The sequence below is a fragment of the Alnus glutinosa genome, chromosome 14 (genome assembly GCF_958979055.1).
Source record: "Alnus glutinosa chromosome 14, dhAlnGlut1.1, whole genome shotgun sequence".
In the NCBI taxonomy this organism is placed as follows: Eukaryota; Viridiplantae; Streptophyta; class Magnoliopsida; order Fagales; family Betulaceae; genus Alnus; species Alnus glutinosa.
The window spans coordinates 760,652-901,193 of NC_084899.1; the positions used below are offsets into that span (position 1 = coordinate 760,652).

Here is a 140,542-nt window from a genome sequence, read left to right on the forward strand (position 1 = left end):
ATTCCAATTACGAGATGATGCAAGCGCTAATCAATCAGAATATTACAGTAAGTATTGGCATAAAGAATGACCAATTACCCATGCTTTCAGGGAACTTGGACAGTCTGGAAGACTGGTATACGACTGCTGTAGAACCCTACATCGGTAAACTTCAGATCGAATATATTGTTGTTGGCAACGAGGCAGTTCCCGGCCCCTTTAGCAAGTACCTTCCGACAACAATCCGGCGTATTATGGAAAAACTATTTGGAAAAGGTCTAAACATAGGGGTCACCACTGCGGTGTCCACGTCCGTTTTGGATGATAGCAGTTTCCCACCTTCAAATACCGTGCTTAAGAGTGAGACAAGGCTGGATATGATAGAGGTCATCGAAGCTATACAAATGTGGCACTACAAACCAGTACTTATGCTGAATCTGTATCCTTATTTCTATTATCTACATTCGGGTTTTATCGGTATGGATTTCTTCACATTTACGGCACACAAAGCTGTTTATTGGGACGGCGACAATGGTTATTGGAACATGCTTGACTTCTTGTTGGATGCTTTTTATTCTGCTTTGGGGAAACAGAACTCCAACTACACTGAAACCAACTTTGTGGTGGGTGCGAGTGGTTGGCCTTCTGCCGGGAGCTACGCCAATCCGGGACTTGCAGCGACGTATAATCAAAATTTCATGAGACGTATAGTCAGGAAACAGGGGACGCCTGCTCGACCAACATATCCCGTTACAGGCTTTGTTTATGCTTTGTTCAATGAAAACAAGAAGCCACCAGGTCCGTACCAACATTTCGGACTTTTCTATACCAACAAAACGCCAGTTTATCGTTTTTCCGTTCCTCGATCGACTTAACGTAAGTAAATGCATGGGTTAAATGTAATCAAGCTTCCATTTAATAAAATATTCTTTTGATAGTCTTTTGCATAACTTCAACTATATATATATGCATGGGTTAAATGTAATCAAGCTTCCATTTAATAAAATATTCTTTTGATAGTCTTTTGCATAACTTCAACTATATATATATATATATATATACTGGCAGCTCTTCGATTAGGCGAGTTAAGCGGTCACTTAATTAAGGCCCCATAAATAATAATTGTATAATAAATATTCATTTAATAAAACAAAACAAAATGTTTAATTAAGGCTTCAATTATGATAAAAAGTTTGTCTACCCTCTAATTAAGGCATCAATTATGATAAAAGAATAAGGATAATTATCAACTAAAAGACCCGAAAACAAAAGGTGAAGCTAATTGTACGTTTTGCCATTAATACTCTCAGCAAAAATTAACAATCCAAAGACATGCATATCAAGGATAATGTTTCTTGCACAACAACTATGCACAACAATTGCACAACTCTACTCACATGAGGTGGGATTCATGTGAGTGGGACCTACCACATGAGTCTCACCCCGTGTGAGTAGAGTTGTGTAATTGTTGTGCAAGAATCACCTCTAGCATATCAAAGTTGCGATAAATCAATTTGTTAGTTTTTATGTTGCCTAATTTGGTGCTCAAAATTGTTTGATGTAATTTAAGTTTTATTAGACAAAATGTAATTAGGATTTTAATTGTAAAAATTCAATTATATATGGTTATCAGTTCGAACGGCAGCGGTTTGAAGCTTGGCAGAGAGAGCCTCATTGATCCTAAGTGCTTTCTCAATGAGTTCGAACTGCAGCTGCTTCAAGTTTTCATGAGAGCTTCATCCTAAACAAGCTAGTTCCATTTGAGTTCGAACTACAACTGTTTCAAAGATTCCCGAGAGCTTCGTCCTAATAAGCACATTTCATTTGAGTTCGAACTGCAGCTGTTTCAAAGATTCACGAGAGTTTCTTCCTAATTAAGCACGTCTTAAACCAGTTCGAACTTGACGCGATTGAAGTCTAGCTGAAAGCTTAGTTCCAAAACAGTTCAAATTGAAGATCAAACGTGCCTCCAATTGAATCCTTTTTCTTTTTTCTTTTTTTTATGAATTAAAGTTTTTAATCTATCACAATTCAAATTGCTCATTAACTAGTTCGAACGCGACTCGATATTTTCCAGAAATTCAAGGATTTGTCTGTTAATTGGAGACCAAGTTTTTCAAGCTTATTTAAGGGAATTCATGTACATGTAGTGTAGGGATTTTAGGTCATTGAAAAACTTGTGCTAATAGAGGTTTAGGATTGTTTAGAACCTTCATGGTATTTCTCTTTTAGAGTTTGTTTATTATAAACCACATAACTATAGTTTTCGTAAAAAGCCTTTAGCCTATCGGAGTTCTGATAAAGAAAATCAAATAGAACAATTTTTAAAACGTATGGAGGAACTACCGTGGTATTAGAAAAGTGTGTTACTTATCTAATGCAAGAGAGTGTCAACTTCAAAGGTTTTGTATGTGTAAACTTTTTGTATTTTCATTTTTTTAATAGTGGATTGACTTTCTGGGTTGGCTGTCTCAGAGTGGTTTTTATCTTTGATGTGCTAAAAATGTTTCCACTTCGTAATCAAATTACTTGTGTTGATTGTCTTATTGCTTTTGTTATACTTAATGAATGTTGGTATGATTGCTTAATTTTAAATTCCGCATTATTGTAGCTTACACCTATTCAACCCCACTTCTAGGTGTAGTTCGAAATATTGGGCTTTTTTTTTTCAATTGGTATGAATTAGAGCGAGTTTACTCTTTTTGAATTAATTTCTTAAGTGTGATCACTACAAAAATTTTGATATCTCGCCACGTGGCTATAGTAACCGGTACTGTAAGCACATGGCGATTTTACTGCGTGGTAAATTATCCACGTCGCTATTTTGCCACGTGAGTAATCCACCACGTAGCGAAATGTTTTATGTAGGTAATTAGCCATATGATTTATCCATGTCGCCAAGTAGCCACATAGCTTATTGCCACATCGCCAATTAGCCACGTGGCAAATAAGCCACATGGCTAAAATATTCATATTTTTTCTAATTTTTTTAGGAATTGAAGTTTTTTCAAATTTTTTTTAAAAAAATTTAATAAATTAGACACATGCATTATGATCCACATCGCCAATTGGCCACGTGACAAATAAACCACGTGGCTAATTTATTAAAATTTTCTATTTGTTTAACAAATTAAAATTTTAGCCACGAGGATTATTTCCACGTGGCCAATTAGCTGCGTGGCAAATCACCCACGTCTCTATTAGCTTATATAGATTAAAAGAATTAATTAAAAAACAGGTGTGGGCGCGCACAGAAATATTGAGATTTCAAATTTGACTTTGCAATTAATGTTTTGATCAATTTAATGATATCTCTCTCTCTCTTTCCTCTTTTCACACGTTCTTCTCCCCTGGCCTGAATCAAAAAGGAAAAATACCCAAAACTCTCTTCTCACTCGTCGATCTCTATGATATTCCGTCTCACTCTCTCTCTCGTCAACTACCCACCCCAATCGGCCCAGCTGCACGCCACCACCCGGGGAGATCGGCCGACTCAGAGAAATACATATCGAGATCGAGAGAGGGAGGAGATCCGGCTGACTCACTCTCGCTGGCCGCCAATCTCAGTCGACCACAGGTACTCTCTCTCTATCTCTCTCACTCTCTCTCTCTCTTGTGTTGATCTCTCTCTCTTATCTCTCTTGTGTTGATCTCTCTCTCCCTTATCCCTTGATGTTTCGGCGATACAGGGATCAGAAGATAGGCTGGATTTTGAATCTGATTTTAGGTTTCTGTTGTTTTGGTTTGATGGCTAGCTTCGAATCCGACGACTGGGTTTTTTGTTGTTTTGGTTTTTTGAATCTAATGTGATTACGTTTTTCCCTTTTTAATTTGATTTTGGGTTTTTGTATTTTTGGTTTGATGGGTTCGAATCCGGCGACTAGGAGATTGCCGGTCCCAGCTTGGATCTATGCCGGAAATATCGTATATATACGATATTGGGAGAGAATAAGAAAAGAAAAAAAAAAAAAAAAAAAAAAATTGCATTTAGCCACCTAAGGTGGCATGTGACTAAACGTCACGTGGCTAAATATCCACATATATAAAAGGCTACGTCTCTAAATGTACATTTAGTAACAACCGGATTCACCACACAGAACCCACGTAGCTAACTGCACGTGGCTAACTGCAGGTGGCAAAAAAACAAGTATTTTTATAGTGGATCTTTGACTCCACATCAATTGTCTCATTCTATAGCTCCCAATATCATTCCATGTGTTTTTGGATCTAATTATGCTTAATTATTGGAATATCTGTATGAGAGTGCATCTTAATTTGTTTATAGAAGTTTGGACTATCGTCGAGTATAGCTAGAAACGCCCAAACAAGCTAGTCGATGGCTGAATCGATCGACTAAGTATGAATAGAGTGCTTGTATTGGGAATGGTAAGGCAATGAATTCCATATTCATGGAACTTTCACAAGATGAATTCAAAAAAATATCCTAGTGTGAAATTGTCGTGAAATCGTGGGATATTTTGGAAATTACACATAAATGAACAAAAACCATTAAATCCTCGAAACTCCAAATGTTAAGCTCCAAATTTGAGAAGATCATGATACAAGAGGATGGGACATTTGATGAATTTTATGTCAAACTTAATTACTAGCATTCTTAATTCAATGATTAATCTGGGAAACAAAGTTTCTAACGCTAGCTAATTAAATTGTTAGAAACATTATGAGATCCCTTCCTAAAGGGTTTAGACCCAAGATTTGCTGCAGTTGAAGAAAGCAAGCACCTTGAATCCATGAAAGTTCAAAAGCTTGTAGGATCCCTTCAGACCTATCAACACACTTTTCCTCATTCGAAATCCTGAAAGGTCAATTCATTTCACTTGTAGTCATTTTTTCCATGACAAAGTCCACCGATCGATCAGAGGAAGAACAAGAGTAGCTAACCGGTTTGGATGTATCTAACATATCTATAAAAACGAACAAATCTATTTCAGAGACGTGGAAGAGCAGGAATACGAAGAACACCAGTACCCAGGCCAACCACCTGGGAAAGCCTCAGTACAGCCAGGAGATCGACAAGAGAAAAGCTCTCTTTAGCACCTGAAAAATTGCCCCAACCATCTTCCTCGTCCTTAGTAACTGTATCCCATCCCCACCACCACCCTAATCCAACAACCAAAAGAACCTCAAACCCATTCCTTTGAAGATCTCAACACCCGTAAAACAGGAACAGCAAGAGCCAGCAGAAGAAGAAAAACAAAACGAGCTGTAGAAACAACTGCATGCCACTGCCGATGACATAGTCAAATTTCAAGAGGTCCTACAGAAATGCGTGAATTTAGCATTTGGTTTTGTATATATACGTGATGATGCTTGCAGCGAAGATATGCCTAGGTTTGGCAAATGTTTTGATCTCATTTCTTTGATTTGGTTCTGTTGTTTGGATTTGATTCGGTGATTTTGAACTTCATTTCGTCATTTCGTTGTTCCAGGTGATCATAATTATATTGATAATAATCTGTGCTTGCTTTAATTTAGTCGATTCGATTGGTGTGTGCAAATGTTTATCTGCATTTTCTTATTAATTATTAGTGTTATATTATTTTGGAAGTACTATTGTTGCAATGATCATGCATCATTATTGCTAATAAGCTTGTTAAGCCCAGCTCATGATTGGACCAAAAAATTTATAATTTATAATTTTTTTGTTTTTTTTTTTTTTAATTTAAATTTTTTTCTTAAATGAGAACCCATTTAGGCTTTAGTTAAGCGAGGTGGCTAATTTCTTATATATGAGTAATGTTATATAAAATACTTTGTCTCACTACAATTTCACAATACTAACATGTAATTGTCAGTCTCCCCTTTAAATCAGTCTTTGTCAAATAATAAAAAAAAAATAATAATAAAAAAAAAAAAAAAAAAAAAAGTATTCTAAATTATCAATGTCACGTCATCAGCATAAAATGTATTGTCAAAGGCTTATGGTCACTACCTACCTGCACCATCCCGGTAAAATAAGGGTGGAATTAATATGTAGCATTACTATATATTTTGGTATCCCTGATTAATTCCGGGGGTAAAAACTGATCGATCCGATGGTTCTTCAATTGGTAGATTGAGTTTTAGCAAAAGTCTAAACATGGAGAAATAAATTTAGAGAGGTGGTTGTTAATTAAGATAAGATATATATATATATATATATATATATAAAGCAATTTTAGCTTCGCACGAATTTCGGCAAAATTGTCGTGGACAACTATTAATTGTTTACTAATATTACTAATATACGTACGAATATATAAGATCTGGATCGACATGCATCTTTTTTGTAGTTGATTGTCGTTAACAGAGTTTTTAGGAACTCTTTTCTTGCAAAGAATTTGTCAGAAAATTCCAAAGATCTTTTATCATAAGAGGTTTCAAAAGCTCAGTGGCCGGATCGGATCAAGGTCCCTTTCTCCGTCAAAATAGTGATTTTTTTTTTCAAAAGATTAGTCTGGACAGGTATATTAGATGCATGATTATTTTATGAGGAAGTTAAATTTAGTCATTATCAATCCTTTAGCGATTATCATAAGCAATCAAAATCACACTGTACGTTCAATATTACACCATGTACGTAATACTTAATTTGATAATTTTAATTCATTCAAATTTGAACAATTAATTGATGATTTCAAGTGAAATTGAGATGATCCATTAATTCATAGTGTATAATATATTTCACATGTTGGGGTGGGTATCTGTTAATTAATTCAGCGTCCAAATACAATTTTCTAGCTTCGAGACGAAATTGTCGGTTAATTCGCCGACTATTTTCTGATAAGAAGCAATATTAAAAATTTTCAGTTAAAATGGTTAATTCGGTAAGTTGATTAAGAGAATAAAAGTTTTTTTTTTTTTTTTTGATAGATACGTGAAAAAGAACTACAAACTAAAGCCAAAGCTTAAAGAAAATTACAACAAAGGCTGGGCAACTCAACAGGAATTAACTAGGAATGAAAGTACGCGGATATAATACATCAAATTAAGATACGGGCATATTGATGCTTGACATAGATGCCAAGAACCTAGGTCATAAGTAAAGGTAGTAAATGGTGTGTAAAGAGTCCAGATGACCCAAACACCGATACAGAGAAAAACTTAGAGAAGTAACAGAAAATAAAAGGCCCAAAAAAACAAAAGACAGAAAATAGACGTAACACAGCTCTGGTTGATGGATGGGAGTCGCCAGTGGCAGCTCGTGAAGGTCACACGCCAAAACTGAAAGACCTCTCTCCAGCAGGGATCGCAAGAAGCTGCTAGCAACCGCTGACAACCTGGGCAGGGGAAGGATGGATGGAAAAGCGTGGCCGTCACACACCGGAAAGGGAGACAAACTCCTTGGCGCGTGCATGCCACGCTCCAATGCGGGGACGAAGGAAAAGGACGCTGTGAACATAGATGGAAGCGAATGACGTCGGCGAACCCGCTAGAGAGACACGTGTCGTGCAAAAGCTAACATAGGAGCGTAGATCTAGACCTAGATATTTCAACCCACAAACCTAGCAAAAAATTGCAGAAAAAACGGTGGAAGAAGAGGATGGCCAATGAGAACTGTGTTGAAGTGAAGGAAAGCAAATAAAATACCTCAGAGGAGGTGGGCAAAGCTAGAACAAGCTCCAACATGATAAAGGCCTCCGCAAAGGCGTTAGCAGATGGAGGAAAGGGAAGAAGGGAAAGAGAAAGTGGAGAGGAGGAGTAGGATTGTAAAGGCAACGTGGATAGAGAAAACTGAAAAAAGAACATATGAATGCCTCATCCCTGCTCCCAGTTGGGACATTTGTTGAGCGCGTTCAAGGCACGATTGTTCATTGATTGCCCCCTCTCACTTTCTAAGGCTATCTATTACTTTTTCTTTCTTTAATTTTGCCCATTTACAGTCTTTTGGTGGTAGGTAATGAAACGACCTTTTTTCACATGTGTGCTGCTACGCATGGTACTCACAAAGAGAAAAGAATAATATAATATAATGCACGTCCACCGTACCTAAGATAGGGACTCTAGCTAGTACAATTGCGGTGCATCCAACTTCTTTTCCTTTTTAAGAGTTCAATTCCATGTCTACCCCTTTGAATAAATTTTAAAAACATTACCAGCCAATAAATATCTAACATGTTAAAAATAGAAGACCATTTTATTTTTACCGACTCTGGTTCCGTTTGTTAAAATTTTATTTTATGTATTTTGTTTTTATTTTCTTAAAACAAAAAATCATCAACAAACTACTCAAACGTAACAATATACACTCCTAAAATTACGAAAATAATTTTCACTCTAAAACTCCCTAGTCATATTTTTCTTTGCTTTCTCTTCTCTCCCACCACAAATTTCGACTTAGCCTTGTATCCCTTAGTACAAAATTAAAGATTCATGGTGACTTTTAGGATGAAATTGGAATTGATTTTGACAGATATATATTGATAACTTTTTATCCTTTCCATTATGTTTTGTGTCAATGACAACAAAACATAAGATCCGAAGATTCTGGTTTTTGCTTCGTTGCCATTGTCATCTGTGTCACCCCAGAGTTTTGTATTATATCATATGAGACTGGTAAGCACCAAAGCAGCTAGCGCTCATGCATGCATTTGGCTGGGGCTAGCCGGCTAGGTCGACCCTATAACTAAGCTACCTTTCAATAATTGCACAACATGCGTTTTGCTAAATTTTCAAGTGTGTAAGCAGGACTCTATGCTTCTTACTTGTTGCACGCCCGCAACATTTGACGTGTACGTTGCAATCAAACTATTCTTATTGCATTTCAATATTGCAACACTTCAGTTTCACATCTAGAGAGATGAATTATTTATATAAAATAAGTAGTGAAAATATAAGTAAAGATATATATATTCTACTAGTCTCGATCGCACTAATTTCTCATTACGTAAGATTGAGATTTATAAATAATTTTAGGATAGATTCATAATAACTAATTATTTTAAAGTGATTAGTGATTTCACAACAAAAAAAGAAAAAAAAAACAAAAAACAAAAAAACAAAAACAAAAACAAAAACAAAACAAAACAAAACAAAAGAAGAAAGAAAGACAAGGAACCTTCTTAGCTAGTTCTTATCGTATATATATTTTTTATTTTATAGTAGTTGATAATTATTATTGTTTATATTTGTGATGATGCATGCATGCATTCTAATTATTACTATTAATGCATGTGTGGGTAATTAGCAGGTGTTATGGGACTGTTACGGAATGTTGCGCTCATTCTGTGTGGCATGGCAGCTATTCATGAGCATATAATTGAGATGGTAACAGCAGAATATGATGCTCCTTTAGGCGTCGTCTGCGGAACGGAAGGAAGTGAGTTACCTGTACACCCAAACTCTGTAGTTGAACTCTGCCACAAATATGGATTTCAGAAAATAAGGCTTTTGGATCCCAATCAGGATATGATGGACGCGCTACGCGGTCAGTTTATGATAGTAAGTATTGACATTAGGAACGACCAATTACCTATGATTGCAGAGGGTGGGGAAAAATTGCAGTTATGGTATGATACTTATTTGAAACCCTACCGTGACTACATAACGATAGAATATATTGTTGTCGGGAACGAGGCCATTCCCGGTCCCTTTGGCGAGTACGTTGGGCCAGCAATACTGGCTATTCAGCTACTTCTACGTGACAATGGTCTAGAAACGATTACGGCGACCACTGCCTTGTCGACGTCCGTTTTGGGAGCTGCTTTTCCACCATCAAATGGTTCGTTTAAGAGTGAGACAAGTAGTGATACGTTGAGCGCCATCTCAAGTCTAGTAAATTGGTACCCTAGACCATTACTTATGGTGAATTTGTATCCGTATAATTATTTTGCAGCGGGTCTTATACGCTCTGATTTCGCGACATTTTCGGCACACAAGCCTGTTTTTTGGGGGGACAACCATGTTGGTTATTGGAACATGCTTGACGCATTATTGGATGCTTTTGATTCTACTCTGAAGAAAATAGAATTTCCGAAGGAAGTGAACTTGGTGGTGGGTGCGAGCGGTTGGGGAACAGTAAAATATTCACCAGGCTGACACTTGCATCGACGTACAATCAAAATCGTATGAGACGTCTAGCCAGGAAACAAGGGACACCCGGTGGAACAGGATATCCCATTAGGGGGTTTGTTTATGCCTTGTTCAATGAAAACAAGAAGCCAGCAGGTCCGGACCAACATTTTGGACTTTTCTATTCTAATAAAACACAAGTTTATCGTTTTTCTGTTCCTCAATAAGTCGATGTACTTAACGTGCATGACTTCTACGTACGACTTCTCGTGGGATTAATAAATGTATTTATGTAAACCCTTTTGAACACCTTGAGACTTGAGAGTGATCAGTGACAACACTTGTTTTCTCAGGCATGCATGTAATCCTAGCTACTTAATAGTTTGTTCTTTAATATTAATATATATATATATATAAGTACATAGTACTAGAAGGAAGAACCCTGTCCTATTAAAATTACTATTAGGTTTTTGATATACCACTATTAAATTTAATTGTAATTTTAAAAGCAAAACAATTTTCAAATAACACAAGAAAGAGATATATATATATATATATATATATAGTTCAACAAGATCGAAGTATATCTCCATATACCACTATTAAATCTAATTGTAATTTTAAAAGCACAACAATTTTCAAATAACACAAGAAAGAGATATATATATATATATATATATATATATATATATATATATATATATATATATATATATACACACATATATATAGTTCAACAAGATCGAAGTATATCTCCATACATCTCCTAGCCCAATAAGGAGTTAAATCTCAAAGTCTAAGGTATGTAAACATTGAGTCAGAATCTTAATAGGATCATAGTCCTAGTTATTTTCTTAATAGTCTTAGTCCTGTTTAATTCTTATTTCTTTCTTTTATGTCAAATTAAACTAAGTAATGTTACAAAAATTTCAAGAATTCTGGACGGTTTAAAACCGTCCAGAAATTGCAAAAAACCGTCTAGAAAAAGGTCCAGACAGTTTTTTCTAGACGGTTTCAAACCGTCTAAAAGAATGGGTCGCTAATTCGAGTTATGAACAATTTAGGCGAAACCATCCGCAATCCCAGACGGTTTGGGCAAAACCATCCAGAAAATTTTGGACAGTTTTGCCCAAAACTATTCAGAATTTGTTATTTTTTAATTTTTTTTTTAATTATAATTTTTTTTTAATAATAATAATGTCGCTTGATTCGAATATCCCACGTCAAATTAATTTCTCTCCTTTTCCTCGCACTCATGAACCTCTTTTGCCCACGCAAGAAATGTCTCTTGATTCAAAGATCCCGCATCAAATTTCTCTCCTTTTCCATAGTCTTGCGCTCCTTTTCCCATTGATACTCAGAGAGAATGAGAGTACTCCTGAAGAAATCGGAAAAAAAAAAAATCGAATGTTTTTAGTGGTTTCACCTAATAATGATGCAACACAACCTAAAATATCACAATTTGATCATGCAAATTGGTACATATGATATTGAAGCCCTTCACCGTCCATGTATTTTCTCAGCAACCAAATAAAACAGAGAAAATATGAGAAGCTAGACATCAAATAATCTGAATAAAAAATCAATCTTTGCAATAAATAAACCAAAAGCACCAAAGCTCATTCTCGAAATTGAAAATGCAAGAAAAACTTCCAAAAACTTCACAAACTTCGTCAAATTTCCCAATTTTTACAAATTAAACTAACACACAAAATCTCAAACCCACATACAAATAAACAAGAGTCCAGATCTGGCCGACTGTGTCCGAGATCTTGGCCGGGGGGTACCGTTCTTGGTCGGCTGTGTCCCAGATCTATGCCTTAACACTCTTGTGCTGGAAAAGGAGCCGGATATCAGTGGTGGGCGAACCAAGGAGTAGTACGCTGCTGAGGGGAAAAGAGAGAGTGTGAGAGAGAGACGTGGGAAAGAGTGCAACCTTACCAGTTACCTCGTGGTGGTCGACCTGGGTCGCTGAACCGCCGGGAGAGAGGGAGAGAGAGACAGACGTTGGGGGGAGGGGGCCGAGTGTAAAGGAAGAGGGACATTAGGGAAAGTAAAGGAAGAGGGCTGAAGATTTGAACAAAGAAAAAAAATTTGCGAAAATTCATAAAAATAAATCTAGACGGTTTGAATCAAACTGTCGGGAAAAAATTGAAAAATATTCTATTTCTGGACGGTTTTAATCAAACCATCTAGAAAAATACAGACGGTTTTAACCAAACCGTCTAGAAATTTTTCATTTGCAAATGATTTGGTCCAAACTGTCTGTATTTTTTCAGACAGTTTGATTAAAACAGTCTTGATTTATTTTTTACCGACGATTTTCAAAAAAAATCGTCTGTAAAACTATAATTCTAACGGTTTTTAGAATCACCTAGAAAAAAACCGTCAAGAAACGGTCATTTTTTTGTAATCACATTATTTTTAGAAATGACACAAAAATGATATTTAGCATTTACTGAAAAAATAATAATAATAATAATAAAGAGACAACCGGTCAGGGTTACCTTATCCTCCACCTCAAATAAGGGGAATTATTCTTGTTTTTATTTATTCATCCGGTAAAGGAGAAACTACAAATGAAGAAGTACGTATTATACACGTTGTTGTTGATTATTGTTTTCAAACCTTGTGTTTGTCAAAAATTTCTAAATTCCCTTTATAAATCTGAATATCTACATTGCTTTTAAAAATCTAAATTAAAGGTCTAAATTAATTACTAGCTAGTAGGTTCATATCATTTTCATATGGCACCCTGCTGGTATTTCTTAAGGTAATACTTCTGAACGCGCGGGTTAAACGTAATCAAGCTTCCATTAATATTTAATAAAATATTCTTTTTGCACATTCCGATTTCATGCATCATCGATCACTCACCCATCATTGATGAGGCTAAGGATGGTCAAGGATAATGACGGTCTCTTGCTTAACTTCAACTGTGCATGTAACATATTCATCTATTACGACTGATTAAGTTTACTTTCTCTACAAGTATTCATCTTCTATACAAGTATTCATCTTCTACAAAGACATAAGTTTGCAACGTAATAAACACCCTTAAATTATTACTGAAATTTAAGAATTTTTCAACACTTTAAAAGTTTATTATTTCTTTAAGTCTGTGAACTTGTTTTATTTTTTATTAAAAGACACAGACGCTACGTTATAAATAATATAAAATCTTTTAAGGAAAAATTTACAAAATAGTTTCGGATTGAGGACTCATGGTTAAAATTTTCATTTTCCTTTCCTTTTTTCTTTTTTTTTTTTTTTTTTTTTTTCTCTTATTTTTGGTTTAAGTTCTTGCCTAATCTCATGCTATATCCATATGAATAGACTTCCAGATGTCATTATGATAGTGGACTTATACCAAAGCAAAGGTGCCGTAAGAGGACTACAACCAAGACAACCATTTAAAAATATCATTATGTCCTTAGGCCAAAAAGTCGTGCAGCCGAGATACAAATTGTCACTTCGATCACTTTCATTCTTGCATCCACCTCCTTTTAAATGGTTACTATTTAATTTAGAATCCGAATCTAAAATTGGTGCATGCACATCATGTCAATATTACCATATTACGTATTTTATATAGTTTTAATATAATCTTAATTATGCGTATATAAGTTTGTGAACATTTCTTTGCAAGTCGATTTTTAAGAGTGAGTTCTACCAAATGTTTGTATTATATATATATATATATATATATATATATATATATATATATAAGCTCCCTAAATTAATAGCCGATTTTAAAATAACCTCTTGAATATTTCAAATGCACTAATGTAACTGATCAAACCATCAAAGTGTGCCAAAAAAAAGACCACTTTTATCGAAACATTTATATTATACCCTTATTATCTTAAAAACTAAAATTTAATTTAATTTTTTTTTTAAAAAAAAACTATTAATATAAAATTAAAAAGTTAAATAAATTAAAATTTTAATTTTAAAAAAAAAAAAAGAAAAAAAAAAAAAAAGAAAGAAAAAAAAAAAAAAGAAAGAAGAAGAAGAAAAGGGGTGGCTCACCAGCCACCCCTTGGCTGGGTGTAGCTTGCAAGCCACCCCAAAAGGTGGCTGGGGTGTTTGCCAAGCCACCTATTTTCTTGTTTTTTCTTTTTTCTTTTTTTAATTACAAATTTTATTTTATTTTAATTTCTTTAACTTTTAGTTTTATATACTTATTTATTTATTTATTAACAGTAACACATATCGTCATTTTATTGATGCTAACGTGGCACACTAACGAAATCCGTCAAATGTTTTGACAGAATTTGGCTGCAATGAGTGATTAGTGTTATAAATATATATTTTAAATTATTGTTTTTTTTAGTAAGAGTGACACATATCATCATTTTATTGGTGTTGAAGTTGACACTAACAGAATCCTTTAATTATTTTGACGGAATTTGACTACAATGACTAAATTGTTATTTTTTCCTCACCTTAAAGACTTTTGAATTATTTTTTATTCCATAGTGAACGATTTATAATTTAGGCCAAATAAATTGATTGATTTTGCATTTATCATTTTTTTTTTCTAGTTTTAATTTTTAAGAGAATAGGGATATTATAGGAATATTTTGACAAAAGTGGCCTTTTTGGCACACTTTGGTACGTAGTTTGATGGGTCATATTAGTACACTTTGAAATTCAAGGAGCAATTCTAAAGTCGGCTATTAGTTCATGGGTTTTTTTATATTTTCCCTTGTATTATTTATACTCGATGTAGTAGTTGGCTCTAATACCAAATAATACAAACCTTTAACCGGCATGCAAGTGGAGGGTGTTCAAGAACTTATATATATATATGGTTAAGATTATACTTAAGCCATGTGGGGACACTAGGATCGTAACAAACCATGCATGCCATCTATTCATATCTAAATAAATAAGGGAAAGGCAACCTAAAATAGGATTTTTTTAACTAGTGATGCTAGAAACCATACTTTTATCACACTATTATCACACCATATTGACGTGGTAGTGTCAATTAGTCCTTGGATAAGCCATTGTTTAAAAAAAAAAAATTAAAGCTAGATTGTCACTGCCACGTCATCAGAGTATAAATAGTAGTGGGATAAAAGTGTATTTTCTAGCTTTACTCTAATCTCACAAATCCAATATCAATCTCTGACTTCCTCCTTCCCAAGGAAGAGAAAATACCCACAAATCTCACCCTCTCAAATTTGGATCAAAATCTTTTCAATTTCAATTTCATACGAAATAGAAATGATCAATTTTATAATTTATATTAGATTTAATATATTCTATGTGTTTATATGTTCTCATGTGTGTGTATTGTCATATTATTTAAAATAATATCATATATATATATCATTAAATGCACCAAAACAAAATCTTACCTATGATACCTGATTCCATTGGGAAGATTTATATATATATATATATATATATATATATATATATATATATATATATATATATATATATATGTGTGTGTGTGTGTGTGTTGTGTCATATTATTTAAAATAATATATATATGTGTGTGTGTGTTGTGTCATATTATTTAAAATAATATATATATATATATATATATATATATATATATATCATTCAATGCACCAAAACAAAATCTTAACTGTGATACCTGATTCCATTGGTATAATAGTTCCATGGCTTACGGGGCATCCGCGTTTCATTCAAATTGCTTAGCTGTATTTGACAATGTTAATGAATATTCAAGTGGGTGACTAGCTAGTTTTGAATGGCCTTCTACTTCTTTGAATAAGTAATCAGTAATATTATAGTACTTGTTCACATACAATCCAAAAACAAAAGAATATTCTTAATTGTTTTCTTCAAAAAAAAAAAGAAATTGATTCAAGATAAAATCTTCTCCTCTAAACAATCCTTACACTTCAGCCTAGAATTAATGTTCCAAAGTATGCAAACCAAGACAACCTTTTAACGAATCTCTCTATTTACAGTATGATATACATACATATATATATATATATATATATAACTACTAGTCTATGCTGCCCTGCCCATCTGACGCAACGGAGATTGCATTCCATTTCTGCAGTTTTGGCGTAGAGCAGTTTCAGAGAAAGAGTGAGGTGACTTTGGTGTTCTGACTTGATGCCTATGGCCATGATGGTGGTGGACCTGGTGGTGATGATGGTGGCCATTCTCTTTCTTTGGGGAATCTCTTTTCAGTTCCTTTTGTCCTTGGCCTTCTTTGGCATCTTCCTTGGGCAAATCTTTTTCAGTTGGAACCGTGTAGACAAATGGGCCAATGGGAATGTCATCAAAGTCCTTGAGGGGCTCCAAAGTCTTGACCACCGTGCTCATTGTTGGTCTCTGCTTCGGCCGGTGGCTCAGGCATTGATAAGCCAGCGCAGCCGCCTTCCGAGCTCCGGCTTCAGAATATTGGCCTTCCATTCTCGGGTCCAGGATCCGGCTAAGTTTCCGGGGCTCATTCAACATTGGTCTTGCCCACTCTACCAGGTTCTGCTCTCTGCTAGGACGGCTCTTGTCCACTGACCTTTTCCCAGTCAGAATCTCCAACAGGACCACTCCAAAGCTATACACATCGCTCATTGCTGTCAAGTGACCTGAGAAATATTCAACAAATGTTAATTTTCAGCACATATATTTATATGTATAACAGGTGGAATTGGAAGAAGTCCAAATTGGCAAAATTGTATTATTAAATTACCGGTCATGATGTATTCGGGAGCAGCATAGCCTTGGGTACCCATAACTCGTGTGGAAACGTGTGTATCATCTCCTTCCGGGCCATCTTTTGCGAGCCCAAAATCTGAGAGTTTTGGAGTGTAATCCTGGAAAGAATACGACCAAATAAGAGTTTAGTAATAGGAAAGTAATACAACCGTTCATGGAGCTATATATATATATATATAGGAAATTAAGAAACATATAGCGATACTCACCGAGTCTAACAAGATGTTTGAAGCCTTAAAATCTCGATATATGACTGGTTTTTCTGCTTCATGAAGGAAGGCAAGGCCCTTTGCTGCTCCAAGAGCAATTTTCATTCTTGATGACCATGGCAGGGATACCGTATATCCTGTACATCCAGAAGATAGACATTAGTTCTCAATTTCTATGCAGAAAAGGGTATAACTGAAATTTTTTTTAAAAAAAAAAAAAGAAGCAAAACTTGTTAATTTAGAGAGAGAGAGAGCGTATATATACTTCTGAATAGTTGATTCTCTAAGCTGCCTCTTGGCATGTACTCATATACTAGTAGCCTATGTTCCTCTTCACAGCAATACCCTATCAGCTTCACAAGGTGCGGATGCCTCAATTGCCCAAGAAAGATAACTTCTGTCTGTAGGAGAAAAGGTAAAAATGATCAGACTACAGGCAACAATTAATCACGTAAATCTGCATTCATCATGGGAGAAAGAAAATATATCATAATTAATGAGAATAATTTGGTTGTAGAAAAAGTACTCACCAACCACTCCCTATGGCCCTGCGAGCCATCCAAGTCCAAAAGCTTGACAGCAACCGGCTGAGCCTTTAGACCAGGCCTAAGCTTGTCATCAATGAACCCCTTGTGAACGGGTCCGAACCCACCTTCACCGATAAAGTTAGACGACGAGAAACTCTGCGTGATGACCTTCAGCTCCGCAAGCGTAAAGATGTGTAGATTAGATCCTGCTAGAGATATGGAAAGGTCTTCGGAAAGAGTCGAGCTCGGGTAACTCAGATCAGATATTGAAATCCTTTGAAATGAAGTTTGTTTCGCGCTTACTTTCTGTGTCTTGGACGGGTATTCACCCCTGTAACAGCTTGTTGGTAGTATTGATCTCCATTTGATTCTCTTGACAGCCATTAATAATTCTTGCTGCAACTCGTTGTGAAGAAATGGTGGCCGGTATTGAGATATGGAGCAAAGAATGACAAGTTTGGAGTATATATATATATTAGGTGTGGAAGAGAGATGGATTGGTGAAATAGTCTATGGTACTTGCAAGTCTTTTAAAGGGGGAGATGGATGCTATCTTGCTATCGCCTAATATTCAAAAAATATCACCAACTGCTCTCCCAACCATGACCGATTGCGTTGAGGTTTCTGCAGCTGTTGATTTTTCTCTGCTTCTCTTCTGTACAACATGGAATTCTTCCACACGTATATTTATACACACGGATCTTTCATCTTTAGGCAATATTGTAGATTATAGCCGGCTGTCGGTTGATGACTTCCCAAGCCAGTCCACATAGTTGGTTCAAGATCAAAATGACAAGGCTACCCTCCTTTGACTTTTTGTATTATTAATGACTTGGAGAAATAGAAAAAGTAACTATTATTAATTTTGGTTTTTTGCCTTTGGAATTGGAACTTTTTTTTGTATCAAAGCATATTCATCCCCTTTTGCAGTGTGCAGCTAGCTAAAGGGATTAGGCCTAGCCGCAAACTGTGATATTTTCCATGAACTAATTAAATTGACTTCTTTGTTTTATTTTGCTAAGTTGATTGAGCAACTCTTAACTTTTTCTGCAAATAACCATAATTGAGTTTGTAAACGACAACATCACGCTGGGGTCACGATGATGCCTGCAGACCGCAGTTACTGACATTTTAAACAATGGAAACTCAAGGATGGACTCGAAAGCTCTTATGGACAAGAGTTAACGTCAGGGTTAAAAATATTTGTTAGCCGGGGTCAATAGATTAAATTTTTATTTTGTTTCTTTTTTTTTTTTCTTTTTGAAATTGAGGGGAGCCATGGCCTATCTATCTTTTACCGTCCCTCCTAAGTCCGTCATTGAGGAGATCTAGTGTGGTGTTCAGTTATATGCAGATCGATTGGCCAATGAAATTAAATGGCCATCAGGCCCAACACAAAACATGATTAAGTTCTACTAGTTATGGTTTTAAAAACACTTTTATTTTTATTTAATTTATTTTTTCAAAATCAAAAACATTTTTTTAAAAAAGAAAAAATTATTAACAAATAATTCAAAACAAGAACAGTTTTTAATTTAAACCCTAGCAAAAAATACATTTTCACATATATATATATATATATATATATATATATATATATATATACTTTTTAAAATCATTATCAAACATACAAACTGGACGCGTATTCTCACCACTAATATTCAAGAAATCCAGCTGCCATTTCACACGAGGCGGCATGAGGATTTCCTCGTGAACTATTCATAAGAGGGGCAATCTCGTCATAGTGGGAAAGTGTTCTTTAGACATCATAAGATTAAAAAAAAGGTTGGTCTGCTTTCACTTCAGTATCGTTTACCTTCTAGAAAGCTTATATTATATCAAAATTTGTAATCTGCCAAATTACCTAACAACCCTTCATGGGCGATTAATAATAAAACACAGACTGATCACAACCGTCAGGCTGTGGACTTGTCCTGGCCTGTTCGGCAGATCAGATGGTCATGATTCTTCCAGCAGTTGACCACAGATACAACAAGGGGGGGGCCCGCTTGGTGGTTGAGGTGTCATCCCGCCAGACCATGTCTAATGATCGTGTTCATTCTTCGTTCTTAGCAAAAGAAACAGAATAAAATTTGGCAATGAATTTTTATATTCGATCTCTATATATGTTGTATGAAATAAGGCGTGTTTCCCTTGCATAGAATAACATAAGGAAGATAGAGGGTAGGTGATCTAAGCATAATTTAAAATTAACAAAGTTAATTAAACTAATTGATAAGCGGTATCATCCTATCATTTCAATAATTATCTTGTTTAGTTGTTTAATTATTATGTTCTTCGCAAAAGAAAGAAATTAAAATCAATGAAATTTTGGAAATGTCAATTTTTTTTTATTAAATTGATCAACATCTATCCAAAATGTCTCAAGTTATTACTTTTGACCATGTGCCAAGGTAACAATTAGAAGTATTTGTAAGGAAAAAAGAATTTAGTAAAAGAATTTATTGGAGTGGGCCGGTAAATGATAGCTTCGATGTTTAAGTCAATGTAAATCAAAGTGGAATAATATTCGATGCTTAAGAGTTTACCGCTCTTTATAGCATATTTTATGGTAATCGTATGCAACGTGTTAAGCCTTCATTGGATATGCATGTTGCATACATCTCATGACTCCTCTCATGAAGAAGGTTACTGGTGTGCCAAATGAGAGGATCTAGCTAGCGTGGTGTCATACAATTGTTCCTTGCTTGATTGATGAATTGAGTATGGGGTCTACAAATTCAACATTACATATATTCTATTAAAACCGCATGCAAGAATTACATACAATTTTTAATGTATGTCAAGTTTATAAAATGAATTAAAGAAAATTTCTTCTAGGAGAGTTTTATCCTTTTATGTTTTTATAAAATGAGGTGTTGATAATGGTGTTGTTTATTAATATTATAGGTGTCAGCAGAATTTAGACAAAAATTAATCAAAATTAATTGGCCGATAAACTTGCTTTCCACGTTTTTTTCTGTTTTTTTTATTTTGGAATTCGCTTTCCACGTTGTTGTGTGAAAGGCTCGTCGCCTTCGAGACGTACACTCGGAGAGAAGGATCCATGAAGGTGTCCCAGCAATTTTGTCAGAGGGTAGTAGGTACGTGGGACCATGCTTCGTGTCGTCATCTAGAGAAAGTCAATGGGCATAGTTGTCATTTCGTAACTGAAAATTACGACCACGTCAACGTGAAAGTCATGAGAGTGATCTTTCCCTTGGAGCCAAGGTGCATGCATGAAAACCAAAAATAACCTATAACATCCCAAAACCAGTTTTTTTTTTTTTTTTTAAAAAAAAAAAAAAAAAAAAAAAATCAAAAAAAGATAATTAGAAACAAGAGGATAAAAGGCTTGGAATATGATCAAAGCATCAATTTTTTTTTTTTCACTTGACAAGGGAAAAGGCGCTATAAAGGGTCTTTTTCACTATTGATCTAAATGAAAGAGAGAATGGAAGACTAATTAAAAATGAAACTAGACATTAAAGATAATTTGGTATTTAAGGGTCGGTTTGTTTTAGTAATTTCAAACCTGCAATTTTGAAACGATATGAAAACGTGATTTTTAAAAGCACAATTAAAGTGTTTTGTAAAATTTCAATTTGACATTTAAAATTATTCATTTTTAAAAATGCACCCTATAGTCTACGATTTGAAAATGAAAACTTTTTTATATTTGTAAACCGCACCCTAAACAATATATTTTCTATAATTTGATTTAAAATCTTACTTTTGATATGCAAAATCGCATTGTCAAACACTTTCTTTATTTTGTATGAAGTGGCTATCAAAGCTAATTTTTGACCTCAAAGACAACTCGTTTTGAGTTTTGATCCCCACACTGAAAATTCTAATTCTACCCTGAAAATGATACTCCCATTGCTAAGTTCAGATACTCATATATCACTAGCTATTTAAAAGGTTTCGTTGGTTTTAGACTATATATATATATGATGATGATCATGCCATACGCTCCACCAATCATTCGTGCATATATACTTCTCTCTCTCTCTCTCTCTCTCTCTCTCTCTCTCTCTCTGTGAGATAGCCTTATAATAAATTTATTATTTTTTACCAATTTAACATTGTATCAGAAATTATGATTTCACAGCAAAGCAATGATCTTATTATTTGTGAGCTAGATAGCCTCTTCTTCTTCTTCTTTTTTCTCTTTTTTTTTTTTTTTTTTTTTTTCTGGTCAGATTAGTGTTGTAAAGTTGCAACCCGAATTACGACTACTACTACTACTACTATTATTATTATTATTATTTGGGGGGGGGGGGTTTGGGGTTGGTTGGGGGCATTAATTACTTATCCATCATTTTATATATTATTTGATCAATGTTATATATAATATCTTATTTAATTATTATTAGTATAATGATCTGTTTGTAAAGGTCAAGAAATTTGGATGACCTAATCGATCCAATTCTACAACTACCTCATGTTTATCTTTGGAATCTTACCAAACAGCCAAGGATCAAATTTCTAGAAAGTTTCATATCTTACTTTGACTTGATCTTAATTTCCTCCAAAAGCTTTCTTCTCGAAGCTGGTTGCTATCACTACACATCTTGGTTTCTCGAAGCCAATAGTAAGACAATTTTTTTGTTTTAAAAAAATAATTAAGGTTGCTTCTGCTCTTGTACCAAAGTTGAGGGAGAAATTAATTGCTCCAATTATTAAAAATGAATTCGGCTGAAATCGAAGACACAATTTCATTGCATGTTCATACCCTTATCCATTCACCGCTGAATCCTGCCGCCCTGTTCAATTCATCAAAGAAAAGACTTATCAGACAAGACAGTCTGTGCGATGGGTTTGACTAGCTGCTCAAATTAACGATGGTGAAACAACTAATTACAAGTTATTATTATCACAGAAAAATGCTATAATTCTTTATAGTGTTCACATGAACGATAATTATTAGATGATATGGATGAAATTTTTTAATTTTTTTTTATTACATTTATGTTCTTTTAGATAGACATCGGAAGAACATTAGAAAGAACACTAAAAGGAATTCTAATATTCCTTATTATTATATTATATGAAATTGTTTTTAGGGTATATATTACAATTTTTACTATAAATAATGATTTAACATAATATTTAAGCAAAAGATTTTACGTGTTGAGTTTTACTTATTGAGTGGGAGATTAAACTTACAAGTAAATAAAAGTGTTAAAATATTAATTTAAGTTTCTTATTTAATATCCGCTTAAATTTTTTGAAATAAACGTTAATTTAAAATTTATAGTACACAAAGAAAGCTACACTTATTAGGCCTGTGGGGAGGCGTAGAATTTTTGTTAAGACAAGAAAATGTGAAAGTCTAGTATGTAGGCGGGCAGAAGATTTGTAATTAGTATGAGCGTGTTTTAGGAAGGTGAAGGCTGACGGTCAATGTTCTGGTGGGCCTATTTTTGTGACGTAACACACACGCTTGATAAAGGTCGGAAGAACTCGGATGAAGACTGGATGTAAAGCGTGTCAGCGCCGTGCGCCGTGTCATTGTGTAAAAAATAAGAATGGTCAGAACCCTTAGTTGTTGTCCACTTAGACTACATCCTTTGGTTGACACTGCAAACGAGGCTGCTTATATAAGACAACCTTTTCTGTCCACTTGGATTATATATGAATCATGTGAACATAGTAAACAGTGGCAACTGTTTTATATATTCTTTGAATCATATATATACATATATATATTTGGCCACAATTTTATAAAGAATGAATTGGGTTATGTTTGAAGCGTGTTGTGCTTTCGTTTGTTAATGTGTTTGTTTTGAAATAAGAAGCGTGTTTAAACCGGCCGGATCTAGTAGTTTTTATCGGCTAATTAAGTAAGCCATGATTTTAATTGAAAAATATTACATGAGATTGGTTATGGTAATTAGCTTCCTTTGTCATTGAATACTGCAAGTGGCGGATAGTGGGGGAAGGGGGGGAAAATTTCCCAAATGGAATTCAGCAGTACTTTCTGATATGAGTCAGAGTCTTTGGGCTTCTATCAAACTTGGAAATGCTAATTCGAGGGAAAATTCAAATTGGCATTATGTCATACGACCGTTTAGATCAACATTGTTAGGCTATACTGATGTGGGAACAAATAGATTAGGGGCCAATTAGTGAAAAGCTCACCGATCGAGACAAAGAGCTGTAAAAGTTTAGGAGTTGACAATTGCAAGGCTATCACGTGACAAAAATTCAAGTAACATCCAATAGGGACTACCTCTACAAAATCTTTCATAAAAAGGGTCAGCGTTTTAAAAAGAACAGATAAGTTTTTCGTAGCCTTTATTTTTATTGAAATTACTTTACAAAAAGATATCAAATTATACGTCGTTTAGAGATAAGTGTATTGAACTAGTAAACATTTCAAACTGAGGTATCTACGTTTCTAAACGTCTCACTTAAGGGTACTCCGTTAGGATTTACTGTTAAACCTGTCAAAATTCTCAAATACCCATATGTTTTCTTTTAAAAAAAAATTATAAATTTTTTTAAAGATTCAGGTATGGATATTTTTGTAAATTCCGTTAAATTTTAAACAACACCTAAACCCTAGCATTTTTTTCTTCTCTTTTTTTTTTGCCAAAAAATTGGGTATTTTTGGTATTCCGTTATGATTTAACAGCAAATCTTAATGGAGTACCCTTAAGTGAGACGTTTGAAAACGTGGATACCCCAGTTTGAGACATTTGTTAGATCAGTATCTTTATCTCAAAACGGCGTGTAATTCGATACTCTTTTGTGAAGTTAACTATTTTTATTTTACTGAGTATTTCTCTCAAAATCCATTGCTAACTTAATCATCAAAAGCTCCTTGTCGACCTCCCTTAGGACCCACATCACCCCGGTGGTCTCTCTTTATTTTGCAGGAACCTATCATCGAGTCCGACCGAGCGAAAATCTAGATTATCATTAAGCCATGATTTTTGTTGACAAATACATGAGACCGTTATGGCAACTTTCTTTGATATTATTCAAATCTTACACCCGTGAAAGTGAGTGGGTAGGGAGGGTAGCTAGGGTGACAAATTTCCCAATAGAATATAGTAGTAGTTTCGGATACATACGAGTCAGTCTTTGTACTTCTACCAAACTTGGAAATGCTAAATTCAAATAATTGACATCATGGCAGACGCAGTACTTTCGCCCGTTTACATCAACATCTATTGTTTACGCTATACAATACGTAATTGACCTTAATTAAGTTTGTTAACGAGCAAGCATTGATGCCAACAGTAACCTTAATTAGCCAAATCCAAAACGATCAGGATTTAGTGCAACGAAGTTATTCATTGTTCGTACTCCACCTGCTCGAACAAGTGCTCGAACAACTCGAGCTTCATATGCTTAAACTAGTCAGGCATCTGTTCGATCGGGGCTCCATGCATGTGCAATGAACAACCTTGTTGCATGGATCCCACCCAATCCAGAGAACCAAAAATGGGATCAGTTGAGTCTTAGGTGTAAGCATGACGACTAACCTCGTTTCAAACCATAAAGAAGCTTATAATATTGACTTTTTGTTTTGCCTACAGATGCTCATGTACAAGCTAGCTACCAGAGAAGCTCAATAAATTAATCAATTGACACCTGTATCAAAATGTAATAATGATATTTGTAATTTTTTTTTTCCTTTTATTTATTTTTATTTTGTGCCATAGATGAGCCCGATTACTTTGCATAGTGAGGAGCCCGGTGGTATGGGCCGAAATGGGGGCCCATGTTAGAATGGATTCTTTCTTCTTTGTCCACATCATGTTTGGCACGCGCATTAATCAAAGATTCCTGTCCCTTAGCGAACAAATCCAACACACAATGGGTAAAATTCCACGTAAACAACCAAAACAATATATTATTTATTTATATATATATATATATAAAAAAAATAATAATATCTTGAATATTCTAATGGTCCCGATTCCTTTGTCTTGTGTCTCACGTTATTTTCGAGCCCGGTATTATACAGAAGGGTACTGATAGAGAAATCTGTTTTTAAGTATGTTTATATATTATACTTCACATTCGTATTCCAAGAGTTAGTCTTTTTTTTTTTTCTTTTTTTACTTTTTTCTTTTTTCTTTTTTTTTAACAAAAGTTAATCTAAGAGTGACGTGACAATGCCATGGTAGGCTTGGTAGCACAATAAAACAATGGTATTATATATATATATATATATATATATATATATATATATATATATATATATATAAAGAGAGACAAATTTAATCTGATTATATATAAGCCTGAAGATAAATTATAACTTGTGTGAAACACATGTACATTTTAATAACTGGCAGAGTTTTTTGCCAAATTTTTACTTGCTTTATTAAACTTATATGTGTTTAAAATGCAAGTAAGAATTACATGCTGTATTGAAAATGCAAAGCCTGATGTTCTCTATTCTTTCATTGAAAAACCTTTTGACATATTTTTAAAAATTCATGAAACGTTCATTTTTTAAAACCTAACCATGTTAATTTTGTAACAAGATTATCTATCGTCACTTATTCATGGATCGAGATCCTCTACAGGTGGAGATTTTTTGTAATTCTTGAACAAGTAATTGTAAGAGACTCTAAAGAAAACTCACTTCTCCAAACAAAATGCCTATTTGCCCAACCACTTGTCCAGGTAAATAAACTCCATCAAATTCTATAACAAAAACTGTTAGGAATCTAATTCCTTTATTCATCATATACATCTTATTGATCGTCTCATATAAGACAATCAAATGGTTAAATCCATCTAATTCAGGAAGAGAAATGCTAGACATTCTAACATTTTTTTTAGAATTTGGTTCCAACCTGATGTATCACAATCCTATGAGATCGTGGTACACTTTTTAAAATAATAAATTTCATGAAATTGTGACACATTAAATTAGAACTAAATTCTTAAAAAAAAAAAAAAAAAAAAAAAAAAAAAAAAAAAAAAAAAAAGTGTCTGAATATCTAACCTTCGTTATCCAAAATGTCTTTTCGTGTGCTCTTCAAATTCTTTTTCTCTCCTGTCCAAATTTTTAATACCCACCAAACCCTTGATTTTTTTATTTTTTATTTTTTTGTTCAAACCCTAGATTCAAGGTATCACACCATCCACACGTTTCTAAGGCTTATTTTTCTGTGGGCGAAAATTGGTCCCACGTTTCAATCCCGTAGAGGGTGAGAATAGTGACATGAAAATGTCACTACTCATTGGTTCATCTCATAATTAAGCCAGCATCGCGGTCATCATGCTGTCCCATGCACCTTTCAATGCCTTGTTGTTTTTTGGTTTATAAATGCATGCTGACATGCTGTCCAATCCTAATATATCTTTTTGGACAGTTGTTTCTTTTAAATTGAGTTGTTTTAAAATATAAAATTAATATGTAAAATTGGCATGTATTCTTTTAGACATTTTAATTTTTTTTTTTTAAAAAAAAAATATCTGTTTTTCAGCTAAAAAATACGTACCAATTTTCTAAATTGAATTGAAAAAAATCTCTCCAGAATAATTTAGAGAAAATTTATGTCCTCTTATCTTGCTTTATCTCTAACAATGACAACAAAATTTACGAAAATTGAGACACACAGCAGTCAGAAGTGATGGCAGAGGGGTCTGCGTCTTCTAGATGGGGCTTTTGAGAATCATGGACCAAAGCAATTTGTCAGTGCACAAATAAAAATCTTTTGAGATCCATACAATAATGAAAAGATTTCTCACTTGGACATTCCAAGTGAGGAGTTTTTTTTTTTTTAAAAAAAAAAAAAAAAGAAATGAAAAAGAAATTATTTGACTAAATAACCTTGTCTAATTAAAATAGAAACAAAATAATTAAAAAATATTACTTGACAATGTCTTTTATTCTTTACAAAAATATTACCAATTAATGTATAATTGGTACCTGAGTTTGGATTTAAAAAATGAAAAAAAAAAAAATACTTATACTTTATAAATTTATCAATTTAATACATTCATCCATCTATCATCTAAAGATTTAATGAAATTTTTGCCACGCGTATAAAAAGCCATAAAAGATAAATAAAATGCTTTCATGGATACAAAATGCCACCTTACCTTGACACTTAAAAAAACTTCAAAAAAATATAATTAAAGGTGGTAGAGAGGCTGTCTCTTCCATCTTCACTACTAGGAGGTGGCCGTAGGGGCGGAGACACTTGAGGCTTTATGGCCCCCTAAGCCCCAAGTTCCCCCCCCCCCCCCCCCCCCCCAAAAAAAAAAAAATAAATAAATAAATAAAAATTCACCCCTAATTTTATTTATTTATTTATTTATTAGTTTTGGCCCCCTCAAATTGTAAAAGCTGGCTCCGCCCGGCTGGATCAATCAAACCACCTATAAATCACACCTATAAAAGAAGATTTTGGAATGGTTTGACCAATCCTGAAAGCTTATTTAGGAGTATTCGGTTCAAAAAATTCTTAAGCGTCCCAAATAAGAGGGTAGTCCATCTACCCTTAAAAGCTCATTTAGGGGCGGCCATACCTCTCACCCCCAAGTGGGGGGGGGGGGGGGGGGGTCCAATCACCCAACCTTTGGTGTGTGTGTACGTGTCTTTTTGTAGTTTTTTAAAAATTAACAGTTCATATTGTGTCAACAAGAAAAATAAGAGAAAAATGTGACTTGCAGGTGGCTGAACCACTCCTTTGGTCAGAAATGATAGTTCAACTACCTCCAATAGCCGTTTTGGAGTGGCTAAATCAAACTCTTTTGCCAAAAAGAATAGTTTGACCACCTTATTAGCTAGTTTGAGGGTGACTAAGAGGGAGTGGCTAGAATGGTTTAAGGGGGGGCTAACCACCCTTAGGGGGTAATTAGGCCAACCCTAGTACTCATTTTTTATTTATTTATTTATTTAATTAATTCACAAAATGTATCGCATCCTTGGCAACAAATCTTTAATCCCTCTCATTCAAATAAGCCGCTCTTTTCTCGCTTGAGCTCTCTTTTCTCTTTCCAAGGATAGAATACCCTAGACAGTCTTACTTTTTTTCTTCATTTTCTCTTCTTTTTCACTCTTGTTTTCTTTTTTATAACAATTATGTCGTCTCAAGAAGCTTTGCAAGCTTTAATTGATGGAACGAAGGCTCTCGGGTTTGATCATCCAGTGTTAGAAACTATTGAAGAACCCCCTTCAAATCAAAAAGCTTTTGCACTCATTGGGAGACTTCTGTCATTGAAGCCTATGACTACCCAAACAGTTAGAGCAACCCTTGCAGTTGCTTGGAGTTTTGTAGCTCCTATAGCTGTGGAAACCCTTGCTCCTAACAAATTTCTTTTGGGCATCTCTCATGAAGGCCAACTGGATCGTATCCTTCGTCATGGCCCATGGAATATCAGAGGGTCTCTACTCCTGCTTCAACAATTGTCTCCAACTCTTGCACTTGCTGAAGTTAATTTAACACAGTGTCCGTTTTGGGTGCAAGTTCATGGCCTTCCTTGCCAGAATATGACTACCAGAAATGCAATTATGATTGGGAAAGGCCTGGGTTCGTTGCTGGAAGTGGAAAATTTGAAAATGCCTGGTATGATCTATAGGCAATTCCTTCGATTTAGGGTTGATATCAACACTGCTTTGCCTTTAAATCCTAGTTTCAATCTTCCCCATCCAGGCAAGGAGTGTTTGTGGATCAATTTTTCGTTATAAGAGGCTTGGTGATTATTATACTATCTGTGGGTTAATAGGACACAAGCGTCTCAACTGTCCAGGTCCTCTACCCAATGTGCCTTATGTTTTATATAATATTCCACTCCAGGCAGCTGCATCACCAAGTCCACGACTTGTTTATGCTCGGGATGATTCAGATTCTATTCTGTCTTTTGAAGGTCCGGCTTTCTCTCGTACAAAGGTGACTTCTTGGTCCTCGCATGGTGGTGAGTCATCCCACATGCAACTTGTGCCTCGCCTTAGTCAGACATATATGGTCTGCCATGTGTCATCTCCCCAAGAATTATCCATTGAATTGAGCATTGAGTGCACTCGAGTGGAGGAGACAGTCTTGCATCATCAAATCTTGGAATATCAGATGTGAACGAACCACAGTCTGCCATGTTATGAGAGTTCCAGAAATGTCCAGGCAACTTGAGACAAAAGTAAGGGTAAGGCGCTTACTGTTTATACACATAAGCCAAAAAATCTACTAACTTTGATTGCATCTAATATGTTCTGTATTAATATTTACGGTTCTACCCCTTCACTTTTGGACTCAACCATCACAAAGATTCAGGATGTTTCTGAACAACCTGTTTCAACTCAATAGGCCCATTTCACAAATTTCCTATCATCTTGGGCCCATCCTAAACCAAACCATCCAATGCAGAAAGTTTATCACCTAAACCATTTCAACTTTATCCTCATTTGCAGCCCATTAAGTTACCACATGATAACTCAGCCCAAACCTTTCTCAATTCAGCACTCAATCTGCGCCCATCTACCACAGATCATGACCGAACCCAAATTACTATCCAACCTTTTCACCCTAGCCATCAACCAATAGAATCCCCTAACCAGTTTCAACTAAAGGCTACTTCCATTAAAACTCCTTCATCTGTATCCCCTCCTAAACTTAATCCCTATACCCGAACCTATTATAAATCATCCAAGTCCTCTGCTAAGATGACCCGTTTTCACCCTTACTACACTCAGAGTGTCAACCCAACTTCACCACCTTCACCGACTTTCACATCTCCTTTACCACCCGCACCTTCTCCTCCCACTTCACCGAATACTCCTTATTTAGTCAATCCTCTGAAGCATGCTCTGCCACAGCTTGAGGATTTGCCAATTGCTGCTATGAAAAAACAAAGTCTTAAAATATTCCACCACCAACTTATCTGGAATTTATGAAATGGAGCTAGCAGCTGCAACTTTATCTATCACTTCTCTCAAATATACAGTTCCTATTGAGTCATCAGTGCCACTTTTATTGGGACAGGAAACGGTTCCTGGGGTTTATGTTGGGTTTATTCCACCTTCTGTTATTGTGCCTCCATATGCTGCTTTTCCAACAGTCAGTACTAGCCATTCCCCATACGAAGACTCTTCTACTAGAGTTGATTTAAATGATATTCCACTACCCACTCGCAGGTTTTTCAAAGCAGTCTGTGGATCTTGAAGTTTTAATCCTACTGTTTTTGATAAGAATGTTGATGCCGAACATGATGATCAGATTCTAATGCAAGTTGAAGAAAAGGGGGAGGACCAAGCTGGTCTTCCTCCCAATCCATGAAACTCTTAGCTTGGAATTGCAGAGGGTTGACTCGTGCCTCTGCAATCTAAAGTCTAAGAGTTAAGATTAAGAAGTATTCTCCTGATGTTATATATTTATCAGAAACTAAAGCTACTCCTACTGCTGCTAGTAGAATTATGAACAAGCTTGATTTGTTTTTTATAGCACATGTTCCTCCTGTTGGTACTAAAGGAGGACTTTTGTTAGCATGGCGCCTTGGTGTTGAACTCTAGTGTTTTATTATTAATGTGAATACTATATTTGCTTGGTGTTATTTTAATCCTGTTACTACTCCTTGGATGCTTACTTGTGTTTATGGTTTCCCAAAGCTCGTTAATAGACAATATTTCTAGGATAATATCATGAAAATTGGAGATAGATTTTCTGGTCCTTGGATTTGCATTGGAGATTTTAATATGATTTTGGATCAATCTAATAAGTCTGGTGGTTTGCCTTATGCCACTTCCTCTAGAGATTTTTTTAGAACCTTTATGAATTCTTATGGTATGATTGATCTAAGTTTTTCTGGAAACCCCTTTACCTGGTTTAATCATAGGGAAGGTAGACATCTTATTAAACAGAGATTGGATAGGGATGTAGTTTCTAGTCAATGGTTTGAGTTATTTCCGTCCCACTCAATCTGTTATTTGCCTGCTATTACTTCTGATCACAATGCCCTACTTCTTAATACTATTTATACTCCATATTCCTTGCCTAAACCTTTTAGGTTTGAGGAATTTTGGACAAAGCACCCTGAATGTCGATCAGTTATTCTAGTAGCTCGGGACTCATTTATCAGTGGTTCTTCTGCTTTTATCTTAGCAAAGAAACTGAAATCTACCAAGCATGCCTTGAAGATCTGGAATAATTTGTTCTTTGGGAATATTCAAAAAAATATCAATTCAATTTCCCAACAAATTAAGGATATTCAATAGTTCAACTTCCCTCCTTAATTGCATCAAGAAGAAATTTTCCTTAAACAGAAACTGGATTCTCCTTATATTCAAGAAGAATTATTATGGAAAAGTAAATCTAGAGACGCATGGCTTAGATATTTTCATATGTCTACTCTAATCAAAAGAAGACGTAATGTCATTGACTTTCTTAAGTTGTCGTCTGGTACTTGGGTTTTTGATCGAAGAAATATTGGCAACTGCTTTAACGATTTTTTTAAACAGGTATTCTCTTCGTCTTTACCTGATCCCCCTTAAGATATGCTTAACCTTTTTGATAAGGTTATCTCGGATGAAGAAAACTTAGTGCTATGTTCTATTTCTTCGGAAAAAGGAAATTTATGAAGTTCTCATCAGTATTGGTGCAACCAAAGCTCCTGTTCCAAATGGATTCACTGCTTTATTTTATCAAAAATACTGGAGTATCGTCAAAGAAGTGATCTTAAACTGTGTTAGGAATTTTTTTTAAGAAAAATCATTTATTGAAAGAGCAGAATCACACCTTCATTGCCCTTATTCCAAAAAGGTTGGTCCCTTTTCGGTTAATCATTTTTGACCAATTAGCTTTTGCAATATTATCTATAAGATCATTTCAAAGATACTGGCAAACAGATTCAAAATTCTTCTTTATCATTTTATTTCTCCAAATCAGTCTGCCTTTGATCCATACAGGACTATTCAAGATAAATTCTATTTTAGCACATGAATTACTTCATTCTATTAAATCCAAAAAGGGAAGAGGATGACTTATGACAGTTAAAATTGTTATGGAGAAAGCTTTTGATATAATGAAATGGGGGTTCTTATTATCTATGCTTACTAAACTGGGTTTCAATTCTATCTGGATAAATTAGATTCATATATGTATCTCCTCTACATCTTTTTCCATTATGATTAATGGATCACCATTTGGGCTATTTACTCCTTCTTGGGGTATGAGGCAGGGGATCCGCTATCCCCTTTTTTATTCATTCTTGGCACTGAGGCTTTGTCAAGAATTCTTCAACAACAAGAAAGTCTGGAAATTCTCAAAGGAATTAAAATTGCGAAAAATTGTCCTCCAATTACTCATCTTCTTTTTGCAGATGATTTAATTATTTTTGCCAAGGCAACTTCTACAGAGGCAGTTTCTATTAAATCCAGTATTGATTTATTTTGTTCCTGGTCAGGACAAAAGGTGACCACTGGGAAGTGTTCTCTTCTTTTCAGCAAAAATACCCAGAGTTCAACAATCTGTAGTATCAAAGGTATCATCCCATATAAAAAAACTTCTTCGGCTTCCTATTATTTAGGACTTCCATTCATCATTGGGAAATAATATATAAAAAAAGCTACTTTTCAACCTATTTTTGATAAGGTGATGAATAAAATTGAGGGATGGTGAGTGAAGACTATTTTTCAGGTTGGTAGAACTATGCTTATAAAAGCTACTATGGCTGCAATTCCATCTTATACAATTGAGCACTTTTATGCTCCTTGTTTGCATCTGTAATATATTGGATAGAAGTTTTAAAAATTTATGGTGGGGATTTTCTAAAGATAAACTTAGAAACCTTTCTCTTAAATCCTGGAGTTCTATTTGTATGCCTCGCTGCCAGGGAGGTTTGGGTATTCGAGAAATGAAATCAATTAATTTAGCTCTTATAGCTAAACTAGGTTGGAAAATTCTTAATAATTCTGTTAATATTTGGATGCATCTTCTTCAAAAGAAATATATCAGATATGAAAATTTTCTTACTTTCCCACCTTCTACTTCGGCTTCATATTTCTGGAAGGGTTTACATAAGTGTAAATCTTTTATACAATCAAGTGCTTGTCTACAAGTTGCTGTTAATTCTAACTTTGAAATCTAGACAACACCATGGGTTCCTACATTACCTCACTTCCTGCCGTTACCAAAATTCCCTCATCAACGGAACTTGTCGGTTATATTTATATCAAATTTTATTATTCTAGGAACTAATCAATGGAATCAGACAGCTCTTAATTTGATTTTTGATAGTACCTCGGTTCAAGAAATTGTTAAAGTCCATATTTCTTCTCCAAATCAGACTAAATATTTGTGGAATTTTTTAACCTCAGGTCGATTCACAACAAAATTTGCTTATCAAGCAATCATTAGCAACCTCAACCTGCAAGTCAATTCCCTTTGCCTGGAACTTCTTCTACCTTTTGGAAGAATATATAGAAGTTAAATCTCAATGATAGATTGAGGCTTTTTATTTTGAAATTAGCTTGGAATATATTTCCAACTGAAGAGAGATTAAACTGTGTTTTCATCTATAGATATTGCTGTTTGTCCTATGTACAAATCAGGAGAAGATTCAATCCAACATCTATTCTTTAAATGTATCTTTGCCAGAGTAATATGGCGTCATTCCTTCTGGCCAATTGACTCAATGAATTTCAATTTTACCAATATATTGGATTGGATTAAAGTAATTCTTTCACCTGGATTGACTCTCAAAATTCCGAAAGAAGATCATCATCGTTTTCAAATTTTTGCAGCAATGACATGTGATTTTCTTTGGTTTTCTCGTAACAAGGCTTATCATGAGGATCTTTCCTTCGATGCTCTCATATTGTCTAGAAAAATTTTAAAAGTTTCACAGGAACATATGGTGGCTTGGAAATCTATTTCCAAACCAATTGAAGAAAAGTGGATCTCACTTCCTCCTCAATGGTTTAAAATCAATTTTGATGCGGCCATTAGAGATACTTTTTCAACACAAGTTGCAGTATGTCGAAATCATCTGGGACATATCATCAAGATAAACACCAAGACTAATTCTCCATGTCAGCCAAATGAAGGTGAAGCTCTAGCAGCAAATCTTACTGCTTCTTTAGTTATTTTTCTAAATATCCACAAGCTTATTCTGGAAGGAGATTCACAGATTGTCATTCTAGCTTTTCAACATCCAGATATTTCACAAGACTTGCGAATCTCTTTTACCTCACAACACCATTGACTCTATTCCTATTGATTTTTTTTTTTTTGTCAACAAAAAATGTCAATAAAAGTGCAAACTTCTGTGCTCATTATGTAGCACATTGGGCAGCAGCCAGAGTGACAGCTGATAGCATTTTTACCTATCCGCCCCCTATCCCTTCAATCCGAATAATTAGTGGGAAGGATCCTCCTCCCTTTTAGTATTTGGATACTTTATTTATTATGTCTTTTATTCTGGGTTTGTTTTTGTTAAACTTTGGTATGTTAAGGCTTTAGTTTTGTAGTTCGGTCTTCAAGTATTTAAAAATTATAAAAAAAAAAAAAAAATCCCTCTCTTACAAATAATTTTTTATAATACGACAAAGGTCATGAGAAGGACATGAAGGAACTCCACGTCACCACATACGTCACCCGATGTATAATACCAGAAAATACGTAAAAGTTACCAAAGTCCCATTTGATTTGCTAACTTTCTCTATTGGAGCCCTCAGCTGAGCCCATATTCCAAGGATTTATTAATTTATAATTGCTCCTCCAATCAAAACTCAATCCGACATCTAACATCGTCTGTCACCCCCACAACCTTCGGAGCAACAGAGAGAGATAGAGAGAGAGAGAGAGATGGCAAGGGTGAGCTTGGTCTCGTCGATTCTCCTACTTCTCTGCTGTGCCGCCGCCGCAGCAGCAGCATCGACCTTCGAGGACTCCAACCCCATCAGATTGGCATCGGACGGCCTCCGCGACTTCGAGGCCCAGGTGATCCAGGTCATCGGCCGCACCCACCACGCACTCTCCTTCGCCCGATTCGCCCACCGGTAGGCCTCCGCTCTTTCCTGCTGTCTGATCATCAAATTTACTTGTTTGTCTAAATCTGTTTGGTTTTTGCGTTGTGATATCTGGTTTTTGCAGGTATGGGAAGAGGTACGAGACCACGGAGGAGATGAAGTTCCGTTTCGGGGTTTTCTCGGAGAATCGGAGGCTCATCAAATCGACCAACCGGAAGGGATTATCTTTCAAACTTGCCCTTAATCGTAAGCATGAATCTGAAATCATCGGATATGCTGTATTGCCACTTTTTTTTACGATAATTTTGAGTTTTTTGTTAGCCGTCGGATTTGTGGAATTCAGGCTTGTGATAGGACCGCTACGGTCAAAATATAAGGCTGGTAGATGCGTGACCATGCTAAACTAGGCTTATTTTCCTTGCTGACCAATCGGAGTTTGACATGTAGTAATTAACTCACACTAAGACTCAGTATGGTAGATAATTGAACACAATAAATAGAAAGATAAAAATTATTTCAGAGTTTACTGAGAGTAGGTGTTGACACAGAAATCGAGATTCTCTAGGTTGTTTTGATAACTATAATATAGAATACTTAACCTTGAAAACTTAATAATGGAGTCACCTTTGTTAAATCACCAGTTTTTTTTTTTTTTAAAAAAAAAATTGGTCCATTGCATGAAAAATTCAATTAAAATGGAAAGTGAATGGTGGAGGATAAGGTTTGAATTCATTACCTCTTTGTAATACTATGTCTCAAAAGTTTTTCCTAGTTTTAGCCGGTAGAAAATGATAAATTTAGTTATTTAATTAATATTATACCAACCAACCCTGAAAGACTTAGAGATTAATCCCTTGACATTAAGTGGTTTGACAATCTTTTAGTGAAACGAGGTTTACATTAACTAACCACTGAGGTTTCTTGGTGATAACTGATAACCCAAGTGTTGGTGTTTGTTTTATCAATCAGACTTTGCTGATTGGACTTGGGAAGAGTTCCAAAGCCACAGGTTGGGAGCTGCTCAGAACTGCTCTGCCACTTTGAAGGGCAACCACAAGCTCACCGATGCTGTTCTTCCAGAAGCGGTACTTCTTGTGATAAAATTATTCTTTTTTGGAGTTCATGAATTTTCAGATTACAAACCAATGGTTTAATATATGGAATTGATAAATATTTCAACCATATTATCATCATCTATATCTGTATGTGCATGTTCATGCAGAAAGACTGGAGGGAACAAGGCATAGTCAGCCCAGTTAAAGATCAAGGCCACTGTGGATCTTGCTGGACATTCAGGTTAGAGAGATTAACGGAAGAATTAAACAGCAAATAGTAGAATCTACAATGGATGTAGGCTTGATTAGCCTAACCACTTAAAACTTCTTGTCTTCATTGTCTGTTTGCTATTCCTTTCTTCTTTCTCTTTGTTTTTTAGGCATGGTTTTGGTAAAAAAAAAGTATTAGGAAGATAAAGCACTTAGAGTGAGACCTGATATCATCTCGCTTCTAACCTTCAATATATTTGTGTTGCAGCACCACTGGAGCTCTTGAGGCAGCCTACTCGCAGGCATTTGGGAAGGGAATCTCTCTCTCAGAGCAGCAGCTTGTGGATTGTGCCAGAGCTTTCAATAACTTTGGCTGCAGTGGTGGGTTGCCATCCCAAGCCTTTGAGTACATTAAATACAATGGTGGCCTTGACACCGAGGAGGCATATCCGTACACTGGAAAAGATGGCTCGTGCAAATTTTCAGCGGAAAATATTGGTGTCCAAGTCATTGACTCTGTTAACATTACCTTGGTAGGCGCCATGCATAGATCTCTCTTAACCCTTTTTTGTTTTAATGTTTTCTGTATTATGCATCTTGATGTTAACATACTGAGGGTAGAGCTGGCAGAACAAGATTTGATTTGCCAACATGCCTGGACAAACGCCCTTTTTTTTTTCTTTTTTTTTTTCTTTTTTTCTTTTTTTTTTTTAAGATGGTTTTGAGGATTTTCTATCATGTGTGGACAAACACAGGGTGCTGAAGATGAGCTAAAGCATGCAGTTGCATTTGTTAGGCCAGTGAGTGTGGCATTTCAGGTAGTCAATGACTTCCGATTTTACAAGGAAGGAGTTTACACCACTGAGACGTGTGGAAGCACTCCCATGGTGAGTTTTCTATTTTGAATAGAAAACATTTTGATCGACTTGGTTAAATTGGCTGTCAAATTATGTTTATTAAATGGTGTATATTGTTAAATTTCAAAGCCTAGTTTGCTTTCACGTTTCAAAGCTAGATAGAGCATCATTGTTATTACTTTCCATTTGTAGGTTTATCTATATATATATATATTGCTTCTTATGCCTCATATTAATATATGTACCTTTTTTAGTAAACATAGTCCTCCCCCTTTTCCTCTGCCTCTAATCCCTCTACTTCGTTTTCTTCACTTTATATGTACTAAGGAACATTCACGATCCATTCATACCTTCTTAACAATATGTAAATTTATCTGGCAGGATGTGAACCATGCTGTTCTAGCAGTTGGGTATGGAGTTGAAGATGGAGTCTCATACTGGCTCATTAAGAACTCATGGGGAGAAAGCTGGGGTGATAATGGCTTCTTTAAGATGGAGATGGGGAAGAACATGTGTGGTAAGTTTTCCAACTGATCCTAGTTTGTCAAATCAATATGCTTCGTATGAATTGGCCATGCTTCAACTTTTTTCTTGAACAAATTCCACCCATCTTCGTCACTTGGTCCAAAGCCTGGTGCCTTAATGTGCCATGTGGGCTGTTTTAATTAATGAGATGATTCCAAAAGACTGGATTCTGATCATTTGCAATAGGGAATAGGATCCTCTACTATTCATGGTCAGGATTTAAAGTTGGTGAATTTTTCGTTGGACATGATGTTAATGTTGGCATATCTTTAAAATGTGATATTATGTAAACCATTAGATGTACAAATTTTAAATTTTGACTATGAAATAGATACTATCAATCTCAAATGAAATGAATAGGATCTTTATCCATGCAATAGGGCTGCTCTATTGCACTGTAATAGACTGGTCATGTGAGAATCTGCCCAAACTCCATTTATTTGGGTAGGCTGTCCATACACTTTGGGTCTTGCCTGTTAAAACTGTCCGAACACTTGTGAGAATAGATGAAGCCTAAACATGCTCTCACATAAACTACCCTATTGCTCGGAATCCAATCATTAGATTTAGAGTTCATTTGGTCTCTTGGTAGTGGTCCACCAAATGACAGCTGATAGTACTATATGTATGGCTGGTTTACATTAATACCGTGTTTGTGAGCGGTCCACTAAAAGACGTGTGATAGTACTACATGTATGGCTAATTTACATAATACCGTGTTTGTGAGTATAGAGAAAGGTCTAGCCTTTGGCTCTGCCCCATGGATTTGTCGAGTTCCCATGGACTAATGCTTGTGTGCTCAGGATCCTAGCAAATTTTACAGTTGCCCCCTTTCCCAGACACAGAAGGATCCTCTCCATTTCATTTAGTGCAAACATGAGGGAGCAAAATTATCTTAATTTTAAAGTTGAGACAATTTTACCCCCCTTTTTACACTAATTGGCTCCTCTCCATTTCAAGATGATCCAATTCCCCCATACAACTCGGTTGTTTGAGCTGACTTGTAAAATGTATAAAAATGTGAGAATCATATGTTTTATTAAAAATACATGTAAAATTATAAATGTATGTAAGCTCTACATGTATTTTGAACACATGTCAGCTTAATAGACTGACTTAGAGGCAAGGGCGGACCTACTCATGAGCTTGGAGTAGTAGCTCCGCCCAAAATTTTTATTAGTTCTTATATTTTGACCCTCTAAAATTATTTTTTACTCCAAAAGGTTTTATTTTTAGTTTTGTCCCCTTGTACATAAAATTATAGTTTTGTCCTTGGAGAAAATTCTTCCAACCTGGTTACGAGGAAAATGTTATCAAACTTTTAAGTCATTTTGAGATTGGTCCACGCATGATTAAATTTCTAGATTCATCAGTGAACAATCGACAGGAGATTGGATAAAATCCTCCATTACAGTGCTGCGTATGCTAACATTGATCGTCAAATTGCAGGTGTTGCAACTTGTGCCTCATACCCTGTCGTGGCATAGTCTGTTTAAGGGTTCATGCCATGTTGTCCAAAACTAAGGTGAAGGGCCATGTTGCAGTTGTCCAAAACTAAGATGAAGGGCCATGGTGTGATAATGATAATGTAGGCTTTATTGTAAAAAATAAGATCCAATATTATTGGTGGTGACTGTAACGTACGCAACATGACCATGTGTATATTCTTTATGAATGTTATATGTGAAATCTGTATCAGAATTTCCATTACATAAAAACATATTACTGCATCGCCTTAACATGTTTTTACCTTCTATTATCAAAGAGCTTTCAAGCTTATATTATTCCATATTTCTCATAAATATCTTTATGTCTTCGCACGTACAAATAAAAAATCGATGCATCTGATTTACGAATGGCTAGCGCTAACATGGCAGTGTCATGTCCCCCCTTAAAAACAATATTAACATGACAATACCGTGCCGGCTCAAAAAAAAAAAAAAAAAAAAAAAAAAATTTGGCCGACACCCATAGAGTAGTTGGGGATTTTTTTTTTTTTTTTTTTTTTTTTTTTGGATATTATAGCTGTGTCACATCAAGTAAGGGAAGTGCATAAATCGCATGTAAGGGTAGCATTACTCTTAAAGAAAAGTAGTAGTTTTGAATTAAAGGCTTACAATTTGAAATAGAATTGAATTAATCACAAATGGCCAGTAATGCAATAAAATCACAATCAAAATAAAATGCAACTTCCGCATTTTACAGTCATACAGATGCAGCCAGAACATCCCCATAGCATTCTCAGGCCGTATTGATGGCTTTCCATAGACAAATGAAGGGAGAGATCTGGCTGAGATTTGAACCTCTTAATTTGGAGGGTGCTAGTCACCTTAACTTATCTTGGTCTACTTGGTTCGTGGAAAAATCTATTCATAGTCACGGACTCACGGGAACAACAAACCCGACCCAATGAGCAACACAAATCTGTAAACAGATAATTTTTCTCAAGCATATTTACTTTTTGACAAAATTGAATAGTAACTAAAACTGCGGGGATTAAAAAGTTCAATTCAATCCAATGCATGTCTCAGAACTCAAAAGCTGTGGTCATCATATGATGAAGATCAAAATTAAGTAGCCTGGATAATATTTTCCCTGTTTCCTAGTGCAAGTTGTGTTTTTATTTCAGTGCACTAGATATCTGCATGTCTTCAACCTACTCGCTGGTAATAAATCATCCTCAGTCATTTCTAGAAAACACATAGCTAAAAATATGTGCAGGAAGGATGGACAACAAGAGATAAGACTGATTTAATTCAAGGAATGTGTATTGCTGATTGGTCCATGACTTTAGCTCCATGCTTGTGGGAATCTGATTTGACAGGGAACACCTTGTTGATGTCATAGTGACTTCTGGCATAGATTTACTCAATAGTAAATGCCCGGCTCACAATTCAATATTTTACAGATCTGGAGCAGATGTTGATTTTGAGGTTTATGACAATCAGCGCCAATCTAGCGGTAACTCGTTAAAAATCAGGGGATAGAAATAGACATTGACAAAGTACATACTGCTTGTCAAACTTTGTGCCACAAGCTGGACATGTTTCATCTGGGCTCAACTAAACAATGGCTGAAAGACCTTGTCCAGCCATAGGGACTATGCTTCAAGTCCACTTCCGTGGTAGCCCTTCAATTAAACAGCCATTGGAATAGCCATATCTGTTCTTAAATGAATAGCTTCTTTAAAAGATGACATACGTAAGTCCAGGTCCTTATATGCAGCTTGCTTAATGCGAAAGGCTTCATTAGGCATACCAGCCTTCAAAAGGCAAGATATTAAAGAATTCACAGTAATGGTATCTGGAGCACAACCGATTGATAACATCTTATCAAAGATGCTGATTGCTTCAAACATTCTCCCTTTCATACAATGCCCTATGATGAGGATTGTAAATGTGACTTTATCTGGGTTACATTTCTTCTCCTCCATCTCTGCCACAATCTTATTTGCCTCGTCCACATTGCCAGCCTTGCAAAACCCATCAATTACAGGGTTGTACATAAATGGTTTTGGAACAATATCACGCCACTTCATTTGCCTCAAAAGATCGCGAGCCTCATGCAGTCTATTTTCCTTACATAAAGCATTTATAAGAACAGCATAAGTATACACATTTGGAGTCACATTTCTTGCATTCATCTCTTGCCAAAGCTTCAAACCCTGATTTAACTGTCCGGTTCGACAATACCCATCAATTAGGGAAGTGAAGGTAACAACATCCGGAAAATAACCAAGAAAGAGCATCCTCTCATACATGGCCAATGCGGAAACCATGTCGCCCGCCTTACCAAAGCCATCAACGAGAACATTAAAAGTGATTGCAGTTGGTTTTATTCCTAACTTAACCATCTCATAAAAAAGAATAGAGGCCTCGTCCATCTTACCCAACTTGCAATACCCCGATATTACAGATGTATAAGTTACAACATCCGGTTTAAGCTCACTTGTTGACTTAACCTCCTTCAATAGTTCATGCCCTCTATTTACCTCATTGACCCTACATAATCCATTTATAAGAGTGTTATAAGTAAGAACATCAGGAGAACAACCAAACCTCCCCATATCATTAAAAAACACAAAAGCCTTATCAACTCCTCCTATTCTGCACAAACCTCGAATAAGAATATTGAAAGTGCAAGTATCCAGGTGAAAATATGATCCCATATGCTCTCTAAATAAGCAAACGGCCTCATCAACTAGATTCCTCTTGACCAACTCATCCAATAACTTATTATACACAAAAGAACTCAACCCAATCTCATCAAACTGAACCTCAGCAAGCAATTTTTTGGCAAGATCAAACTTGCCCACTTGTGCATACGACGATACCAAAAATCCAACAATCGAACTATCAGGCAAATGCCCATCACTCCTCATGCAATCAAATACCATTTTCGCGGAATCGTAAAGACCCATTTGACAGAGGGACCGCATAAGCAAATTGTAGGTGTTGAAAGAATGACTGACACTCAAACTCTCCCTACTGAACTCAAAGAACTTCAAGCCCAATTTTGGATTGTTTAACCGTCTAACAACCTCAAACGCAATCAATGGGGTCAAGTTCTTCCTCAAATAACACAAACAAGTATCTGACAAATGCGAACGCACAAATAGAGTACAAACGACCTTAACAAACCAAGCCTCGGAGTTTCGGTTTAAGATTACCTCTTTGTCATTGAATGGCCTGGACCAACATCCTCCGTGGGCGAGACTATGGAAATGGGCAGTGGCGACCTTGGAGGCTCGAACCCAAGGGGTACGGGTTGTGAAGAATAAGAGGGTCATCTGCAAAGCCGCGCCATCACTAGGCTCAGCTCTAGGCTCACAGATATTCTCAATCACAATTCTCTTATGGGTATGACCAGAATTCCTACTGGGTTTTTGCTTTGAGTCCCTATTCTTCATGGAGATGGTGAAAGCCCCAATAAAGATAGCACAGCAAACCAAACCCTGAAGACACTTTTCAGACCATCCAAGACCAAAAGACTATCACTTTCCGATAGTGAAAGTGAGAGGGATCAGAATGAGGCATAATCGATAAAACTAAGAGCAGCACTTTGAGCAGATATGGAGGATCATGGAACTGAAACTCGATGGTTTCGGATTTGGGAAGCCAAGCAAAATTCGACCCGTTTCGGATACGATGATGATTGACGACTCCGGGAGAAAATGCTGTGATTGTCAGGGCATTAGGGTTTTCAGCGGCTTTGGGGTTTTCGTCACCGCTCCGCCTATGTAGATTATCCAGCTCCGGACCAATAAAGCAGAAGGGCTCAGGGGGGTGGTTCTTGGTCTTGGGCCATGAATACGAGTTTCAGCCCATATAAGAAGCCTGCTCACTAGTTCAGCATTTACAAATGAAGAGTTTAAATCCAAAAAACGATTTAACGATTTAAGAATTTACTGTCAAATTGAGTTTAAATCAAAAACTAGAAAACGAGTTTAAATCAAAATTGTAAATCGTTTTTAAAAATTAAAAAGGCATTTACAATCAAACTGAAAATAATTTTCATTGACCATTATTTTCTCTCCCGCTAAACACTAAAATATGTCAAGAATATTTTTCAAAAAATATTTTACACCGAGACAAATGAAACATAAGTATTTATCGCATCGGCATTTATCATATTCAATATTTTAAAAATAATAAATACTTAAGTGAAATTTTGTAACTTTTGATTTTTTTTAAAAAAATTATTATGATTTGAAATTTTTTATTTAGTTTGTTTGATTCTGCGATTTCACAAACAAAAATGTGTCAAAAATAAAATCGCAAAAATTGTTCAGTTTGAAATTGCGTTTGAAAAAAAAAATTACGTTTTCAAAACGCATGTAAAGGGATGCAATTTTTTAAACGTATCATTCTAGAGGATTAACCGCAGTTTTACCAAATTACAATTTTTATTAACTGAAATTTAAAAAAGAAAAAGTGAAAAAAGAAAAAAAGAAAAAAAAAGAAAAAGGGTTTGAGCCGAGCTTACAAATGGTTTACCCCGAAATGGGCCTCCGCTATATCGGCTACCAACTGGGCTTGGGTTGACCTGCAACGTTAAGCTTCATCCCGCGACTATCTGCCATTTCAATGCAAAAGAGATCTAAGACTTCCAAAAAAAAAAAAAAAAATCGGAGAAGAAGATCGGCATTCTCTTCACGCTCACAGCTCTGAGCACTCTGACAATCAAAGCCACCATTGTCGAAACGACACCGCACCGCATGACATTTCATCCAATTCTCTCACCGCTTGAAGATGGCGACCGAGAGACACGCTTCTTTACCTTCAACATCCCACGAAGATGACGCCCTGTAAGCTATTCTTTCGAGCTCAAACTTTTTCCACCCGATCAATTTCACTTTTTCAGTTAAAATTCATTTTTCTTTCTGTTCTAGAGATAGTACAATTCCTAAATTTGTTAATAACATTTGCTAGTTTTGCCATGCGAGCGATGAAAAAGTCTACGATCCACGGTGATCATGGAGGGAATTCTCTATTTTTTATAATTACTACCTAGGTCGCGTTTGGTTGTCAATAAAAGATTTTTTTTTTTCAACTGATGGCTAAAATTTCTCTGTTTCTTTCTGTTATAGAAATGGTACGATTCCTAAATTTCTAAAAAACATTTTATAGTTTTGCTTGCTAGTGATAACAAAGTCTGCGAATCACTACTTATTTCGCGTTTCGTTGCCGAGAAAGTTTATAGGAATTTTTTCCCGAGAAAGTTCTATAAGAATTTTTTTTCGATAACTAGTTCTATAGGAAAATATTTCTCATGAAAAGAAAGTTACTATTTTTATTACCGATGTTTAATTACTTTGTACTAATTTCAGGTTTCTGGATATACTGCATGAGGCTCCTCTACTCGGTAACCGCAAATCCAGAAGCATTTTTGGGAGTATTTTCTACTGTTTTTTCTTGGCAAGTAGCTTTAAAACTCTGCTTTGTGGCAAAAACAAAGTCGTTTTTGTGTTGACTGGACATTGCTGATTGTTCATCAACTTTAGGTAGGTTACGCGGTGTTGGCTGTGGGAGCACCATGGATATTCCGTCCCATTAAGAGCTTGGTCTCACCGTTGCTTTGCAGTTGCAGTGTTGCTCTTTTACTAGTCACAGGTTTTTTTTAACCCTTAGTTAAATATGCTTGTTTTTGAACATGTATTTTTCACGGAAAGTGTCATGTTCGAATAGTGCATTTTATCTTTGAGCTTTGTGTGTAATGAATTCAATGCCTAATGTATTTTGGGGATGAGGCATAACTAAAACATATTTATACATGGTCCATTTTTCATCGTTCTCCGTGGGCTATTAGAATGCCAGCTGTTGTTCGGTTTATGGAACCAAATTATGCGAACATGATATAGCTTGAATGTCTCTGGTAATTCAATTTTTATTATAGGGAGTCGATACAATAATGATCATATATGTCAATGTTTCAGGCATCTTTCAGCAATATCTGGTTTACCAAGTCCAGAAAATACGCTTGCAGGTGATCTTTATTATTTACCTGGTTGAATGTCTATTTTCCAATGTCTCTTGCTTTATAGTGAGGGTGCTCTCTCTCACATACACAACCCCCCCCCCCCCCCCCCCCCTCCCTCTCGGGTCTCCCCCTCCACACAAACAGAGGGAGAGAAAGAGAGTTCTGTTGGTCTTCTGGTTTGTGGAAGTCTCTTCAGAGTCTGATGCCCACGATGAAAAGAACTGCCTTTTGAATTGAAACCATGATTCGAATTGGTAAAAGAAAAAAGAGAAAGGAAAAAAGAAAGTGATCTTAAGACCATTAGTCTGTACTGGGGATGAATCTGTGTCGTACCCACAAAATCACATTTCCAGATAGGTAGTGGTGAGCTTGCCAAAAGGATTTGACTATTTGCTTAGTAACTACAAAGAGAGGATTTAGCTATTAAGATCCATTAATATATCTATCTTAGTGGCGATGGGATGTCAATCATTTTTTATTTCTTTTCTTATTCTCCACCTATTATTTGGTTTAAAAACCATCAGAAATTTGGTGATGTTCAACCGGGCTTTTTTAGGTAAATAATTGTGGCGTTATGGGATTGAGAGAGAAGCTTGGTGGAGAATTGTGGTGGACTCCAAGTTTGACAGTTTATGGGGAGGTTGCTACTCCTTTGAGCCTGCAGGTGCCTTTGGGGGTGAGATTGTGGAAGAACATCAGGATAGGGTGTGATACATTCTTAGGCTTTTCTAGATTTGAGGTAGGGGATGAGGCTGAGACCAAATTTTGGCATGATATGTGGTGTGGGGATACAGCTCTTACTGAAGCTTTTCTTGTTTTATTTGGTATTGCTCGTGCAAAGAATGCTTTTGTTGCGGCTAATTTGGAGCTCTTGGGTGCTATCAGTGGAGCGTGAGCTTTTCTAGAGAGGCAGTCACTGGGAAGTGCATGTCTTTGCTTTTTTTTTTTTTTTTTTTGTTAGGTGTTGTACTCAGTAAGTGTAAGAAGAGGTAGTGAAGATAGTATGTGATGGGTCTCCTCCAAAAAAGTCTTGTTCAAGTTCGGGTCTTTCTTTAGCTCTTTGGCTTGCTCTGTGGAGAGTCACTTTCCTTGGAAGAATGCGTGGCAGACTCAGGCTCCTACGAGGGTGACTTTTTTTCGTGATCGGCGGCTCTAGGCAAGATCCTTACTTTGGATAACCTCAGGAAGATGCATGTTATTTTGGTGGATAGATGTTGCATGTGCAAGCGAAATGGGGAATCAGTGGATCACCTTATTTTTCACTGCGATGTGGTTTACACTTTGTGGAGTGCTCTCTTTACTTCTTCTTCTTCTTCTCTTCCTTCTTTCTTTCTTTCTTTCTTTCTTTCTTCTTCTTCTTCTTCTTCTTCTTTTTTTTTTTTTTTTAGATAACTCTCTTTACTTGTTTTGGTTTGTCTTGGGTTATGCCTAGGAGAGTCTTTGACTTGTTTTCTTGTTGGTGGATGTCCGGAAGGCCGATGAGGGATGCGATTTGGAAGATGGTGCTGACATGCCTTTTTTGGTGTTTAGGAAAGAAATAATAGTTGTTTCGGTAATTTGGAGAGGTCCTTAGAAGATATTTTAGCTTCGTTTTTTCATACTTTGTATCTTTGGACGGTGACTTTTGTCTCCCCTTTGTCACTTAGTTTTTTTTTTTTTTTTTTTTTCGCTTTTTAATTAGATGCTTCCTATTGTATACTTTCAGTGTACTTAGGGGCACCTTACGCTTTTAATAAGACCAATTTATTGCTTATCAAAAAAATAAAAACCATAACATGCACATTTGTCTTGTAGGGTTATTATAGTTTCAGCCAGAAGTTGAAGCATATTGTTCGCCTACCTTTTGCCATTACTTCATATGGTATGTATACATGTGTGTGTGTGTGTGTGTGTGCGTTTTTCTTTGGAATGTAAAAGAATATTTATGCCTCTGGATGAAGTTTTGTTTAATTGAGTTGGTAAGTACTCAATCTTCATCAGGGCCTGAGTATGAAGATAGTTTTCTGATTCCAGTAAAATTTGGTGTTACCTCTTCTCATGCTTTTATGTCTTCCAATGTGGAAATTCCAATGTCTATATGCAGTTCTTTATCTTTGCAATTTATTGTTATAGTTTTTATTATTGGTATTTAAAATATTTTGGCTCGATGCTAGGAACTGCTGCAATGCTACTAATCATGGTATGGAAACCCCACATCAGTATTCTTTCCATCTCAACAATGCTGAGGTAAACATACCGTCTACTTATGATGCTGAGGATAGACATTTCTTCTGCTAGATATATTGCTTCATTGAATAAAATTGAGTTAAAAAGATGAAAATAGAGAGAATTTTCCTTTTTGAATGCAAACAATATCTTTTAAATTCAGATGAGTTTGAATGATAACAAAAAATTTCCCAGAGTACAGTTTGGAGTGCATCAGTAAAGGAAAAGATCAAGTGTAAACAGACAACAAATCCTGGGTTCCACATTCTATCAAATTAATTCATACATTTTGATTCTTTTAGTGTCAACTCTATTATAATTGCGTATATAAATTAAAAATGATTTAACGTGAAGGAGTGGTCTGATTAAATGGACTGTTTTAATGTCCAGAATATTTTTTTGGATATGTTTAATTTGCTAATAAGAAGGCTGAGGAATCATTTATAAGTTTCAATTTGACACTTTGATGCTAGGAAGCACGGATGCTGATTTACAGTTATGGATACATTGACCTGGCAATTTGTAGAAAATATGATATGGTCTGGTGGGGATATGCTAATAAATGGACATATTTTTTCTACATGTTCATAGTGTTTCCAATATGTATTGGATACACTTACGTTAAAAATATCATTTATAAATTTTGAATGCATTATTACAGTATTGGATATGTTTTGACAGGTACCCAAGTAATATTCTACCCCTGCCACACAGCTTTAATGGAACTGATGTGAGACATATCATGATCATGAATATTGAGATTTAAGTCTCCTAATTTTGCATTCTCCAGTTTTAAGATTTAATATTGATTGCCAGGTCATGCTACTGTTGAGTATTGATAACTTCCTGCCCTATCTGTTGTGTAGGTTTTAATTATTAAGATTAGTATGAATGCTACTTCTCCAAATGCTATCCTCGTTTAGTCCACAATTGAATATTGATTGTTACTTTGTCAAACTCTGTACTGCTGATAAAATCTTGGTCACACATAAATCTGCAGGATTATTATGGTAATTGAAGCAATATGTGCTGGATCTTTTATGAGTGTCTATATTGGTGAGTTTTCACATTCTATGGAGGTTTTGAGATTTGAATTGATGTAATTCGTTTGTGATAGTTGATTTGGAAGTCTTTTCGTTGTCATACTAGAGGCCTGTTATTGAATCCCTTCTTAATAAAGGGTTGGGATGGGAAGTGCTACTCTTTTTTTAATATTTATATTCCAGGTTATAGAAAATAATTCTTGAATCTAACGTTTCTGCTCATAATAAGTTTAAAGAGTTGCTCAAACCTATGGGCCCTATTTGCCTTTCCGATGGACATTAATAAATAAAAAATGCATAACTGTGCTCTTATGATCTCTGTCACTAGCCTGTATATGTGCTATCTGCCGATCTCCATATTATACTCTTAAGACAAATTATGAAAACCTCTGATATGGTTGTTGAGATAAACATGGCTCAATTTTTGTTTTTATTTCATTCCAACTGCGCAAATGTTTCTGGTTTGTCCAAGAGAAAAGCATGATTTTCTTTTGGAGAATATTTAAGATTCCAATATTCTGTTATGCCTTATGCTTTCGTCATTAAAAATCTTGCATACTGTAGCATTATATCTTGCTGAAAAGTATGAAAAGTTTTCCTTGTGTCACACCTGTCTGGCTAATTCTGACACTATCGATATCTGCCCAAACAAGACCCTCTGCCAAGCACCTATTGATTGAATATGAGCTTGTAGATTCAAGTTGTATTGGTTACAAGCTCCCTTAACTCTTTTCTATTTAGGTGCTTCCTCTTGTATATTTCCAATGTACTTAGGGGCGCTTTATGCTTTTAAGAAGACTAGTTTATTACTTAAAGAAAAAAAAGCTCCCTTAACTCTTTTCCATGTGTGTTCGGGGCTTGCAGGTTATGTACACCAGTACAATTCATTGAATTCTCAGCCTGATGTTTTAAAGTCACTATATTCTCCACTTCAACCATCAAGTTCTTTGGAAGGTTTGAGGTAATCATGGAGTCATTATTATTGTGTTTTTACTTCCATTTTCTGTATTCAAGCTTTTTAAGAATTGGAGACAATTTCATCCTCAGAATATTCGACATTATTTTGAATAATGATGCATCATTTAATGTATGTTTGTAAAATCAATGCTACTGGAGAGAGAGGCAGAGTTTATATTCCCTGATTGTAGCACTAGCAATATAATCTCTCTCTCTCTCTCTCTCTCTCTCTCTCTCTCTCTGTGTGAAACATCTATTACTTGGGCATATACAATGCAATATGTGATGCCATAATGTGAATTGTTTGGCAAAACAGATATCATGAAGGTGGTCGGCTCTCTGATGAGCAAATGGCTTTGTTGCAATATCAGCGTGAAAACCTTCATTTTTTGAGTGAGGAGGTACATGGCGATTTGAAATTTACATTTGCTTGTAATCAGTTCAATCTGTTGGTGCTTAGCTACTCTATTTTTCATTAAAAATTACACCCATTAATACACATGTAAATACAAATATTCATATATAAATGTGTGTTGGGGTGGTGGGTGTGTGGGTATGTATATTGTTATTAATTTCCAAACATGTGCTTATGCAGATTCTGCGATTGCAAGAGTGCTTAAGTAAATATGAACGGTCTAGTGATGGAAGCACACCTCAGGTGATTGTCATCTAGCTAAATTAATATTCTTTTATCTGTAGAACTATGTAACTATAAGATATGATTTAATGAGGGATGCCTAAATGTGGGGAAAAGAAAAAATGATCGTGTCATTGTGACTGAAGTGAGTCAAAACTACCATTATGGTATTGTTTGGCCATGGGAGATGTTAAATATTTAACCTCTTAGAGATGATTTTCCCGTATTCTGTCAAATAAGAGCAAGCTGAATGTCTGTGTTTGCATAAGGAGAGTTCTATCAGCATGATAGTAGATCATGATGGTCAATTTTAACACCTCAAGGACAGCGAAAAGAATGATCTATAATTATATGGGATTCTTGTTTACTCAATATTCATGTGTGCAAAGGCTTGTAACTTATAGGTATTCAGGGCACATTTTGTAAAAAACATGATTTATGATGGCCAGGAAGAGTAACTTTAGTAGCCTCTTTTAGGTGTCTATTTGAAGGAATTGATGCAATATCAAAATGAAATATAAGAATAATGATACGATTCCATATAGTGTTTGATATGTCCCTTTCAACTGATCCCCTTAACAAGTAGTTAAAAGGGGAATGGTTAGTTGAGGAATGGTCTTGATAGAATAGTTAATGGCTCCACATGCAGGTTGATCTTGCCCACATGTTAGCAGCTCGTGATCAGGAACTACGGACACTTAGTGCGGAGGTAATACCTGGTTGATCTCACTTGTTCATGTTACACTTTTCCAAATGTTCATCCCTCATGATGGTTTTGATTTTACTCTGCCCCTGGACAATGAACTTGAATATGATCAGAACACTTTTTCTCTGCCCCTGGACACTTGTACATGATTTGTTCATCTGTAGGCATTGAAAGTTCTATTAAGCAAATAGAATATAGAATTTGACGAAAATCAACTTTATATTCTTGCACTTAAAATGGATACTGAAGGGACTTATGTTGCAGGTGAATCAACTGCAGTCTGAGCTCAGGCTTGCACGTTCTTTGATAGCTGAGAGGGACGCTGAGATACAGCGTGTTCGCACTACCAATAATCAGGCAAGAACTAGTGTGTTGGCTCTCTCTTCAATATTACGTTTTTGTATAATAATTGTGGAAGACCTGAAACTCCTTATTATATCAATTACATGCTTATGTGATTTGTGTCATGGCTAGTACCTCTATTTAATAAGATTTTTAAACTTTTAATCTTGATTTGAATTTTTCTTTTAATTTTTTTGTGGGGTAATATTGAACAGTATGTAGAAGAGAATGAAAGACTAAGAGCTATTTTAGGAGAATGGAGTAATCGAGCAGCAAAGGTATTGTCTCATCTGTTCTTGATTATCAAATCCATCTCTGGTTTTCACTTAACTTGGTCTGGAATATCTTGCTGATGCAATCTCAAAATTGGATTTATTAAAAGCTTGAGCGAGCGTTGGAGGCTGAACGAATGTCAAATCTCGAACTGCAAAAGAAGATTGCAACACTGAGAAGTCAATCAAATGCATCATCAGCAGAACCTACTGAGCACCGTGGAGCATAGTCACACTACCCAGATATATGCTTACCTTGACCCTTTTCTAGGTTGAATTGATAGAGGATAAACAAAGAAAGAAAAAAGAAGAAACAGAGTTCAAGAAGCGTCAACATAAGGTCAAGTATAGACAGGTGTAGATGGTTGAATGTACATATATCTGTTTGCGGCAGCATTTTTTTTCCTTCCTCCGGCGGTGTGCCGCTTATAGTGATTGTTCGAGTTGCCCCATGGCCATAGAGGCTTTATGGGAGACTCGTAAAATACCTAATAACCTATGTTATGCACTGATTACGGCAGTTCAGCTTCTTTCTTTCTTTTTCCTTTTTCTTCTTCCATTTTTTTTTTTTAAAAAAAAAAATTATTTAAGAAAGAAGTATAATTCAATTCTTGATTTTTCTGGCCAAGTTTTGTTAGTGTTACAATTTTCGGCAAAATGTATGGTGCATGAACATTGGGTCTCTCCCACCGCTGGGTTGAATCTCGGGGGACAGCCTCCCCCCCTCCCCCGTCTCATGGGTGGGTCATGAGGAGACAGCTCCACCTTCGTAGGGAACCCTCCATCCATCGATCACCTCCTCCAACCCCGCAAAGATGGTCATGAGGTTCGTTAGTTCATTGCAACCCACCACAGTGCTGGAGAGGATGGGTTGCAGGGGACTCACCCTCCTTCGCTAGGCGGGTCTCTCCAGCAAGCCACCTCTGCAAGGATGTAGGTGGGTTATTGAAGAAGAACCTTGCCTGACCATCACCCTAGGAGAATTTTTTTTCCTACCACTACCACACTTTTCTTCTTTCTTTCTTTTTTTTTTTTTAAAAAAAAAACAAAAAAAAATACGTTAATTTTTTAATGGTAGAATAAGTAGATGGTTGAAATGATTATTTTCACGATTTATGAAAGCCTAAGGAGCTCTTTGATAAAGATGGATCAAATGTGCATCCAACACGTTCACCTCCCAAATCGTTCCTAATGTCTAGGAAATAAATATAGCTAATTTAGCATTGGGCATAAGAAAGAGTAGAAAGGTACGTAGAAAATTATGGAAACTTGCTGGTTGCCAATTAGAAGATAATGAGAATATGATATTCGGAAAGCAGAAAAGGGTATAATTTCACATGGATGTCTATAATGTGCAAACCAGCGTACCTGTCTACAAGACCTTTCAGCAAGACCACATGTACCAAATTTATGGCTCGAATACACCGGTAGGAAAGATTATTCTGTATTGTTCAATTACAATGGGCTGACATGGGTTGTTTCATTCAAAAAGAGACAGCCAAACACATCATTAAAGAAATCACGACCTTGAACAACTCCTCCCCCTCCAAATATAGATTCTGTATCATACTTGCATGCTCTTGTACAGTCTGGACAGTAAGTAACCTGCATAACAAACAACATGAGGGTACTATTTGGCGAAATGCATTGAATAGAAACCACCCAAAACGTGAAATGACTAATTGAGATGAGAATTCAGCTTGGATCTACTTTTAGTTAGAATTGGACTTGTTGAGATTGTGACATGTTTTCCTTATATCCTGTTTATGGTACACGTTCCAAACCCATGTCTGGTTTCAACTGAAATTGAATCCAAGCCAAACCCAATCGATGAATGAATAATGTTACTCTTCACACTCATTTACTACATTCATATCACAACAGCTGACATGGTGTATTTCAAGTGGCTTTCTATGTTAGCCACTGAAAATATATATATATATAAGCCACTTAAAACACGCCATGTGACATGAGTGTCATAAATTGGTGCGAAGAGTAATATTACTCATGATGAATAGATAATAGAGTTGAACATCATCCCATATAACAGACGCTGGCATTCAGACTTCAAGGTACAAACCTCCAACAACTTTGGCTGGAAACAGCTATCGAGCATGATATCCACACCATAAATAGCCCTCGATCTAGGACTATGCATCTCCGGATGTACTGCAGTAGCTGAATCGAAGACTGATCGTAACAATTTTCTCACTCTCTGATGGATCTCCAACCATTTAACTGCAACAACAATAGGAATTCACACTTGAAGAGTTTTTATGAGAAAACCAATAATTTGCTAGAAGTTCCAAAAGCCCATTCACTTGGGAAGGCATGCATAATAACTGACAAGCAAGCCTCACCTTGATGTTCCTGTTCAAATTCTGTCACAAACTCTGGCGTATACTTGTGACTGAATCTCCCACGATAGTTCTGGAAGCCATAAAAGTGGTCATAGAACAAAACTTAAAGCATACATTTAAGTGCAGAAACTTGCTTTCCAAATGAATGGTCAAAATTTATTAGGTTCCCTTTTACAGGTTAAATCCCATGGGGGTGTCCATAATCACATGGTGACCAGAAATTTTATACAGGATCTGGTTACTAAAACATGGTGCTTAGAACATACCATAACAGTAAAGTGCGTCTCGTATTCGAAAAAACTGTGCTTCTCTAAAGAATATGGGTTGTTTGCCAATCTAACCTGAAAATGCAAAAGAAAGAACCTTAATATCGATATCTTAAATGCAGTCCAAAATACGCCACAAAAAATTGTTCTTCAGTCATCTTTAGATAGTAAAGACAAAGGTTCATATCATATAGGCACCTATGAAGTATTACACCAAAGAAAGAAGCGCATACCCAGAACACGTCGGAAAGGAATATTTCTAAAGGGTTCATACCCCGAACCAGTACTATGTAACGAAGATCAAACTTCTTCCCATTAAACAAAGCAGGGTGCTCAATATACTTTTGGCATATTTTAGGACCGGTCTCCATGAGACGGATGATAGCGGTTAAATTATCAGTGACAGTCGTATCAATAGTTCGTGCCATGTTCCAAGGTTTTAAGATCCATAGATTGTTAAGCCCATCTCTTCTGCGTACATTATAGTCACCAATAAGTTGAGATAATTGAGTTTCAAGATTGTAAGTGGGCTGCAACCATTCAGGAGATCCATGTGCCTGTTGGAAAGAAAAAGATTCAATGTCAACATTCTTCCTTCTGACTTTTGATTATCCAAGCATGCCATTTAGTGAAAAGCGACTCTTCAAAAGTAAAGTATGCTCTTAATTTAACATTGATGATGGAAAAAAGGTCAGTTCGTTTAAAAGAGTGTCAACGCTAGCATTTACATGCAGAGTGAGTTTGCTTTCCTAACCTTCCGAATAGTTTCTGCCAAATGATGTTTCATGACAAGACAAGCCTCAAAAGGAAATTGGTTTATGTATTGCTGATCTGTTATTCTGGCAGCCTTCTTCATATCTTCATCCACCTGCATACCCGTCCATATAATATCAGCATCCTTAGGTTCAGATGCTGTAAGCAAAACAAATCACAAAAGAAAACTTTTAGAGCAGAAAAAAGCATAATTGAAAAGGACAAAAAAAATGACAAAAAAAATAAATTATATTCAATCAAAGAGTAATGCTAGAAACCTTATTCCATAATGCTGCCGTGGGGGGCCCTACCAACACTTCGATTTTTTATTTTTTTAACAAGAACCGATCCAAGGGTTGGTTGGGACTGCACTTCAGCATTGTGGGATAAAAATGAGGTATATAGCATTACTCTTCAACCAAAACCACCACACCAAATACATACACCAAAGTTTTCCTTATTATTGTGGGAGACTTAAATGCAGATAGCAGTTATGAAGCTGGCAATATATACCATATCCTTAGCAACATCTTGCAGATGCATAATCATCTAATTACTTTACATAAAATACTATCTGGCATATTACACATTAAACAAAACTATGGAGGAAAATAAGTACATTAAATGAAATATAAAGGAGAATTGAAAACAATGAAACAGAACACATACTGATGACAAATTCTGGACGTTTCAAAAACTCTTCAACATGAGGTATATCAGTGTAAACACGTAAAGCAGGTCCATCAGTACGATGTATACTTCTAGTTGTAGAAGACTGTATGGATGGAGAAATCAAACTTTTCGATTCCAAGTTTTGACAGTGTTTCTTGTACTCCTGAAATGATAAATGTAGCTTCAAACTGAGCAACAAGACTTGTATTAAATGGATAATAACAGTGAGTCGCAAGTTAAAATAGAAATAGGAGACAATACTTGAATAAAATAATTCTCCGGTGTATGAAACCAAGCTGAAAGTCTGGCAGAACGTTGTTTGTCCTCCCCAATACCAAAAAGAAAATCACGGGTACACTCATCTCCTTTTTCAACATTCTGAGTTGGCCATAGTATAGAAAAGCTGAAGATAGGGAAAATAGGAATTATTAATTTCAATAATTTTGCTAGTATCATTGGATTTACAACAAAGGCAAAGCAGCATCAAAACGAAAACCAAAAACAGTCCCACATGTATTTATTTACACCAAAAGCACAAGGATCATAAAGGTGCTTAAATTAATTAAATGGATGAATCAAGAATTATTATTATTATTGTGTTTTTTTTTTTTTTTGATAAGAGGATGAATCAAGAATTAGAACATATACCTTGTAACTTTACATATTTCAGTACATAATCAAACATGGAGAATCTTGCAAAGATAAAATGTGAAACTTGTCTACAAAATGACAAAAGTAGTATCTGCAACAAATCTGCGAAGTAAAATGAAGAAAGATAAAAAGACAACCTCACAGCTGATGCAAGATTTCCCTCTGGCATGTAGAGAAAAGGAGCCACCCTGAAATTGGGCTCATCACTGTGCCTCAATGCTGAACCTAGTTCATCCATCACATACCTACAAAGAAATCCAAACAATTGAATACAAAGCAAGTTATTTATCAATCCGTAATGCATGTATTCATTCAGAGGTCCTTAAATCCCTACCAGACGGAGGTTTCATCAATCTTTTCCTCATCTGCAAGTCTATATGTCATCAAATATAGCCACATAGCATTTATAATACGATCGGCAAGAGGCTCCTCAGCAGTCCACTCAGGAAGATGTGGCTGAAGCATCGAATCAATCACGTGCTTTCCAGTTTCTAATATCTTTGATGCATTGACACCATTCAGTTCAGAAAGCTTCGGAAGAGATTCAAGAATCTCAATGGCACTTTCTCCAAGGGGCCCAGGAATATCCACCTGCAAAATAATTTAACTTCTGAAGACCCACAAATTTTCCAATGCCTTCTTCAACAAAAGTGTCTCCACATCATAGACCACTGTGGCTATATCAGACAAAACTACCTCCAGAGACTGTAAGCATGGAAATCCCTTCAGGACTTCCAACAAGTCACCAACTGAATTCTGTTCCAACGGATTCCCCCGAAGATTCAAGTACGATAGAGATGGCAACTCAACAGGTGAAAAAGCCTGGAAAAAAAAAAAAGAAAAAAAAAAAGGAAAAGAAAGAAAGAAAGAAAGAAGAAGAAGAAGAAAAAGAAAAAGAAAAAAGAGGGAAACAGAAAGAGATCGGCAATGAGAATTCTATTTTGACCAATTTATCATCTAAAACTATACATCTGAATTCCAAAAAATCAAACTTTGTCCTTTTTTCTTTAAATTGGCAACCAGATATCAAAACTATACCTAGGGATGTACAAGCAGGGCGGTTATTAACCAGAAATAACCGGTAATTGCTAATAACCGCCAACAACCGCTAACTGGAGAAACCGAGAAACCGGAAATAACCACAACCGAAAAACCGGATAACCAAGTACCCGGTTGCGGTTACCAATTATAACATTTTAAAAAACCGGTTAATAAACGAGGTAACCAGTAACCGATTTTTTTTTATTATATATATATATATATATATAAAATTAACTTAATCATCAAATGTGTATATTAAGGATTTATCAATTTCTCTCAATAAAACCAATAATATCACATAGTCATCAACATACAAAGATCCATATACATTTTTCATAAACAATCCATTAGATAAAATGTTGGACATGGAAACTTGATTAAAACCCATCAAATAAGCGAAACACAATCAAATCGCAAAAACTATCTTACCCACAAGAGAGAGAAGAGTAGAGAAAGTACCTAAGAAAAGCTTCACTGATTTCGGAATTCCTACGCCTTGTAAAGAGAAATAGAGAAAGACGAGAGAGATGAAGTTTTATGAGAAGTGAAAATGCTTTGAGTCTAAAACAAAAAGAAGGGAAAGACATTGCCATACAGAAAAGGAGGGAGGGGGTATGTGTGAACACAAGATCACACATTTCTGTCTTATTTAGAAAGGTGGTTCCAACGAATAAGTCTATGATAGTAAAAGAAAATCTTTCTAAATATTCGAGTTTCCTGCTTGTCTGGATAAATTGTTTGGTGCCTGAGCCAAATGCAGGATACATCATGTTCTTAATGAAATCGTAAGAACCTCTTTGGGAAGAGACACATTTTTATTTATAATCGTTTTATTTATATTGAATGAATGGTGATAGTAGTATTTACTATTTAGTATTTAACATTGAATATTGAATGGTCAAATATTGGATTAAAAAAAAAAAAAATTGAAAAGATTCAACAATATATGAAAATCAGTTATCCGGTTAATAACCGGATAACCGGCGGTTGGTAAAAACTGCAACCGGTAAAGGTTGCAGTTATTGAAAAAGGAATAACCGGGGACCCCGGTTGCGGTTGCGGTTATGACCAAATAACCGCAACCACAACTAGTTGTACACCTCATTGCCAGCAGAGTAATTACGAGGCAACCCCACTGCAATGTACCATAGTTTCAAGCTCTTATCTACTTAATAGCCAATGCCTAACAAAAAATAACTCTGCCAATAAAATACAACATATAAACACCCAACAATCTACATGAAGAAAATACGAAACGAAAATAGATGGTGCTCAAACCTTATTGACCAAATTGTGAATACATCTATTCGAAACATCCATAGAGGTCACACTCTCCAATGGATAGTCACCACCACGGACATTGCCCGCATTATCCTTATCATACACTCCTCCACAGAAGCCCAATGCCCACTCACCAAATTTGGCAGTGAAACGTGAGTTGTAGATTTCCAGTTTCGGCAACCCTCGAATAACTATATCCGCCAGTTGATCCCCACTAGAGAGAGAGAGAAAGAGAAAAAAAAACAAAAAACAAAAAAACTTAGTCCTCTCTTCTAAGGATCAGGATTCTCTAGATTTTCTAGAGTAACTCCGTGTTATTAAAATGTAACTACTCTATCACCTCAACATACAATTCACTGACCTAAAATGTATTAAGAAAAAAATTTAAAGGATCTCTCCAGAACTAGTAAACAGTGAGATAGCAAAATACGAGTCATTTAATTTAAAATGATTATTAGGATTTTAAGAAGTACCATCTTAAGAAATTTGGCCTCCTTTGATAATGGTTTCGAAAATACTTTTCTGTTTTTAAAACCAAAAATAAACTTTTCTCAAAATCATTGACAAACAATTCATAACACAAAACATTTTTCACATTTATTACACGTCAAAACACTTTTTCTAACCAAAACCAAAAACCGCTATTCAAAACCATTATCAAACATAACCTGAGAATCCTTATCCTAGTAAGAATAATAACAATTTCCCCACTACAAATCCAAAAAGAATAACAACAATTTTCCAAGAATCAGCTAACATTACCAATTTTGAACAACAGGATTATTGTTGATCCAGAGCGCTCTTAGGTTTCCAAATTTAGTAACTTCCCGGGCAACCATTTCCACATTCTCAAGCTTGTTCCCGCACAGACTCAGTGCAAGTAAATCCTAGTTACGCATAGCCAAAACAGAGCACATATAAATATCGATCGAAATGTGCTCTAAATGCCAAAAGAAGAGCTGAAAAGGCACAACTGTCACACCGGAAATCTACTGGATAAATCGAGGGACAAGAGCATGTGATCATCAATGCCAAGCTCCTCAAGCTCCAGCCACAAAACGCCGCCGTTTTCTCCTTTCTCTTTCGCATTACTGATTTCGCTTTCAATCGTTTCTAAGACCCCCGGTTCGGCGCCGTTTTGATGCGAAACTCCGTCCACTGCTTCCTCGCTCTCTTCCGTGTCCTCCACACACATCAGAGCCGCCATCCTCTCAGCCAATCCCGGAACTTCCTGCAACTGTTAAAAACAAAATTAAAAAAATTAAAAAAAAAAAAAATAGAGGAGAATGGCAATGGTGAGAATATGTTGAAAAGTAGGACTTGTTTGTAGGCGTCGGAGAGGCGGAAGGTCCAGGCGTGGTCGATGAGGAACACGTGAGAGTGCTTTGGAATGGAGTCCGAGGTGAGGACGAGCCGCCTCTGACGGCCGTCTTCGCAGGTTTCGATTCGGAAGTGGGCCCCGCCGTCGAAGGTCTCTGACGAGAGCTTCTGGAAGAGCTGGAAGTGCAGCGACTGATGGAGCCCCGACGCCGCCAATAGCAGCCCATGGACTTTCACGAAGTCCTCGTAGGTTTCCACTCTCTTGCCGCCGGGCATTTTTGCTTTGCTGCTGAAACGGAGTCACTTGCGAGTCTACGAGGGTTATCAGTGTGTTCTTCACCGTGCTGCTCGAACAGTTTGGGACGCTTTGGACGGCGGCGTTTTGTTTCGGGACGCTTCCGCTTCCAGTTCCAGGGCTTTCTAGAGCGCTGTGGTATACGACACCGTTTACCAACAATTTTATTTTATTTTCTTTTTTTTTTTTTCAATTTTACTATGTTTGATACGAACGAAAATTATAATCAAACCCAAAATATTTACAGTTGATTAATAAAAACTTATTTAACTTTTCGTAAAATTATTCTTATTCTTATTATTTTTAAATCTTAAACATTTTTTTTTATTCTTCTTCGTCTTCAGATTTTGTTGTTGGACTTCACTTAAGGCTACCATATTTCTCTGGTCGTTGCCACCAGAGGTTGCCGAGAGTTGTCATCCATTTTGACCTCTGTTGAAGATGGTCGGAATCCGCTACAAGTGTTCGCTGAAAGTCACCGACCGTTGTCGAGCGTCGTGCTATTATCATTGTATCACGTGATTATCATTATGTTGTAGGTATATTCTTTACCAAAGTTATCATCACAATTATCTTAACCATTTTCACACAATCTCATAAGAATATATTAAGAGATTAGTTGCTTAATTTTCAGGTATAGCGGCTTACTTATTTCTTAATACATATTTTAAAATTTAAAACTTAAAAAAAGGTGGTCACTTCCAACGAATGAGATAAGTGATTGCAGGATCATCTTCGTGGGATAAGCAACTACCCCAATAGTTCAAAGGTGATCATGCTGCTACTCCATTCAGGCTTAGGTGGTCCAACAATTTCATATATCCTAGTTAGAGGCCGCGCACCCACCCCAACTAGATAAAAAGAAAAATGAGTTACATTGTGAGTACCCCTTAGTGGAGGAGAAGAGTATAATAATAAGAAGATAAGTTCTATGAGCTATACACGTGTTCTCAAAATAAATATGTTTCATATTTATTTATTTATTTGAAAACACAATCAAACAATTATTTTAAATGGACCCATAGAAAATATATTTTTTCCAAATTTTTAAACCCATTAAAATAATTATTTTTCACCTTTATATTACATCAAAAAACTTTTCAAAACTTAAAAATAAATAAAAAAATAAATAAAATTAAAACTATTATCCAACCTACCTAAATTGTTTTATTGTCAAGAAGGACTTTCCAATTTGTCTTGTTCTTTGTTTGGCTTGGCTAAAATGGTCCACGCATCCCCATCCCAAAAAAAAAAAAAAAGCCACAAGAAAAGAAAAAGGGAAAAAGAAATCCGAGACGGACACAAACATCAACGTGTGGATGAGGGTGGACAAAGATCACGGCCAAACCATATCGGAATTGCGACGTGGGGTCCACGCACAAATTGCTTTACAACAAGCAGCTAATTTGGAAGGTGGTCTCGTTGTCGAGTTCGTATGCTCCCCTGCAACCAACTCCCGCTTGGTACTATCCACGTGTTTCTGTTGTATCAGAACACGTGACTAACTGAGTACAACGTGTCACGATCTCTGACGACCCTGACGAGGCCCTGGCCTTCGCATAAGAACATTGCGGCGCACCTGGACGCAAAAACTGGACGGGATCACTGGATCAGACACCACCACCCTTATGAGTGGGGATTAAGTAATTAAAATCAACAGAGAATTAATGAAGATCTTTTATGTTCTGGTCTATAGCTTGGCTCATAAGAAAGTATTATTGGGCAGAAGCCAAAAGAGAGAAACTGCCACCTAAAATGTCTTTTTTTTTTTTTTTTTTTTTTTTTTTTTTTTTTTATAACTTTTTGATGAAATAACAATTAAAACTCTGTTGATAATGACTCATGTTGAGATAGAGACATTCACAATTATGCTTGCTGGGACATAAAAAATACCAAATTTTGACGAATTTCATTATAAATTAGGTTTTTCTTTTTTGTTGGTGCATGTTATTATCATCCTTATCAACATTGCACAATATGAATTTAACTTAAATGCAGTAAAAATGATTTAGAAAGCAATATATTCTCACCTACTCAAATGCAAATGCTCTATCAACATCGAAAGTTAATATTATTATTAACAAACAATATCTTGATATTTTAGATACCCTTGTTAATGCACATTTGAAAAAGTGTTATGGTGTGATATAAATGTGAAAGTAATTTAAAGAATTTTATATTTTTAGTTATTTGTTAATATATATTTTTTAAAAAATAATAATAAAAATAAGAAGAAAAATGTGTTATTAAACAAAGAGTGGTATTATTTAGTGTACTGTTATATAATTGTCATACAGCTAGTTTATGTATAGTGAAAAATTAACCATTAAATCAATTTTTTTTTAATAATTAATCTTTCCTCTTACATTATCTCAATTATATAATAAACTACTAAATAATCTAAGTCCTCAACAAATGTCAATGATGACTTACATTCCATAATCCATTAATCCGTAGCAAGTCAAGTCAAAATTTGGATATTTCCTAACCTCTTAAAAAATATATATTTTTTGCTAAATGGATAGAACAGATATATATTATGATTATAAAAAAGAAAATGGTCTTTGGTCTCTCCCATTTCCAACATATATTTTAACTCCGCTTCATTGATCAGGATAAGGCTTTCATTTATTCTCTTTTTTCTTTTCGTTATCTCTTTTCAGATATTTAAATACATAAAAACCTCTCTCTCTGAGATCAACCATGGCGAAAATATCGCCAACCCATGTGCTGCTTTTTTACTATTAATACCCACCCACTGCTTTCTCAGCTCTATCTCTCACTTCAATTCCACAGGCAGGCACACAGAGACGCACTCTATTTGGTTCGGAACGATGTCGATCACGATCGAACGGTCCAAATTCATCCACGGCGGTGGCATGCCGTGTGGTCGGATCTACAACTCGCAGCGGTTCCCGACGGAGAGAGGGGGTGACTTGGACTCGTGTAGCTCGTCGTCGATTGGGGGGAACAGTGACTTGTCGGGTGGGTCATCGGACGGTGGGGATGAGTCGGGAGGGGAGACTGAGGTTCAGAGCTCGTTTAAGGGACCGTTGGATACCATGGATGCTTTGGAGGAAGTTTTGCCGGTCAAGTAAGTGTTTTTTGGGTACCCTTTGGCGTTTACTTTAGTGGGTTGTGGTTTGATTTCAATTTAAACTGGTAGTTTTTTAATTTTTTGGAGAAGGGTGTGTGGTTTTAGTTTTGGGCTTTTTTTGATCATCCATTGTTGCAATTTGCAAATGACATGTCGAGCGCTGATTATTAATGTTTAGGAGCTCTGATCCTGGGAGCATATTAAACCAAGTGATAGGAGCATACTAAATGTATATTATTTATTACCTATAAGAGTCATGATGTAAAATCCAGGTTCGTGCTGTTGTGAATATCTAATTGCCAATTATTGAATAATTAAAATTCGTATGCCGCTGAATATTTCCACTCAATATAGAAGAAAATGAGTTTTTCAATATTCTTGTTGTAACGATCCAGGCATTGCGTTACTAGGTTGCTCCGATACCATTTGTAACAACCTAGGAAAAGTAGTAGTCACATTTGTGATCTCACTCCAAAAAGAGTACTCGAGTTGTAATTGGAGTTCACAAGAATCACTTAAAACGTAGTATTACCTAGTAAGGAGTGAATGTGTGACTTAGCACCATCAACTCTTTTATATTCCACCCACTTTATGTGGACAATTCATCTTCTCAACGTGGGACTAACTTTCTGGGGTGCCACACTTGTGCTCTGCATTATTTGTATTCTAATGCTGAATATGGTAATTGCAAGCCTTTAAGCATGGTATGAATTAAGTTAAAACAGAGAAAGTATAAAGTTTATATGTTACAAGTGTCTAGAAGCATTATGCTTATTGCTTACGAAGCCTGATTCTCAGCTAGCAGGTTTCCCACTTCTGTATGCGATTTTCGATTACATGTTTCCACGGACTTTGTCTTGCATGAAGACAATTTCCCGCATCACTGACTGTGTCTTTCCCAAGGAGATCATTTTAACCGGAACAAATGAATCTTCAAGATTACCAAATATAAACATACAAGCATGCGGCAGCTGTCTTCTTACAAATATGGTAGTTGGTTGAGAAATAATATTATGTTGCCCACCATTTTCACTGTTATCATCTGGCTTCTTAATTTTCTTGCAATGTGGCGTTTTCTTTCATTTCAGGAGAGGCATATCCAGCTTTTACAGTGGCAAGTCAAAGTCCTTCACAAGCCTAGCGGATGCCTCATCTGCTACCTCTATTAAAGACCTTGAGAAGGGAGAGAATCCATACACCAGGAAACGCAAGAATTTATTAGCTCATAGTAATTTCTTGGACAAGAGTCACAATTATACTTTGAAAAACAGCAGTTGTGGGATATCAAAGAGACCGGCAAACACCAGTCGAAGCCCATTTCCTATGGGAGTTACCACGACCAGCTCTGGAAGTAATAATAAAAGTGAGGACTCCAACTCAGTTTCAACGTCAGCATCTTTCTGTCTTCCACCTCTGCCTCCACATGGTAAAAAAACACCTTGCAGTAGCTCACCGCCACCACCTCCACGGCGAAATTCTCCTTGGCGGTCATTCTCTCTGTCTGATCTTCAGTGTGTTGCTGCAGCGACTCCTAACATTACTGGATTGACAATTTGTAGTGGGGACAAGAACAACAAATTACATTGACATTTTAGTTTGTGTTTCATCACACACCAAGTCAGAGGTTAGAAGCATGGTTGCAGTGTTGTGCTTTGCAGGCAGTTTCCTGGTTTAATCTCACGGCATTGCCCATTGTACTGATAGCTTTAGGTGTACCACGTCTGGGCATTTCTAGAATATGATTGTAACAATACTTTTTCCTTTTCCACTTCTTATTGACTTTGGCCATTATGTACTGACTAGAATGCTTTATTGTATCATATAGAAGAACTTAATTTTTGCTTCTGTTGTCCAAGCTGTTTCGCTTGTCATCAATCTATAAATGGAACTCTCTCGTTAGAGGTGAAGCAATGTAAAATAGCAGACGTATTCATCTAAAATAAAAAAAAAAAATTGAAAATAGCCAATGTAGCCAGTTGCTGGGAAGTGCATCCTCTTGTTTTGTTGGTGAATCGCAGCTTTGGCCACTGTATTGAATATTTTGAGGCTCTGGCAATATACAAGATAAACCTGGCTCTGTTCTCTGCGTTCTTGACGCCTGATGTATGGTTGATCTTATGAAAGATGTATGAATCATTACCTGGTACTTCGTAATGGTACTTGTGGTTGGCGAGCAAGAGGATTTGAATGGTCTCGGCGCGAGATGTCGTTGGCTCTGAATGTGCTTAGCTAGACAAGATGCTGAGGTAAATTATTTCTTTCGTAGATTTATGTCTCTATCCATCTGGCAGAATGATGTCTAGTGGCTAAGCCATAAAAAAGAACATGCACTCGCACTATGGTATCTTTTTTTCTTTCTTTCTTTCTTTCTTGTTCAGCCAGCATGTATTGAGAAACCCTGAAACATCAAAACATCGAAAATGCAATAGTTACAAAAAAATTATGAAAGAGCTAATGTACTTGTGACCATGCAGAGCATTCAAACAACAAATTGATGTCATAATGAATTTCTGGTTTATAGATCAACCGCCATTTATATATTAGTCGATAATCGGTTTAAGAGGTTTTTATCTACTCAGATTCCAAATGAAAATGATCGAAATTAAATCGTTTCTCTGTCGCTAATGGATACAGCCGATGAAGTACGAATTTGGTCTTAATTGAGAGTGATAGCATAACAAAGACTTCCGAAGATTCCAGGCTAAAGTGATTGTTAATTATATCTTTTCCTATGCTGCAAACAGACTTAGCTGATCAAGTAATAATTTTTAGACTTAATTGCTGACAACAAATTATCCGATGTGCTTTAACGTTGGATGCGATTGTCGGATTCAAACGGTGCACGTTATTTTCAGATTAGTATATAGATTAAAATTAGATTATGTGGCTTAACCTCATCGATCTTCAGAGGTTTTGTTATGGTAACGAGCTTGTGAGTTGAAGCGGTTAGAGAAAACTAAAAGCAGAAAATAATTATTGAGACTCTTGTCAGGTAATTTTTCCCCTTTTCAAATATCAAACTGATGTAGTTAACAAATTAGCTGACATATGCCTTCTTTTAAATGGACAAGCCGGCATATACCTTCTCTTCAATGGAAAAAATTGCAGAATCCAATATAGTATGTAACTTGCCACTGATTCTGTATGCAAATTGCTGAATTCTATTTTCTACTGCTTGGTCATGAAGGAGGGAATTAGAAGTTGAAACTGCAAAAATTAACAGTCAACATATTTAGCTGCTTGTTGAACCATCTAATTGCCAAAAATTTGATTTCCAAACATGTAAGGAGTATTAATCAGCCTAACTGCAATTTCTATACAAAGCTTCGCGACATTAATGATGCCTTGTCATAAACTTATTCTTACTTAACATGATGTGCAAACCAACAGAGTCCTTGTTATACAGATAACACATTGATAAGAACAACATTATGACATTAACTCAGTTTTAGTTTGCATATCTGGACTGACAATGCCTATAAATTGTCTTTGACTGAGAAGCCATATCCATGTGACTTCGAGAGCCTCTTGAAACCAATCCAGCTTGAAAACAATTATCCTCAGGTTTCTCCAAGCTTCCTAAATCCATTGCGTGGCATGAAAAGACATTGCTATGGTTCAGTAGGGAGTGCTTTTATCTGATATATGGCTCCAAAGATTTGTTGAAATGTTAGCATGAGTCTTCATTTGTCTTGGATACTCTTCAACTAATTTCTTGCAGCCACATATTTGGATATATAGTTTCTTTAGAACGTGCTAAGCCTGGCCAAATTGGCTTCTCTACCATGTTGGCCATGCAGTGAAACTCTCTTTTTAGTCTTTTAGTATTGTGATCACAAACTTCTTTTCTTCTTTGGTTCCTATAATCTTCTTCTGACTTAAAAATGAGTAGAATTTTGATGGTGGTGATGACAACAACAACAACAACAATGATATTGGCAATTACATTGTTTTAACAGGATCTTGCTGCCTATTGCAGGAGTTTGACATATGATGGCTTCTTCATCTTCTTTTGTCTCTCAAGAGGAGTTCAACATCTTCCATTCAATTGACCGACAGCTATACACCATCCTTGTAGTCAACCTTTGGCGAGATCCAGTGGAGTCTATGCAAGTTATGGCCCTCTGGCTCTGGTTGGAGCGGCTCGGCTATGACAGTGTTGTGAAGAAGATGTTATCCTTGCCTCAGATTTTGGTAAATGAACTTGCAGACGAGGCTATAATCTGCCTCAACTGCATTCACAACAACCTAATATCTTCCTCATCCGACAACAATGATATTCCTCTTACACAAACCTTGATGGAGAAAGAGATCTCTCTCCAATTTTTCCTCGAAAATCGGCTAAATGGTATTGCAGGCCTCACCAAAATTATGAATGATGTTTGTATTAGAGCACTCTCAGACTTAATGCAGCAAGCCGTTGAGAGAAATGCTGCTCAAAGCTTAGCAGATAGCCAGATGGTGATGTCACATTCCATTCACCATTCCTTACTTCCCCCAAAACAACGTCCTGTAGGACATGGTGTAGGTGATATGGTGCAGCCTCGGACCCCAGGAACTGAGGTGCCAGCCGATGATAGGACCATGTTTGTTACATTCTCCAAGGGCTACCCTGTCCAAGAATGGGAAGTCAGAGATTTCTTTTTTCGGTCTTATGGGGATTGCATAGAGTCTTTACACATGCAAGAAGTGCAGCCCCATCAGCAAGCACTGTTTGCTCGTATCGTTTTTCACAAGGCTTCAACCATGGAGATGATACTCAGAGGCTTGGGGAAGGTAAAGTTTTCCATTAATGGGAAGCATGTATGGGCTCGAAAGTTCGTGCCAAAACATGCGAGATCCTCGTTGCTGCCGCCGCCGCCACATTTACCATCCACCTCATTTAGGCTATAATTAAGTTCTCTTTTCTTTGAAGGGGTTCAGTTGTTGTGCTATGGAATAGCATTGTTGAATCAAGTTCGTCGAAAGAACATGTTTTGTTGGAATGTTGTAGTGTTACCATCAAAGCAAATGAATGAATGGAAAAGGAAATCTATTGCAGACGTGCTACATATGTTATCAACACCAGCAATTGTGAGTGCCCAAGAACAATTTTATGTTTGGTTATTAGAGGTAGAAAGCCTTTATGAGTTTTGACTTGAAGAATGAGAGAAATAAATAAAGCTATTAATGAGAGCAATAATGTTCAAAACAATTTTGAACACCCTACCTAGTTTGGACGAGGTTCCTATCAATTTCATAATTAAGATTTAAAATTGGTGTATTTAATGGTGTATATATTAATGTTAACACGGGTTTTTTTTTTGAAAAAAAAAAAAATAATGTGATATCATGTACATTGTTAAATACATCAACTTTCAATGTTGATCATGAAATGGAGAGGATCTTAGTCCACCTAGTTCATCGTGTTAGAATATTAATTAATTGATTAAATCAATAATTTCCTATTAGTTTAAGCTAATTTAACATTGTATTAAAGTAAAAGTCATGAGTTCAAACCTTATCTCCGTTATTTTCTTCTCATTTCAATTAAATATTCCACATGTTGGACTTCACTTATTAAGGACCAGCTTGAGTCAACACGTGAGGATGAGTGTTAGAATATTGTTGACCGAAATGCAACCCGTCCAAAACCCTGATGAGAGAGGGTCTTGATGGGAACCTGCTTGATTAGGTCCAGGTGCGGAGCCTACCTACTCGGGTAGTTGGATTTCGTCAAAATTCTTTCTCAATTAGCTGCAATTCAGACAGTCAATTATAAAAGATTTCGGACTATGTGTACGATGTACCGGGACAATCTCACCAATCATTTGTGATACCCAAGGGCCAAGACTGATATTAGGTGGGCTTATTTGGGTCAGACTTGAATTGTCAACAGGGCCACAAAGCAGCCCAGTTAGCCTTCCATTCACATTGAACAAAGGGCATACTGAAAAATCCTACACCCATCCGAAAGTTCTCAAATGCAAACAAACTGTTTGTGCACCTTCCCTTCCCTTCCCGTACCAGTTCAGAGCCAGAGGCTCCGTCCCAGAATCCAACTCTAGCCATACGCCTGTCCGTACACTCTTACATACGCTTGAAATACGTATACAATTAACAAGGTAAAATTCATTTTTCTTTTCCATGCCTTCAAGCAGTTCCTTTAAACATTTTCACAAGCTTTGCTAAAGAGCGAAGTGAGAGTAGGAAAAGTAGGCAACTTATTATACGTTTGATGTTTGCTATCTCAGTTCTGTAGCGTTTTTTTGATAAGAATTTGGGTGCTAAATTATGGTGACTGAGTTTAGTGTGTGAAATTTTTGAGCAAATGAAACACATGCGTTTGTTAATTTTCGGTCATTTTTCCAGTTTTAGTTCCTTAAAAATGGATTTGGATTCGAATGGTGATGGACCCACTTCGTGGGAAGAACTATACAACATAAATTTGGTGCCATCAGAGTTGTTCTTGAAGTTCAGGAAAGAGTTACAAGGTATTCGTGTTGGTCTCAACTTGGAGGTAACGTTCTACGCCTTGAGAATATTAAATTGTTATTTTTCCAATTCAATTGCTTTTTAAAAACTACTTCTATGTTTGCCAGCCGAAATGTGAAGGTAAATTTATTATGGACTATTTAATTAGTAGGTTACTGCATCATAGTCATGGATCAGGTTGTTTACTGCACCACTTTAGGTAATCCCAGCTTTACATTACTGGAAGTGTGTTTGGATTTTAATAGGTTTAGTGTGGTAAATTACTGTGAGTGGTAACTTTGCTTGAAAACAGCGCTACACACTATTAGAAAGATGACATATGCACATTTCTTGTGCCTTTAACGCAAACTTGGGACAAGGGTTGTGAAACTCCTTTGCTTATGATAGTCCTAATTTGAAGATTTATCTATTATGGGAATTTAACTTGGATATGATGTGTTGTGTGCTTTACATATTTTGGTCTGGTTATTTGATGTGCTATCTACTTTTGGTGTCTCCAATGTATACTACAGCCATAAAAACAGTGTCTGATATGGGTATTTTGCATGTTTTGAATTGTGTGTGTTTCAAAGGACTGATGAATAGTTTTACATCTCAAGGATTGGGGAATTCCTTCTGTTAGTAATGTTCTTTGGCTATGGGGCTTCTCTTAGATATAATAACACATCTTGTCTTGTTTCTAATGGTCTAGTAATAATTTGCTTCTTTTAATTTTTGTATTGGGTTTTTGTCATTTAGTTTGTGGTTTTTTTTTGAGATATTAATTTCTGATTGTACCATGCTATTGCGACAATTTACTTCTCTACTTAAATGTGAATATTAGTACCCTTACTTAATTGGCTTAGTTGTGTAAGCTTATCCAATTGTGGTACATGGGACTTCATATTGTGTGAAGTGATCGTGTTGGATATGACTTGACTGTGTATGGGTTGGACATAGCTGCATTGGAGATATAACAATTCTCTGTACCTGAAAAAGGAAGATTGAGGCTGATTCTGCATTCATTAGATCTTTGTGGTTGTTCCTTGCTAATCTGATTCACTAGTTTTATATATACATATATACATACATATATGTGTGTGTGGTCTGGTACCATGCTGGAGACAGTATATTACATGTTTCACTCATGCTATTCTACAGAAGATATTGTAACCGAATGCTTGAATATTTTAGATGTGTGCCGTTCATCTCAGGCTTTGGTTTGAATGGATTTTACTCCTTTAGTAATCCATACCTTCGAGCATTGCACATAATTGATTACATGTCACAGTATTAGTATCATAATCTTCTCACTCTCCATTCGACATTGAATACATGCCTTTTCGAGTTGTATTTCTTGACTTCACTGTTGTTTTGATTCAGTTCTATAATGCTCCCATCAATGAATATCAAGCAAAGCTTGTACTGAAGCCCTTAGCACCGGACCGAAGATGGAAGTTCATCTATGAGCCTACTCATCAGGATGTGCACCTTCTTTCAAAAAAGATCCCTATAACTAAATTTCTTAATCTCCAGGTTTGACACTTTTACCGTACCTGATTTTGTTCACAAATAAAAAAGAGAAACAAAATGTTGAAGAGTAGGACCATTTCCAAATCTCCCCCCTGAGACCCTCCCTTGCTGGGACCACTAAATTGATCCCTTTTAGCATCATGTCTACACAGGGCTCAGGATAGCTTTTGATAGCACTAAATGGTATTTTGCATTTATGTCATATTGTGTACGCACATTCTGACAGCACCATAGATAGCTTTAGTTGTTTTTGAGCAGTTAAAAGTTGGAAACATACAGGTTGGTGTAGGCCACAGTTTTCAGTTGAATTCAACTGGTTGGAAATGGAAGCTTACTACCTGTTTGGGTGGAGATGGCATATCTCGGATTCGGAATAAATCATCAATTGGGTTGTTTCCTGGTATGGATTTGCGTTTTGGGTGGAGGGCTGATTATGTTCTTCCAGAAATTACTGGGTAATTTTTCAGTATTCTCTACATTTACTATTGAAGAAATTATGAGAACCAAGATCTGGAATTTACAATATTTGTGAAATTCATTAGAAACACTTTTATGATTCGGTAAAAATGCTATGTTGTGCAAAACAGTTAGTAGTGATGTAATAGTTTCTTAGGATTACATGCAACATTGTTACTCATTTGTTTATTCAATTATTTATATGTTTGCACTGATGGTCGATTATAAAACCTTGAATTTAATAGGGCTCTGGGTACTGGTGAACCGTTGTTCAACATGAATTCTGGAAAGTTACAAGCATCACTTGATAGAGTTGAGGCCATACTAACCCACAGTGATACAGCATACTGATCAAGTCAGAAAACCAGGTACTCTTACTGTTGACTTGGAGTTGAATATTAAAATGCTAGCTTGACATATCACCTACGTTTCAGACATGGGTGTATTTGGAAACCAGAACATGAAACTCTCTTTCGGCCAGGAAAAAGAAAAAGAAAATCATGTTATCTAAAATGGAGGCACTATTGTTTTTCTTCTAGTAGATGAGTATGTTTACATGATGCTTTCCTGTACCATGTGATTTCGTGGATGTTGCACTCAAATTTTCCCCTTTTTGTGATTATAATTTCTTGATTTATATATTTCCCTGATGTGTTCCAGATTGTTCAGAATGAGATGCTCTTGGGATTGATTTCATTTGAAAATTTCCACTATGATGTTATTATTTTTTCCTTACACATTTTTCTACATGGACTTCACATGCAGCAGGATCAGCAGGAAACTGAAAAAGATGCCGAGTCTTTAGACTTCCTGGAAAAGGAGATTCATTGATCTTCACTTGGTTAGCTGCTTGAATGGAATGCAAGGGCCCAGTGTTGAATTGTATAGCTATTGGTTGGTGTGGATGCACAGTTCTTTGCTTTAAGTTGTAAATTTTTCGGTGTAAAACAAGTGGTGGTCTGTGTCTTTTGAAAGACAACCCAAAAAAATTCCGAAGTGATAGGTCTACAGTCTCCTCATTTCCTTCCAAAGAAAATGATATGTCGTTTCAATGAGGACCGTAACATTGCCCTTGATGTCTTGATGAGGAATGATACTAAACACAATTCCTCTCACATGCGAAAGCATGGTCGGACAGGTGTTTGGTCTATTCATGCTCTCAAATAGGGCCAAGACAACTTCATTGCACCGAATTTTGTGTATTGTTTTTAATATGAAACATGTTCATGAAGGAAGCACCTGGTTGGTCTTATGTCAGGAGTAAGCCACGGCAGCTACTTCACGTGACTATGGATTTGAGGTGTGAGTCAATCGATAATCAATCTTCAGGAATCACAGTGATTTTGGAGGCGTACTATTTAATTTTCTAGTGTTTTTTGAAATCCCTTTACTTTACATATTTAACTGTAGATTTTTAAATTTTAAAACGCCAAGCACACCATCAAAATCCACAATCTTTTTTGAAACCCAAGGAGGGAATATACATCTTTCAATGTAAATGGTGGGCTCTCCTTAACCTAGCCGTTGTAGCCTCCAACGGCCAAATACAACCTGCTTTTATACATTCAAAACCTCCATGGCCTCCTCCTCAGCAAATCCCATCTCAAGCAATTCAAGCATCAGAGTATCAGACCCAAAAATGGCTTCCTCTAAGCTTAGAAGCTCATGTTCTTTCCCAAATCTTCTCCTCTCATGCTTGAATTTCACTCTGTTCATCCTCTCCTCAGCCTCTCTTGCTCCCACAATTCTCCTCAGAATGCCTCCGACATCAATGGGCATGGCATTCCTCATGGTCCCTTTCATCTCCATGCTCTCTTCTTTTGTGGGCTTCTACTCTCAGCTCACCCACTTCTGTTTCGTAACTCACGTTTCACTTCTCCTCGCCTCTGTAATCGGGCAACTACTCAGCATTTTGGCCTTGTTTACAGAAGAGAAATCCAGCCTTTCCTTGCTCAAGTCGACAAGGGACCCGAAAGAGGCAAAGCTTTTGGTGAGATTGGAATGTGGGATTTTGATGGCAATGTTTCTGATGCAACTGGTGGTGTTGGTATTGAGCTGTGCAGTACATAGCTGCTGGGTGAGAGAATATGAGGGACTAGAAGCCGAGAGAGAGGCGACGGCGAGGAAGCGGAGTAGGAGGATTGCGAAAGTGCAAGAGGAATCCATGGCCAATGCAGCCAAAATTGCAGATACCAAGGCCAAGGAGTTGGACGATAAAATGAAGGGCAAGTATGCTCAGTGGGTTAAGACTGATTTTGAAGGCCAAGGCTGATGCACTTGTTGTGTTGCTTTAATCATCTTTAGATGGTACAAATTAAGAGGGTGTTTCGTCGTTTGTTACTGTTTTTTGGGGTCACTTTTGTTGTGGCCAGCGATTGTGTTGTGGTGCATGTGAACTGTGAACCTCGGATTCGGATCAAGAAATTCGGGCAGTATTCCGAGAGAGTGAAATCTCTCTCATTTCTTGTTCAAATTTTTGTCTCTTTAGGATGTGTAGCAGTAGCATGTACTATTGTGCCTATTGCTTTGTGAAGTTTTAACAATTCTCAGTTAGTTGCCTTCACTCTGTGCATGACCAGAAACACTAAAATAAATCTTAGATTTTGTTCTTCTTCTTCTTTTCTAAGTAATTGAAAGAAGGAGAAAAATGAACGAGGAGGGTTATTAAACATAATCACAAATCCATCTTTTATAGATTACTCCATATAAATTGAGAACATGTGAAAAAATAAATAAAAATAAAAACACAGTTGTCACCGGGGCGAACTAAACCTTTCTAGAAGAATAAAAAATGGATAACTTCACAAAAGGGTATCGAATTATATGTCGTTTTGAGATAAAAATATTAAAGTAGCAAACGTCTCAAATTTGGGTATCCACATTTATAAATGTCTTACTTAAGAGTATTTTATTATGATTTGTTGTTAAATCTTAAAGGAATACCCAAAATACCCTTTTTTTAAGGAAAAAAAGAAAAACCTAGGAATTAGGTGTTGGTTAGAATTTAACGAAATTGACAAAAATACTCATGTCTGAATTTTTAAAAAAATTTCTAATTTTTTTTTTTTAAAAAAGAAAACACAGAAGTATTTTAAAAATTTTGGCAGGATTTAACGGACCTAACAAAGTATCCTTAAATGAGACGTTTGAAAATGTAAATATCCCAGTTTGATACGTTTGTTAGTTCAGTACATTTATCTCAAAACGACGTATAATTCGATACTCCTTTATGAAATTATTTCAATAAAAAATTAGTTTTTTTAAAAGAGACTGTATAATAAAGAAAAAAATTTATGGGTCAGACTGCCTACTCTTAGTTGTCATCGTGACATGAATTGTAATAGAAAGAGGATTACAAATTGGTGTCCAATTTGTAATTTGTCCCCAATCGATCACCTTGAGACATGGGATGTATTTAATATTTTATTTCTTACCATATTCATGTATGCCTGTGCATAAAATAGACCTCGCTTATTTCTTACGAAGACAAAGCAACAATCCTGATTGTCTCTATTAAAAAAAAAAAAAAAGGGGTTTGGGATGGCAACAACGTATGGGAAGGGAGAAGGTGACAGTCTGACAGACTGACAGTGATGGTGGTGCTAGTGGCAACGGCGGCGGGCAGGCATAGATGAGAAGGGGAGACACGCGATTGAGTATGATTGGATTAAAATACTTTTTTACATTATTTCGGACTCTCGATTTAGCTGACAAACAAGAAAAAATTAGAACTAAATATTGTTAAACAAACCTTGCTTAAGATTTAATAATTCAACTTAGATTAAATAATAACAAATCACATAAACGAGCCTCATCCTGTAGCTCCATCATCAATACTTGATAATAATGAAATGAAATGTAAGAGAGAGAGAGAGAGAGAGAGAGAGAGAGAGGTGGCTGCTAAAGGATCCACATGTTCTATGTCCTTCGACAACGATATCAAAAACAAGACAACCGCCGCTGGTTTCTACTACGCTAATACAAAGCTGTTTCTTGAAGGTTTGAATGTCTACTTTTGTCTCTAGCTTTCATCCTGGCCTGCAACATCTGTCCTGTGTTTTTTTGTTTTTGTTTTTTTTTTATTAATTAATAACTCAAAATATTCGCTAATATTTTTTTAAAAAAATATATGCTAATTTAATAAACTAAACAAAAAGAATAAGAAAACTTTGTTATGATTAGAATTTCAAAAAATTTAATAGTATAATTATTAAAAAAAGAAAAATTCTTGTTCATTCATAAAGCATCTTGTTCTAATAGAAGTCAACTTTACTGTTTGCAGGCTAGGGTCGAACACCTTTTTCTCTTTTTCACCTTTCTAAAAGCAGTTTGCTGAGGTTTCTTTCCTCTATCCATATCCATAATTCCATATATAGCTATAGAAGGTTTTCCGTTTTCTCTTATCCTCCCTCCCTCTCCCTCTCTCTCTTGCGAGCCCAAGAAAGGAAAAGGCTAATCCTTCTCTGCAGAAGACAAGGAAGCCTTCTTCCTCTTTGTTTTGAGGCGCCACACGCAAGGGAAAAGAGATAGTTTTTTTGTCTTCGGATTGTATCGCCGCACAGGGAAAAAAGGAAAGGAGTTTTGCCCAGTGAAGAGAAATCGCACCGCAGGAGAAAAAGGAAAAAATCTGGAGGGTGCAAAGCTCCGATGTCGACGATTTCGATTTACAGGCCTGAATTCCTGACATTTCCCCTTCCCCGTGTGGGTCTTCCAAATCATCGCAAATTCCAAAGAATAAAGGCATCTTGGACAATGTGAGTTACATACTTACAGACGGTTTGTCTTTTCTTTAATTATATGTATGAATTTATCTATATAAGCTTTTGGGTTTTTCAATGTTTTTCACAGGTCAATGGATTCGAAGTCTTCTTCTTATACAAGGAAGAAGGAAGAGCTCTTGGTGGAGCTTCCAAAGCCGTCGATTCCTCAATTGGGATCGTCGACGCCGTCCGATCTCCGGTTCGACCGGCTGCAGCCGTCGGATCAGGAATTAGTTCAAGAGAAAAGATTTCAATTCGGACAGTTCGTGGCGCGAGAGGCCGTGCTCGATGAAGAGTATTGGGTAGGTGATCGATCACCCAAAAAAAAAACATATTCTTGTTGTGTGTGTTTTCCTTGTTTGGTCGTTTGGTTTTATTTCCATGAATGATGTTTTTGGTGATTTTTGATTGTGTGGTAGACAGCAGCATGGCTACGAGCAGAGACTCACTGGGAAAATCGAACAAACGAACGGTACGGAAAGCTTTCATATGCACATGTTGTCCTTTGTATATGTTATTATTATTATTATTATTATTATTTTTCCCTTTCCTTTTTTGGGTTTGTTTTATGACAATTGGGACAAGTTGCCTGAAATAAGATCCTTAATTTTTCCTTCATTCATTGTTTCTGACTATGTTGTGTATTGAGATGGCAAAATTTGAAGTATTTAATCAAAGATAGTTGTTAGGAATTTAGTGGATCCTAATCGGGTCCATTGGGTTCTTGAAATTACCATCAAGCGTCATTCTTATTAAGCTTAAATGCAGACAACGACCTTGTCAATTTTTAGAGAAATCGACTAACGTAGCTGGTAGAGGAAACAAAGAGGTTAACAATTAAGAATAGTTCAGCATTTCGGTCCTTCACAGTTAATTAGGTTGTTTACTATGAGGCCCTGCCATTAGTCTGCAGCCTCTGTTGGGTAAAACTGCATTCATGCATAAAAAGAGGAAGAGTTGGAGACTGACCACTAATTCTAGCTATGCTTGATTAACACAGATATGTTGATAACTTCAAAAGGAAATTTGCAGATGAGGTAGGACTTTGATATTGTCATACTTATTTAAGTCGTTTGATATAACTTATGTGGAGTATCTTTCATGCACGAAATTCTTAAGTAGTACTTCTTATTTGTATAGGAGTTTAATGTCATAAAAAGCCGATGCAGAGGGCAACCTGGGCAGAAATACACGTGTATTGTCACGGTACGAAACCAATCCACTAAGATCATACCCTTTGGTTTGATTTAGTTTGAATATTGGTTGAATCCTGTTGGTTATGGTGAGTTTAATTGGCTGATATAGTATAGCTTCTCTTTATTATGACGGGAAACGATGATTGAATCATTGGTCGTGTGATTAGATCAAAGCTCCTCATATGGTGTTCTGGCATTTAAATTTTATCAGGTTAAGAAGGAATTGAGGAATGCGAAACGCACTGTACTGAAAAGTGTAGTTGGAACCCTTGATTTGAACATCCGGTATTTGTTGCATGGAGAGACTTTTCCTGGGGTACAATTGTGTTTTGTTTATATTTGAAACTTTGTTCCATATGTTAACTCTGTCTAGCCCAATTCTTTGACTGACCTGGAAATACAATTAATTGGTATTACAGGAACGGGTGAAAGCTCCTCTCTTCTGCAGCCCAAATAGATATGGCTATGTTGCAAACTTATGTGTGGCCAAATCTGCTCGTCGCCAGGGTATTGCCAGCAACATGTTGCATTTTGCCATTGAATCGGCCAAATCAGATGGTAAGATAAAAATTTGAAACATGCCATCTTTCCTTGACAATGTAGAAATCGTAAAATGTCTGAGATACAGAGTAGATAATTAAAATAAGAAGAATTTCTCTTCTGATCTGTTTCTCTCTGTGGCAGGCGTGGAACAGGTATATGTGCATGTGCATAGAAGCAACATGTCTGCACAGGAACTTTACCAAAAGATGGGCTTTGAGGTAATGTCAATGCTGTTACTTTAATTGTACTTCTGGCTTTTCGTTTTTCGGATGATGGGCTGAAACAGCTTTTACAATCTTGATCAGATGGTCGAAGAGGCAAGCTCTCAATTGTTAGAAGATCAAACTTACTTGCTTTGTGTCAAGACATAGGAACTCCTTCAACACAAAATATTCTTTTTATTTTTTTCCTTTTGTGTGATGAAAACAATCAAAATATATTGTACACAGATTGTAGCATACTTCATGTTTACAGGCAATCCAGAATTGCGGCGGTGATTCCCAAGTTCCTGCAATGTAAGAATGACTGATTACCCATTATTGCCTGCAAAAGGCACATTGCTAGATAAAATGTAATGTGTATTATAAAAAGTTGTAAGATTTCTGCTTCCAAAGGAATATGGTTTGCTTTTTAATGGATTTCTTTTTTTCTTTTTTCCTCAATCTCATTGTAAAACAAAAGATGAATTCATCTTCCAGAATTAAAGATATTACCATATTAGAAGCTCATTCAAGGGAAAAAAAAAATGATTCTTAAATTTACTTTTTATTTTTTCTCTCTCTAGTGAAATACAATACAACGCCAAAACAGGAAAAAAAAAAAATAAATAAATAATAAAGGGTGAAAAAATTGTGCACAGCCTGCCCATCGACAGGATATAAGGCTTGAGAAGAAAATACTGTAAAAATAGAAGAAAAGGAAGATCAAAAGAAATAAAGGAGGATTTTACAAGTCAAGAAAATAACTTGTGAAGAGGGAGCGGCAATACAATTACAGGCACACAGCACAACTATTTATACTTGAAAGTTTGAAACAATCATTTTTAGCTTTTAGAGAGCTGAACAGAAGTTCATCGAGTATTTGAGTAAATGTAGAAAAACAAACCTCTTGAATCAGAGAAGAAAAAAAAAGAAAATGATCAAGACAATATATTTTTGCTTCTTGAAAATCAAAGTGACGATTTATAGGTCATCTTTCCAGCAAGCATGGTCCATTCTATCCTAATTTCATATGTGCGCTCTTCACCAGTCATCACATGCTAGAATAGAATATTTATCTATAACGCAGCAGCCTGATTAAAGTCGTTTCAAGCAATAATCTTATCTACTTGATAATGCCGCTCAGAGACGCCGGGATCTTGAACCTGACATAAACGTATGGAACTTCTGATTCACCTCCACCAAACTAATACCAGGTATCTTTTTCAACTCTTTAACCTTCATCAGGTTTTTCCACCGCACTACGTCTTCCCATCTACCAGCTTCAGCATATATATTTGACATAAGGACATAGAAGGCAACAGTTCTGGGGTCCAACCGAAGCAGCCTGTCTGCCACAAGCTCAGCTAGCTCCACGTTGCTGTGAATTCTGCAAGCACCCAGCAAAGCTCCCCAAACACATACATCTGGCTCAATTGGCATCCTCTCAATAAATTCATAAGCCTCTTTCAAGCAACCGGCTCGACCAAGAAGATCAACCATAGAAGCACATTGTTCTACACCAGGCACGATTGAGTACTCTTTTATCATGCTCTCAAAATGCTTCCTCCCTTCTTCTACTAGACCTGAATGCCTACAAGCAGTCAAAACCGCAGTGAAAGTGAAGCTATTTGGTGTAATTCCCTCTTCTTTCATTTTGGAAAAGAGCCTGAGAGCATCATACCCGTGGCCGTTAGATGCACAAGCCCCTATTATTGAACTCCAGGACACAACACTTGTATGAGGCAGTCTCTCGAAAACATCCTTGGCCAAATCTATGTTCCCGCACTTTGCATACATATCAATAAGAGCATTTGTTATTGAAAAATGGGTTTCAAAACCTTTTCTTTTAACCAGCTCATGTAACCATTTTCCAGTATTCAATGCTCCCAAACTAGCAGAGGCTGTAATAACACTGACCATTGTGATATGGTCATACTCTACCCTTTCATTTAGCATCCTGCGGAAGAGCTTTATCGCATTCATCCCATAATTATTCTGTTCATATGCGGCAATCATTGCATTCCATGAGACCAGATTTCTTACCACCATCCTGTCAAACAGAGATCTGGCAGTATCAACATTTCCACACTTACCATAAAATGCAATCAAAGCATTCATCAGTGAAATATCTGAGTCCACTCCCACTTTGACTCCATGACCATGAATCAACTTTCCTAAACCCCAAAATTCTAAACCCGCACATGCAGGAAGAATGCTCACAAGCGTAACTGCATTTGGCTGAGTCCCTGAGGCCACCATCTCCCTGAAAACACCCAACCCTTCCTTAAAAAGCCCATTTTGCACATAACCCGCTATCATCGCTGTCCAAGAAACAATGTTCCTCACAACCATTTCACCAAAAACAATCTCCGAATTCGAAGTCTCCCCACTTTGAGCATACATACTGATCAAAGAACTCTGAACAAAGACATCTGAATCAAACCCATTCTTAATTATGTTACAGTGCACTTCTTTTCCTTCCGTCAAAGCCGAGAGCACCCCGCAAGACCTAACCACAAACGGGAAGGTATAATTATCGGGTAACAATCCCGTCTGATGCATGGTTCTGTAAAGAGCTATGGCTTCTTGGCAAGGACCCAGATCAGCATAACCTCTAATCAAAGTGTTCCAAAGAAATACATCCCTTTCGTTCATTCTGTCGAACAGTTTTCGTGCGTAGCCCATGGTGGAGGCCAAGGTGGAGGCCAAAGCAACGAGCTTGGTGGAGAGGAGTAGGTTTCGGTGCGACCCATTTGTGACGATCAGAGCATGGACGCGTTTGAGGTCTGATAGATAGGAACAAGAATTCAAAAGGTAGTTTAAAGGGAGGGAGTGATAGCTGGCACGGAAATGCAATGGGACAGAGGCAATGGGTTCGATTTTCCTCAAGATTGTACGGACATATTTGGCCGACATGAACTCTTTGACATCCCGCTGGTCCTCCTTGATATATCACCGACTGTTGTTTCTAATTTGGGTGTTTTTTATACAAAGCGGAGGTAAGATCCGCCCCAGCAATTTGGTATATATATATATATATATTTTTTGGTCTGACGTGCTTTCCAACATTACTTGTACAAATTGGTAATAATTTAGTCAGCTAATTGTTGTAATATCCCCTCTAAACTACATTACCCTTACACTTAGACCCCTCCTTTAATATTTTTATTAAATTCGATGCAAATGGGTCCCGTACTATACACGTGACTCAAATTACTAAAATATCCTACATAGAAAAAAAAAAAAAAAAACAAAACACCGTTAATCAATGGGTCTCCTCCAAACCCACACTTGGCTGTGGCTCTTGGGTTACCTTAAGACCTACGGCTTGGCCATAAGTTTGGAGTCATGGATCTCATATAAACCAGTTAATTATACTTTTTAAGAATTTAAGAGCATAATTGTATTTTCACACATATAATAGAGGTATAATAGACATTTTACGTCATGTGTATCGCATGTGCCTTACTGTTGTTGCATTTAACAAAAAAATCTTAATAAAAGGGAAGCTAAGTTTAAGGGCTATGTAGTTTGGAGGGGGGGATATACATTGCAATATTTTTAAGTTTGAGGAGATATTACAAATTGAGTTGTCGTTTTGAGGATAAGTGTGATTTTCCTAAATGTAAAGATGGTGTTAGGTGCAACAAACAAAAAGTTGATTTTTGAGGATAACATAATGTAAAATTTGTAGAAACTATCAAATATATTTATTGAATAATACTTAAGTTTTCCCTAGTGTCTGCTTTGTTTTGATACATGAAGAACATTGATACGATTTAAGGTATAAAAGGGGAAGCAAGATTTGAAGGAGATTTTTTGATATAGGAGTGACAATTATTACCAGAGGTGATAGCTAATGGGGGACAATTATTATCCCTAGTGATATGAGTAGGATAGTTAAAGGTGAGTTTGAATTTTTTCAGAGTAATGCTTGTTGTCCAAAAGTGTACTCATTTGTACACAATTCACTTGTATTTATTTATTTTATTATTTTTTTTTTTTTAAAAAAAAAAGAATTTACTTGACACACCCTTTGTGTACAAAGTGTGTAATGTGTATACTTTATGTACAACAAGCATTACTCTTTCTCAGAGTAGAGGAGTTCTTTCAATTAAATTTATTAAATTGACATATATCCTTAAAGTATATGATTTTCATTTAATAAAGCATGTCATTTTTCATAATGAATCTGCCATGCAATATCAGAATTCAATCCCATAATGTATATACAAGAATCTTCCTTGCATTCATGCCGCAACTGGAATTAATAAAGAAGTATAACAGTAAACAAAAATGTGATTCTAATGCTGATCTTTCCACTTTAATTTGACTACATACATACAGTATGATACTGCAATCAATTTACAAGAGCAAATGCAATGCCGCAGGATGCCAATCTCACGCATTTAATGATGCAAAATTAAGACCAGATAGTAAGAGACATCGGAGAATATTTCAACAGCTGTTGAGGATCAGACACCTTGAGATTTTCCAATATTGAAGACAGTTTCAAACCAGTGATTTGTAGGTTTGGATTTGAGTGACCATCCACAAACACGTTTGTTATCTGCAAAGTGCAAACAAAGCACCATTACTTGATATACAGCATAAGATCTTATTTCCATACTAAGTAGTATTTTGTAGGTCAATTTCATGCAGCCTACACTTTAGAAGAGGCATTAGATGTTTGCTTTTAAAACGATCACTGTTTCAAGAATAGACATAATTCTGATCATGATATTGAAAATTTACTAGGAGGAGAGTCTGACAAGGGATACAAACCTGAGTGCATCCAAAAGCTTTGAGCACCCTCAGTGATAAACAACCATCCACAATCAAACCGAAATCCTCTTCTGTTAAATTCCGGCACCAAGACAGATCCAAGTTTATCAACTTTTTTAAGCGTGTAGCAAGTGACATGGCTGTCTTGTGGCCAACCTGGAAAATGTCGCATGTCATTAACAAAGAAAGAATTAATCATCAATCATCTAAAGGATTAACTAGGCCTGATCCCAGCAGACCCTTCAACCCAAGGACTAGTACTATACATAAAAAATGAGCGAATTTGTTAGCCCAAAAGTGATCAGGAACTGGCATACAAGCAGAATATACAGGTAGATGTTGCATTCTTGCAACGCGAGGCTATGGCTAAAAGTGTCTGATGCAATTTTAAGTAGCAATGAGGTGAAAAAAAAAAAAAAAAAACTTTTAGACAAACATTACTTATAGAGAGAGAGGGATTATCAAGGTACCTTGGTCAAATTATTTAGGGAGAGTTCTTTTAGGGACTCTCCAGAGGTTTCCAGATAGGCTGCAATAGCTTCATCACTGACATGCATGAAAGGAAGTTCAATTAGTTTCTTTCACTTGGAGAATGCCAAAACTGTGTTGCAGTAAGCATCTGAAAGTGAAATCATAAGCAAACTAGAAATACTTCGAAGTTATCCATGTCTGCAGAGAAGGATTCCTCTGACAAATAAAAATCTTGAGACAAAACAGGGGTGTAAAGTCAAAATCCATCACCAGGGTCTTTCTCATATAATTTTGGACAAATTATAGATCCACCAAAACGATGTAAACCATTCATCAGTAATTTTCAGGGATTCCTTTGATTCATCCAAACAATATGATACTACGAAGTAAAAGTGTCACCACTAAAGTGCTCCTTCTCTAAAGTTCACTACTATTTTACTCCCATATAATAATCTAGGGTGGGCAACATGAATCCCATTTGAGGGGGGGAAAAAGCAATCCAATGTGATAACTTACTATTTTCTACTGTGGAGGAATATAAAAATATAGACCAAATCAATTTATCATGGCAAAAACCTGAATGAATTACGACCAAGTTTCAGTGTTTGAATTGCTCGACAACCATTAGCGAGATATCCCACAGCAGAGTCTGTCAATTTGCACAAGTTAACAAGGTCAAGTCGGCATAATCCAGAACAAGTTTCAGCAATAACTTTCAAGGAAGTATCAGTCAATTTCCTGCACCAGATTTAAAACAGCTAGCATGATTAAATGTGCTCAAGTTCTTATGCAAGAAAAGTTCTAAGAATAAAGATAAAAGCATTTAATAGACAAATTACTTAAAGAAACTTACACACAATCAGATAAAACAAGCTCCTTCATATTGTGACCACGTGCAATAATAAATTCCCTAATAAAATCATCACAAACAGTTTGAATGCCTGCTAATGAAAACACTTCTAAATGTCTTAGCTTCTGCAATTGTGGCAGAATAAGCATAGCATCAATGTTTTGGCAATCATCAATGTACAATTCTTTCAGACTTGATTCCAGTGAGTCAGCCAATGTTTTGATACTACTGGAGGTGAGAAGTGAACACTGGCTAAGATTTATAGATCTTAGTGCAGGGGCAGAAGAAATAAGTGCACTTATCCCAACATCGGAAAGCCGGAATGCACCAGTGAGGGATAGAATAGCTAGTTCTGGTAAGCATTTTGGTGACCGAGCTAAGCTAGCTTGTAATACATTATCAGGAAAACAGCGCCCACACTGATCAAGTTGTAATACCTGATTCAACAAAATGAATTGAAACAAGTTTAGCTTATCCAGAAAATATAAGTCAGCAGGAGATAAAAGGCTCCTCTAGTCTACTCTCCATACGCATAGAAATGATCACCTGTACAATTGATAAACAATAATGTTGGCCTTTCATGAAAAGGATCCTTGTGTTTGAAGCAAAACTATTTTCTCAATGACAAATGCATAAGAGATGTTAAAGTTCCACTGATAGGCCCAAATATATGCCACAGGTGGTTAGAGATGCTTGAAAATCAAGTCAATGAAGCTCTGATTTCTTCCAACAAGCATAGAGTCAAAGAAAATGTGATTATCAGCAAATGATGTCTCCAATGCAGGTAACGTATAAAAAATTTCAGGGAAAGTTAGCTCAGAGATTTGTCTAGCTTTATGGTTTCTGTAGCAATACGCCTGTGCGTTGCCAAAAGTTCTAATAAGAACTCTTGTCAGTCTATTTCAAATATACTGGTGTAATTGACACAAAATCAAGTAATGCCCTTTTTGAGACATAAGAGAAGCACTGTCATGTTGTCCTATGTAAGCAGACTATATCTCAAATAAATAAAACAAAACAGACTGTATCTCATATAGTCATATACCAGTGACAGAATATTTGCTACAATGATTGTCGTCCATGAACTGCTAATGCTTAGAAAAAAAATAAAAAAATAAAATAAAATTTGTATTGCATACATTTCGCTTCAGAAACTGATGAAGGACCAGCAGATAAGACATCTTATATCACTTGCATGTCATGTCAAAGACAGCTTGAGAGAGCCTTAGTCTATGGTAATCTTAGTGTACTCATCCAGTTAAGTGCCTAAAGGAAATCTAAACTATCAATTTATGAATCAATCACAACCAATTGGATCATCAATGTTTTTTCTAACCAAATCTCACGTTCAGAAATCTACTAGTGTCCAATAAAATTCTATTACAATTTCCTCGGCCATAATTGAGCAAACATCAAGTGAACTTTTTATCTTCAAGCGCTTTAGCCAGAAGCCATTCTATTTAAATGATTATCAGAAGCCCTATGAACTTTAAGAGCATAACATTTAGTTATTTGGAGCTGTTACATAAACAAAAAAACATACCATCAGATGTTTTGTGTCGCAATCCTCAAAAGATTTTGTGAATTGTTCCTCTGTTAGCCATGAACAATCCCTCAAGCGTACCTCTGCAGGGGATCCGCAGACAAGGAGGTCAAAAAAATGAGTGTTCATTCTCCTAGAATCGCATAGCAACTGACTAAGCCTATGCTTCAGTTCATCTGGGACACCGTCAAGTGAAGTGATTGCATCAGTATTCTTCACAAGAATTTTCATGCTTAGCTCTAAAAGTGAGGGGACCAACGGTTTCGAGCCATGATGATCCTGACTCCTCCTTGGAACCCAATTAACAGTTGTGGACTTATTTTTTATTGAATAAGGAGTCCCCTCACATCCAGCACCAAGAGACGGGTGGTTTTCGTTAAAAACAGCATATTTCTGTGCATGTTGCCTAGCCGCTTCCCGGAACCGTTGCCCATATTCCCCTCCCTTTGATTCATTCCCTTTTGTGTTACCCTGCCTTTCATATTGCAACTCTACGTTATTATCAACTCTGAAAAAGCCGTTCACGCCAGCAGTCAGGTCTCTCTCCAAGTTCTCAATAGCAACACCCTCTTCACTCACATCACTCACTATTCTTTTACATTGATCTGCCTTATTTTCTGTTCTTCCTTGGCTATCATAAACTGAATTCTCTGCTTCAGAATCTGAATCAAGTTCTATTACATCAATACCACTCCTCGCTAGATCATCCATGACAAGTTTTCTCTTCTCTCTTTCTTCACTACTTGCTCTCCAACGCTTGAGACTACCATCCCCGAAAAAACTTGGCTCTTCATCCAATATAACCAAATCCTCTCCATCAAGCTCCTCATCGACCTCCACCAGTTTTCCCTTGCCTTTCTCTTCTCTGCTACGCCTTTTGCGCTTAACACTGCCTGCTCCATCCCCTCTTGCTACTTCCTTCAACATCTTCCCACCAACGTCTACACTCCCACTACTGATCAACAATATCTTCTCACCTTCTTTATCATCGCTGCCTTGACCTCCTTCTTCAAGTTCATCCTCGAACCCGGAGAAACCAACATTCAAGTCCAGCTTTATCTTTCCTTTACACTCGTTAGCAGTCGCATAATCTTCACCTCTACTCGGTTCAAATCCCGACGACTCAGTTCCGCTCTGTTTAACTGTCAAAACCCAAAGCCTATTCTCGTCATTGACCAAGGTACTGTTTGTTTTCAACTGCTTGAAAACGAGACTGGGACTCCTCTGGAACTGGTCAACAGCTCCAGAAGCCGATATGACTGCATCTGTGTCTGACATGAGAGCGTCCAGTTCTGGGTTCGCCGGGGAAGATTGGAGGAGAGGGGAGGATGACTCGCAAGTTTGGGCAGGGGTGGAGGGTTCCATGTTAAACCCTTCTTTCTGGGTTTTACGTGTGACTTCTTCTCCAGGACTCAGGAATCTCATCGTTACTGACCTACTCTTACACAGAGAGAGAGAGAGAGAATTTCTGTTCGATTAGGTTTTTGCCTCTTTGTGCTTTGGGAGAGCAAACCTAGAGCGAAGTGGGTTCTTACTTGGACAAGAAGAAAAGGCATGCCACTCACGTCATGTTTAAACAACATAAAGCCCATCGACGACATGTGGTTCCAGTTCCATAATAACACATTATTATGCAAATTAAGTAACAAAATTTATAAATAAATTTAATTATTTAAGTAATTAACGCGACAAGCATCACATTAATTTTCAAGAAATTTACAATAAATGTTATAATACTCCTAACACCACTATGTCACATTCCACAATTGCAATTGGGTCAATGCATGCAGGTGTTCCGGAAAAAAAAATAAATAAATAAAAGAACTGACCGTGTCATAATTCTCGTCCCTTCAACATTAATTTTAGAGTAATGCTATACGACACACAATGTAACATTATCAATGAACCCTTAATTTTTTTTATTTTTTTTTTTAATTATCCCACATTTTTATCTCAATGTAACATTATCGTTTTGTAACAGTACTCCCGAGTCTCCACAATAACATTGTGGGTCAAATTCAAAACATGCATTTGTTCGAAAGAGGAGGAAAAAGGTGGTGTGGGCATCCACAAGTCGCTTATGTGGAACGCAAACTTGAATCGTATCCTAGTGACATCCAGCTCTGCCTTCCATACAGATGGCCATTCGGCCTCCACCATCTTGAGGATCTTTAATCTTTAACAGGGGCAAGGCAAACTCACCAATAATAGTCTATGCTTTAAAGAGAGTGAGAGTCATTAGACAATCTCAAAAGTTAACACAAAATCTATTGACAATCTCCAGTCTACAAAAATTTTTGCAGGTTCAGTTTAGTTAACACTGCTTTCAATTTAAAAAAGCAAGTAATAGGTTTATATAGGTACAGGGCAAAAAAAAAAAAACCTTTGAGGATGAGAGGGATTTTCAAGTCATAGATGGTGAAAAGTTTGGGTGCTTGGTTGTATTCTATTTGTTGTTCCTAGCTGCCGTATGATGTTAATTATAATTATTATGTCTGCTGATCCAAACAGAGATCAAATTGGAGAAGACACCAAGGAATAACGCAATGGACCTTCTACTTCATAATGAGGCACCTGGACATCTTCCAATACTGAAGACATCTTCAAGCCAACAATTTGCACATATGGATTCGAGTGACCATCTAGAAAAACATTCGTAAGCTGCCAAAAAAAAAGAAGCACCATTACATCTTGAAACCTGTTTTCTGGCAAATTATCTTAAACAAATCCTACAATGTAATGTCTTGAAAATTTCAGAACAGTCATGAGAGTGGTTAGAAAACTGATCATAATCAAAAAGCTTTGATCCCTCGACCGGAGATGAGTCCAAAAATGGATATACCTGAGTGCATCCAAACAGTTTGAGCACTCCCAGGGATAAGCAGTTGTCTACAATCAAACCCACAGCCTCATCTGACAAACCCCGACACCAGGATAGATCTAGAGTATGCAACCTTCTTGGACGTTTGGCAAGTGATAGGGCTGTGTTGCGGCCAACCTGAATAAAGCCACAGAAGCCCCAAACAGAAATAAGAGAACATCATTGAAATCAATAGACCCCTTTGGCCTAAGGGCTGGAATTAAACGAAGAGGCAGGGAGATTATCATAACCTAAATTGGCTGAGTCACCCAGAGCAGAAAATTCAAACACGCATCATTCTAACACAAGCAGCAATCATTTTGCTTCATGCAAGCCATATATGAACAGTGTGGTCAATTTTAAGGTATCTTTGTGAGGGTGCCCATGTGTGTGCATGAGCATTTGGTTGGCGCGCATGTGTATGAGAGACAGAGAGAGAGAGAGAGAGAGAGAGAGAGAGAGATATGTGAGTAAATTACCTTCTTGACATTATTCAGTGAAAGTTCTTTCAACCACTCTCCAGAGGTTTCCAGGAAGGCAGCAATGGCTTCATCACTGTCATGCATAAGAGATTAGTTAGTGCGCCATTGAAACACCATCAAGCCCGAGTTCAGTAAGCATTCCACAACATACATTGCATTAACAGTAAGACAACCTATATCACATCAACTGTACAAGAATAAAAACAGAGCGAACCAGAAATCATTTAGACAGTTAGAATATAGAAATTATTTAGGTGTCCAAAAGTGCATAATAGACCATGCCCAGTATCTAGCAATAACAAATTCCTGGTGATAATGCATTACATTCTACAGTATAACAAAATGAAATTTTTTAACTTTTAACTAAAAAAGTAAATACCTGAATGTATTGCGGCAGAGTTTTAATGTTTGAATTGCTCGACAGCCATTTGCAAGATATCCTATAGCAGAATCTGTCAATTTGCACAAGTTCCCGACATCGATTGCACATAATCCCGGACAGTTTTCAGCGATGGATTTCAAGGAAGAGTCTGTCAGTTTTCTGCACAAAATTGGAACACCCAGCAAATTAAAATAGCAAAGTGACGTAAACATATTCTCTGAAACTGAAGGAATGATCATCCCTAAACGCATTAAAGATGATCAAGAAAATTTGCAAAGAGATGTGCTAAAGAGACGTACACACAATCAGTCAAAACAAGCTCCTTCATATTGTGACCACGAGCAGTGATAAATTCCCTGAGAAAATCATCACAAACATTTTGACTACCTGCTAATGATAATACTTGTAATTGTTTAAGCTTCTTCAATGCTGGCAGGATAAGAATAGCATCAATGCTTTGACAATCAGTAAGATACAATTCCCTCAGAATTGATCCCAATGAGTCAGCTAAAGTGTCAATACTGGAGGACGTGAGGAGGGAACACTGACTGAGATTTAAAGATCTTAATGCAGGGGCAGAAGAAACAAGTTTCCCTAGCCCAACATCTGTAAGACGGCATGCACCACTGAGGGATAGAGTAGTTAATGCAGGCAAGCTATTTGATGACTGAGCTAAGGTAGAAAGTAACATATAATCTGACATACAGCGTCCACACTGGTCAAGTTGCAGCACCTGATTCCACGAAGAAAAAAAATCGAGCTTATCCAAAGTGTTCAAATCACAAGGATGTTTTTTCACTCAAAATTAATATGAACCCATTTTTAATAAACAACAACAATGCCTCCCGGTGAGAAGATCATTCTTGTATAAAGCAGTAACATTGCGAAACTAAGTTTGTAATCACCAACTTGTCAAAGCATGCAACCCAAGTTCCAAAATCATACATTATAAAACAAATTCCCAAAAATAAGCCCATTATTCAGTCCAAAAACTGATTTAGAGCTGTCTATTCACAATTACTTTAGTCAACCTCAAACGAAGCTTTTGATTTGAGAACAAAATTGAGGAAACAAGGAAAAATAAAACACATCTCAGATGCAAATCAAGAATCAATATTTCCGGGAAGGTAAATAAATATCATTGTCTAGCATCATAAGTTTTGTGGCAATACACCAGTATTACGCCAAGAGCACCAATGACTAAGAATTTTGGTCAGTACAATTTACTCATGTTTTGCATAATGACATACAGACTGATTATTTTTAGCTGTTCCCTGATCTAACAAAAGCATCGGAAAGCATTGGGACCCCATAAGAACAAAACACTTCTCATCAACTAGATGAATAAAGTTCACCAATAATGCGTCAACAAACAGATTTATATATACATATACATACGTGTGTGTGTGTGTGTGTGTGTGTGTGTGTGTGTGTGTGTGTGTATAAGCAAGCAAACAAAATGCTCTAGCATAATTATATCACAGAATGAAAACATAAGCAACAAAATGGATCTTAACGCACACCATGCTATGCAATTATGACCCAGTGCACAGAGCTTTAAAATTTATTATTCTAAACATACTCATATAATGTACCAAATGAGCATCCTAAAGTACGTGTTATAAATCAATGACTACGAGTAGGATTATCATAATCACTCAAATGGAATCTAATGTTTAGTTGTTTAAATAAGTTGGTTCCAAGTATCTCAGGAAGTCCTATTCTAAGACATGCCACAAACATATTATGCAAACATCGAGATGAGCTTTTAATCTGAAACCCCCACAAGACTGAGCAGCATAGAAACATAGCCTTTTGCCACTCCCCAGACCCTATTCTATTGCAGTGATAAACAAGAGTGCCATTAAACACATATGCGAGGAATTCAAATACATATACAATGAAATTTAAAGCCAATGCCGTTGAAAGACCAGAAATGTTTTAAAACAAAAAAACAAATATCGATTTGGAAACAAAAGAAAAAAATAAATGTAGCCGGTGATGGCAGCATATTTCAAGCATATCATATGACAAAATAAACATACCATTAGATTGCTGGTGTCACACTCCTGAAATGATTTTGTAGACTGTTCCTCCGTCAGCCATGAACAATCCCTCAAGCGAACCTCTCTAGGTGATCCATGAACGAGAAGCTCAAAAGAATGTTTATTCATCCTCCGAGAATCACAAAGCAAATGACTGAGCTTGTGCTTCAAAGCATCCGGAATATTTGCAAGTGATTTAATTTTGTCAGCATTCTTGGCAAGAATTTTCAAAGACAGTTCTTTCAGCGAGGGAACCGGTCGCTTTGAGCGATTCTGGTTATATCTCGGAACCCATATAACTGGTGCAGCTTTGCTCTTGTCTAAGTATGAACTCCCCACTCGCTGATTCTTAGTTGCTCGATCTTTAATGATCTTCATAGCAGTGGAGAAGGGACCCGGCCAATCTTCAAATTCCCGTTCAGCTTCAGCCTCAGAAGACACAAGGTCCTCCCCTTCCTCTATAGGAGTAAAAAGAGCAAATCGAGAAGCATTTTCCCTCGCTACCTCTCGAAACCGTTCCATGTAATCCCTCCTGGTTGATTCATTCTCTGTAGCATTAGCCTGCCCAACTTCAGTTTCAACCTGAGATGCTACATTATCCCCCGAATGGACAGTACCCGAAATCACATCTTCAACTGAATTCTTCACTTTAGAATCCAAAATCAATTCCACTTTCACATCACCATTCGGTAACAAAGAACCATCAAGCACCATGCCCTTCCCTTTTTCTTCTCTGCTAAATCTCCTTCTGCCCTTAACAACGCCTTTCTCAATGACAACACCCCCATCATTAGCACCACCCAACTTTCTCTTCCCCTTTTCATTTCCTCCACTAGCTCGTCCCTCATTAACTGACTTAGAACCTTCATTCTCAACCACATTGCCAATCACATTATCCGCTTTGGGGTCCAAACTTAATTCCACTACTTTAAAACCAGTTGACACTAAATCATCATGGACCAACTTCCCCTTCCCCTCTCTCTTGATCCCGATACCAATTAGTTCTCCCCCAAATTCCCCATTGTGTTCTTCTTCTTCTTGGCCTTCTCTTTCATCAACCAACTTGTCGTCAACGACACTAGTCCCAACACCACCGATTCCTCTCTTTGCAAGTCTCTTCCCAGACCGCAAATTCAGATACCCTTTGCCCTCTCCATCCTCCCCTATATATTCCAAATCTAAATTGACGTCAATACCCAATTTCCTCTTCTTCCCTTTAGCCGATTTTGAACCTAGCCCAACGTCACCAAAACCCATCGAATCCTTCTCTTCTTCCGAACCCGACCCATTTCCACTCAGTCCACAAACCCGGTCCAAAACCCTAACCCTCTTCTCGATCAAATCAGAACCCATTTCTCCATTTCCCACCAAACCCAAAACCCCACCACCACTTTCCTCCGCACTCTCTCCTTCCACCCTATTCCCACTCAAGCACGCGCCTTTCTCGCTGGAGACGCTCTTCCTCTTCCATTCGTGGACCGGATTCGAACCCGAGCATTCGCCGGAATCCGATTTCGAAGAGAGACGGATACTCCGCCGCCGGATAACACCGGAAACGGAGACCGAATCGGAGCCCAACCCAGAAGAGACCGGGGTCGGGGTCAGTTCCGGGTTTGGGCTGGAGGACATGGGTGGAGTGGGAGATTGCAGAATGGAGGGCTTGTCGGTTCGGCTGGGCGTGGAGGGCTCGATTTTGAGCGTCGCTTTCGGAGCTTTTGGTGTGGGCTTGGTTGGGACTATTTCCCGAGACCTCAAGACCGTCATTTGACACGATAGTCGATACACACACAGTCCCAGAGAGAGATCACACTGGGTTTGGACCGAGGAGGCTGAAGAGATAGAACGAAGAAGGGGAAAGGTTTAGGTTTCGGTTTCGGGGTTTGGGGAGAGAAACCTCTGGTGGAAGCTGACTGGGATAGTTACGATTTCCCGCCAGAGTCTATAATATTTATAGCTGCTTTCTTTCGGTTTCCATGCCATGAAAGCACTAATTACAGTTGCCACTTGTAAGGGCGACTCATATGATTTTATAACGGCGGACTTTCCGTCTTGAAAATGTTTCCCGGCGGAGCCCAACTAATTTGCCCCATTTGCCCCTTTACAACCGGGCTAATCCAACTCATTTTGGGCCGATTTAAAAAAACAAACTCACTTTGGGCCTAAAAGGGTTGGCTTACCTCATGGGCCTTCCATGGTGAAATGGAAGCAAACGAACACCGCCGAAACATCCCGAGTCCCGGGCGAAACTAGAATTTTATATATATATATATATATATATATATATATATATATATATATATATATATATATATATATATATATATAATTAAAATATTAGAGGAAAAAATAACATAACTAATCAAACTAATGTAAACATAATCAATATATAGTCCAGCCTGAAATGCTTAGCCTCATATGTTCGAAAGGAAAACAAACGGACACTATAGGATGGTTGCTGCTTTAATCATGATCGTAAATCTTGTGGTGATGTGATTTGTTTAGGCCCCAATGATAATGATATGTATGATCAATTAAGATTCTGATTTGTCCTCCAGCTTCCACTTTCCTGTAATTGAGGACCATTTTCACACGTGGTCCATCATTTATCACAATCTAAGCCCCTAGTAGATGTAGTATTTCCATGTACACCATCAATCGTTTTTAATGTAATTTATAATTAGTCCAATGTGTCTCCTAGTTTTTCTATATAAATAGCTTTTAGTGTAATCGTTCTATTAAATTATATGATTAAATTTATTTTTTTTCTTATTAACTTAAATTTTTAGGACAAACAATACAAAAATTCATTCAGAAAAATAAAGTTTTTTTTTTTTTTTTTTTACATTCTTTGTACAATCTCTAAATTTCTTATGTTATCTTACCAAAGGTATTGAATTTGAACGTTCAGTCCGTAATTCACCTCAATTATAATTAAATGTTCCACATGTTAAACCCCAATTATTAATAGAAAGTTCGAGTCCACACATGATAGATAATGTATATATTAATTAAAGAGTAATGCTATTTTTAATATCCATTTTACATTGGCTAACGTAACGTATTTTAAGTAATTTTAATTATTAAATGAGAGCAAATGATATGTTAATCCCACACTCTCATGTACTAATCTGGCTAATAGTTGCTATTCACACGAAAACTAAAAAACAAATATTGTCAAGATACAAACAACTTTGAAGAACTTATACTTTAGTCACCTAAATTTTTTATGGAGTTCAAACCATCAAAAGTTGTTTATAAAACTGTATTTTATTCACTTGTGATTTAATTATTTATTTAATTTTCTATAGTAAATTTAAATTATTAATTTTGGAATAAAGTTACAATTTGGTGGAAGAAATGTAATGAACTCAATAAAAGTTTGGTGATAAAGTTTTCTTTTGGGTTTGTTTATTTGTCCGTAGAGCATAGGACAAATTTTTTTTCCTTCGCACTAAAGTTGAGAATTTTTGTCAAATTTAATATTTTAAATTGAAATATGTCATTAAAGTACATAGTTCTCACAAGTTCAAACCTCTCTCTCTTTGGTTATCCTTGTCTCCATAACCTTCTCCCTTACAGTGGTGTCCTTGGCCGGATCCTCCCGGTTTTTTCTTCTTCTCTTAGTCCTAAAAGGGCTAAGAGAGGTTTTGGTTCCTCCCTGGTTGTTTCAGTGGAAGCTAGAGTTTCATAGTCACTAGGACTGTGGAGTTTTGAGTCCCCCGAACTTTTTCCGGTGGTGGTTTTAGTCTTCCTAGTCCGGTTGGTCTATGGAAGTTTGTATAGTTTTCTAGTTCCTTTAGTTATTTGTTCGTGGCAGGAAAACACTCCAAAGGAGTTCCAGCGGAGGAGAGCTCGCTGCTCGTGTCACTGGTGGAGAGATTTGGTCGTGCCTCAGTTTGTATCATTCTTTGAAACTAGATCTGCGCTGATCCACCCCCTTCTAGTTAACACGCGCCCCCCAGCCATGCTCGTCATCGGCCTCTGGTTCAGCCGTTGCCCGCTGCGGACGGAAAGCTTGTCGGGAGTCAGCGCGTGGTTATCACGCGCCAGGGGGTTCTACACTTTGGGCCGCGCGTGATGGGCACGTTCGGCGTCTTTTGCCGTTCCTGGTGGTGCATGGGGGTTCCTGGTGTTAGGCTATTGTAGGGGAAGGGCCGGTGGCGGTACGTGTAGCACACGCGCCGTCGCCGGTAGTGCTTTATTCTGCCGGCAGCTTCTGTTTTGGGTGTTTTCTTGTATTTGACAGATTGTATTTGACAGTGTGCTTTGGGTTGGATTTAGCCTTGTCATTGCTTTTTAGCACAGATTGTTTGTGACTGACTCCATAGTGCAAGTATAAGTTTTTATGTCAACGCAGAGGCACCTTTCTGTTAGCTAGGCATATTTGTAGCAACTGTTGATATAATCTGTGTTTTAGGGTAATTGTTATGGGGTGTTATTTTCTGAGTCCCTGTAATGATATTGAGTCGAGTTTTGACTCTGTTTGACTGTAATGTTGTTACCCTTTGGTGATTTAATGGAATGACTACATGTTCCCTTAAAAAAAAAAGTACATAGTTCTCACATATCCATTGCCAAATGTCAATAAGTATACTACGTTGTAGAAAATTTATTCATCTCAATTTAAAATAAATTTTTGTCCAAATTCAAAACCCATTGCGAATCGTTACGTAACCCATGATTAGCGGTACCCGGTGCTAATCATTGGTTTTTCGATCGAGTAATGCCATAAATCAAGCTTTAATTTTATCACTATTCTATAATGATAACGTGACAATACCAATCAACTCTTAATTTTTTTTATTTTTATTTTAATAATAACTGATTAACACTGTTACATCAACAAAATTGAATAATAATATGATAAAAACGTGATCTATAACATAAATAATGCCACGTATATAATATATTCTCATTCCATCAACATATAAATATAAAGATGAAACGGAAGTGAATAAACATTACTCTTACAGCATTAATCTTTTGAGCCTTAAACATCTCTCTTGAATGGGACCCATAAAACCGTGTGATCATTGTGGGATAACATGGCATCATCATGAGATCACACAATGAGCATGACTTTTGTCATTATTTTTATTCTGGTTTTAAAAGGTGGTATAAATAATACGAAAAATACATTTTTTTTTTTATAAGTTAAAAAAAAATTAAAAATACATTCTTATTCTTATTATTTTATGTAGACTGACTGTAGTTTGAAGACTAAAAAATGATTAAAAAAATAAAAAATTGCAGGGGAGGAATAGTTTTGTCAATCAAGTAGAAAGTCAATATTGGTAGGCAGCAAAATACGAACACGACATTTGGACAATCATGCAGCTCTCGTTACAGCTGTGGGTTGTGACCTGTGATCTCGTTACAGCTTCTGGTTTCAAATATTTTATAATTTTTCGTTTGAATTTTAAAAAATTTAAATAATTAATTATGTGAGACTATTTATGAAATTCATTGATGGAATAAATTGTTAAGTAGTTCAATTTTTATTTGGTCATATTAATTCTATAAATTGTCTCTTACAATTATCTGTCTCAATTATCTCAAATTCAGATAAATAGTCCTAATTTTTCACTGTTTTTGGCCCAATTTAAACGCACACGATTATCACAGAAAAATTTATGAGAACCTTTCTTTCCTTGCAAAGTCGATGACGTGAAATTTAATGACCAAGTTTATGGCGCTAATGAGACAAAAGAATAAGAACTCGTTTGGTTTGTGGAATAGACCCCAGGAATGGAATGACTATTCAATAGGAATAGTCATTCTTATGTTTGGTATGGGTCTATTCCTTGGAATACCTATTCCCATTGGAATACACATTCGCTTAGGAAGAGGAATACTTATTCCTCTAAAAAATGAGAAGAATAGTTATTCCAATGGGAATAGACTAGATTTTCCAAAAAAACACAATTATTTTTTATTCTCTTTCAGTTTTTTTTTTTTTGAAAAAAAAAAAAAAAAAAAAGGGTAAAAAATTGAAACCCCACCCCGCCTTAACAGTGTGGGTGGTCGGCCAGCCAAAAATGGCTCCGGGGGTGGTGCGACCACCCCTGGGGCCATTTGGGGGTGGCACAGGCCACCCCAGAGTCACACGGGGGTGGCCGACCACCAATTGTGGTGGTCGGCCACCCTATAGTTTTCATTTTTTTTTTTAATTTTTTTTTAAAATTTTATAATTTAAGTTTTTATTTTTATAATTTATTATTTTTAAAATTTATATAATCTGGGGATTTTTTAGTAATTTTGATTGTATTCCAATTAATGTATATTAGTTGTTATCAAATTAAATATTAAGAATAACTATTCCATTCCATCAGCTTCTATTCCTAGGAATAGCTATTCCTTTCTTAATGGAATAGTCATTCCGTAAACCAAACGAGGCCTAAATCTAAGCCCCACTTTTAATGCTTTTTAGAAGCTGTTTATTATTATTATTATTATTATTATTATTATTATTTAACAAATATTTTATAAATCTAGACCTCACTTTTAATGCTTTTTAGAAGATGTTTTTTATTTATATTATTATTTAAAAAATATTTTAATGTGACAAAAATAAAAATTACTTTGGTAAGTATTTTGTATTTTAGATTGATTATTAATATTTTTATTTGAAAAAAGAAAAAAAAAAGTTATAAAACACAGCCTTAATTGATTAATAGCGTGTCAATATCTATAAATTTACCAAACCGAATCAATATTTTAGTAAGATTAATATTGAAATACAAAGATAAAAAAACCTAGAATCGAATTAGATATAAGACTCTTTAATCAAAATTAAGAAAAATATTGTGATACCATAATTTTTACTATAAATCTTTACAAATTTACTCATAATTATTTTTCTTTCAAAAAATATGAAAAGACAAAAATGTCTCTACACCTATAACTAACTGGATACTGTCCAGTTTAGTTGAACTATGATCCATTTCAAACAAGTATGAGCTGATTATCATTTTAAAATATTGTGTTTTGGAGGTCAAGACTTCTTCGAAGCAGCAGCCATTAGAAATTACGGTTCTCTCGAAGTAACTAATTTATTTATTTTTATGTGATTTGTTACTAGTGGGTTGGCATCAAAATTTGTAATAAAAAATTAAGTACCCCTAAGACCATTTTAAAATTAAATCGATGTAGTTAATATGAAACGAATGTGAACAAAATCTTCAAGTAAATATCCAATCACAATGTTCTTATCCCATATGGATGTATTGGGTAATTATTATGTAAACATTTTTCAAATATTTGCCCTACTCGGTCCCCTTCGATTGAAGTTTCTATTGCAGTCGGTGCACAATCTCAAAGTAGCCGACGTGAATAAAGCCCGTACAAGAGAATGCGTGTTGTTCCATTTGGACCATCTTTTTACCAAACAATGACAAGACTCAAATTCCAGATGGAGTGAATTATTTTATTTTATATATATATATATATATATAATTTTTCTTCTAACAGTATAATACTTGAAAATTGTATTATTATTATTCTATCATTGTTTTTTCTCTTTTTCAAAACAAAAATATTAATAGATAACTCAAAATATAAAAATATAAAATTATTTTTTATCTTAATATCATATTGAAATATGTTTTCAAACAAAAAATAAAAATCACCATTTAAAAAACATTAACAAATGCCGCTATACTTGTGTTTTTTAATTAATTTGACCCCTCAACTCTTGTAGATACGAAAATGACGTGTGAAATATGCGTTCTGTAATAGTTAGGAAGAGAGCTCCGCCTTAACAAACTAAAGTCGATTTAACAGTGTTATGTCTTAAAACGATTTTATGCTTCGTTATCGAACAAATTTACTAGGGCGAAATATGCGTCCCAAAAATACCAAATGTCGCCTTAACAACAACTTTTGATCCTTTCAGTTCGTAGCTTCGGAAGCAGTGGCGGCCTATTTCGTTCCAGAGACGGATAAAAACTATCTCTCTCTCTCTCTTTTCTGTGTGTCTGTCTCTGGTGGTCGTTAATGGCGATCTCATTCCAATCCAACCACTAACAACATCGCTTTCGCAGACACACATGCGCACAGAGAGGAGATGGGTCATCATCACCACCACCATAACACCAGCGATGGCATCTCCCAGCGCATTAGCAGCCCTCGCTTCTCAGGTCCAATGACTCGCCGAGCCCACTCATTCAAGCGCAACACCACAACCAACAGCACCCACATCAGCAGCAACAACAACAGTGACAGCAACAACAACAACAACAACGACAGCCACAGCAGTCATGGTACCAGTTTCAGCACCCACCATGAAATTGACCTCCACCTCAACTCACCCAGATCCGAAATGGGCACCAACTCGGTTTGCCTTGATGGGCTTGAGTCAGTCTTGAAGCAGAGCCACCATGTGAACCAGAGGGTTCGTGGGGGTGTGGTCAGGGGCTTGCTGAAGAAGCCTATCGGATCTTTGGTGGTGGAGTTTGGGTTGAGGGAGAGGAAGAAGCTGGGGCATTTGATGTTCTTGCTGTTCTGTGGATTATGTCTGTTTCTGGGCCTTCTAAAGATATGTGCTACTGGCTGGTTTGGATCTGCCATTGAAAGAGCTGGGTCCAATCAGGTTGGTTCATGTAGTCCTATTTGTGTTTGTATATATCGATGTTGTTTCTCTTTGCCAATCACGTGGCCGTATATATGCTATGCTTATTTATTTGTTTGCATATGTTACATTATCTTAGGATTGTTGGATTCTTTCTCATATTTGATACAACTTAACTTCCTTTACTTGATTGCTAGACATTTGATGACATGGTTGAGTCTTTTGTCTGCGTTTCTGTGTGCTCTTGCAAGTCATTTTTGCTTGCATGCATGCTTAATCTCCCCTAAAATGTTCAATCTTTTTAAATAGGATTCAACTGACGCCATCACTGATCTAAAACTAAGGGATCAGAGATCTCGTGGATATGGATATAGGAAGGGAGGAAATGATGTTGAACGGACTTTAAAAATGGTTGCATCGAGTGTAGTTAGCAGCCAAAACGGCGTGGCTGAAGTAAGTTTCTTGTCTATATTTAAGCGCACTATTTAATCACTCGGCTCTGGTTGTTTCTCACAAAGACAAATAATTGGAAAACAATGTTCTAAAAATTGGTTATCTTGAGAACAAAATGGTGGATAATGCCTCTTGAAGAGTATGTTAATTGCTTCTCGTGTCTATACTTCTTGTTCAGTACTCAAGTATCTGGTCGACACCCAATAGTGAGCAGTTCACCCAGTGCATCAACCGGCCAAGAAGTCACAAAAGTATGATATGCATCTTTCTTTCTTTATCTTTCATGTGTTTGTCGTTGTGTTTTTTGTGATTCTATGGTTATTGCTTTCTCTTACTTCCCAGCTGTTGCTTCTTTTAATAGAACCAGATGCAATGACAAATGGCTACCTTCTTGTAAATGCTAATGGCGGCTTGAATCAGATGAGATTTGGGGTCTGTCTATTGTGTGTTTTTATTGTTTTTCAAGGACCTGTGAATTTCAACCAGTCTGATGTATCAAAATTTTAGAGTGCAGATTTGTGATATGGTTGCCGTTGCTAAGGTTATGAAGGCAACACTTGTCCTGCCTTCGCTTGATCACGCCTCCTTCTGGGCTGATGAGAGGTTGGTTTGTTTTTGTACTTTTACTATTGGTATCAGTAATTGGAGTTATATATTGCAAGGACAGTGGCCTTATTTGTTCACTTAACATGAGAGTCACTCAACTTGGTGAAAGAAATTATGTAGGATTCACAATATAACACTGAAAAGTTTTATTGTTTACTCTCTTTCCTTTCCTTTCCTTTTCATTTCTTAATAAATAAATAAATAAATGACATCTTTGAGCCTACCTTTTGCGTGGTCCTTGGAAAAGAATTCCTGATGATTTAAAAATGTAAGCACTTTATTTTCTGGTAAATTTTAGAATTATGCATCCCCAGAGGAAGCCCTTGATAACACTGCTTTTCACCTCTTGTCCCTTGAAGAGAAGATGTCTTACCACCACAACTACAAGAAGGGTTATTGTTGTGCTGCTTAAAATTTATATGATATCTTGCCATTTGTACAAGTTTTTCAGCGATCTACTTTGAGCTAACTGATTTCATATCTGTATATTTGCAGTGGCTTTAAAGATCTGTTTGATTGGCAACACTTCATTGAAACCTTGAAGGACGATATCCGCATAGTAGAGACATTGCCACCTGCATATGCTGGACTTGAGCCTTTCAACAAAACACCAATATCTTGGTCCAAGGTCAAACAAACTTGTCTATCTTGAATCTCTCAGTTCTTTAATGTGTGATGGAATATTATATGAGGCTGTCCCCCAAGGGCAGGACAGTATTTTCACCACAAATAAGTGATATGGCTATAAGCGATGTGTCAGGTCTTTTTGGCATTCAGTATAAGTATCATGAAAAAGATTCATTTGTCAGATATTAGGATACTCGGTTATGTTCCACCATATGCATGAATGAGCCATATGCTTCAACACAATTCGAACATCCCATGCTTTGCATCTCATTTTATTATTACCAGTTCTAGATTGATAACAGTCAGTTATTTATCAATTTTTTCTTTTTCAGGTCAGCTATTATAAGACTGAGGTTCTCCCTCTTTTGAAGCAACACAAAGTGATCTATTTCACTCATACTGATTCTCGGCTTGCCAACAACGATGTCCCAAGTTCCATACAAAAACTGAGGTGCCGTGCCAATTATAAGGCATTGAAATATTCAGCTCCAATAGAAGCGCATGGGAACACATTGGTTTCTAGAATGCGACAGAATGGAAGTCCTTACCTTGCTCTCCATTTGAGGCAAGTTTTGATAGTTATATATCTTACAAATATTGAGACTAGTGTTTTTTTTTTTCCCCTGTTTCTTCTGGGTGTGTTTTGCATAATTCATCTTCTGCTGATAAAACATGCGCTGATTTAATCATTTGGCTCTGCTTTCTCCGGTTTGTTTGTTTGTTTATTGTTTCTATTTCCTCTTTAAAATTTGATATTGAACTTCCTCTTGAAGTTTAAACTTCTATATTCTGCAGCATCATAGGCTTCACTACCATTTTGATTTATAGATAATGGAGAATAAATGGGATAAACATCAAAGTTATTTGCTCATATCCGCTTATTGTAGGAATCCATGGCGTCATCATGAAACTTACTCACACAATCTCATAGGCATCATTTTGAAATGATGTGCTTAGCCTTCCACTCTGCGATTTCTGGTTTTATGGAACAGGTGGTTTTATAAATCACTTCTCCCGGGAATGAGCTATACAAAAAAGGGTGCCCTAAATGGACTTGTGGAGTTCCTGATTATATGGTGATTTTCTGTGGATTAATGCTCAGGCTGGACAAACTTTTGCTTGTGCTTGGTTCAATTTCCTAGGCCTTCTTATTTGTTAACCTTTTGTACTGGGAATAAAAATGTTTATATAGCTGGGATAAAGTTGTCTTAATTTAATTAAGTTTACATTATCTTGTCCCCAACCCCTTTAATGAATCATACTTATTTCTTTCTATCACAGGTATGAGAAGGATATGCTTGCATTTACAGGCTGCAGTCATAATTTGACTGCAGAAGAAGATGATGAGCTACGTAAGATGCGGTATGAAGTCAGCCACTGGAAGGAGAAAGAGATTAATGGGGCAGAAAGAAGGTTGCTTGGAGGCTGCCCATTGACCCCTAGAGAAACAGCCCTTCTGCTCAGAGGGCTTGGTTTTCCATCCAGCACCAGGATTTACTTAGTAGCTGGGGAAGCTTATGGTAATAGAACTATGCAATACCTTAAGGATAACTTCCCCAACATCTTCTCCCATTCCACTCTCTCTACAGAAGAAGAGTTGAGGCCTTTCAAGAAACATCAGAACATGTTGGCTGGAATAGACTATGTTGTTGCCCTTCAGAGTGACGTCTTTGTTTATACCTATGATGGCAATATGGCAAAGGCAGTTCAAGGTCATAGGCGCTTTGAGAACTTCAAGAAGACCATCAATCCTGACAAGTAATACTCTAAACTGTTTCCTATTGAATTCTGTTAAGATGTCTGATTTGGTGGCTTTTTATTCTATTTCTGTAATGATTTTTCCACTCATAAAAATTGCAGTTGTATGATAATTGCCATTTTGTTCATTTAGGATGAATTTTGTAAGCCTTGTTGATAAGCTTGATGAAGGAAAAATCTCTTGGGAGAAATTTAGTTCCAAAGTGAAAAAGCTTCACGAAGACCGTGTCGGAGCTCCATACCTAAGGGAGCCTGGAGAGTTTCCAAAGCTGGAGGAAAGTTTTTATGCGAATCCCCTTCCAGGATGTATTTGTGAAACAAGAAAGAATGACTAAACCTGTTGATAGAAATGCTCCTGCTTATAGGTGAAAAAGTTCATTGGGTTAGTATGGAACCAAAACAATGAAGTCATGATCGCGGCTAACTAATTTAAGGGTGACTGCAGACTGCTCAGTCTTACCACTCTCAAGAGATACAACTGAAAAGAAAAAATTCATACCATGAATTGAACCTCCTCCCTACAAATCCACATACTTCAAAACACAATTGTATTTTTTTCCTGGTAGGGGATGGGTTGAGGGGTCACCTGTTGGGAGGGAGGGGTTGAATGGATGTACTCCAATTTTGTTATACAAATTACTCTTGGGATACAGGGGATGATACCGAAGGGATTGTATTGTTTCAAGATGTCAATACTCAATAGTACGAAAATTGTGATTTTACAGAATTTCAAGCTCTTTCAACTTGCTTTGCTTGTTGTCACTTATGGCTGTTAAATATTCAAACTTATTTCTTGAGCTCTGTTATACCAAAATGGAGATAGAAAGAGGTGCACCCCTGATGTTGATAATTTTCTGCTGTTAGTTACATGATGCTTGAAAGGAATAAATGATGCATGTGGTAATTATAATCAGCTTCTTGAACAATTTTCTTTTTCTTGCTGATATATGCAACAAAAGTACTTGAGTTCTAGATGAAAAAATTAAGTAACAAAATTTGATAGATAAATTTATTTGTTTAGTGCTACATCATACGGGAATTCTCACGTCAGTTTGTAAAGGCCACCATTTGCACTGTACAACTGGGTTGCACATGATACTAATGGCAAATCACTAGTCCATTTCGATTTGCGATTTCAAAACGTGTTACTTAAAATATACTTTCATCGATTTTGTTTAAAATATGCATGTTGAAAATTATATGCCCCAAAAATGAATATTAATTTGAGGAAAAAATTTGTAGTTAACTGGACTTTATAAAGTTAGACAAATTATTGGGACATAAATGTCTGATACTCATAGGATGCCACATACACAAATTCGTGGGTTTAGGTTTAGCAGTTAGCAAACCCACAAGTCCTCGTACTAAATTCCAAACAAATTTTTGTCTTCGGTCTTCCTATCACTCTAATACTTTTCCACGGTTTTAAAATTAAAGTTATTGACAATTGTGGGCAGGGGTGGACCTTGGCAGTTGGCCCCCCTTCGGTGACTCGGTCCACGTAAGTAGTTTTTTTTTCACGTCACATGCTATGTGTTTATAAATTCTTTTATTTTTCTCATTAAAAAAAAAAAAAAAAAAACCAAAAATTATTATTTTTGTTCTATTTTTTCCTTTTTGGGTTTTTATGAGCATATTGAACAAATGTTTCTTTTTGGCAAACTTGCTTATCTGTCTGCTACGGCCATTTAATCAGTTTTGAACAGGAGTGAAGTGAAAAACATGAAAAACCTAAGGAGTTATTTGAAATTTCCCTAATAAAAGGCTAAAAATAAATATTTTCTTATTATAAAATAAAGGAAAAAAAAAAATTGTAAAACCAGTCCATAGTGTTTCATTGATTTGTAAATAGCTCTACGTGATGTAAAAATTGACTAAAAACTTAATGTGGTAAGCAAAATTAACAAAAAGGTCCTTGCACCGGACTTTCGTTCAAAAATTTGACGAAAATCATTAATGCCACGTTAATACCAATTATATTGTGACACTTGTTCCTTACAATTAGAAAAAATTAAAACAAAAAGAAAATGGGAATGGCCAAACCATCCCCTCAACTTTATTATTTATTTATTTATTATTTTATATATTTATATATATTTTTTCTTTATTGTAAGAGACACATGTCGCAATATGATTGCTATTGAAATGATAAGGTAACTGTTTTCGTCAAAATTTTGGACAGAAATTAAGTATACAAAGCCATTTGTTAATTTTCCTTACCATAAATTTCCTAAAAGAAATAAATGCATATGACGCTCCATTATGTTCTTCACGCGTCAACTTTTTAATTTATTTATTTTCAATTGTTTTTGACGATTTTATCAGTATAATCTGAGTTTCGGAGTAACTGTAATGGGACGTTTGATGAGTCTCTTATTGGTCTGAGTTTATGACTGTAACTTTGTTACCCTTTGGGTGAATTAATGAAATGTTTACATTTTCCCTTCAAAAAAAGAAAAAGAACAATACATGTTTTAAGGCCCATGAGAGGAAATATGCCAAGTAATAGTTGGAACGGGAAATACACCACCAATACAGCTTGAGTTATTATAAATTTAGCTTGCCTCCAGTGAAAAAAACCCTTATTAAATTATTTTTCAAGCAGTTAAATACACAAGAAATAAATAAAATAAGGGGTCCTGAAAGAAGGCATCTCATTCCACCAAATTATGTGTGTATTAGAAAATCACAAAAATATATACCTAGCTAGACACAAACAAAGGGAAAAAGGAAAATCAAACAAAAAAAGTAAGACGGATCATTGTAGAATTGACTCAACAAGGTCATACAAAGGTTCAAGCTCCCCTTTGTCAATCAAGCAGAATTCCTGCATCACAAAGCATCTTGGCTGTATTAGCACATTTGTGCAGCTAATCCAAAAGCTATTAGCAATACAACAGAAATGCAAAGCATACAATTGTCAATTGTAAGACAGACAAATTGTAATGACTTGAAGAAAGCGTTATTACTTCAAAATGACTAATCAAGTTACAATTAGAGCTCTTTAGAAAGTTAGAATCCCTTATAAAACCTAGTCTCACCTATTAAGAAATCAATGCAGCACTTAATACTCGTGACTGCCTTAATAATTTACTCACTCTATATGAACTATTCATCTTCCCAATGTGGGACTTAGGTGTTACAATCTCTACCTTTTAAATCTTTGGCGTCCTCGTCAGGGCCACGTTATGCGGTGCTCTAGTATCACATGACATTACTAGGTAGTAAGCAATTCTAATATCATTTATAACGACTTAGGGAAAACGCTAGTCACATATGTGCTATCATTCTAAAATGACTAGTCAAGTTGTAATTAAAGCTCCCTAAAATTACTTGTAAAGCTCAGTGTCATATAGTATCGAACCAATGTAGAACTTAGCATTCATGAGTCACTTAATAATCTAACCACTCTATGTGAGTTATTCATTTTCCAAGTGTGGAACTGTGGTGTTACACAAACCCTAACCAAAGAAATTGGTGGTTCCAAGCTTTAAAATTTAGTGTTGGATGCAGCATATTAAAAGACAAGGAAAAGGTTCATGCATATAACTAAGACATAACACTTGCCCGCATAAACAAATACTAATTAGTTGTGATGGGAAGAAAGTAAATTCCCCATTTTCCTGTAGGCCACATGTTTCAAACTGAGATGAGCAATTTTCATACGAATTCAACAGTCTTGACACCATAAACTTACCCATGTAAAGAGAACAAAGTGTTTGAAGCAAGTGTTGAGATGAGCTTCTTCCTTCAAACTCACAATCTTCTGAAAATGTGTGTGATAGATGTGCGCATATACACGGAACAATCGCTTAAAAATTGTCTTGACAACTTCATGGAAATTGGATGGGAAGGGTGCCCCTGCAGCAAATAACATAGAAATAGATTGATTCCCTGTGGTACAGAATAACTCAAATAAAACCAAGTGCCTAGATCAAAAGAGTGCACCACTAGCTCCGTTAAGAAATTTCACTCACCTATTCTTTGAGGAAATAGTGATTCATCATCTAGCTGAGCTTCAATCCAATCCATCAAATACTCCACATACTTTGGAGCAGACACCTCTATTGGTTTTTTAATAGTAACCCCATCGGCCCATCTATATTCATATCTGTGGAAAGTATAACCGAAATGAGTACTTGCATAATCAATATATGTAGGAAGAAGAACTTCCAAGTTCCAACTTATCAGTAGAGGTGAAGAGAATGATAAAGACATGCTTAATTAAAAGAATCTTATCAAGGAAAGAAAGAATTTTCTCATTTAAATGTGAACTTTAAGCCAAAATAAAATCCATTTCAACATTCAAAAAATGCTTCTTTCTTTGTCCAGTCCTCGTGACAACTTCTGATTTGTCCAATAATCCTCCATTGTCTGTTTTAATTCAATAAAGTTTATTTGATGAGTACGCATAAACCGGCACATTTTGTGCTCTGCAAGACTGCAATCACCCTGCATATACCCTATATCCACTTTATGACTCTCTTTTAGTGTCTGAACAATTTTAATTAGCTATTTCATTCACGAAACTCCACAGTATCCTCCACCCCCAACCCCAACAGAAAAAAAAAAGAAGAAGAAGAAAAGAAAAAAAGTAAATGCAAGAACTGATTGCAAAGCATGAGAGTATTTGATGGACCTAAAAAATTTCATGCCAAGATGGTCAAGAAATCCTGCAGGAACTAAGTTATACATCTAAATCTGGCAAGTAATATACATAGTGGTATATTCAGCTAGATAGTGAATAGTGATATTACTAAATGGATCAAGAAATGAGCTTAAAAGGCCGTTCACATATTAGTTTCTCCCTGACACGCAAATACAAAAGCTGATTCGTGCATAGAATAAAGAAAAAGGTATTATCGAGGGATCTTGACAACATAATAAAGCATCAAACCATCAAAATTACACAACTAAAACCAGGAAGAGAATTTGGTTAAAAGCTCAAGAAAAATACTTTGGTCCTGCAGTCATTGTTGGACAGTTTACTGGCGTACAGAATTCAGTCAGAGTACCATGCAGAATGTTCACTTGGTTAAAGAAGTCTACAGCTGTAACACGAGAACAGGAATTAGTAGAAGTCAAATGAAGATTTGTCTCAAAAGGATAATGAAAGAAAGAAAACTTGCAAAAGCCATCTTTCAGCAAATTCCTATCTATGTCTACACGCACACACATAACCAGAGTCATATATATCCTATATGTGCATTCCATTACACTTACTGTTTACAGCCAGCCACTCATTAATATCTTCTCCAGGAGGCAGTCGTACGGCTTCCCTCAAATTCCCACTACCCAAGGTAGCATCAATGTGTTTTTGAAGTTGAGCACCCTTTATTTTTTTAAACAGATACATTGCATGAGGCCAAGAAAATAGGCAAATTCTCAATATATAGAAAGATTAGAAGTAAATCCACAAAACTAGAATGAAGAAAACCTACCTTACTTCCAGAGGGAGCATTCTTTTTAGGACGGAATGTTTTCTGGTTTCTGCAAAAATCAAAGTTTGATGATACTTAGTAATTCAGACAGCAAAAAACAGAAAATAAAAATAAAAAATAAAAATCTTCTAAAGTTAAATAGAAGTACTATGCATTTTTTTTTCCTGAGCAAATACAGGGAAACCAGGGGAAATTTCAATAATCATATGAAAAACAATTTCAAAGATCAGCAGTAGAAATTCCCTTTTATAAAGACAATGCTATCCAAAGCAGCAAGTTCGCTCAATCTGATGTACAACTCTAATGCATCTAATATTGTTGTACTAAATGTTGAAGTTAATCCCTAACATCATCTGCAACAGCCAATTACATCATAATCTCAAGATGACCAAGAATGATGATCTAGACCCATAGTTAGTTAGATCATAAATCAATGTTGGCACTAACATGCGACAACTATATCTCCACTCAACATATAAACGCATGCATATTGACATACATACACACTTATATATATTGACATGATTCACGCTCAAAGGCGAAGCTAGGGGGGGTTAAGAGGGGGCACATGCCCCCCCTCAACCTCCAAAAATGTTCTTACCCCCTGTAAACTATTTTCCAAGGGGCAAGAGGAACGGGATTCATGGTGTGTGATTTTTTTTTTTTTTTTTTTGACACTGTTTCAGGGGTTTTGGTAATTAGGTTAGAGAAGGTTGAAGATGACAAAGGTTGAAGACGAGTGTTGGGAATATTTCCAATCAGACTAGCATTCGGGTTAATACTGAACCAGAAAAGGAAAGACAAGACTCTTGGGAAAGTCCCATCTCGGGAGACAGGTACTAAGCAGCCAAGAGTTATAATACCGAGAGGTAGATACCGAGCAGTTATTCCCGAGAATATGAGGCATGAGGTATAATCAAATTGAGTCCTGGAAATACAAACATCCCGAGACTGAGACTGAGACTGAGACTTAGCCAGCGAAGGCTCGAAACAAGCATGTCCCGAGAACTCAGGTATTAACCGCATTCCAGGAAATCCGGATGAGAAGCCACGACCTAAGGTAGACGTTATGGCTCAAAGATCGTGCACAGCCCCTAAAATTCTCTAATTGCATCAGAAAGCCTATAAATAGGCCTAGGCTCCAGGTATAAACTAGAACTGAATTTTGGCAATTAGGCAAACTCTTTTGACCATTTCTAGAAGGAAGAGCTATGCTCACACCATACTGGAAACTATATTAACAATGAGGATGCAGGCTTATATTTTTTTTCAAAAGCACAATTTAACCATTGCCTTTTGTTTACGAAACAACGTTTAAATAATACAAAACGCACCGTTTAACTAAGAACCTGAAACGAGTAACGCCGTGACACCGTTTGTTGAGAAACCTAAGAGGCCATTTTGACATAAAATGCCGTTTAACTTAACGCGACAATGTTTGTAGAGAGGCCATTTTGACGAAAAGTCAAAAACTATGAAAGCCTTAAAAGAGTTACAACGCTTAAATATGATAGCACTCTAAAAGCCTAAAACAGCCTAAACCTAACCATATATTTAAAACTCTGATTTGTTAAATAGTAAGGCAGTAAGACAAAACTTGTAAAATTGTCATTGAAAATCAGACTTGTCAAATTGTCATTGTAAAACTCTGAGTTGTTACATATTTTAATTGTATGAAATATATAATTGTTATGGAGTGCAACAATGATTCTATTGAGTGTTAGAACTCCACTATATATATTTTATTTATTTCTTAGATACATTATTTTAATATTTTTAATTAATTTTATTTTTTAACTTTGACCCCCCTCAACCAAAATTCAGGCTCCGCCACTGTTCATGCTTTTCTTTTGGTTAAATAAGAAAAAATCTAGCTAGACACTCAAGAAACCAGCTAAAATTTTCCTAAGCTGTCCACAAACCTCAGCAACACCAGCTAAGATTGGAGCATTACATTCGTTACAGAAACAATTCACACCTCAAGAAACATGCCATATACGAATCGTATTTGACATCGAAGTTTACAGATTCTACCTCATCCAACAGCATCAATTATAAAAAAAAAAACAACTACAAACATTCCGATTTCTATAATCAAAGCAAAACCCATGATGCTTTTCTTCAATCAAAATCTGGGATTGTATTCGGATGGTCATACAATCACACAACATAGTAGTAACTGACACTCGAAATGCATGCCCCAAAACATGAAATAGAAGAACTCTATTCAAGGAAAACATATAAAAAAGTTGAATGAAAAATGCAATAATAAGCTAAGAGATACCTGCTTCCGAGGCCGAAGAGACTCATGGTGTTGCTCTCTCTCTCTGAAATTCAAGAGCAAGAAAGCAGGACCAAAGGTAGATAGAAGAATATGTATATGCAAAGGCTTTCCATAATGTCTATATACTAAATCCATATCTAGAGAGAGAAAGACAGTTTTACAGAGAGAGAGAGAGAGAGAAAGAGAGAGATGACAGACTGGCAAGAGAGATGTCAAGCAGAGAGAGACCTCTCTCTCTCTCTCTCTCTCTCTCGCTCAGAGCCAGACAAGCCCTCTTCTTCCTTTTGTTTTCAATTTGCCAACCTGTTCACCTGGCTGATTTGTTCTCTCCTGAGTTGTTATTTTACTGCTTTGTCCCTGTTCTTCCAAAGATTCCCATCCCTCTTGACTCAAAATTTTCTGTTCCCTACGTACACACACTTAGCTTTCGAGTAATTCAAAAATTACTGGTTTTTATATATATATATATTACCCTTTTAAAAAATAATGTAACTTTTAAAATTATTACTGGATTAAAATTTAATAATAATTAATTACAAGTTTAATATTAATCACTTTTGAAGAGATACAATAGTGAAAAAAAAATGACTTCTAGCGTTACTTCGAAGATATCTGCTTCTATTCTTATCTTTTTATTTTATAATTTTTTTTAAAATTATATTTTTATTTCATTCCTATTCAACAATATTAATGCAATCTTAATCAATTTGTCATTGTACATAAAAAAAAAAATATTTTAAAATTTATTAAAATTATCACTTCAATTAACATTGTAAAATAGTTGCAAGATAAAAAAAAATATATATAACGTATAACTTAAAGGTTTAAATACATAATTGATAAATAAGAATTACATTTTATAAAAAAAAAAAAAAATTATGGATTTTAAAAGGTAATCATAAAATTGGTACTTATTTACAAGTTTACTAATTTGATACTTTTGTCCATATATCTGTCATTTAAAACATTAACGGGATTTTTATCACACGTGTATAAAAACCTATGTAAGAGTAAGACTCATATATCAAATGACATCTCAAATTAGAAAAACGAAAAACAAAAAAGGAGAAAAAAATCTAAAATCGGTTTGTTAAAATTTTGTTCTTCCCACTTTTGTTTTCCATTCACAAAACAAAAATATTAATGATTAATTCAATACATAAAAAGCTCAAAAAATTATTTTCACCAATATGTCAATTTAAAACACGTTTTTAAACTAAAAACAAAAAATATTTTCCAAAGCACGTTAACAAACAGAGCGTGGCGGAGGGGGTGGGTTTCCCTTTTCCTTTGCCACATTTTAAATTTAAGTAATGCTAATTTTCACACTGATTTATCATACCGGCTGACATAACGTATTTTAAGTGGCTTTTCATATCAGCCACCTAAAAAAAATGATTCGCCTATATCTTTCATACACCACTCGCACACGTCATCCTACGTGGCATCATTTTTTTCAATTTTTTTTATCAACCAACTTCTAGTGACATAGATTTAAAATGAAAAAAAGACGTACGAGCCAAGTAAGATGAGGTATGTGAGAAGTGAATGAAAGATGTGGCATTATGTGTTTTTGTATACACAAGGTAAAAATTATGTTAGGCTTCTAGACAACATGAATTATTACTAAAAAAGTCATAATTTGATACTTAGTGCAACATTGGCTTCATCATCCTAAACAAGGCATATGATAAGGATTTTGGAATAAGGCCATGAATTATTAATATTACTAGGAAAGTGAAAAGGACAACGTTTGGAAGAACAATTCCCAGGAATCTTACCCTCTAAGCATCTCATTAGTTGGAGGGGTGCAGGGATTGTAATGTGAGAGTGGGACCAAAAATGATATGCATCTTAGCTGTAGGGAATATATATGTTCCCTTTTTTTTCTTTTTTTTTCTTTTTTTTTTATTTTTTATAAATAAAAATAAAGCATACTGGCATAATTAATTTGGTCCAACCAAAGTTGGCTTGGACCATACTTATTCTAGTCTCCTCATTTTGGAAGGGAATTTTTTAATTAAAATTAATTTAGCTATCAATCAGCCAACTATCATACCTTTCAACAATTGCTTTAAAAACATTCTCACAAATCTTTTTCCTCGACAATTGGAAATCAAGCCCAAAGCCCAAGCCCAATAATACGGCCCGATCTCAACGATGGGACTATGTAGAGGGCTCCCACAGCTAGCCCACAGGTACGAATTTAGTAGACGGGAAGTCGTTTAGTAAAGGTGTGCTGTCGTCTAAAATGCGAAGGTACTTACAATGCGGTCAAAAAGGGTTGAAATAATGAAGATGCTGCTATGGTAGCATTGCTGATAAGTGATAATAACAAAATATATATATATATATATATTAAAAAAAAAAAAAAAAAACCTATTTTAAAAGTAGGGTTTAAAGTTGTGTAGCCGATCGAGCATTAATTTTTGGCAGGAGTAGCCAAAATAGCAAATAAAAAAGTAAAAGTTTATATTTTACTTGCTTTTAGGGCTGAGCAGAACCCGCCCCTTCCCGGCTCCCCCGCCCTGCCCCACCCCTATTTTCACGATTTTTGAAGTTATTTATGCGGGCACGGGTTGGATTTTGTCCAACACGTGCGGGGCTAGGCGGGGCGCGGGTTCGGATTTTAAAAACCCTGGGGACCCGCCTTGCCCCGCCCCACATAAAAAAACGTAAGGAAAAAAAATTAGAAAATCCCTAATAACCCAGGCTACCAAGCACGCCTCTTCAGTTTTCATTTTATCATTTTGTTTCTAGACTCTTCCTCTTCCTCTCATCAAAAGATTCAGAGCTTCACTTCGATATCTTCTAGATTTTCTCTTCATTTTTTCTCTTCTCTTCATAGACTTCAGCCTCCCTTTACGCCACTATATATATATATATATATATATCTTCACCTTCTTCAATCTTCACTTCATTGTTTGGGTTTTGTTATGGGCACTAGTCGAAGATCCAACAAAGATGGGTTCAAGAGCGGAAATGGGGAGAACTTATCAGAGAAGGTGCGAGAGAGATGAGAACGTGGGAAGTCGCAACAGGTTTGCAGGTGTTTTTATTTTTCATAAAATTAGAGCTTCACTTCACAGTTTTATATATGGTTTTTGTTGAAAATTTTAGATCTAATTTTTGTTGGTATATCTATATATGGCTTTTGTTGAAAATCTTAGATCTGGTTTTTGTCCTTGTTGGTATATCCGTATATGTTTTTGGTTAGAAATCTCATATCTAAATTGATGGATTTATTAATTTGTAGAGCTTCTATCATGATGGCAATGGCAATTGAAGAAAATTGTCTACTCTTTTTATACCCGTGGGGATCCCTGCACACCCGCAGATCCCCACCCCAACCGCCCCGCACGGGTGCGGGAAGATTTTAGCGGGGTGCGAGGTCAAAAAAGGGGCATCCCCCACACTTAACCCTACATGCTCTTTTTTCTATACACACTCTTACAGACCAGTTCAATGTTTATCATCAAGATTTTTATCAATATCCTTAACACAAATTGGAGTTTATAAAACTACTATGTGTCTCTTTGAGCATTTGATATAAACAAATGTTTTTTTTAATAATATTAAAAGAGTTGTTAATTGGATAAAATTCTATTAAAAAAATATGCACTTTTCGCATTCTACTCTAATAATTAAAAGGGCATCTGCCCATTAGAGTCAGATTTGGTGGCCATATATGTCGATGCAATAGTCATGCCTATGACTGAATTTTGCTGCTCATAGTCTCGTTTCATGGCTGAGCAGGTGGCCAAAAATGTCATAAATCAAGTGACATTGGATCTATATCTACTCGTGCAGTAATGATATTTGTCACTGTTTAACGTGAGCATGATGAAACAAAAGTTCTGATTCTACATGGAAGGTGGAAGGGAAATGCTCTTGGCAGTTGGCCCACTTGACCTGTCAAGAACTCAATTTGGAAAAATTCAAAGTACCTGTTATACGTTAAGGTTATCATGTAAAGGAAGACAAAGCTGATTCGGTTTGGATAAAAATGGGTTTGGGAATTTTCATAGAGATATGATTGGTGGAGAAATAATAATAAAATATTTAAAATAGAATAATAAAAGTGAATGACTAAAATGCTGAGACAAAAGACATATCATGCATGCATTTATTCATCTGCCTTTAATTATCAAAGGCATATCCCTTTATTCATCAAAAAAAAAAAAAAAAACAAAAAAAAACAAAAAAAAGAGGCACAGAAATACAGAATTGTTGCTTTAAAAGTTAGAAGGCACTCAGAATTAAATTAACATAGAATTCGTCAAATTAAACTTCTAAAAGCAATAAAAAGAGCAGTAATTAATAAGATCGAATTGGTAGATCTCCAAAGACCTTATAATAATTAATCAGTGCCACCAAGAAAGGCCTTAAGCTTCTTAATCTGAGGAACGTCAAGGAGAGATGTTGCTGCCACAATTTCAGTGGGCAAATCGTTTCCAAACAAAGCCAAGTTCAGAAGCTGGACACCTGGGTTTGCACTACCGAAGCTAACAAATGCTTGGACTGGAAATCGCCCGGCATTCACTTGGAAGTGCAATAATCCTTGTGGAATAACCATGACGTCACCCTTCTTAAGAGTTTTAAGGTAAACTTTATTAGCGTTACTGGAAACAAACCCAGCGGTGATTCTCCCTTTCACAACATATACGGCTTCTGAACCTCCAGGATGTGAGTGGATCGGCGTAGCTCCACCAGGCGCCATGTCCAGACGAGCGAAAGAAAGTCCAAGCCCGTTCACACCAGGAAACTGCGCCACAAATGCCGGGATGACTCCAGCTTTATTAAAATTTGAGGTGTTAGCGGCAACGCCTAGGCCGGAGAAAACAAAATCAGCCACCGTGACATTTTCAGGCTTCTTGCAAGCGTAGCCTGCGGGGCTTTCAGGAGCTGTGAGGTCAGCGACACAGAAGTCCTGCACAGCAGCATGGCCAGAGGAAAGCAGGAGAGAAAAGATGAAGATAATGGGAGATATCATCCTCACGTACAAGTATTTTAGCTTTTAGGGTACGGTGTGCTTGAATATGGTGGTCTGATGCCACTTATATATATATATAACTTGGATAATATTGTACATGGAAGTTTTGGCTGTCGCCTGTCGGCCTGTGGCAATTGGTCGCTTTGGATTTCTCCCTTGCAAGAAGAAATTAACGATGGATATTTGAGCTGTAATCGTGTCGATCGGATGCATGTAATCTTTCTTTTTCGCTTGAAAACGATTTTGTTACTTGTCGAGGAGTAGTTTGAATCAGTCCCGTTTGTTTCCGCTTAAAGCAAGCGCAAGACATTGACACCTGATTTGTATTTGCGCCTTTGAGTGAGAAGATAACATGCGCGCGTTCGAATTAGGCAAGCCATACTTTTCGAGACGTACGTTGAAAGCCCAACCACCTGAGTTAATTAAGATTGCTTCATAAAGAGAGGAAATTAACGTATTGAGGATAACTTGATCCTGTTGATTCTATAAAGGAAAGAGAGAAAATTTAATAAGTTTTTATTATTTCAGTGCGAACAGTATTAATTATTGTTTGTGAGTACTATTCACTAATCTTTTTCCTTTTTTTAAATCAAATTAAATTGGTGAGCATGTTGAAAATTCATTTTGAATCATTTCAACGAGTTAAAGCCAAAAAGTTATTTTAATTTGAAGAGTCTAACAAGAATGCTCTTAGTAGTAAATGAGAGGCAATTCTACCTTGATATTTAGTGGTACTCGTAATACTATATATGTATTCCATAAGAGAAATGATCCATACACTCATTTCTCACAACAGCTCCACAACAAGCTGACGTGGCTGGTAATATTTTATTTTTTTTACAAAAAGAAAAGAAAAGAAAACAAAAAAAATAATAAAATATTACCAGCCGCGTCAGCTTGTTGTGGGGCTGTTGTGAAAAATGAGTGTAGGGATCATTTCTCATTCCATAATATTCAATGAGTTTTGAGAAAAAAAGAAAAAAAGGAAACCAAGAATATATATATATATCTTTTGAAGGAAAAAAAATAAATAAATAAAAAAGGAGGCTAATGTGCCCATATCTACACCCTTTATTGGCCCAATTATTTTGGTCATTATTGGCCCAATTGTTGACCCAGACCTTTTTTTATTCGGCTTTTGTAGTATTATTTAAAGACTCAAGCCTAGCATTTGTGGTATTGTTTGAAACTCACACGCATTTCAGTTCATTGTTGGCTTTCATTTAAGCCCATAGTTGGCTCTTATTTTGGTTTATAATTGACACATTTTTTTTTTTTTTTGTTTGCATTCGTGGTATTGTTTAAAATCCATGCCCATTAATTTTAGCCCATAATTGACTTTGATTTTCAACCATTATTGCCTACCACGCCCAGTCATCAATGTCGACCGCGGTTGATCGTTGTCATCTAGCTCCAAATAAAAAAAAAAAAAAAAAAAAAAAAAAAAAAAAACTTTATTTGAAACTTAAGCTTCTTGATTTTTTTTCGCATTGCGTTCGAGGAGAAAGTTAATTTATTATTTACTTACGCTTATAATTCTCATACGTAACTATAGAACTCTCATAATTCTCCTACTTTACATCTTACAATTCTCATACAAAGACCTCGCACAAGACTCCTGATTTATAAGAATTGGTAGATCTCCAAAGATCGACCTTAACCAGTGCCATGAAAAGTGCTCTTAAGCTTCTTAATCTGAGTAATGTCAAGGAAAGATGTTGCTGCCACCAATTCAGTGGGTAAATTGTTTCCAAACAAAGCCAAGTCCAGAGTCTGGATACCTGGGCTTGCACTACTCATGCTAAAATATGCTTCGGCTGGAATTCCTCCGGTATTCACTACGAAGTGTAGTAATCCTTGAGGTAAAACCATGATGTCACCCTCCTTAAGAGTTTTAGAGTAAACTTTATTAGCGGAGGAAATAAACCCAGCGGTGATGGTCCCTCGCACAACATGTACGAGTTCTGTAACTCCAGGATGTGAGTGTAATGGTGCAACTCCACCAGGTGCAAAGTCCGCACGACCCAAAGAAATTCCAAGCCCGTTCACACCAGGAAACTGCTCGGTAAATGCCACGGTAAATGCAGCTTTAATAATACTCTTTGAGGTGTTTCCGGCAACGCCTAGACCGGAGAAAACAAAATCAGCCACCGTGAGCTCTTCAGGCTTCTTGCAAGCGTAGCCTGTGGGGCTTTGATCAGGAGCTGTGAGGTCAGCGACACAGAAGTCCTGCACAGCAGCATGGCTGGAGGAAAGCAGGAGAGAAAAGATGAAGATAATGGGAGATATCATCCTCATGACGTATAAGTTTTTTTTTTTTAAAAGCTTTTAGGGTGTGCTTGAATATGGTGGCCGATCGATCTGATGCCACTTATATATATATATATATATATATATATATAGAACTTAATTGGATAATATTGTGGAAGTTTTGGCTGTGGCAATTGGTCGCTTTGGATGCGGCCATGCAGGATTTCACGGGCAACCGCAAGAAGAAACCATAGTCCATAGACATATATATATATATAGAAATGATTCTTTACCACTTAAATATACAACTTTTCACCACCTTGTCTATGTGGCAAGGTGGTCCCCCACTTTATTTTATTTTTTAAAAATAAAAAAACTCTAAAGTTAGTAGAGGACCACCTTGCCACATAGACAAGGTAGTGAAAAATTGTATATTTAGATGATAGTGAATCATTACTTTTTTTTATATATATATATATATATATATATATATATATAGAGCTGCAATGATGTCGGATGTGATCTCTTTTTCGGATAACGTACGACAAGATCGAAGTTTCTTTTTGTTTGGAATGTGGAAGAGAGAGAAATATTTATTGGTCTGCATGCCTTTGTAAACGAATTCGTTGCTTGTCGAGGACTTTGAATTAGTCCAGTTTGTTTTCGCTTTATTTATTTATTTTTTATTTTTAGAAAAAGTTTTAATTTTTTGTCTTTTTAAGGATTTGGCACGACATAAAATATTTATTACTACTGAAGATAGCAAATGCTTCGGCTGGAAATCGCCCGGCATTCACTTGGAAGTGTTGTAATTCTTGTGGGAAAACCATGATCGATGTCACCCTTCCTAAGAGTTTTAAGGTAAACTTTATTAGCGGAGGAAACAAACCCAGCGGTGATTCTCCCTTTCACAACATTTACGGCTTCTGAACCTCCACCAGGATGTGTGTGAATTGGCACCACTCCACCAGGCGCCATGTTCAGATTGGCCAAGCCCGTTCGCACAAGTCAGCTTTATTAAAACTAGCATAGAACCAGCGTCATGTGTGAGTTTTTACGAATTAAAACTGCATAATGTGCTTAGGTTTAAAAAGTAATAAACATAAAGTAGTAGATAATGCACTAAGTAGTTTAATAAAAAGTTTTAAGTTATTCTATTAGAATGCTGCATTTAATTTAAGAAACAAAATAAAAATTTAAGAATAAGAATGAAAATACGTAAACGTATATTATAAATTATCTCATGTAACGCCCCCAAACCGCTAGGGTTAGGTTCGTCCATTTTCTTACACAAAACCACAAAGATTCATAAAGTCTGCCAAATAACCTAGCTAATATGTTGAATTAAATAAATTACTAGAAATATAATTTTAAACTCATATCTTCAATAAATGTATAAACGAGTATTTTGAAAAGAGTAATTATGTTCGACACAATAAATGAAAATCCAAAGTAAAGCTAAATTTATCGTGCTGGTGCACTTATTAAGGTAAATGAAATGCAATGTCCTAATGCTAGCCTAGATCTCATTCCAGCCGCCTAGGTCTCTCTGCTCATAACCTGAAAACAAAAATAAAATAAGGGTGAGCGAGAAATGCTCAGTAAGGTAACCATCAACCATAAAACGGTTGAGTTAAATTCATTTTCTTCAAAACGATTATTAAAGTACTTGAAATCTAAATTTTCAGGATACAAAATATAAGTTCGGCATTTTGCTTAAAGCATAAAATTACTGGTTAATAAATAAAATTTCTCATATTTGGGGCCCATGTACACTATTACGCCCTGTGTACTGGGGTTGCATGGTCAATGCGGCCCAGACAGGTAAACTGTGGCCACATGCCTACCTCGTCAGCTAATTAATCAAAGTGTACTTTAGCATGACCTAGGGATGAATTACCGCCTTCTCAAAGTCCTTCAGCGGTTGCGCTTCCATCCAAGCAACGGTATCGAGCTTAAGCTTCAGTGAATCTCTGTGAATATCTCTGGGGCCAAAATAATAATCTTCTCCACACACGTTCCTCATTTATAAAAAATCTTTCTCATTTTCATAACTATTCTTACTATTTTCTCTATGCTTGGTAACTCTTGAGACAATGTGTGGGAGGGTTTTTACACTTCTCTTTTGATTATTATCATAAAGTAGTGACTTCTCATCTCGGAAATAATATAAGTAATTTTCTATAATTGAAAAGTTGTTTAGAACTAAGGGTTTTCTCAAAATCGCTGATTTCAAGAATATCATTTCCACCAATAATTTTCACATCAACACTATTTTAAAATAATCTTTTATGCAATAACATAATTTTAAATACCTGACGAGAATAATTATTCACAAATACGCTAGAATAAATGGATAAAATAATAATACATAAAAACATTTTTAGAAGGGGTAAATGATCCCTTACATCTCTGGACGCAGTACGTTGTTGAAATATTTCAACAGCTAGCTAATCACTTGGGTACATGTTTAAATAAATTAGTACAATATACTAGTCACTAGACGACCCTCTGACCTCACTATGGTTCGTCTTGCTAGCCTAGTGAGAATGGACTTACTCGGTATATTTACATAAATCCTTTTACAATTGTATACATGTGTTAAAATATATTACAGGAAGGTATTAATATGTGTTATCCAATAAAACTGTGAAACTTAGTTATTTCAAACTTTTTGAAGAAATCATGAAACCACATATTAAAATCATTGAGGTGGTGCATGGCGTGTAGAAAATAGTTTCAAACTCCGTGTGTGTATATGTATATATATATAAAGTATGGAAATTCTAGGGAACAAATTTAGTCCCTATAGTAACATCTTGCTTGTGAAAATAATAAATGGTTTCATAAAAAAAATTTACGTGACTACACGAGCTAGTGATATGACCACGTACAGTTTGCAATATATATAAAGAAAATAAAACAAGACTTTGGTGATAAAACAATATTGGCTAAAAAAAACACAAGGACAATGAGTATCATCATCATAAAAGAAATATGTAGTTATACGTGATATCAAAGGTGTACGTCCTCCACTACAAGATTAAAGATGAACAATTTTCCATGCAATGCCAACTGTTGACTAACTTCTAGAAATTACACAATGGAAAAGAGATCGAGTAGTCAAAGGCAATAGTGATATCTAACAAATAGGGTAGGAGGGAAAAGAAAGCTAAACAGAGAAAAATTACGAATGGCATCTCGGCTGCAGTAGCAAGAAAGAAGGAAAGAGCTAGAGCAACGAGAAGCTAGCAGTAAACGCGAAAAGATCAAGTCATGCCTCTAGACTTGCTACGGTTGAAAAAAGAGAAAGCAAAAGATAAAGAGCAACAAAGGAGAACAAAAAGTATGACACTGCATGCAATGGTTAAAAAAAGAGAGAGAAAAGAAGCACAAAATAAAACAGTAAAGTACGGTACATAAAACGGCTATAGCAAAGAAAATAAAGAAAACAAAATAAAAGAGAAAAAGAATAGAAAACTAGGTAGAAAACGGCTGGAGAACATGATGTGACTACACCGATCGAAAAGAAAACAAACAAAAGTGTTGGTACAATTTCTGGTATGGTGACGTGTCGCCCGGCGATTCGCTACTGGATTCTGATCAACTACTCCAATCCTGCAAAAATAACAAACAACTCGTCGGGGGTGCCGACTACGCCCACTCCGATGCCTAAGTCAGTTCAAATCAATTTTCTGACGAATATCTCAATCTCAAGAACTCAGAGAATGCGTGATTTCATACCTGGTGCAGTGGTCTTTATTTATAGGCCGGGCTCGTGGTCTCACCAGACTTGCTACCTTACTAGAATTCTTGACGCCTAGTTGGATTAAGAGTTTGAATCCTAGCTTAGTTGAATCTTATCTTCAGAGAATTTGAATGAGATTGTAGAATCCGCAGTTTGATTGCGCTTGTATCTCTTTAAATTTGATTTCAGATAAATAACTACCTTATCCCATTAATTATGGAATTGCGGTTTTTTCCCTGATCTTATGGAATTCTATCCTTATCGTATTCTGAGACATCCGCGGCAAACTTTCAACCAAACTCCGAGGTGATGATATCCGAGATATGTTCGCTCCGCCTTGGAGATCTCAGGATATCGCCGCACCATAACAGGGTTGTGAAAGGCCGAGACGTTATTATACCGACTTGATGTCACCTCCGAGGCGATGTTACTCCGAGACCCAAATACCCGAGATATGTTCGCTCCATTCAGACTAGGAGATCTCGGGATGTTCTATATACTGTAACCTGGATTGTTAAGACTGAGACGTCGTTATGCCTCCGAGATGTATTTGCACCGAGACGTCGTTATACCTCCGAGATATATTTGCACCGAGACGTCGTTATACCTCCGAGATATATTTATACCTAGGCAATCTTTTCTTTGCTGGCCAAAATAAATGTCCGAGGCATAACTCCGAGATGTTTCTGAATCCACGTGTCTCTAAGGTTAATTTTATCCCTAACAAAAAGCAATAAAAGGAGAAGTAAGCACTAGGACGGGAAGAGATCGAGAAGAGACATTCAACAAAAATCAAAGAACAACAGTCAACAGGGGATTGTCAAGATTTGAAGATGCGGTACACAAAGAAATAGAAAAGAATGTAATGCTTCACATGACGTGGATACAGCGTGTGAAGGAAACAAGAACAAAAGGAGCCAGCCAAGCTTTCTACTAAAAGAATTAGAAATAAAGAAATAGACAAGATCGCCTTGTTGCAGAACCCAAGGTCACGCGAGAGAGGAGAGAAGAGTGATGGCTAGAGAAGTATTTATAAGGCAAGGGTTTTCTCACTTGGTGGCTGTTAGGGTTTTGACAATAAAAATTTTACATTTAAGACTAAAAATTGGATATTAGATATTAAATTATTTTTGTGTAAAAGAGGCATTCAATATTAATATAAAAAAATTTAAATATAAAAGAAAGTATTTGGTAAAATATAAAAACGGGTATTCAATATGAATAATAAAATATTATATTAACTTAGGTGTTAAATATTTAAAATATCAAATTCGTTATCCATTCTCATAGATAGCAATTGATCATTCTGCCATTGCAAGAAGGTCGGGGTTATTAAATCTCGTAAGGAAGCAAAATAAATCACATATATTCAATTTTATAGACGTTAATTCAACTAAGTGACCTTTTATATAATAAAAGAATTCACAAAAACAAACAAAATAGTGCACTCACATTATTGTAAAACTTGTATTCAATATTTACAAACAAGATAACTTGTATTAAAATGTTACATAAAATTTATCAAGTTTATAAGCATGAAATTTAAGAACTTATAATAGAGAAACTAAAATTAGTCAAGCATGATCGTCCCCATTGTCGGAAGACTCAAGCGGTGGTACATCGCACACTCACCGTAATCAAATAATTAATAATTAACAATTTATAAACCACCAAACATGAAGCGAAATTTTATATTGTGAATATTATAAATATTGTTTTCTTAGTATTGTATATACCTTTAAAATTGAGGGCAACATCAAATTAACTATAACTCACACAACATTATGGTATATATATATATATATTGTATTGCATGTATAACGTATAAGAAGCTACATTTAGAACAAAAAATAAGGACAAAAAATGGAAACGTAAGAATTGTATTTTTTGTATACTTTTCCCGGTTTCAATGAAATTGATAGCTAGGTATAGAAAGAACAGAAGAAGTCCTGTCAAAATGAGGGTATTTTTTTTTTTTTTTTCCTTCTTTTGACCGCCCTTTACTTTTATATCATAAAAGAAAATACTTTTAGCACAAAAATAAACAATAATATATAAATTAGAACGTAAAATAAGGACAAAAAATGAAAACAGATGACAAACAAAAAAAGAAAAATACTCATATAGCATAAAAACAATTGTCTTCTTCTTTTTGTATATTTTCTCCGATTCCAATGAATTCATAGCCTCATAGGTATAGGAAAAATTTATGTCTAATAGAGATTTTTTTTTCCCCGGCCACCCTTTGCATATACAACGTTAAAAAAAAAAAAAAAAAAAAAAAAAAAAAAAGAAAAAAAAAGAAAGAAAGAAAAAAAAGAAGAAGAAGCTACTTTTAGAACAGAAATAAAAATAATATATAAATTTGAACAAAAACTAAGGACAAAATATGAAAACAGACAACAACAGAAACTGGAAAAATACTAAAATAGTAAAAAAGAATTGTGTTTTTTTGCATATAAATTAGAACATAAAAAAAGGGAAAAAAAAAGAAAAAAAGAAAACGGACTATCAACGAAAAACGAAAAATACTCACATAATAAAATAAAAAGAACTTTTATTTTTTTTTTGTTATACTTTATGTGGTTCCAATGAAATTCGTAGGTTAATAAATAAAATTCTGTCAAATAGTTTTTTTTTTTTTTTTATTTGTTTACGATCATGACCAAAGAAAAGGAAAAAAAAGAAAAAAGAAAAGAAAAAGAGAAATTACTCAAATAATGGAAATTAATTATTTGCTGTATATTTTTACGGTTCCAAGAAATTAAACAAAAATTATGGAGTGTGAAAAACAAAAACCACTTATATGCGAGAAGAAGAAAGTAAGAGCATTATTTATTTCAACAGAAAATAAAGACAAAAAACGAAAAATGAAACATACTAATATAATAGGAAATAACTGTATTTTATGTATAATTTTTCCCATTCCAATGAAACCTCGAAAGTAATGTCATTGATCAATTAAGTACGTAAACAATGCGTAATACACATTCCAAAAAAAAAAAAAAAGACAAAATTAATAAATAATAGTGTAGACTAAAAAATAGTCATACCTCGTAAAAAGAAAAAAAAAATGATAAGTATTTCTCTGATGATAATTTTACTAAATTCAATGTAAAACTTTTGAAAGGAAAAATCATATATAAATTAGAAGGAAAAAATAAAAAAAATAAAAAGGAAAGGAAAAAGAAAAACACAAAAAATAAAAACAAAAAACAAAAAATATGAATATAATATAAAATAAATATCTTTTGTATATACTTTTCCCCACTCCAAAGAAATTGATAGGTATAAGAAGAAGTCCTTTGAAATAGAGTTTTATTCTTTTTACCCCCCCCCACACTCACACTCACACTCACACTCACACTCACACTCACACACATAAAACATAAAAGAAACTACTTTTAGAACATAAATTAAAAATGATATATAAATTAGAACTAAAAATAAGAACAAAAAGAAGAAACAGAGGAACAGAACCACAGTTAATAAAAACAAACTGATAATGAAAAAATAATAATACACTAGAAAAAATTGTCTCTTTTTTTTATACTTTCCTCTATTTCAATAAAATTCAAAGGATTTTAGAGATAGGATTATATTGTGGGCATTGCCTGTTGGATACATAATCCAATGCAATGTCAACGGAAGCAAACAAAAAAAATCACATATGAGTGTATAGGTACCATAATTTTTGCTATTGTTCAGCATAAACAAAAACCACTATATGTTTACGAGAGTTGCATATCAATTGGTAATTCATTGTTTTATGCATCATCTTAAAATTGAAATAATTAAGATCAAGTACTATAGTAAAAAATCAACACTTACTACATGAATTTCGGTAAATTGCATAAAGGCATTCATCAACACCGGAGTAATGAGAGTGATAATAATAAATTAATGATACAATACCTTAGTTTTTAGTTGAGTTTGAGAGGGATATATTCATTTCCCCCAAAATGGTGGCAGTGGCAGCCGGTATGAGTCAAACAAAAGAAAGTATACAAACAATTATTTTGTTCTTTGCTAAAAATTGACTTCAATGTTTCACTAAAGAATGCCACATGGGAGGAGGAGAAAATATCACAAATGACAGTTATTTTTTAGGGAAAAAACTGTTTTTACACAAAAATAGGATGCAGTTTTTTTTAGGAAAAAAAAATGCTCTTACACAAAGATAGGAACACTTGTCAATTGCATGAGATGCCACATGTCACAATTTTAGCCTATTCTCTTATTGATTCCCCTATATATCGGTTGAAGCTAGTTGCCATCTCTAGGCCTTTTGTTGGTCCAATTATTTTGGTCATTGTTGGTCCAATTGTTGACTCAGGCCTTTTTTTGTTTGGCCTTTGTGATATTGTTTAAAGACTCAGGCCTGGCATTTGTGGTATTGTTTAAAACTCAGACCCATTTCAACCCATAGTTAGTTCTCATTTCAACCTATAGTTGACTCTTATTTTGGCTGATATTTGGCACATTTTTTTAACATTTGTGGTATTGTTTAAAACTTATGCCCATTTTAGCCCATAATTGACTTTGATTTTGGGCCGTAGATGGCCTATTGAAATTTAAGGCAAATCTCTAACCATTGTCGCCGACTACCACCAGACATTACAATTGACCGTCGTCAATCGTTGTCATCTCGAGCAGAGAAAAAAAAAATCATTATTTCAAACTGAAGCTTCTTTTCTTGATTCTTCTGCTTTGAGTTTGAGGAAAATGTTAATGTATTATTTATTTACTCTCATAATTCTCATACATTACATATTAATTATGTATTTCTCATACATACATTACTCTCATAATTCTCATATGTTAATTAGATCTTACAATTATCATACAAAGACCTCTCAAAAGAGTCTTTGATTAATAAGAATTGGTAGATCTCCAAAGATCGATCGACCTTAACCAGTGCCACCAAGAGCGCTCTTAAGCTTCTTAATCTGAGGAATGTCAAGGAAAGATATTGCTGCCACCAATTCAGTGGGTAAATTGTTTCCAAACAAAGCCAAGTCCACAATCTGGAGACCTGGGTTTTCACTACTGAAGCTAGCATATGCTACGGCTGGAATTCCTCCGGCATTCGCTAAGAAGTGTAGTAATCCTTGAGGGAAAACCATGATGTCACCCTCCTTAAGAGTTTTAAAGTAAACTTTATTAGCAGAGGAAATAAACCCAGCGGTGATTGACCCTCGCACAACATGTGCGACTTCAGTACCTCCAGGATGTGTGTGTAATGGCGCAACTCCACCAGGCGCCAAGTCCAGACGACCCAAAGAAATTCCAAGCCCGTTCAAACCGGGAAACTGCGAGGCAACTGCGCGGGTGATTGCAGCTTTAAATATACTATTTGAGGTGTTTCCGGCAACGCCTAGGCCGGAGAAAACAAAATCAGCCACCGTGACCTGTTCAGGCTTCTTGCAAGCGTAGCCTGTGGGGCTTTCAGGAGCTGTGAGGTCAGCGACACAGAAGTCCTGCACAGCAGCATGGCTGGAGGAAAGCAGGAGAGAAAAGATGAAGATAATGGGAGATATCATCCTCATGACGTATTAGTTTTTTTTTTTTTTAAAAGCTTTTAGGGTGTGCTTGAATATGGTGGTCGATCTGATGCCACTTTTATATATATATATATATATATATATATATATATAGAACTTAATTGGATAATATTGTGGAAGTTTTGGCTGTGGCAATTGGTCGCTTTGGATGCGGCCATGAAGGATTTCACGGGCAACCGCAAGAAGAAACCATAGACATATATACGATTCAATATTACCTAAATATATAATATTTTATTATTTTATTTATGTGGCAATGTTATTTTTCACTATGTTTTAAAATTTTTTAAATTTTACAAATAAATTAAAATAGATAGTGAAAAATTATATATTTAGGTGGTAATAAATTATTATTTTTTTAATTTTTTAATTTTTACAAATAAATTAAAATAGATGATAAAATGTTATATATTTAGAGAGTAATGAATCATTACTCTATATATATATATATATATATATATATTTTGAGCTGTAATGATGTCGGATGTGATCTTTTTTCGGATAACGTAAGACAAGATCGAAGTTTCTTTTTGTTTGGAATGCGGAAGAGAGAGAAATATCTATTGGTCTGCAATGCATGCCTTTGTAAACGAATTCGTTGCTTGTCGAGGACTTTGACTTAGTCAAGTTTGTTTTGGCTTTTTTTTTTTTTTGTTGAAAAAGTTTTAATTTTGAGTTAAATACCCTTTTGCCTTATGTAGTTTTAAATCTTTATTTTTTTATTCCAATTGCTTTAATTTTTTTTTTACATGTGGTACTACCCTTTGCTATGAAAAAAAAAGAAAATAGTACATTTGTTCAAAATTGACGAATTTTCACATTAACGACACACAATACCATTAAAATTGTGACAAATTGCTGACATATATATATATACTTTTATTTTTTATTTTGAGGCTTTAAAAATAATTAATAAAAATCATTTTTTTAATTTTCTTTTTTCAATTTTAAGCTTTTTTTTTTTTAAAAAAAATTAAACTCAGCCTGCACTCATTTGGGCTACATGGGGGTGGTTCGACCACCCCCAAAGGCCAAAACATCTTTTTCTTTTTCTTTTTCTTTTTCTTTTCTCTCTCTCTCTCTCTTTTTTTTTTTCTTTTTTTTTTTATTTTTTTTTTATTTTTTACACTTTGGCCCTTAGGGTGGCCGAACCACCCCAAGGGCACCAATAAAAAATTGTGCAGCCACGTGTCGTAATTTTTAATGGTGCCACATGTCACTGACGTAGAAATTCGTTAGTTTTAGACAGAAAAATGGATGAAGGTACCATTTCCATATTTTTCTATAGTATAGGTACCACTTGCGATAAAAATAAAAGCACAGATGACAAAAAATAAAGACTTGAAACCACATGAGGCTGTAACGTATTTAATCCTTTAATATTTTAGGATTTGGCACGGCATAAAATATTTATTACTACTGAAGATAGCAAATGCATCGGTTGGAAATTGACTGGCATTCACTTGGAAGTGTAGTAATCCTTGAGGGAAAGCCATGATGTCACCCTTCTTAAGAGTTTTAAGGTAAATTTTAGAGTTAAAAACCTTACACACCCCTGTGATTTAAAATTTTTATTTTTTGTCTCTTCAATTTTCATTTTTATCATAGGAGGTACTTGTGCTATGGGAAAAGATGGAAATGATACTTCCCGTTCATTTTTTCATCAAAAACTAACTTCTCGCCATGTCATCCTATACGTGTCAGCGTACCTGTGCGACACCTATCCCTAGAGCCATGTCAGTGCTGGCGTGGCTACTATATATATATATTATTTTTTTTATTTTAAGGACTTAAAAAATAAAATAATATCTCAGGGTGGCTAAGCTACCACTTTGGGCCACATGACGGTGGCTGCCTGGGGGTGGTTCGGCCACCCTCAAAGGCCAAATTCTTTTCTTTTTTTTTTTCTTTTCTACTTTTGCCACTGGAGGTGGCCGAAACACCCTCGAGGGCCACGAGAATGGTTCAGCTACCCCTAGACCAGTCGATATGGGGGTGGCTCGACCACCCCATAGGCCAAAGTGAAAAAAAAAAAAAAAAAAAAAAGTTTTGGCCCATGGGGGTGGTTCGGCCACCCCCAAAACTGGTCTTGGGAGTGGCCAGCCACCACCATGTGGCCCAAAGTGGCTAGATATATATATATATAGTAGCCACGTCAGCGCGAATATGACTATGGGGGCAGGTGTCGCACAGGTACGCCGACACATGTAGGATGACATGATGAGACGTTAGTTTTGGACAGAAAAATGAACGGATGTACCATTTCCGTCTTTTCCCATAGCACAGGTACCTTCTATGATAAAAATGAAAACTTAAGAGGCAAAAAATAAAGTTCGGAAACCACATAGGGCAATTAGTTATTTAACCCTAAACTTTATTAGCGGAGGAAACAATGTAAGCATAACTTAAATAAAATGTTAAATAAATAAAAATAAACAGCAGAATTCATTATAAATACCTTTAGCTATTTTTGCTAAAACATATGAAGAAGCCTTAGCGATAAACAAAAATTCTGCAAAAGAAAATTTAGACTGAAGATCTTCTGACCTATGCTTACAGGTGCCAATAGATGAATACATATGGCTCTTTATATAGGTAGATCAGTGACCCTCATCTTTAATGGCTAGCTGATTTTATTCCTCCCATCAATGAATTAAATAAAAAACATAAATATAAAACCGTTATTATCATGAACCATAATGTGGAATATAAAAAAACTGTTTAAATCATATTGAATACAATCATTATAATTATCGTTACAGTAATTATTTAGTCGTTACCGTTACAACTATTAAATGTGGCATAGGGAGACATGTAATTCTTACATTCTCCCGCTTGGCCTTGATGACACATATAATTTCTTATGATGTTCGGTTCTTCAATATGACCATTACTTTATTTATTCCACTATTCATGAAATGCTACCACTCACTCAAAGAATACTATACATGATCATGGCGGTAAAACTTTATATAATAAGCCGTCCCTTCCATGTATTATATATATCATATTCCCTAAATGAATACTATATGGGTAATCAAACTTTATGAATAAACTTCTCATAAGTTATTCGGGTCCAGCTTTAATTTTATCCACATGGATAATGTAACAAATGTGTACAAAACTTTATTAACAATAACTTGATGTCTATAGACCAAATAGAGAGAAACTAAGCAAAAATGGATTAATGAATTTCATATGCTCCGCATGAATTTATACTTTCTTTATTGGTAAACTTTTAGTCATAGGATCCGCAATCATTAATTCAATACTTATATGCTCAATATACATTTTATGTCTTCTTAATGTTCTCTTGTACTGAGATACTTGATGTCGATATATTTATTTCTGCTTCTACTTATAAAATAATATTACAGTAGAATTATCGCAGAATATCTTTATGGTCTAACTGTAAATCGACAATTTTAAGACTTTTAACAAAATGTCTCATCTATCATGCCAGTATAATAAAATTCATAGCATATAAGAATTTTAACTTTCTTGGTAGACGTAGCAATTATAGTATGTTTTCTACATCTCTATGATATATCCCTCAATAAGAAAATATATACTATAAAGTAGACTTTCTACTATCTACACAACCAAAAAAATTCAAAATCTGAATAACCAACCACCACCAAATGGTAAGTGTATCTTTAGGTTGTTTTTTTTTTTTTTGGTTTCTTGCGTATACCACAAGACTTTATTTGCAGCCCAGTCCAATTGTTAAGTTTAGTGCAAGTCTATGCTTGCATTAGGTTGTATAATGCAGATGCTTACAAAAGACCTTTTATCTGCCATTTGTTCGAATACATTTTGGGACATTTAATATGTATTAAATTTGTCCCTCTTAGTTGCTACTGAAGGTGCAACATCCTTCATTCTAAATCTTCCCAAAACTTATTCAATGTAGGCCTTCCGAGACAATGTTAATGTGCTTTGTGTCTCTTGTGAATCTCTATGTCAAAGACATAAGAGGTTTCACCCAAATCCTTCGTTTCGAAGTTTTGTGAGAGGAACTTTATGTGGCGAAACTTAAATCACTACTTACAAAATAATATTTATATATAGGACTAGAAAGATTACTTTACTCCCACTGACCTTAAGGTATATATACTAATTAACAAGATTTTCAATAATCAATAAAACAATAACCTAGTAAAAAGTATACTACTGATGGGAGATCTGTATCAGCCCAAAAATAGATTTATTAATTTTGCAAACATTCTGACTGTTATCTATAAAACCTTTAGATTGTCTCATGTAGACCTCATCTTTAAGATCCCAATTCAAGAAAGTTGTTTTCATATTCATTTGATGTAGCTCTAGATCAGAATGAGCTATTGTATCATAATGTGGAATTATCTCCAATCATGGCTTCTGAAAACAATTTGGATTATCCTTAGATCCAACATCAAAATCAGACTCTTGAGGTATACAACTTAATCACTAGGGATTGTTGATTTTCTTATTTCATAGGATCTTCTTAATTCTACTTCATTTGCATTTTACAAAGTCTGAGTAGATTCATACTGAACCTATTCTTCATGAGTTGATAATTCAAAAACTGATTGTAGCTCAAGGTAATTAATTTGATTTTCTATAAGTACAATCAAACATCCTTCATATGAAGGACCTTCAGTCAACTCTCGTGTTTCCTCTAAGTAAACCTTTGAGGATAAACACTCACACTAGGTTCAACATCCTCTAGAATTTTACAATCAATAACTCTAGGATTATATGAAGGATAATAAAACATAAAAATCTCTTAGAGTTTATTGTATAGCCTATAAAAGATTCGATAGTTGTCCTTGAATTTAATTTCTTTAGAGGAATATTGTAAATCCCCTCTCTAGCAAGGCAAACCCCACATGTGTAAATAATTTAAACTTGGCTTCCATCTATTTCATACTTGAAAGGTGTCTTAAGGACAACCTTATATGAAATCTTGTTTAACATATACACAACAGTCTTCAAGGCTTTACTCTATAAGGGTAATAGAATATTAATATTACTAATCAATTACCATTTTGTGTGTACCTACTATAATACTCTTTGTCTATATTAGATCTTATAATCTTCATGTTGTTTATCTTTTTCTACCTTATAGGTATTGAAAGCATTCAATACCTTAGCCTTATTATTTTAGAAGATATAGATACATAAATCTTATATGGCCATCACTAAAAAATATCTCTGACCATTTAGGCAGTGAGTATAAAAAGGTCAACACATATCAATGTGCATCATCTCAAAAATTTCAAAAGGCTTTTTTTGGCATCTTTAATGGTTTTGTTGGAATGTTTTCCCTTATGCAATTCACACAAGTATCAAAGTCAATAAATTATTACTTATCGACTTTTATTTTCTTCATGGAGATATAATTCAATCTCCAATGCTATAACAAGAGCATTTTTCATTCACAAAACTTCACTTTACGTCAACATCAATATGCAAAAATAAACAATAAATTTGCTTAAAGGATGGGATATAGATAAATTTTAATAAACTATCAACTAATATTCCACCCAAAATAAAATTTGCAAGTTAAAAAATTGAAATTTTATTTAAAAAGTTAAAATATAAATTAAAATTTTCTTGAAAATTCTGGAATATTTAAAACATTATTGAGGTAAAAAAATAACTGAATTTTAAAATTAATCTATAAATCCCAATAATCTTCAATTGTAAACACGTGTTATTCATTTTAAGAAAACATTGCATTGTGTTGACAACATTGATTGTTAACCAGAATCAATCTACAACATATTTAAAAGAGTCAATAAAGGAGATTCACTACACACTAGATATATGAGATTTTCTTAATTTCAAGTCATTTATTTTACTTCATGCAATTTTTCTTTATATGCCCTTATGTTTTCTTTATTGTAAGAGAAATAAGTATCTTGATTAACAAAACACTTTATTGACACCTTATTCTCATGCTTTAAATGTCGGGCATGATTGTCTTTATTGGTATTTTCCTTAACATGAGTAACCATGTGAAGATTTTATGGATTCTCTCATCTTCTTGAACACACGCAGTTAGAAGTTCCTTTAACTAACCGATTATCCTTATGTGTGCCACAATATAAAATACTATAATCAGAAAAGAGAATTCAAAATGAAATATACCAAGAATGACTTAAATAATCTTAACCTTTAAGGACTAACCTATCATATTCTTCATTCCCATAATGGGATTAGAAATACTTTGGAGACTGTAAAAGCATTTTTCCAATCAGAAAAATTACTAGTATAAAGTATTGGAACATATAACTACTAAAAGTAGAGTGATAGGAATAACTGCAATAACAAAAAATAAACAAAAGAATACTTTAATGCTATGAAGTAACTTTATTTTAAATTAGCCAATGCCAATTTAATAGTAAATAGTAAATTTCAACATATTTGTGGGCAAATGTTGCACCATGCATGAAATTTACCATTTATTAATAAGACTAACAAATTTAAACATTAATAAATAAAATTCTCTGTACCTATGGGCCTAAGAGAAACTTTACTTTTAATGCTAAATTTGTTATCTTATTTTAATTAAGTCATAAAAATAAAAACATCCCTGTGGGGATAAGCAATTAATTTTATGATTAATTACAACATGATGTTAATTTTTCTATATAAAGTTCAAATGTGTACGACCTTTATGTAATAATTATAAAATTAGGATGTTGTGGCTCTCTCAAAATAATAATAATTACGCTGCAATTCATGAACATCTAAAAAATTCTTTACGATGTTCATACGTGTAATCCTGATGTAATTATTAATAAAAAATGGAATGTTGTGGCTCTCCCAAAATTATTATGATAATTACGTGTGTGTAATCTTGATGCAATTATCATTCAAAATTGAGATGCTTTGGCTCTCCCAAAATTATCATAATTATTGTAACTTCATTAACATCTAACAACTTTATAGATGCCCACAAATGACCCCAGGAATATAACAAACCAAAAGCTAAATGATGTCAACAATATTTTCCAATGTGCAACCAGGTGAGTTTCTAGGAAAGTGAGGGGGGTCACTTGGACACTCTTAAATCTCAATACTTTCCTAGTTAGAACTTTTATAGACATTGCATTCTTAGATAGTACTGTAAACACACCGGCATATATGGTATTGTTAATCATACTTTGGGTCCAGGCATCAAACAATTTATATTTAAATAATATAAATTAAACAAATTGAATATATCCATAAGTTCAACTATTAAAGAAACAATAATTTTAACATTGAACATGTAAAAAATAAGAGAAATTAATTTATGACATGAGAGCATAATAAATAGCATGGCCTAATGGTTTAGTAAGTGGCCTTAGGCCCTTTATACCTAGAACCCAAGTTTTAAACCCCACAATAACCCAAATGTTTTTAATTCTGGATGGGCTGCTAGAAATGGGTTGGGCTTTTGGGTCAGCCCACTTAATGACCCTTTTTTTAAAAAAAAAAATTGGATCAAGCCTCTTGGGTTTCTCGATTGGGCTATGCTGGATTTACTTCATTGGGCTGGCCCATTCGGGTTAGCCCACTTAGTGCCCAAAGTTTACATGGGTTTTAAAAACCATACCCGAATGCATTACCCATTAACCCGAAAAATAACCCTTGACCCGAAATAAACCCAAGCCCAAAAGCCTTTCAAACTTTGAAACCCTACCCGGATTATGACCCATTAACCTGAAAATACACCACTTTGACCAGGAAAAATTTTGAAACCCTAAACCCTGCGCCGTTGCAGCCTCCTTCTTCCTCATTGCGCCGGCCGCCCTTCAACGCTGCCACCTCATGCAGTGGCCACGAAGGGTCGCTGCTCAGGAGACACGGCGACCCACGTCACCATTTGTCCAAGATCCAGTGATGAGGAGAGGCCGCTGGAAGCAACCTCTCCTCACACAGAACGATGCCCGCCACATAGAGGGCCGGTGCCTCTTGCATGCAACGGAAAAACCGCTCAATAGACGGTGCTGAGGGAAATCGGCCGATTGTGAATGGTAGGTTTCATGGCAAGGATGAAGAACCCGATATATGATTCCTGATTCTACCTTATACAGTGATAAATCACTTCTGAATCCTTGAACATCTGGCGGGTTTGCGATGCTGCAAGTTTCAACCATGGGTTTTCTTGGGCAAATCCGTGATTTTCATAGTATGGGAGAGCCTATCGACGTCGGAACGATGCCGGTCACAAAAAAGGCCAGCACCAACTTCATGCGGATTAAAACCACTGGCGAATGGCATCCGCAGAGAAGCAATCGGCCATGGGTCTTAAAAAAAAAAAAAAAAAATTGCATAGTGGGTTTTACAAGGGCAAAACGGTAAATACATTTAGAAAAAAAATCCAGAATCGTGATAAAGTTATTAATCTTTTTCACAAATAGAAAACCATCTAAACCGCATGTCTTTCAACCATATGTCCATATGTGAACATGAACAGATGCAAATTTCAACAAAACAGTTTAGCAAAATTTCTTGTACAATTAAAGAGGCAAACTTTAATTCACAAAGAAATCTAATCGATTCAACCAAAATTTTATGCTGAGCAAATTGGCATAGAGGCAGGCTCTGATACCATATATAAGCATAACTTAAATAAAATGCTAAATAAATAAAAATAAACAGCGAAATTAAATATAAATACCTCTAGCTATTTTTGCTCAAACATATGAAGAAGCCTTAGCGATAAACATAAATTTTGCAAAAGAAAATTTAGACTGAAGATCTTCTGACTTATGCCTACAGGTGCCAATAGATAGATATATAGGGCTTTTTATATAGGTAGATTAGGGACCCTCATCTTTAATGGCTAGCTAATTTTATTCCTCCCTAAATCAGAAACATAAATATAAAAACCGTTATTATCATGAATCATAATGTGGAATATAAAAAACCGTTTAAATCATATTGAATACAATTATTATAATTTCCGTTACAGTAATTATTTAGCCATTACCATTACAACTATTAAATGTGGCATAGGGACACATATGTAATTTCTTACAAACAAACCCAGCGGTGATTCTCCCTTTCACAACATGTACGGCTTCTGAACCTCTAGGATGTGTGGATCGGCACAACTCCACCAGGTGCCATGTCCAGACGAGCAAAAGAAAGTCCAAGCCCGTTCACACCAGGAAACTGCTCCACAAATGCTAGGATGACAGCAACGCCTAGGCCGGAGAAAACAAATTCAGCCACCTTGACATTTTCAGGCTTCTTGCAAGCGTAGCCTGCGGGGCTTTCAGGAGTTGTAAGGTCAGTGACACAGAAGTCCTGAACAGCAGCATGGCTAGAGGAAAGCCGTGCGGAGAGAAAAGATGAAGATAATGGGAGACATCATCCTCACGTACAAGTATTCTCTACAAAAAAAATAAAATGCATTTCTTGGCATTTGTTATGTGTCAAGAAGTAGGTATTAAATGTCAAGAAACAATTCTTGACCTTTAATTCCTCACATATCTCTAACGTTGCAGCTTTGAAGTCGAGAAAGTTTGTTTCCTATCACATAACTTATATGTCAAGAAAATTTCCTGACACATAAGTTATGTGTCATTAAAATTGGTTTTCTGGCACATGATATATGTGCAGGAACTCAATTTTGCTAGCACATAAATCATATGCCAGAAAACTCAATTTTTTGGCACATATATATGTGCCAGGAAACACAATTTTGCACATAAATATGTGCCAGCAAACTGTGTTTCATGGCACATATATATGTGCTAGCAATTTTAATTTCCTGCATGTTTCATTGCACATGATTTATGTGCCACGAAGCCTTAGTTTCTATTGGTTTACTGGCACATGATATATGTGCCATGAAAGATGATTCCCAATTTAAAAAAATTGATTATACTGGAATTATTCCAGTATAATCAAATTTTTTAAAACCTTTTAATATAAAAAATCAAAATTGACAAATAACCAAGGGAAAACATCTTATATATTTAATTAATATAACAAAATAGCATCAAACAATCCCAACTATTAATTAAGAAACATCCAAGTACTATACTAGCTGCTACAAAAAATTAATATGATCAATCCCATAGTCAGCAACAAGCTACAAAAGTATTTAGTTAAATTTTTAATCAATCTGGACTATCTCCCCATTCCTAAAGGTGCATATCCCAAGTCTCTGCATTTTGTCTACAAAATATTTCCCAGCATGTATCCTCACTCCTGCATTTTCATATGAAGCACATTAGTCTAGATAGTAGAAAGGAGGAAGTAATCTAAATGTCAATTATAAAGTAGTCCAACATATACATATTGAACAAATTGTACGTTCTATACACCCATGACCCATCAATCCAACATATGCAAATCAGACTCTAAATGGCCTATTAGTATTAGGCAACAAAATCCCACACACTCGAGGACAAAAGTCATGGTGGTTTAAAATGCCAAGACTTCAAGGGTCTCGGCATTTTGGTGACCCTTTTTCAATCGATGACATCAAGGAACATTCTAGCAATTAAAAGTTAGAAAGGGCTTGCAAATTATGAAGTAGTTAAAGGGGTATTTTCCCATAAAAGAAAGAAGACAAATGCAGTAGAGAAGCTTGCCATCAAAGCAAAATTAAAAGACACCAAAGCATGAGATTGCACCATTTTTTAGCTCTCAATGGAGCTGCACAACGAGATGGTTATAAAAAGAGCTATTAAAATACTGAATTTCACAGGAAATAGAATTGATAACAGAAAAATGAAAGGAGTGCCCTTGGTTGAGGCGGCTTTCTAGACCATAAATGTGAGACTAGTTTTTTTTATTCTTTATGAAGCGAGAATATGAATGAAAAATAAACGTCAGATAATGGAAAACTACTTCTGGACCAAATAATGAAAGGCCAAAGAACAAACTTTCTAGACCATTCAATAACAGGAAATAAGTTGCATGCAATAAAAGCAAGCACCGTAAAATAAAGAAAAAGAAAGAAGGAATTAATGGTAGAATAATAAGCACAAAATGGTAGAATCAAGATTGAGATTGTAGAATGCTAACTGAATTGGGCATTGTGTCAAAAAGCAACGGTTACCCATTTAACTCTGTCCGACAAAGATGAAGGGGGCCATGGATATTATGCTTACTATGACAACTCAAGTGCTTAGCGATAGATTGATTATTGATGTGATCAAATAAATCCAATTTTCCTTAATGGCCTAGGAAAGTTAATGTGCTGGGTTCATTTACAGTATGTATCCGAAGCCTCAATTAGGTTCTTTGAAATATCAATTGACTGGAATAAGCTTTGCAATTTTGACTCTGTGCTACTGTAAAAGATTTACCTATACGCATGTTCTTTTGAATTTTGTTCTTATAACCTTTATGTATGATGTTCATGATCTTCCATCGGTGCCTGCTTTCTTTATATGATGACTTGATTATCATCTGTAAGATTTTCTTTTTTGGAATTTATCATCTATTACATTGTCGCTCTTCATGCGAATTTGATTTTGTTATTCTGTAGATGCATGATAGCTACAAATGGGTAACCCATGAAGCTGACTGATCTGAAAAGGTAAGTCCATACCGAATCTTCCTAATCAAGCCTAATTAAGGAAAATGTTTAAAGCCTAAGGATTCAGAAGTACATCCAACCTATAGCTAAATTAAATCTACACGGAAGTAAATAATTGCTAGCCAAACACATTGAACTCTGCGTCAATGTTTTTTAGGAAAACTTCCACCTACCCAGATTCTTTTTAAAAAGCTACAATTATACTAGAGATAAGAGAACAACCACCATTATACCTCCCCAATAGATGAATCCCATGTCCAAGCCACTATGATTTGCACCAAAACAGACCATCATATAGAAAATAGTTCGAGCTGAGGGAACATCACAAAGGCTACAGACCATCAAAACAGAGATTCAAACATGCATATGAACATAGCATATTTTAATTTACTCTAAAAATACTAAAAAGAAAATCCTATCTAAATCTGACCTCACAAAATAAGAAAACTCTAAATAAAAATCATCACATGTATGGAAGATAGAGAGAGAGAGAGAGAGAGAGAGAGAGAGATCAGTAGTGAGAGGGAGAGATAGGAGGGGAAAAATATTGAAAAAATAAAAAACAAATAATACTTACGGGAGATGAGGGAGAGATATGAGGGGGAAAAGATTGAAAAAAAAATAATAATATTGCTACTTACTAGAGATGAGGGCAAAAAGATAGGAAAAAAATAAGAATAATGCGTACATGTGTATCAGTTAGTAAAGGAAAACTGACTGAATTGATCATATTACGCGCGAAAGCAGAATTA

At 35.8% G+C, this 140,542-nt stretch overlaps 18 protein-coding genes and 1 pseudogene across 21 annotated transcripts; 9 read left to right on the plus strand and 10 right to left on the minus strand.

Annotated features, from left to right (window-relative positions):
- Window positions 1–9,174: 9,174 nt before the first annotated feature.
- On the plus strand, window positions 9,175–10,017 carry LOC133857444 (putative glucan endo-1,3-beta-glucosidase GVI). The gene has a single exon (XM_062292717.1). The coding sequence runs from the start codon at window positions 9,175–9,177 to the stop codon at window positions 10,015–10,017; it is 843 nt and encodes a 280-aa protein (XP_062148701.1).
- Window positions 10,018–15,733: 5,716 nt separating this feature from the next.
- Window positions 15,734–18,114, minus strand: LOC133856952 (serine/threonine-protein kinase RIPK). Its single transcript, XM_062292016.1, has 5 exons — window positions 17,444–18,114; window positions 17,179–17,314; window positions 16,914–17,050; window positions 16,679–16,802; window positions 15,734–16,574 (listed from the first exon to the last, which is right to left on the minus strand). The coding sequence occupies exons 1-5, from the start codon at window positions 17,822–17,824 to the stop codon at window positions 15,991–15,993; spliced, it is 1,362 nt and encodes a 453-aa protein (XP_062148000.1). The 5' UTR covers window positions 17,825–18,114; the 3' UTR covers window positions 15,734–15,990.
- Window positions 18,115–35,094: 16,980 nt separating this feature from the next.
- On the plus strand, window positions 35,095–39,764 carry LOC133857103 (pro-cathepsin H-like). The gene is made up of 8 exons (XM_062292231.1): window positions 35,095–35,408; window positions 35,503–35,624; window positions 36,348–36,463; window positions 36,601–36,674; window positions 36,912–37,176; window positions 37,399–37,530; window positions 37,882–38,017; window positions 39,475–39,764. The coding sequence occupies exons 1-8, from the start codon at window positions 35,215–35,217 to the stop codon at window positions 39,510–39,512; spliced, it is 1,077 nt and encodes a 358-aa protein (XP_062148215.1). The 5' UTR covers window positions 35,095–35,214; the 3' UTR covers window positions 39,513–39,764.
- A 686-nt stretch (window positions 39,765–40,450) lies between these two features.
- On the minus strand, window positions 40,451–43,272 carry LOC133857877 (pentatricopeptide repeat-containing protein At2g06000). The gene has a single exon (XM_062293247.1). The coding sequence runs from the start codon at window positions 42,932–42,934 to the stop codon at window positions 41,162–41,164; it is 1,773 nt and encodes a 590-aa protein (XP_062149231.1). The 5' UTR covers window positions 42,935–43,272; the 3' UTR covers window positions 40,451–41,161.
- Window positions 43,273–44,088: 816 nt separating this feature from the next.
- LOC133858015 (protein FIP1) lies at window positions 44,089–52,204 on the plus strand. Its single transcript, XM_062293424.1, has 14 exons — window positions 44,089–44,332; window positions 44,855–44,946; window positions 45,033–45,137; window positions 45,461–45,510; window positions 47,299–47,365; window positions 47,658–47,730; window positions 48,710–48,765; window positions 49,617–49,713; window positions 50,026–50,110; window positions 50,305–50,367; window positions 50,996–51,055; window positions 51,317–51,409; window positions 51,610–51,672; window positions 51,777–52,204. The coding sequence occupies exons 1-14, from the start codon at window positions 44,277–44,279 to the stop codon at window positions 51,894–51,896; spliced, it is 1,080 nt and encodes a 359-aa protein (XP_062149408.1). The 5' UTR covers window positions 44,089–44,276; the 3' UTR covers window positions 51,897–52,204.
- Window positions 52,205–52,973: 769 nt separating this feature from the next.
- On the minus strand, window positions 52,974–60,418 carry LOC133857056 (uncharacterized). The gene is made up of 15 exons (XM_062292161.1): window positions 60,011–60,418; window positions 59,673–59,927; window positions 59,453–59,577; window positions 58,688–58,904; window positions 57,065–57,190; window positions 56,703–56,959; window positions 56,506–56,613; window positions 55,979–56,120; window positions 55,715–55,880; window positions 55,047–55,204; window positions 54,526–54,849; window positions 54,293–54,367; window positions 54,027–54,096; window positions 53,747–53,904; window positions 52,974–53,271 (listed from the first exon to the last, which is right to left on the minus strand). Exons 1-15 carry the CDS (start codon window positions 60,284–60,286, stop codon window positions 53,122–53,124), a joined length of 2,607 nt encoding a protein of 868 aa, XP_062148145.1. The 5' UTR covers window positions 60,287–60,418; the 3' UTR covers window positions 52,974–53,121.
- Window positions 60,419–62,924: 2,506 nt separating this feature from the next.
- On the plus strand, window positions 62,925–65,247 carry LOC133857774 (protein OXIDATIVE STRESS 3 LIKE 1-like). Its single transcript, XM_062293119.1, has 2 exons — window positions 62,925–63,399; window positions 64,491–65,247. Exons 1-2 carry the CDS (start codon window positions 63,140–63,142, stop codon window positions 64,987–64,989), a joined length of 759 nt encoding a protein of 252 aa, XP_062149103.1. The 5' UTR covers window positions 62,925–63,139; the 3' UTR covers window positions 64,990–65,247.
- A 141-nt stretch (window positions 65,248–65,388) lies between these two features.
- On the plus strand, window positions 65,389–68,444 carry LOC133857773 (uncharacterized). Its single transcript, XM_062293118.1, has 2 exons — window positions 65,389–65,648; window positions 67,382–68,444. Exon 2 carries the CDS (start codon window positions 67,393–67,395, stop codon window positions 68,293–68,295), a length of 903 nt encoding a protein of 300 aa, XP_062149102.1. The 5' UTR covers window positions 65,389–65,648; window positions 67,382–67,392; the 3' UTR covers window positions 68,296–68,444.
- An 859-nt stretch (window positions 68,445–69,303) lies between these two features.
- LOC133857058 (uncharacterized) lies at window positions 69,304–73,082 on the plus strand. 2 transcript variants are annotated; one of them, XM_062292163.1, is made up of 6 exons: window positions 69,304–69,506; window positions 69,754–69,901; window positions 71,239–71,391; window positions 71,668–71,843; window positions 72,090–72,212; window positions 72,610–73,082. In XM_062292163.1, exons 2-5 carry the CDS (start codon window positions 69,770–69,772, stop codon window positions 72,193–72,195), a joined length of 567 nt encoding a protein of 188 aa, XP_062148147.1. In that variant the 5' UTR covers window positions 69,304–69,506; window positions 69,754–69,769; the 3' UTR covers window positions 72,196–72,212; window positions 72,610–73,082. The 2 variants fall into 2 exon arrangements, with proteins under 2 accessions (XP_062148147.1, XP_062148148.1); XM_062292164.1 differs by having other exon boundaries at window positions 72,613–73,082.
- Window positions 73,083–73,309: 227 nt separating this feature from the next.
- LOC133857057 (uncharacterized) lies at window positions 73,310–74,317 on the plus strand. The gene has a single exon (XM_062292162.1). It carries the CDS (start codon window positions 73,421–73,423, stop codon window positions 74,114–74,116), a length of 696 nt encoding a protein of 231 aa, XP_062148146.1. The 5' UTR covers window positions 73,310–73,420; the 3' UTR covers window positions 74,117–74,317.
- Window positions 74,318–76,126: 1,809 nt separating this feature from the next.
- On the plus strand, window positions 76,127–79,005 carry LOC133857737 (GCN5-related N-acetyltransferase 6, chloroplastic). The gene is made up of 9 exons (XM_062293066.1): window positions 76,127–76,598; window positions 76,693–76,906; window positions 77,024–77,076; window positions 77,605–77,641; window positions 77,745–77,810; window positions 78,012–78,116; window positions 78,220–78,358; window positions 78,485–78,561; window positions 78,649–79,005. The coding sequence occupies exons 1-9, from the start codon at window positions 76,492–76,494 to the stop codon at window positions 78,712–78,714; spliced, it is 864 nt and encodes a 287-aa protein (XP_062149050.1). The 5' UTR covers window positions 76,127–76,491; the 3' UTR covers window positions 78,715–79,005.
- A 473-nt stretch (window positions 79,006–79,478) lies between these two features.
- LOC133856630 (pentatricopeptide repeat-containing protein At1g08070, chloroplastic-like) lies at window positions 79,479–81,568 on the minus strand (annotated as a pseudogene).
- A 1,111-nt stretch (window positions 81,569–82,679) lies between these two features.
- Window positions 82,680–87,727, minus strand: LOC133857023 (uncharacterized). 2 transcript variants are annotated; one of them, XM_062292113.1, is made up of 6 exons: window positions 86,193–87,724; window positions 84,653–85,086; window positions 84,376–84,537; window positions 83,799–83,874; window positions 83,329–83,484; window positions 82,680–83,113 (listed from the first exon to the last, which is right to left on the minus strand). In XM_062292113.1, the coding sequence occupies exons 1-6, from the start codon at window positions 87,615–87,617 to the stop codon at window positions 82,967–82,969; spliced, it is 2,400 nt and encodes a 799-aa protein (XP_062148097.1). In that variant the 5' UTR covers window positions 87,618–87,724; the 3' UTR covers window positions 82,680–82,966. The 2 variants fall into 2 exon arrangements, with proteins under 2 accessions (XP_062148097.1, XP_062148098.1); XM_062292114.1 differs by lacking the exon at window positions 82,680–83,113 and having other exon boundaries at window positions 83,345–83,484; window positions 84,392–84,537; window positions 86,193–87,727.
- Window positions 87,728–88,410: 683 nt separating this feature from the next.
- On the minus strand, window positions 88,411–93,929 carry LOC133857022 (uncharacterized). The gene is made up of 6 exons (XM_062292112.1): window positions 91,962–93,929; window positions 90,216–90,649; window positions 89,914–90,075; window positions 89,532–89,607; window positions 89,035–89,190; window positions 88,411–88,853 (listed from the first exon to the last, which is right to left on the minus strand). The coding sequence occupies exons 1-6, from the start codon at window positions 93,723–93,725 to the stop codon at window positions 88,707–88,709; spliced, it is 2,739 nt and encodes a 912-aa protein (XP_062148096.1). The 5' UTR covers window positions 93,726–93,929; the 3' UTR covers window positions 88,411–88,706.
- A 5,949-nt stretch (window positions 93,930–99,878) lies between these two features.
- LOC133857619 (O-fucosyltransferase 35) lies at window positions 99,879–104,771 on the plus strand. 2 transcript variants are annotated; one of them, XM_062292889.1, is made up of 9 exons: window positions 99,880–100,551; window positions 100,840–100,983; window positions 101,162–101,234; window positions 101,345–101,415; window positions 101,498–101,586; window positions 102,085–102,217; window positions 102,549–102,781; window positions 103,498–103,974; window positions 104,108–104,771. In XM_062292889.1, the coding sequence occupies exons 1-9, from the start codon at window positions 100,027–100,029 to the stop codon at window positions 104,307–104,309; spliced, it is 1,947 nt and encodes a 648-aa protein (XP_062148873.1). In that variant the 5' UTR covers window positions 99,880–100,026; the 3' UTR covers window positions 104,310–104,771. The 2 variants fall into 2 exon arrangements, with proteins under 2 accessions (XP_062148874.1, XP_062148873.1); XM_062292890.1 differs by lacking the exon at window positions 100,840–100,983 and having other exon boundaries at window positions 99,879–100,551.
- Window positions 104,772–106,496: 1,725 nt separating this feature from the next.
- LOC133857650 (MOB kinase activator-like 1A) lies at window positions 106,497–111,959 on the minus strand. Its single transcript, XM_062292941.1, has 7 exons — window positions 111,700–111,959; window positions 109,416–109,464; window positions 109,198–109,306; window positions 108,932–109,025; window positions 107,952–108,085; window positions 107,672–107,835; window positions 106,497–106,801 (listed from the first exon to the last, which is right to left on the minus strand). The coding sequence occupies exons 1-7, from the start codon at window positions 111,723–111,725 to the stop codon at window positions 106,733–106,735; spliced, it is 645 nt and encodes a 214-aa protein (XP_062148925.1). The 5' UTR covers window positions 111,726–111,959; the 3' UTR covers window positions 106,497–106,732.
- Window positions 111,960–115,919: 3,960 nt separating this feature from the next.
- LOC133857264 (auxin-binding protein ABP20-like) lies at window positions 115,920–116,849 on the minus strand. The gene has a single exon (XM_062292463.1). It carries the CDS (start codon window positions 116,690–116,692, stop codon window positions 116,060–116,062), a length of 633 nt encoding a protein of 210 aa, XP_062148447.1. The 5' UTR covers window positions 116,693–116,849; the 3' UTR covers window positions 115,920–116,059.
- Window positions 116,850–118,348: 1,499 nt separating this feature from the next.
- On the minus strand, window positions 118,349–118,990 carry LOC133858123 (auxin-binding protein ABP19a-like). The gene has a single exon (XM_062293568.1). The coding sequence runs from the start codon at window positions 118,988–118,990 to the stop codon at window positions 118,349–118,351; it is 642 nt and encodes a 213-aa protein (XP_062149552.1).
- Window positions 118,991–127,600: 8,610 nt separating this feature from the next.
- LOC133858018 (auxin-binding protein ABP19a-like) lies at window positions 127,601–128,286 on the minus strand. The gene has a single exon (XM_062293428.1). It carries the CDS (start codon window positions 128,237–128,239, stop codon window positions 127,601–127,603), a length of 639 nt encoding a protein of 212 aa, XP_062149412.1. The 5' UTR covers window positions 128,240–128,286.
- Between the last annotated feature and the right edge of the window lie 12,256 nt (window positions 128,287–140,542).

Excerpts from the sequence above, each read along its gene's own strand:
- LOC133857619 (XM_062292889.1), top strand. The coding sequence starts at position 100,027 with ATGGGTCATCATCACCACCACCATAACACCAGCGATGGCATCTCCCAG. Across the intron at positions 101,587-102,084 it reads TCCTTCTGGGCTGATGAGAG|TGGCTTTAAAGATCTGTTTG; the intron begins GTTGGTTTGTTT and ends GTATATTTGCAG. Across the intron at positions 102,218-102,548 it reads CACCAATATCTTGGTCCAAG|GTCAGCTATTATAAGACTGA; the intron begins GTCAAACAAACT and ends TTTCTTTTTCAG.
- LOC133858018 (XM_062293428.1), bottom strand. The coding sequence starts at position 128,239 with ATGAGGATGATATCTCCCATTATCTTCATCTTTTCTCTCCTGCTTTCC.
- LOC133857444 (XM_062292717.1), top strand. The coding sequence starts at position 9,175 with ATGGGACTGTTACGGAATGTTGCGCTCATTCTGTGTGGCATGGCAGCT.
- LOC133857774 (XM_062293119.1), top strand. The coding sequence starts at position 63,140 with ATGTCGATCACGATCGAACGGTCCAAATTCATCCACGGCGGTGGCATG. Across the intron at positions 63,400-64,490 it reads GAGGAAGTTTTGCCGGTCAA|GAGAGGCATATCCAGCTTTT; the intron begins GTAAGTGTTTTT and ends CTTTCATTTCAG.
- LOC133857103 (XM_062292231.1), top strand. The coding sequence starts at position 35,215 with ATGGCAAGGGTGAGCTTGGTCTCGTCGATTCTCCTACTTCTCTGCTGT. Across the intron at positions 36,675-36,911 it reads GGATCTTGCTGGACATTCAG|CACCACTGGAGCTCTTGAGG; the intron begins GTTAGAGAGATT and ends TTTGTGTTGCAG. Across the intron at positions 37,531-37,881 it reads CGTGTGGAAGCACTCCCATG|GATGTGAACCATGCTGTTCT; the intron begins GTGAGTTTTCTA and ends TTTATCTGGCAG.
- LOC133858123 (XM_062293568.1), bottom strand. The coding sequence starts at position 118,990 with ATGAGGATGATATCTCCCATTATCTTCATCTTTTCTCTCCTGCTTTCC.
- LOC133857264 (XM_062292463.1), bottom strand. The coding sequence starts at position 116,692 with ATGATATCTCCCATTATCTTCATCTTTTCTCTCCTGCTTTCCTCTGGC.
- LOC133857773 (XM_062293118.1), top strand. The coding sequence starts at position 67,393 with ATGATGGCTTCTTCATCTTCTTTTGTCTCTCAAGAGGAGTTCAACATC.
- LOC133857022 (XM_062292112.1), bottom strand. The coding sequence starts at position 93,725 with ATGACGGTCTTGAGGTCTCGGGAAATAGTCCCAACCAAGCCCACACCA. Across the intron at positions 90,650-91,961 it reads GTGACACCAGCAATCTAATG|GTGCTGCAACTTGACCAGTG; the intron begins GTATGTTTATTT and ends TCGTGGAATCAG. Across the intron at positions 89,608-89,913 it reads CTCTGCCGCAATACATTCAG|TGATGAAGCCATTGCTGCCT; the intron begins GTATTTACTTTT and ends TATGCATGACAG.
- LOC133857058 (XM_062292163.1), top strand. The coding sequence starts at position 69,770 with ATGGATTTGGATTCGAATGGTGATGGACCCACTTCGTGGGAAGAACTA. Across the intron at positions 71,392-71,667 it reads CTAAATTTCTTAATCTCCAG|GTTGGTGTAGGCCACAGTTT; the intron begins GTTTGACACTTT and ends GGAAACATACAG. Across the intron at positions 71,844-72,089 it reads GTTCTTCCAGAAATTACTGG|GGCTCTGGGTACTGGTGAAC; the intron begins GTAATTTTTCAG and ends TGAATTTAATAG.
- LOC133857056 (XM_062292161.1), bottom strand. The coding sequence starts at position 60,286 with ATGCCCGGCGGCAAGAGAGTGGAAACCTACGAGGACTTCGTGAAAGTC. Across the intron at positions 56,614-56,702 it reads ATTGATGAAACCTCCGTCTG|GTATGTGATGGATGAACTAG; the intron begins GTAGGGATTTAA and ends ATTTCTTTGTAG. Across the intron at positions 54,368-54,525 it reads TCCTTTCCGACGTGTTCTGG|GTTAGATTGGCAAACAACCC; the intron begins GTATGCGCTTCT and ends TTGCATTTTCAG.
- LOC133857877 (XM_062293247.1), bottom strand. The coding sequence starts at position 42,934 with ATGAAGAATAGGGACTCAAAGCAAAAACCCAGTAGGAATTCTGGTCAT.
- LOC133857023 (XM_062292113.1), bottom strand. The coding sequence starts at position 87,617 with ATGAGATTCCTGAGTCCTGGAGAAGAAGTCACACGTAAAACCCAGAAA. Across the intron at positions 83,485-83,798 it reads CCCTAAATAATTTGACCAAG|GTTGGCCACAAGACAGCCAT; the intron begins GTACCTTGATAA and ends GACATTTTCCAG. Across the intron at positions 83,114-83,328 it reads AAGCTTTTGGATGCACTCAG|ATAACAAACGTGTTTGTGGA; the intron begins GTTTGTATCCCT and ends TGCACTTTGCAG.
- LOC133857737 (XM_062293066.1), top strand. The coding sequence starts at position 76,492 with ATGTCGACGATTTCGATTTACAGGCCTGAATTCCTGACATTTCCCCTT. Across the intron at positions 76,599-76,692 it reads ATAAAGGCATCTTGGACAAT|GTCAATGGATTCGAAGTCTT; the intron begins GTGAGTTACATA and ends TGTTTTTCACAG. Across the intron at positions 78,117-78,219 it reads ATGGAGAGACTTTTCCTGGG|GAACGGGTGAAAGCTCCTCT; the intron begins GTACAATTGTGT and ends TTGGTATTACAG.
- LOC133858015 (XM_062293424.1), top strand. The coding sequence starts at position 44,277 with ATGGCGACCGAGAGACACGCTTCTTTACCTTCAACATCCCACGAAGAT. Across the intron at positions 47,731-48,709 it reads TCCATCTCAACAATGCTGAG|GATTATTATGGTAATTGAAG; the intron begins GTAAACATACCG and ends ATAAATCTGCAG. Across the intron at positions 51,410-51,609 it reads TTCGCACTACCAATAATCAG|TATGTAGAAGAGAATGAAAG; the intron begins GCAAGAACTAGT and ends AATATTGAACAG.
- LOC133856952 (XM_062292016.1), bottom strand. The coding sequence starts at position 17,824 with ATGGCTGTCAAGAGAATCAAATGGAGATCAATACTACCAACAAGCTGT. Across the intron at positions 16,803-16,913 it reads CAAACATCTTGTTAGACTCG|GATTACACTCCAAAACTCTC; the intron begins GTGAGTATCGCT and ends TATTCTTTCCAG. Across the intron at positions 16,575-16,678 it reads TCCCGAATACATCATGACCG|GTCACTTGACAGCAATGAGC; the intron begins GTAATTTAATAA and ends AATATTTCTCAG.
- LOC133857057 (XM_062292162.1), top strand. The coding sequence starts at position 73,421 with ATGGCCTCCTCCTCAGCAAATCCCATCTCAAGCAATTCAAGCATCAGA.
- LOC133857650 (XM_062292941.1), bottom strand. The coding sequence starts at position 111,725 with ATGAGTCTCTTCGGCCTCGGAAGCAG. Across the intron at positions 109,026-109,197 it reads TGAGTGGCTGGCTGTAAACA|CTGTAGACTTCTTTAACCAA; the intron begins GTAAGTGTAATG and ends CTCGTGTTACAG. Across the intron at positions 107,836-107,951 it reads ACTATTTCCTCAAAGAATAG|GGGCACCCTTCCCATCCAAT; the intron begins GTGAGTGAAATT and ends TATTTGCTGCAG.